General features: G+C 36.6%; 6 protein-coding genes across 7 annotated transcripts in view; 2 read left to right on the forward strand and 4 right to left on the reverse strand.

The window, feature by feature from the left end:
• LOC110453338 (homeobox protein PKNOX2-like) overlaps positions 1-18,694 on the forward strand; it is a 19,063-nt gene extending 369 nt beyond the window's left edge. Inside the window, exons 2-10 of the mRNA XM_021502251.1 lie at positions 3,984-4,101; positions 4,827-4,889; positions 6,018-6,189; positions 8,537-8,908; positions 10,621-10,732; positions 12,565-12,710; positions 14,115-14,191; positions 16,331-16,539; positions 18,010-18,694. Of these exons, the coding sequence (XP_021357926.1) occupies positions 4,010-4,101; positions 4,827-4,889; positions 6,018-6,189; positions 8,537-8,908; positions 10,621-10,732; positions 12,565-12,710; positions 14,115-14,191; positions 16,331-16,539; positions 18,010-18,200 (1,434 nt within the window). The 5' untranslated portion in view covers positions 3,984-4,009 and the 3' untranslated portion in view covers positions 18,201-18,694. The remainder of the gene's footprint in view (positions 1-3,983; positions 4,102-4,826; positions 4,890-6,017; positions 6,190-8,536; positions 8,909-10,620; positions 10,733-12,564; positions 12,711-14,114; positions 14,192-16,330; positions 16,540-18,009) is intronic.
• A 4,943-nt stretch (positions 18,695-23,637) lies between these two features.
• On the reverse strand, positions 23,638-49,156 carry LOC110453342 (fibrocystin-L-like). Of its 2 annotated transcripts, none has more exons than XM_021502255.1 (18): positions 48,483-49,156; positions 41,146-41,308; positions 40,529-40,756; positions 39,498-39,776; positions 38,721-38,969; positions 38,107-38,274; positions 37,204-37,437; positions 34,326-34,919; positions 33,874-34,036; positions 32,483-32,715; positions 32,117-32,365; positions 31,157-31,693; positions 29,257-29,561; positions 28,599-28,967; positions 27,790-28,189; positions 27,421-27,581; positions 26,635-26,863; positions 23,638-25,582 (listed from the first exon to the last, which is right to left on the reverse strand). In XM_021502255.1, the coding sequence occupies exons 1-18, from the start codon at positions 48,909-48,911 to the stop codon at positions 25,248-25,250; spliced, it is 5,325 nt and encodes a 1,774-aa protein (XP_021357930.1). In that variant the 5' UTR covers positions 48,912-49,156; the 3' UTR covers positions 23,638-25,247. The 2 variants fall into 2 exon arrangements, with proteins under 2 accessions (XP_021357930.1, XP_021357929.1); XM_021502254.1 differs by having other exon boundaries at positions 34,326-34,973.
• A 4-nt stretch (positions 49,157-49,160) lies between these two features.
• LOC110453341 (fibrocystin-L-like) lies at positions 49,161-92,603 on the reverse strand. Its single transcript, XM_021502253.1, has 43 exons — positions 92,564-92,603; positions 91,949-92,066; positions 91,325-91,478; positions 84,578-84,747; positions 83,838-84,048; positions 82,060-82,207; positions 81,594-81,651; positions 81,135-81,222; positions 80,919-80,969; positions 80,712-80,794; positions 79,396-79,435; positions 77,170-77,240; positions 76,816-76,926; positions 76,621-76,710; positions 76,033-76,298; positions 75,742-75,812; positions 74,827-75,113; positions 74,282-74,428; positions 73,618-73,772; positions 73,034-73,273; positions 71,019-71,146; positions 70,230-70,384; positions 68,954-69,105; positions 68,679-68,778; positions 66,716-66,873; positions 65,798-65,920; positions 65,530-65,635; positions 64,625-64,894; positions 63,864-63,988; positions 63,388-63,511; positions 62,521-62,710; positions 61,475-61,713; positions 60,761-60,949; positions 56,843-57,034; positions 54,908-56,395; positions 53,942-54,091; positions 53,375-53,546; positions 52,896-53,067; positions 52,610-52,772; positions 51,588-51,667; positions 51,048-51,177; positions 50,167-50,523; positions 49,161-49,959 (listed from the first exon to the last, which is right to left on the reverse strand). The coding sequence occupies exons 2-43, from the start codon at positions 92,028-92,030 to the stop codon at positions 49,187-49,189; spliced, it is 8,259 nt and encodes a 2,752-aa protein (XP_021357928.1). The 5' UTR covers positions 92,031-92,066; positions 92,564-92,603; the 3' UTR covers positions 49,161-49,186.
• A 5,785-nt stretch (positions 92,604-98,388) lies between these two features.
• Positions 98,389-99,063, forward strand: LOC110453336 (uncharacterized protein K02A2.6-like). The gene has a single exon (XM_021502249.1). The coding sequence runs from the start codon at positions 98,389-98,391 to the stop codon at positions 99,061-99,063; it is 675 nt and encodes a 224-aa protein (XP_021357924.1).
• Positions 99,064-115,265: 16,202 nt separating this feature from the next.
• Positions 115,266-116,765, reverse strand: LOC110453337. Its single transcript, XM_021502250.1, has one exon. It carries the CDS (start codon positions 116,763-116,765, stop codon positions 115,266-115,268), a length of 1,500 nt encoding a protein of 499 aa, XP_021357925.1.
• Positions 116,766-129,680: 12,915 nt separating this feature from the next.
• Positions 129,681-131,819, reverse strand: LOC110453339. Its single transcript, XM_021502252.1, has one exon. It carries the CDS (start codon positions 131,753-131,755, stop codon positions 130,259-130,261), a length of 1,497 nt encoding a protein of 498 aa, XP_021357927.1. The 5' UTR covers positions 131,756-131,819; the 3' UTR covers positions 129,681-130,258.
• Between the last annotated feature and the right edge of the window lie 12,360 nt (positions 131,820-144,179).

Here is a 144,179-nt window from a genome sequence, read left to right on the forward strand (position 1 = left end):
TTCGAAACTTAGATTTACTCCCCAATACGATAATGACAGGATGTGTGAAATACTGTGTTGGTTTAATATGACATTTTCGAAACTAATTTATGACTCGATTCGTGGTGAAATTTTTCATGTTGAATTAGACTTCCGTTTGTAAATTGATGGGCTTAGAATCCGACGGGGCGATCCTGCTAGATATTGGCACATCCCCAAATGCGACTTGTTGTTATGGTACGAGATTGATGCCTTCAATGCGTGGTGTAATGGTTTCATGACGCCCCAAAACAATGAATTTACCACACATTGTAGGTTTATATCGCAGCAGTGTATATTTATGCTCTTTGAATACGTAGATCGGTGTTCTGCATAGTTTAGGTCGCGGGGTGCTGGGGTTGACCTAGTAAACTACTTTCCATGGAGGAACATGTTTGTTTTGATGCTAAAATTACTGTAAAACTGCGACCAATAATATCAATATATTTATAACACGATCTAGACTCACACATATTTAATTTGCGATCTTGTCGATTTTATAGAGTTTGAAGCATCCTTTATATCTATAATTAGTTGGTTAAAATTAAAAATAATAATTTCATTTTTTGTTTTTGTCACTCATATAAGAAAATGATATTGCTTGAGTGACAGACTGTTATAGCATGTAACCGTTATGCTTATAAAATGCATTATTTGTATTTATAATGCTTTTATTATGTGTCTCAAATTCTCAATAAGGTTGAATATTGAGTGACCAATCTACAATTTATTTTTATTTGTCCTTTTCTACTGTATTGTTAAAAACAATGGGTCCCTTCCGATCATGTTAAATTTAAGTATTACCGGAAATTCTATGATTACTGATATTAGCTCATATCTATATCTATATTTGCTATTTCAAATATCTTATTTATATCTATTATACTCCTTAATAGATTGTGGCCATATTATTTTGGCAATGTTGGCATAGTTATACATCTTCTGTCTCTTTACGTACATAAAATATGCTGCATGAGCTTTATATGTTTTTAAGTGTTGGGAATCGGTTGAAATGTTATGATCGATCATTGGTTACCATTTAAACCAGCCGATGATCGATTGATAATCGTTTTATAGAAATAAAATGAAATCCTCGACGCTGTTGATGCGTCGATCATTCAATTAGGCAAATAAAAAAGCGATACCATGTAATTATAATTGAAGAAATACCTCTCTTCAAACACTGAATCTGTAATATATAGTCCTAACTAGCAGCCATGAGCTAAAAGTAAGTCATGCAGTGATGATGCCAACAATTTTACATAGTAGCTGGGGAAAATGTCTACTGAAAACTCCATAATATTTTGTACTCGATTAATCAGTTTGTTAGCCTAACTAACCGATGCTCGACTTGGTAGATTAATCGGAACACCACTAATGATTGCGAGACCTTGAATGCTTCTATTTAGTGCTATTAGATTATGTGATCTGTTATATATATATATATATATACAATATACCCATGTTATATTGATACACAGTATGTACATGTTCCCAATTTAAATACATGTAAATGATCATAAATCTCAATTAATTTTCAAATTGTCATCATTTAAGATTTCAGATTTCAGATTTCAGATTTTGTTTCTAACACTTATGTTTATTTTAATTTTTCATAAATGTAAAATTTCCGATTGTTTTACAGCATTTTTTTTTTAAAGAATACTTATATTTAATGTCTTTTGTTATCAACCTTATGTAATGATACAATCTTCTTTTAAAAGCGACTTTGTTCCGTTTCCTTAAAAAATGAAAATCACCTGAAAATAGCTCAAAAGACTGATGTCAGATAGGTCAATAGAGCTACTATAGGTCTTTACAGCTATATAGCTCAATCGGCAGAGTGAACTGGACCTGATTATTACTTTCATTTAAAGCACAACACAAAATATAATTTCTTGTACACTTGCAATTGTATCATATTACTGTGGTATAATGACAAATCTATACTACTAGCACTAGCAGTGATAAATCTACATACGAGTCCGGAGTCCTATGCTCGTAGAATTTTGATGGGACTCGTATAATTTCTAAAAATACTGAAATTGTCATTGTGGGACCCATTGTTTTTAGCAATTCAGTTGAAAAGAAACCATGAAAATAAATTGTAGATTGATCACGGTTCTAGAAATAATTTGACACTTTAAACAGTCTTAAATTGGACCAAGTTTGCAAACAAAATTACTTATAAATCAATTTACTAAAACTTCAATACATTATTAAGTTAGATTTCATTTAAATTTTCATTTCACAGCATATGATATCATATGAGTCTTTTAAAAAATTGCACATAAGTTTATACATGTATATATATTATTAAGTTTGTTTGGGGACTGACCCCCCGGGCTAAGGGGTGGGGCCAAAAAAAGTGTATTACTTGGAAATGGTAGAGATCCCCACCATATAACCATGGTATACAATTGCTGAGTATAAAGAGAAGAATGCACATTTGCTTCCAGGATGGCTATAGGGTCTGGCCCCACCCTTGGAGACATAGTCCCTGGGCCATAACTTTAAAACTGTTGAGGTCCCCACCCCAAAACTATATATATAAATGCTGGGCATAAAAAGAGGAATGCAGTCATGAGATCAGAATAGACCCTGGGGTCTGACCGAACCCCTAGGGACCTAGTTTGTTAGTCACAGCTTGGAAACAGTTGAGAGCCCCACCCTATAACGGTATATACAATTGCTGAGTATAAAGAGATAATTGCACATATGCTTCCAGGATGGCCTTGGGGACTGCCCCACCCTTGGAGACTTAACCCCTGGGTCATAACTTCGAAATGGTTAAGATCCCCACCCCAAAACTTTATATACAATTGTTGGGCATAAAAAGACGAATGCAGTCATGATATTAGAATTGACCCCAGGGGCTGCCCCACCCCAAAACTATATATACAAATGCTGGGCAAAAAGAGACAAATGCAGTCACGATATTAGAATTGATCCTGGGGTCTGGCCACAACCCTAGGGACCTAGTTTCTGAGTCAAAGATTGGAAACAGTTGAGATCCCCACCCCATAACCATACATAATATTGTTGGGCATGAAGAATCTAATACAGATATGCTACAAGGATTGGCCTTGGGGTCTGGCATATTCCCTTGATCTCATTCGGAGAATATTTTGCCATGATTGCTTTGTTATCCAGGGCCTCTTGTTATAATTGCGATTCCAGAGGACATGAATTTCAGGGATGCTGTACATGTTCCATTCAACTAGCCCAACATCTGGATTTAGTCTAGCTTGTTGCTTTTAGGCTAGGTTAGTAAAAATTTCCCATATTTACTATAAAAATATGTTGAGCTGGGTAGAACCAGGGTTTTTGCCAGGTGTTTATACTGTATATAGGGTCTGGTACAGGGACCCATTCCCAGTTGAAAAATGATCCTATATTTTTAGTCTATTTTCCCAATTGGATTAAAAAGCATGTTATTATACAAGTTTCCAGTCATTGTATGTGCAAGGTTCAAAGTATTACCGTTCATGAAGGAGCATTCATCAAAATACATTAAATAACGAAAATTTGAAACTGAATAAACAAAAAACACTCAAATTGATGTGTTTATTCATTGCTGTTTTTCCAAGCATATGCATGTATATTTAATATCGGAACATCAATGATATTTCCTAATATTTGCCAAATGCTGATGATATTTTTCCAATTCCTGCTCAGGGGCCCTTTCACAATATAGCTGGCAAAAACCGTGAGAACTTTTCAAAATCAAACTGCACGCTAGTAATCTTATTATTTTAATATGACATTATTCCCTAGTTTCAGCAGTTCGCTGTTTGCATATTTTGCACCTATAATGCAAGCATGATTAAAAAGACTTTTTAATTTATGCATTGTGATACATTTCTTAAACAGATTGATAGCACATACAGAGTTTGATGTTAATGGAAACACTACAAGCACATAGGGAGAAAAACAACATTCTTATGTCAGTTGGTTGTTTACAGAGAGTGGGATGCCTGTATGAAGAGCCATGTCTGTTGTACAGCCCGGACTGGTGCCGGCCTTCACCGACGTTCAGGTTCTTGGTACGATTGTATCTTCCGCTCCCTCAGATGTCAACACGTAAGTATATTGGTCCATGGTCAGGCCAAATATAAAAAACTTGTGTTTCTGCTTACCCTACATACCCTACATTTGTGTGTTTACCCTAAAAAATTTATTGGCATTTAGTGAGCATATATGCCCTGTTAAAGTCAGGACTCTGCTCTATAGAAGCATATATATATTACAAATGTAGTAAAAAAATAAATTAAAAAAATTGCGAATATCTAGGGCTGTCATTGATAGATTTGATATCGATATAACCTGTACATGTAATATTGATAAAAACTTGTTTGATATCAATACAATTTTAGCATATCAGCACATGATCATAATACATGTATTTCAATTTAAACAATAGTTGTATGAACAAATCCATGTACTTAAATTTAGATTGTTGAAATTGAAAATGGAAATGATTGCATTTCATTCAGATATATACACAATTAATTAGAATTAACATTAAACCATAGACACTAATTACGGCTCAAAGATGGCTGGTCAATATATATCAATATTGAATCTATCAATTTTTACATGTACTGAGGCTAGGCGTTTCTTTAAAAAAAAGTATATCTCGGGCTGAAATTAAAATTAAATCAACATATTATCTACAGTATGTTTTAATTGCCGTAAGTTGTAAAACTTGAGCAAATAAAGAAATGAACATACCTGGTATACCTTTGTCGTGAAATGCAGTTTTATTCTAATAATTATAAATTTAGATGTTCTTTTTTTCTCAACAGACCCACTGTTTTAACAAAAGAGGGGGATCTCAACTCTGAAGAGGAGAAGAGAGCAATTTATGGGTAGGTGACTTTGTACATGCTGAAACTATTCCATATACAGTCCATCATCAATAATGTGTATCGGGAAATGTTTGCCACATGTACGGGTGTACAGTTAACTTCAGCCTATTTGTGCTGATATCATGTTTATAATCAGTCACAATACAATTTTGTTATATTTACATCAAAATTTGAGAAGTATTGCAAAGCAAATTGCTTATTCTGTACATTGAGAGTACACATCCATATGGTGCCAAAAATATTATATATATATCTCTTTGCCTGCTGCTGCCATCAGTGCATTCTGCCCCACATGAACAATTCCTCAGCCTGCTGCAAGGGGCAATTTCTGCCACTTTCCCAGGGCCTGTAATTATACCCTTGAGAGTATGTTTTTGACCTCCAAAAATGCACTTTGACTCATTTAAGGATGAACCTATTTGACTTATGATTTGAGTCTCCAAAATTAAGGGAAAGTATTATTTGACTTGTAATATTGCTAAATATTAAAAGTCAACTGAAAGCCCAGCTTTTCTTCAGTCTCCTGCTGGTAGCAGCTCCTGTCTCACTAAAGGAATTTAACTACAAGTACTTCTGTTTTATGGAAAAAAAAGATACTCACTACACATAGTTCCTGTGGTTTAAATTGTTTGCAGTATATGTAGAACCAGATATTTTACCCAGGTAACAAAAAGGTACATGTACCTGCATTTTTATGGCAGTCATGCAGTTTTTGTGGCATCTTAAAGGACTAGTAACTAATTGAAAAAGATGTACACTGTACTTCCTTTTCTTTATCACCTTGGTAAAAACTCATTCACCCCTGAAGACACATTTGAACCCTTCCATTCCAAAGGTTTGAATGTTCATTATGAAACTTCAGGGGTAAATGAGTTAAATATGAAATTAAAAGGTTTGTCTTATGCCCTTTCTAAAAAAAATATGTATGTTGACAAAAGCAGCTATTTATTTCTTGGTCTCCTCTATTGATATCAAGACCATTGTAGTACCATTTAAATCCAGTTTATGTTACAGATTATATGTACAGATTTCCATATTATTCAGATTTTGTTTATTGATTCAACTTTTGAATTAAGTCAAGAAAATCTCTATATTTTTATACTCTTTCTTGTTGACATGTTCCTGTAGACATCCGTTGTTCCCTTTGATGGCCTTGCTGTTTGAGAAATGTGAGCAAGCGTCGCAGACATCTGACTGTCCTAGTTCAGACAGCTTCGATGTCGATATTCAAGCCTTTGTGCACCATCAGGAAAAGGATCGCAAACCCTTCTTCAGCGAAGATCCTGAATTGGACGCTCTGGTTAGTATCTGATGTCGGACCTTAAAAAAGATGTTCAATTATGATGTTTTATGTATTCTGTGTTTCAGAAATGGTTTTTGATGTGTACTATTTCTCATATAATATGACATGTATTTTGAACATATTTGATATGTTTCAGCCATATAAGATAGTGATGGGCTGATGATAGATTATAATCAAAAATTGATCAGTTTGCCCTTTCCAATTCCGATTATCGATTACAAATTCCATAATCGATATAATCAGTTCATCATTGAAATCGAAGTGTTCAATGTCTCCCATGTAAAGTATGCTTTGAAAGTGATATATCCTTATGATATATATGATTGATAAAAAATGCACAATAGTTGCTTGATATTCATTCATTAGAAAAGAGCAAAATCTAATATATAGTTAACAACTCTGTCTATTGATGTAACAGTAGTGTATAGTGAACACCTCTGTCTATTGATGTAACAGTAGTGGATAGTGAACAACTCTGTCTATTGATGAAACAGTAGTGTATAGTGAACAACTCTGGCTATTGATGTAACAGTAGTGTATAGTGAACACCTCTGTCTATTGATGTAACAGTAGTTTATAGTGAACATCTCTGTCTATTGATGTAACAGTAGTGGATAGTGAACAACTCTGTCTATTGATTTAACAGTAGTGTATAGTGAACAACTCAGTCTATTGATGTAACAGTAGTGTATATTGAACAACTCTGTCTATTGATGTAAAAGCAGTGTATAGTGAACAACTCTGTCTATTTATGTAACAGTAGCGTATAGTGAACAACTCTGTCTATTGGTGTAACAGTAGTGTATAGTGAACAACTCAGTCTATTGATGTAACAGTAGTGTATAGGGAACAACTCTGTCTATTGATGTAACTGTAGTGTATAGTGAACAACTCTGTCCATTGATGTAACAGTAGTGTATAGTGAACACCTCTGTCTATTGATGTAACAGTAGTGGATAGTGAACAACTCTGTCTATTGATTTAACAGTAGTGTATAGTGAACAACTCTGACTATTGATGTAACAGTAGTGTATAGTTAACAACTCTGTCTATTGATGTAACGGTAGTGTATAGTGAACAACTCTGTCCATTGATGTAACAGTAGTGTATAGTGAACACCTCTGTCTATTGATGTAACAGTAGTTTATAGTGAACAACTCTGTCTATTGATGTAACGGTAGTGTATAGTGAACAACTCTGTCCATTGATGTAACAGTAGTGTATAGTGAACATCTCTGTCTATTGATGTAACAGTAGTGTTCTCACTTTATTTGAGTATTCAGTCCCATAAAATTGTAAACCGATTATGCAATCGATCATCGATCGGTTTACTACTTCCGATTACAAACTGATTATCGATTATGATTTTAAAATGATTGCCTATCACTAATATTAGATTATGGTAAACCTCCAGTCAGATCGAACAAAATTAAATAAATATTGTCAATTCTGTTTGAATTACACAAAATTATAGCCACTAAAATAAAGAGTAGTTTGAACTCTCCTAGTCGATATCGTCAAAATCACAGCAAACAGTCAAGTCGTTGATACGGAACAATGGCGACCTATTGCTATATATATGTATTTGCAAATCTGGAGATGAATAATGGTATATATAATATATATATTTCTCATATTTCCTTTCATATTAATAATCTATTATTAAGGTCAATCGCAAAGCAGAGGCAAGTATGTATGCCACAAAGCAGTAGATGTTTTCTTGACGAAAGTTCAATAGAAATGCATCAGAACGCGGAGGGTGGACGAAACTGCAATTACGGTTCAATAGCTCAATTGACCACCAGCTGGTACATTTTATTCACCCACTAACCAGTGGACAATTCAATAATGAAACCAAAATTGATCTTGCCTCCATCGCTTGGGATGTCTGTTTTTATCTCTCCTACCTGTTGATTCTTTCTTCTTCACATTGTCTCCGTAGGCACCAGACTTTTTTAAATTAAATTTTCCAGTTAATTAGTATAAAATGTCTCCCAACCTTTCATCTGTCACATAACATAAAGCTGTAATTGTTTACTTTGTGGATTTTTATTTTTTTTAAATTATATTTTCCAAAATTTTATGACATAAACATTATATATATATACATGCAATGTACATTGGCGTCTAGAATCGCTTTTAAATAATGTACATTTATATGTCAAAATATTCTATCAAGTATCAGTATTCGTTATACATATATATTAACAAATTAGTATATATTCACAGTTTTGATATAATAATAAACTTCCAGATATTCTTGTCCGTACTCTATTCAGACCAGACATGTTATTTGACTTGTATATATATATGTATCAGACATGTTATTTGTCGTGTGTTTCAGATGGTGAAGGCGATACAGGTATTAAGGATACATCTGCTAGAACTGGAGAAAGTGACTGAATTGTGTAAAGACTTCTGTAATCGATACATTGCGTGCTTAAAAGGCAAACTTCAAAGTGAACAGTTGCTGCGCATAGACTCGGATTTTGACGATCCTCCACCCGAGGAGTTGTCTCCCCTTGGCCAAGGTCAGATGCCTATGCAACAGGTCCTGCCTTCCGGGGTCGTAAATTCTGCAAATAATTTGACAATGTTACAACCTGGCATGGCACAACCTGCCATGGCGACCTTGAATCAAGGTCAAATAGTGTCTGGTGGGACAGTTTATCAGATGGTACAAACACCGCAAGGACTTGTAGCCCAGCCTATACAGGTACGTAAGGCCAAGAAAACAAACACATGTTTCCTGTTAGATGTCTAAAAACATTCGGGTAGGTATTAAATTCTTATCTTTCAGTTATAAGGTTTTTATAGGAGAGTGATCTTGACTTTAACAATGATTCCTTGAAAATTACAAGAAAGGGCAGGAACAAAAAGATAGGGGTAGGTAGGGTAACGGGGAAAAAAACCAATACTTTTTCTTTCCCTAATAGGCATGAAAGCAATTTTATCAATGCACATGTCCTTTGAAGCTTATTTCTTGGTGATAACTTACTTACGATGTTACGATGATGAAAATAAGTATTATTTACCCATCCTGAAAAATACTTTTTTGCCTAATAGGGATGAAAGGAATTTTATCAGTTCATGCACATGTCCTTTGAAGCTTATTTCTCTGTGATAACTTACTTACAATAATGAACATCAGTATTATATACCCATCCTGAAGAATACGATTAAAGATATGACAATGTCGAGGATATATAGTGTGAGAGTTACAAATAAGATTGGTCACTATGACGCGAGAAGTCAGTTAAAATTTTTGAACTTCATAGCAACAGTAAGGCAACTAGTATTATCAACAAACACCAATCAATCTTGTTGACCTTGATAGTAGTCAGTAGGGGTCTTTATGTGGGAGGAACACAATACATCTCCATGGCCAGCACACATGCAGGCATACACTCATAGGGAGATATTAGCCAGGTGGCATAGGACTAGTAGTTGGCGCCTGATAAAGCAGCTGCTGCAAATTCCTCAAAAATTGTATATGCTAATTGTATCGATTGTATATCTATGTACTGTGAAGCGCTTTGAGTGGCTTATGTTAGCTAGATAGGGCGCTATATCAAATGTTGTATATTATTATTATGGGAAACAGAGTACCCAGAGAAACCCACATTGGGCAGGTGACCATATATATATTTTTGCACCTTATTAGGGAATAAAACCCCAGTCTTCTTTGTGAAAGGGGAGTGCATTAGCAACAATGCCAGTCAATTCAATCACACCAGCAGTGAATCCTTCAGTTAGAAAGTTATTTTATTATTAAATTGTGATCTGCCAAAACTAAAGCTAAAAACTTGGACTTTATGCCCCATTCATTTCATGGTGGGCATATATGATGTTACCCATGACTGTCCTGTCCTCATTGATGCAGTGCCATCACTCTAGCGACTTCATTATCAAATTTAATGAAGCTTTATTCAAGGCTGAAAACCTCAAATGAGGTATTTAGGGTATTTTAGGGCTCCAAGGTTAAGGAAAATAATCTTGAGACCAACCAATAGAATACCTATCTCGATTGGGTTAGTACACATCACGGTTACAAGGTCAAGGTCATCGTTACTACTACATAACATAAATTTGTCAAACAATGATGCTGATTATTGTGAGAGCATGATTGGCATTCATGTCTTATGAACAAACCTTTTGTCATGTAGATTTCAGAATTTGAATGTTTTCTTTAATCATGTGGAATAAAAATGTCAAAACTCCACGAGAATGGGCCCAATTAAGATAGGTAATTAGTACTATTAGGAGAGTCAAAGTTACTCCCGATGTTTACTTGTGCTTGATTAAATTTCTTCACATCGACATTCAGAGCACTGGGCAGAAATTTCATTGAGTTGTTTGGCATGAGAATCTACTATAACTTGTGTTAGTTTAGACAACATCATGTCAATGTATAATTTTATTTTTTAGATTCATACAGCACCGGTACAACCCCAAATCACGGCCACACCAGTCATCCATGGCAGCACACCACTGTCACAGATAGGACTGGTCAGTTCACCGGTCACTCACGCCCAGACAGGTATATATATTGTGAGTTAGGACTAGTCAGTTCACCTGTCACTCAGGCTCAGACAGATATCTATATTGTGAGTTATAATTAGGACTGGTCAGTTCACCGGTCAATCAGGCTTAGATAGGTACCTATATTGTTAGTTAGGACTAGTCAGTTCACCTGTCACTCAGGCTCTGACAGATATCTATATTGTGAGTTAGGACTGGTCTGGTCAGTTCACTGGTCACTCGGGCCCAGATAGGTATCTTCATTGTGCATTAGGACTGGTCAGTTCACAAATCATTCAGGCCAAGACAGGTATCTATATTGTGAGCAAGGACTGGTCAGTTTACAGGTCACTCAGGCTCAGACAAATATCTATATTGTGAGTTAAGACTGGTAAGTTTGGTGGTCACTCGGGCCCATATAGGTATCTTCATTGTGAGTTAGGACTGGTCAGTTCACCAATCATTCAGGCCCAGACAGGTATCAATATTGTGAGCAAGGACTGGTCAGTTTACAGGTCACTCAGGCTCAGACAAATATCTATATTGTGAGTTAAGACTGGTAAGTTTGGTGGTCACTCAGGCCCAGATAGGTATCTTCATTGTGAGATGGGACTGGTCAGTTCACCAATCATTCAGGCCCAGACAGGTACCTATATTTTTAGTTAGGACTGGTCAGTTAACCGGTCGTGAAGGCCAAGACAGGTATATATTGTGAGTTAGGAATGGTCAGTTAACCGGTCACTCAGTCCTAGACTAATATCTACATTGAGAGTTAGGACTGGTCAGTTCACCGGTCACTCAGGTCCAGACCAGTACCTACATTGTGAGTTAGGACTGGTCAGTTCACCAGTCACTCAGGTCCAGACCAGTACCTACATTGTGAGTTAGGACTGGTTAGTTCACCGGTCACTTAGGCCCTTACAAGTATCTTCATTGGGAGTTATGACTGGTCAGTTCACCGGTCACTCAGGCCCAGACAAGTATCTACATTGTGAGTTAGGACATGTCAGTTGAATGGTCGCTCAGGCCAAGACTGGTATCTAATTAGGACTGGTCAGTTCACTGGTCACCGGTCCCAGACAAGTATCTACATAGTGAGTTAGGACTGGTCAGTTCACCGGTCACTGATCAGGCCCATACCAGTATCTACCTTGTGAGTTTGGACTGGTCAGTGCAATTGTCGCTTGGGCCAAGACTGGTATCTATATTATGAGTTATGACTGGTCAGTTCACCGGGGGCTTGGGCCGAGATAGGTATCTATATTGTGAGTAAGGATAGGTCAGTTTGGTGGTCACTTAGGCCTGTACTTGCATGTTTATGAGTTATGGACTGGTCAGTTAGGTATTCACTGCAGAAAACCCACCTGATTGGGTAAGTGACCCATTTTATTTTCACATCTGATCAGGGCATCAAACCCTGGTTGTCTTGATGATGAATATGTGATTGCAGTATCCAGTGCTATTCTCTACTCCACCAATTGTGTGCATGTATTAGACATTTTTCACATAACTGACCTATTTTACCATGTGCTCCTAATGCCCTTCTGATTTTCGAAAAAGTGATGATAGAAAAATAATGGAGAGAAAGAGATCAAGAAATATTTTGGAAATATGCATACATATGTATAGTTTGATATATATATGCTTTTAGTCAGCAGTTAAGTTTTACCCTTTAATTATTGCTAAAAAAGTGTTGTAATTCATCACTGATAATTACATTTATATAGATGAATAATCTTGAAATCGTAGATTATATACTGTATATGTATAGGATGTGTTGAAGTTTACCGCCATGTACATATATACATAAAATCACGGAACACCTTATGATAAAGTTATTCTTTATTACAGTTTCTTCACAGGCTTCGTCAATGCAGGCAACATTACTAAGTGATTCTGATGGGGATGATATTCTGGGAAAAAAGAAAAATAAACGTGGAGTTTTACCAAAATCCGCTACACAGATCATGAAATCCTGGCTTTTTCAACACATAGTGGTAAGCTAAGGGCTGTTCCAGATAATTATGAGAGAGTGCAGGAAAATATGGAAAATAAAAGAGATCCTGCGATCGAAAATAAATAAATGTTTATCAATTGTACAGTGGGACGGACCCAGGACATAAACAATTTGGGCGGTAATCAGGGATTAATTTAGGTTTCAGAGGAAACTACCCTTTTTCAGATTTGGGGGAAATTAAAATTTTGATACAAGGCTCTAGCGTCATGAAGATACAAGATAAACGTTTTGTCGGACATATCTGTGTGCATTATATTTCAATTGGTAAACAATTTTAAGCTTAAAATTGTAGAATTTTTGTTTAAATTATGTGAAGAAAATGTATATGCAGTATTATCCATTATAATTGTTGAACTTTAAAGAAAACATATAGGGGAAATATTTTGAAGAAAAACTGCTATTTTCTTGCTGAAATAGGGGAATTTTGAAGCACATAGGGGGAATTTCAAAGCACAAGGGATTTTTTTCTGTTGGGGGAAACTACCCATAAATGGTAGTGAATCAAGTCTAGATCATCTTCGCTAGCCAAGTGTTAAAGCGAACACTTGGCTAGCGAAGATGAGTCTAAATTGATCCCAGGTAATTATGTGGTACAAAAATGTTTTTAATATCGAAATCAGCAACACAAATCATGAAATTCTGACTTTTATAACACAGTGGTAATTAAAAGGGCTATTCCAGATATTTAGGGAAACATTTATTATTAATAAATATATGAATATTAAGGTCTAGAATAGACGATTTGTAAGGGTCCCCTTACCGCTGCCAAAAAATGAAACTATGCATTTGATACTTACTTTTTGGCATGACTATAACTTGGATACATTATTTTGTTAAAGAAAAGTGTACCTTGCAGGAAATTTATAATAATTATAATGAAGATGAAATAAACAAAATATAGTCAACAAACGTGTTCTGAGTGTAAAATATACTGCCGGGCCAGACCAGTAATCTGGCCCTGAACAAATTGTTATACCAATGCTTAAACCGATCGAGCTACCTGGACAACGGAAGTGTACGGTCCCAAATGTGCTATAGTTACATCGAAGCAGAAGTTAAGGGGAGATAACTGTAGATAGGACAACCACAGTGCGATAGGACGAGATCACTAACATCTGTATATATCGGTGATAAATCTACATTTATGCGAGTCCCGAGTCCTGTACTCAAAGAATTTTGATGGGACTCACAGAATTTCTGGAAATAGTTAAATCTAACATTGTGGGACGATACATTTATATAGTTGGATCCAAGAAAGAATAATTGTGGATGGAAATTATGTGGCAGATAATTGTGCCGAAGAACATAACAACAATCTTCAAACAAATTTTAATGGCTATTGGCATATTGATTGTGAAAATCATTCTTGTACATTGTTTTACAGCATCCGTACCCAACAGAAGATGAGAAAAGACAGATAGCTGCCCAGACAAACCTGACCCTGCTACAAGTTAATAACTGGTAAAGTTACAGCATACTTGTTCTCCTTCCAGATATTGTTTCCATGTTTTACAGCCAAATACAGGCTGCTTACTTTAGCAAAAAATATGGAATATCATCCCAATTTCAATAAAAAATAGTGCTATATATCTTAATGATTCATAAAATAACAGGCTGTTGTAAAATTTAGATAGAAAAAACTCTGCCTTCATGGAGTAATATTTATCATCCCCTCGCAATGAAAGTTCAGGGGATATAGGATTCCGCCCGTATGTATGTTACACTCTTTGTCATCACTCTAGTGACTTAATTCCTCGATGAAACTTCATGCAAGTGTTTAGTATGACAAAACCTTGAAAAAGTTTGCCTGTCAGGTTTCTACGCTGAAGGTCAAGGTCACTGTTACTATTTTTAGAAAAACTTTGTCATCGCTCTAGCGACTTCATTTCCTCTTACATATGTCACAATGTGTGAATGCGAGGGGATTTGTATCACTTGTGATGCCTTGTTTTAGTAGCAATGCCTGAATGGTCATTTAGGCACTTCTGGCTAGCCTGCTGTCAGTTGTAATTCCGTCTTTGCGTATTGCAGTTATCTTCTCTTGTGAGCAGGTATTGATTGTTACGTCATTGGTTTGTGTGAGAAAATTATGTCGATTTCTCAAAAATTGATGACTTTCCTCTCACAAACCAATGATGTAACAATCAATACCTTCTCACAAGAGAAGATAACTCTGCAATACGCAAAGACGGAATTGGATGTTGTCAAACTTGTAACTTTTCAACATGCACATGGTGACTCTTCAATGTGACCCAGGAGTGGTTCATTATCAGTGGATAAATCATGGCATGGTCTTTGTCTTTGCAAAATCTTTTAACAGGATTAGACACTATCATAAAGTATTTTGCTTGGCAGTCCACATGACTCTAGTTGAATTTTATTGTTTGCTAGTCCTTTGTCAATGTAACTAGTCCAAGATTTCCTGAAAGAAATATCTTCAGTACAAAAAAAAAACATTGTAGGGGAACCTTGGGAAAATACTGCCACAAAGATATAAAGTTTTAGGGAAACTGTTTATGTATTATATATTGTATATATCCATTATGTATGTTAACTAGTTTTCCAATATAATGTAATTTTTTTATATTTTATCTAACAAATGATATTGAGTGATAACATTAAATGTTTTTTTTCACAAGTCCAAAATACCAGTTAGATGTAAGGTATTCATTAGTCCTTGCAGAAATCTACTTGTCTCAGACTAGAGGATAAGTGGTACTGCCAAACCTGTTAAACTTTGATGATCACAAATCTCCTCGTATACAGTTGTTTGTATAATATAAACTTATCAAATGATATTGAGTGATAATATATATTTTCATATAAGTCCAATTTAATGGACCAGTTAGATACGGTATTCAATAGTCTTCGCTGAAATCTACTCGTCTGAGTCAAGAGGATTAGTGTTAGTGTCGAACGGGTTAAACATTGATTAAAAATATCCCTGTATACATTTAGCTGTTCCTGTTATATTTACAATATTTAGAGGTGCTAGTAGTGATGGGCTGATGATCGATTATAATGGAAAACCTATAGGTTTGTCCTTTCCAATTCCGATTATCGATTACAAATTCCATCATCCATATAATTGGTTCTTAATTAAAATCAAAGTGTTAAATGTTTTCAATGTAAAAAATGTATTGAAAGTCATATATTCTTATGATTTTTACTATATGAATGATGAAACTGAATAAAAATTGCTTGAAATCCATTCATTATAAAGAACAAAACGTAATGTATAATGAACAACTTTGTCTTTTGATGTAACAATAGTGTTCTCGCTTTAGTTGGGTATTCAGGCTCATGAAATTATGAAATTATGCAATTGCTTGTCGATCAATTTTCTACTTCCAATTACGGGGCTGCGTTGGCCAAGTGGTTAAGTCCCATAAAATTGTAAACCGATTATGCAATCAATCATCGATTTGTTTACTACTTCTGATTCCAAACCGATGATCGATTATGATCTAAAACCGATTGCCCACCACTAGGTGTTATGCTAGTAGAGGATATCCAATTGAAGTGTAAAAACGTTCAATGTTGGGTCACGGATACCATAACTATACACGGTCTGTAACTAATATTGATTTTAATTTCTAGGTTCATAAATGCAAGAAGAAGAATTTTACAACCTATGTTAGATGCCAGTAATCCTGAACAGGGGAAAGCCAAAAAACCAAAGACCCAACATCGACCAGTCCAGCAACGATTCTGGCCCGACAGTATTGCAAACATCCAGCCGCAGTTCCCTGGTGGGTCATCCGAGGCCAAAGAAAGTTCAGAAAACCAAATTATCTTTAATGAATCATGTAAGTTTTGTATTGGCCGGATGTTTTGTTAACGTGAAGTCCAAGGGTGCTACATTTTAAGCATTTTTTCTGGTCTATTGCAATATGTATCAAAAATGTAACGGACCCTTTCATTGTAACTGCAGGACTGAAATTCAGTGATGTTTTTTGCTGAGTTTAACTGCTGAAGACAGGCCGTTGTTTCCCCTAGCTAAAAAGTACCTTATTTTACCAAAATGACCAAAAAGTGAGGAATAAAGTCCCGATTTCAATACAAATAATGGTGTATTTTCCCAATTACTGTGGTCAAAATGATATTGTAATAATAGTTGAGTCTTAATAATTCTGAGCATTTGTAAAGTGGGTCCGGAGAAAGACTTGAAACAAGGAAAATCCTGGATTTTGAGGGCAGTGGGCCATTTCATAAATTTTTAGTCAATATCAAAATTAAGAGGGGGTATTCTATGTACAATTAAAAGAACATTGGAACATGGAGGGGTCAATGTGACAATAACAACATATTTTCCAGAATTGTCCATGAAAAAATATGTTGTTATTGTCACAAAAATTGACTTCTACTTCAATTCAATCATTGTACGGCCAAAAAAAAGTATATAGTTACCGGTTTCCCTACAGACCCTAGATTTGTGTACCTACCTTAAAGTTTTTAGTTGTATTTAGTGGTTAGCAGTATTGAAGTCAGAACTCCTGCTGTAAAAACGCATAGTAAAAATATTTTCAAAAAGAAAATTGCCTACCTACCCATCCTAATTTTTTCAAGCAGAAACAGGAAGTACACATATATTTTATGGCCTAATCTACTTGTACCATACTACTTATATTTCGCTTTAATTTTTCCTTGCTTTAGTGATACCGAACTATTCAATTAAATTTGAGTTTCAATCTATATAATGACAATGCGTTGCAACTTTAAAATATTCTGCACAAGAGTCAATTTACACAGTGAACAGACAATAACATAAGGTTTAAAGAAATTACATCTCCTGAATATACCTTTTCCACAGCAATCGCTATATTAAAACAACATTATGTTACTTCTTGTCTAGATTGACAATGATGTTATTCAGCTTATGTGGAAGTTTTTAATGAGTGGTAAAACATTAAAACAGTTTTTTGATATAAATTGAAGGTATAGACGTAAAAAAGAAATCTGTTTTTTTACCCAACAGTTTACTTTTCTGGCTTAGTTTGAGGCAAACAGTCCATTTCCTTCGTCTCGTTAATACTTTTAACTCATTCACCCCTGAAATTTCATAATGAACTATTCTAACCTTTGAATTGGAAGAGTTCAAATGTGTCTTCAGGGGTGAATGTGGTCAATTTATAATTATAATGTTCATGAATAAAGTAAATTTATTTTTGTCCGCGCCATGGTGTGAGCCACCCATAAGATGTAATTTTGTAGAATGACTTGAATGAAAAATGCCTTAAAAAGCAAGTTTTCCTGATGTATTTTGTCTTTGTTTTCAGTATCAAGCGAAGGTGGGATATTAAGTTCTGAAAATATCGCCAACCTCCATGACAACGGTGAATCAGGTCAGAATGAACAGGACTCGCGATCCTCGCTTAAAATAGACAGTGACGCTGATGATGAAAATTCTGACGATAATCGAGAAGAAGATGACAAATTATTAGAAAGTGATTCGTCATCTCTTGGATAGTGCATCAAGGATCGTCATTGTGATAAGCTGTGATTCTATACGGAAGTTGAAAACTGGATTACGGACGGACAACATTGGGATTGTTGTCATTTTAGAAAGATTTTAGTTTTATGCATCTTTGACTCATTTCTCCCTACAAATTTTTTACTTCAGGTTATATTCATATTTAGGATGTTTTGTAGTTAATTTGGAATGGGACCTTTGGTCTGCTTTCATGGAAGAACTATAAAAATTTGGAAGGAAATTTTCAGGAGTAAATTAGAAATTTTAAGAATTATGCATAAATAAGAAATATTGTCAGTTGGGAATGGGGCTCATTATAAGCCCCAAAAAGTCCCCAGAAAAATTCCTGTCATAAAGACCAAGGTACATTACTTTATTACTTAAAACAACACTTCGCAACACTGTTTATCACTTTATTTTTGTGTGAAAGTTATATCACTAACCTTGCCTGTAAGTTTTCTTAGCAATTATTAAAAAAATTGAGAAATGGAGAGGAGGTTCTTTCAATATCGTCAGTAATTATCAAGTGAATTAGTATATATATATATATATATTGAAGATTAACAGTTTGGTCACCTCGCAAATTAACACCAAACTTAACCTCTGATGAAAATAATGATTTACAGTATTATCGTAGAAATTTAAATAGAATTCATCACATGTCAGGACTACTGTATTCGATTCAACAGAATTCAAATGTCATTGTGTTTGCCCGAGTAAATTTGGCCATTGATAATGCATGGCACCTAAATTTTTTCATTGCCAATTCTTTAGATTTTGATATTAGAGGAAAAACGTATTTTTCATCAATTTAAAAGCAAATAAAATTATACCAGGATGTTCTAGCAAATGAAAAAAATAATTCTCTTGTTTTGCTTGTGAGAAAATAATTGACATTGCTTCGCTCTTCTGTACTTGACTACAGCATCCATTGAACCATTTTATATAAGTTTTGCAATTGTTAAGTGATTTGAGCTTCTTAAAATATATTTTTGTTCTTTTGAAATCCACACTTATATTAAATCTTTATTTACTACTGCTGAATTCATGTGCTACAAAGTATATTTCTTTTGAAATTCACGTTTGGTACCTGACATTGGTTCTAGGGTAAATTTCAGGTTTGGTACCTGACATTGATTCTAGGGTTAATTTCAGGTTTGGTACCTGACATTGATTCTAGGGTAAATTTCACGTTTGGTACCTGACATTGGTTCTAGGGTAAATTTCAGGTTTGGTACCTGGGTAAATTTCAGGTTTCACAGAGTATATTTCTTACATGTACCATATTTGTCCTGCAATAAGCCCATGGACCTCACACATAAACTCTGACACAAAGATGGAATTGTTACAGGACAATGAAATAGCTCAAGTTAGTACATTTTGTATTTCTAATGAATGACATGGGCGGTATTCGTTTATCGCGATCCAAACGGTTGAACTGGTCGGACCAGAGTTGTTCATTTGTGAATAAGGCTGGACCTAGTAATCTGATGAGCCTTGACAAACAAAGCCTTGCAAGGCCTGCATAAACATTTGCAGGTCCGCCAGGATTTATACTTTAAATGATGTTACATTTAAAAACAGTCAAACCAGTTGAACTGGATACGCGAAAGGGGGCATTATGGGCTATTTCAGGATAAATACGGTACTGTTTATCAGGTTGTGGTGACTTGCATTATTGAATATACTCTATATTTCTATTGTATTATCAGATCTATGGTATAGTTCATGTGCCGCTTGTCAGATTTCGTTAAGGATGAATAAAGGCGTCTGAATTAAATCATTAAAAAGACAAAAATTGGGACCATGTCATGGCTTCAAACTATTACCTGTAATATATATATTCCTTTTACCCTTTAACAGAGTCTCTCGTGCAAATGAAATGTTTTTGAACTGAAAAAAATAGAGTTGAACTTCATAATACTGCAACCATATATACAGCCAACAGACCATTGACATTATAAAGGGTCCTTGCAATACGGTAGTTCCAGAGAGTAGAGTTGTAATGTTAGAGTGATTACTCTTTGTATCGGGAAATCGCTCCAAGGCATTTACAGTGTGCTATTTTTTCCCATTGAAAATGCTGCATTTTTATATGTTTTTCATCCTTCGTCAATGTATTTGTTTGAGCATCTTTTTGTGCTATTCATGATTAAAACACAAAAAAATGATCCACCTCATCGTGAAGATTTCTACATATAAATGATTGTTAAATGTTTTAAACTTCTTGTTAATGCTAACAGGGTTTAATAACAGTAACCAAAGATTTTTTTTTGTCTTATATAGTTAAAAGTTATTTACATTCAAATCATGAACTGCTTTTTAGTACTATAGACATTCAAAATGATCTGCAGACAATAACCACAGATCTATTTTTAAAATTCCAAATTTCCAAATACATGTACATGTATGTTTCAAAAATGAGATTTTCAAAAGAAAAAATTGAAGTGACTTGTAACACAACTGAGATATTCATTGATCCCCTGGTGGGGTTTAACCCTTTAACCCCTATGTAACTTTAGTGAACTTGTCCATGCTTTGATCTAGATGAGTCCATTATGGTCTACAGTGGTGAAAGGGTTAACTGCTAATGAAGCAATGGATGTGATAACGAGAGTTAAGTGTATGTGATGTATTTGCCTTTAAATAAAGGTATTGTTAGTTAAATTAATTATTGATCAATATTAACCCTTTCATTCCTATGTAACTTAATTATAAGTAGACTCTTCCATGCGCATTGATATGGATGAGTCCATTATGGTCTACAGCGGTGAAAGGGTTAAACGAGACATGTTTTTCTACTGATGATTAATAGCTAGGTACCTGTACATGAGGTGAAAGTAAGTATGGTTGTTTAATGCACATTATTAATTGTCTTCCTTGACAAGATGTCAAAATAATTTTAATTTTGGGGGTTGGGGAAGTTAAAACTGTCTTTTTGAGTTTTATTTCCATGCATTTTTTTTCTGAACTGAAAAAAAAATACTACATGTATGCATTTACTGTTTTAATGGAATGTAAGCTGCACCAGGGCAACTGGATTTATTTACATGAGCACAGAATGAGTTTATTACAAATTATAGGAAGTAGCATTTACTTTTTCTTTAGCTTGTACCAAACTACTAATTTCACTGGCTATGCTACGTGTTCAGGTCTACATTATGCAAGTTCTGTTTGATTGAATCGACACCATAAATATCTAGACAGGTGAACTATATAAGATTAAAATGTTAACTAAATTCTACAGGCTGAAGTGGAATGTTTTAGTTATTTTTCAGACATTTATCATATGATTTTGATTTTACTGGTGTTCTTACGGCCCGGTAATGGAAATTTCAGGACATTTTTGAGACTTGGAAAAAATACAACATGCTCTTTATCTTTTCTGATTGTGTGAAAATTTGCCAAAATTCAATATGTACCCAGTTAAAATCAAAATGTCTATAACATGGAGTCATTAACTCATTCACCCCAAAGGTTGGAATAGTTCATTATGTAATTTCAGGGGTGAATGAGTTGAGAGTTATCAGTTTTATTTTCAAAGACTTTGTGGTCCAGAAATCAGATTCCCATTTTGTTGCCGTTATATTTAAACAAAACACAGTTGAATCATAATTATTATTTGATAGTGGTAATTTTGATTCTGAAATCAAGATATTTTTCTGATTTTGTAAAATCTGAAATTTCTGGAAATCTTTTTTTTTTTTTTTAAATGTTTGATAGGCTAATGTGTCTAGATAGAGCTGTTTTGTGTGTGTGGAAGTAGAGAGAAGTGTATGTAATATGGTGCTGTTGTTACTGTTGATTCTCTAGGAGAACTACATCTGTTGTTATTTTTGTATATTTTGTACTTGAATTGAGAATTGTCACTGTGGGGTATGCAATAAACTGCTGACACAAACACTTCATAGATTTTCAGTGATGTTTTATGCATAAAAGTGATTATTGTGAGCTAAACACTCTTACTCTGTACTGTCGAGAGGAAATAGTTCCAAGCTTGATCATGTATACAATCTTTAAATGCTGGAATTAGTGTCAGCAGCACATACCCAAAATATATTTTCGATTTCAATGGATATCAATAGAGATCTTAAAAGATCGTAATTAAACATGGAATCCTTTATTGATAACCCTGCTTCTATAGGTGTTTGTTAACAAAAATAATGGAACAACAATCAAGGTCTGACTATTGCTATGATTTTCTGATCCGGTGATACAGACATGTCTTCTAAAATAGAAAAAAATAAAATTCCATTGGAATATTCTAGGATTGCAGAGAACGTAAGTGAGCATAAACCCCGGAATTTCGAGGTCATCTAGTTTGTTCAATTGAAAGACCTTGTTTCACTTTCAATGTCATGTAAAATTAGATATGTTTTATCATTTAAACATTTTCCTTTGAATAACCAAGACGCCTAGCGTCCTGTAACATTATCCACTTTCGAGGTCGCAGGGGCATGCGCAACATGTGTAAAAAACAATGTGTTAAATTTGTGAACCTTTACAAAACTGCTTCTGGATTATCAAATGGTCTAGATGCACGCTATTTGGCATGTAAATTTCAGATCTGAAGGGCTATCAAGATTTGCCAGATGGGTAATGAGAAACAATAAAAAGAATCTTCCAACAAAATCCAAAGAGGTTTAGAGTAATGATAACAAGCCCTTTTTGAAAATTTGACGTTGACCTTCAATGAAGGGCGCATATGTGTTATGTGTTTGTCAACATCATTGAATAACAGGTAAGCACTATTAGCCCATTGGTGCACTTTTTGAGTTAAAAGAACTGGCGACGTGTAAGAATTTAGCATTTGTTTATCATTTAGCAAGACTAAATTTCAGAGTTGATAGTTCTGAGCTGTACGAAGGAAAGTAAAAAAAATATACAGTATGAATTATTTAAAATATAGGCCCAAAATTCATACAAGTTACTGGCGGAATAATGGTATTGTACAAAAAAGGCGTGGGTTATAGAAAGATGAACTATGAACTTTGGGTTGGAAACTTTTTACCGGCATGACAAAAGATTTTAACAATCATTTACGACAAGAAACCAATATTGTTTGGCACATTATGAAATTTACATGAAAACAATAGGAAATAAATTAAATGCAATAAGGTAAAATAAACAAAAGTATTTTGAGTTAAAATCCAGACCATGATTCAAATTCGAAACCACGACGGCTAAGATCGGTCTATCTAAGCTACGTGATTATCGTTAATTCCATTGTGTTATATGCCTGAAGTGGCACGGATTCTGGTGGGTTAAATGGTAATTCATTGTAGCATTTATGTAAGAAATATGTTTACTCATTATATCTATCATATTAGATTTTAAGTCCAGAAACACCTAGACGGGTGGTTTTTATTTGTATCGCGAAGTAATTTGACTGTTACTCCATGTAAGAAACAAAAGCCAACTGATATGTTCTCCAAGTAACGTATTTTATTTTTGAATGTTAATTTTACTGTTTCTTTCAACGTAGGGATACTTGATTGTGATTCTATCATTCTCAGTAAGTCTTAATTACCAGTCTCTGATATTCAGAGGAAAAATATATATTTGATTTCAAGTGATTTGCTGCATTTTAAAATAGTGTTGTTTAATTCAATCATAAAAGCAAATGTCAAAATAACAAAACAAGCTGAAAACTTTATTTGAAATTCCTGGACGGGCACACGAACCCATCCTAAGTCATATGAATACACTAAAATCACGAATAGAATTACGTCATGACAGGGGAATGTACTGCTCAAAAACTGCTTCATAAGACACAGTTCGATAGTTATCCATTCTTTGTGACAATAAAAATATTAAAAAAAAGATATATCCACGTGTGTCAATAATATACGTAAATAAGTTTATGTACCTTCTTACAAATGTTAAAGTTGTTTTACATTAGAAAATATATAAACATTGTTTATTGTTGTAGATTTTATCTAAATAAAATCAGCGCTAACTTATTTTATTCAAAAGGCATCTTTTGTGAATATATTAAAAACTCTTCTCACTTTAGCAAATCTGCATATTTTTGTATTGACTATTTGTTTTCGAAATAATACAGTATATACAATAATTTAATTAAAATAGTATATGTTACACTTAGTTAAAATATAGCTGTTTGTCTGGTTATTAAACATATTTTGGTTACCAAAAGCATAATAAGTCCATCTTCGCTAGCCAAGTGTTCGCTTCGTATACACTTCGAACACTTGGCTAGCGAAGATGAATAAGTCAAACGAAATTACTAGATACATTCATACGCAAGCCTAATAATTCGTATCATTGTGCAACAATAGAAAAATAATATTTTGGTTTCTACGATGTGTTTTAAACCACATACAATTTATTTAACTAAAGTTCACGTGCGATGTTTGTGATTGACTGAAAAGTACCTATGTTTGAAAATATTATATCACTTTGCAGCTAAGATCATACAGGTGGTACACTTGCGTTACTTTTATATTTTATAATGTCATGAAATATTAAGATGACGCTTTTTCGACGTTTTGGGCGTTTGTGTAACAGCATGACTAAGATATGTATGATATACGCAAAAGTAAATTTTAAACTCAGACGGGTTTATTAGCAGTGATAGGAAAACTTGAACCAGGATCTTTGCCTTGATCCGAGCGTTTGAACAACATATTATTTTATCTTCTTTGTGAGACGGATGTGTTGAAGAGAATTGTCGCTGTTTTTCGCTATTGTTGCTTTCTATGTATACATCTAAATCAAGTGTAATAAGTATAATAAAAATTAAAGATAAAATAAGCATTTCTATCTCAATATGGTCACTATTTCAACACTTGAATGACATTCGAATAATTGAATTTGACATAAGTCATAAAGAAAACAGGATATTATGTAACCATGCTGCTTTGCCTAATCTATACGTTACATAGAAAACACATTAACTCATCTGCATTCTGCTTATAATATATTCCTCAAGGGACACCAACTACATTGAAAATCATTTTGTACCTAAGATCCTGGCTATGGTTTCATTTATGATGAGGCCAACCTAACAAATAAGCTGCTGTGTCAGTTATTTGGCAGTCTTTTTCCACTGTAATATGTATGTGACGAATGTCCGTCGTCACTTCCAGATGACTGATACAGCCTTCTCCTGTAGTCTTCTGTCTTTGCTGACCCCAAACTTCCTACGGAGGATGGTGGCAGTTGATTTTGTATTTCATACGTCGGAGTGAATGGCCTCCGAGCTAAGTTGTTATGCAGACGGGATATTTGGTGTTGATGGGGTTTTACATCAGCACCGAATGCTAAAGGAGTCAAATAGCAATATTCGCTGCTTTCTGTGTCGTCTTTTCTGGGATTAAAATCATCAGAGTTCACTGCCCAAGTTCTCGTCAATTGTTCTAAGGATTGAAAAATGGAAACAATTTTTTAATTAATCTTATATTGTCAGCAATCTTCACGATTTGCAATAGAAACATAAACATTTTCAGTACTCAAGTTATGACATTTTATTGAAAATTATTATCACATGAAAAATGTTGCTGGAAAGACGTAAACATTCTAACTGTCAAGCAATCACCTTTCGATTGTTACTTGATCACGTCAAATTGATGTAATTCGTCATTTAACCACTGATAAATACACTTTTTGATATACATTTGGTATAATAATAATAATAACAAATAATGATATACAGCATTTGATATAGCGCCCTATCTAGCTAGAATAAGTCACTCTAAAGCGCTTTACAATACGTAGATATACATTTTATACAGTCAATACAATTAGCTTAAACATTAATCATTATATTTTTTGAGGAATTTGCAGGAGCTGCCTTATCAGGCGCTAACTACTAGTCCTATGCCACCTGGCTAATATCTTCCTATGTGTGTATACCTGTGTGTGGTATGTGATTAGTATTTGAGTAATCTCTGTTCCACTATAGGCAAAGCAGTATACAAAAAACCCGTTATAGTTCAATAACCTCCCCTTAGTTTCGTTTTGGATACACGTAACTTTTGCAGAACTGAACTAGGGATCTATCACTGATCTCGTATTAAGATCGGATGTCAAGGGTGAGAATCACGGTATACACGGGAAATTTTCGCCCATGAAATCAATTTTTGCCCAGTGTTAATTTCGTCCTTCACTTTCAATTACTATGTATATTATGCTGTTTACTTATACTCGCTGTAATGATGAATTCGCCTCCACTACGGGGAGGGCGGAAAAGGCTAAACTTATACTGCAGCGAAAAAATCCCTGTATACAGTTTGTATTTCTGTATGATATTATCAATGTTATGTTTACTTTTTTTTTTTTTTTGTAATATTTTGTTCTGGATAGTATGAATTGCTTTCAGAAGTGATTTATGTAAGTTATTGTTATGCTGGTAAAATGTACCATTACATTGTTACAGTTTTTGGCGGAGGCACATGTATATTTAACTGACCTGCTATTTCTGGTGGCCGCATCTTCCTGCATTTGAAGGCAATGACAATAAACATTACTCCTAGAAGTATGGCTAATGGTGTAATGACAATGACAACCACAATGGGGACTGACAGAACGGTGGCACTGGAAAACGTCAATGTCGTACCCTCAATAGTTGCCGAGGAAATGTTCCCTATCGTCGACATAATGTGAGAGGCACCCGTTGTTGAAATGTGGTCTGTTGTTGTCTGTAATATATCAACATAGAAATACCGCTTGATTTTAATGTTTCTAGAACAAATGAGCAAATGAACCTATATTTATTGATAAGAAAATAGATTATATGCTTTGTTTATAAACAAAAATCGTTTTCTTAATAACAGTAACCATAATGGGACAATTACATGCCTCCGAATGTAGTTTGCATCTTAGTGTTAGATTATATGACTTTGTAGTGTAGCTGTTGGATTTCTTAGTCCCCGACGATTGCCGTAACCTTGATGACCATAGTTATATCTTTTGAGTAGTGGCATGGATACTGGCTAAGAACTATTTGGATTTCCAACTTTTTGGACCCAAAAGGACGGAACAGCTCTACTTAAATGTGCAATCATCCGTTCATCTTTGTAGTGACGGATTCCTCAATGGATACTGCTTGTGTAAAAACCATCATCAGTGTTAGGAGAAAAAACACGAGGAGAACAAAAGTTGCTAATCTTATGCCGTTATTGTCAGACTGCTTGGATTACAAAGGGCTCGTTTTCGACAAGCGATATTGTCTGATAGACTGAATGAAAATACCTACGTTGACAGTTAGCAGTTGATCATTCACTCGCAGGGTTGGATTTTTTATTTGCTTTCCATTGAAATTGAAGTCTTGTGAGTTTACAGTTCCAGCCAGAGAATCTAACGTGTCGTTCATATCAGCTGCTGTAGCTCGCAATGTTGCCTCTACTAATATACTGCCTATAGAATAAAAACATAAAATTTGATATAGATTTTCGACAACAATATAAAACCAATATTTGTTTGCGGATTGTTAAATGACCATTGATAATATTTATATTTAATTAGATACATTATTAACGCCATATATGCAGTCTGATTTTCCAAGGTTGGTTAAGACATGCATATACGTTCTTGTTGATTAACACCACGCATACTAATTAGATACCTTCTTTCACCGTCATGCTGTCAACCAGTGCGCCTTTGTGTTGCAATGTAAGGATGTTGACGACATAGATTTTAAACTCATCAGTTTTATTTCCAACGACGTCTTGAAAGTTTTCATCAAACTTCATTGATATGTTTGCTACCATAGTTGTATTATTGTTGAGAAGTTCAAGCTGGTTCTGATTTAGTACTTGAACTTGCACGTTCCTGTAAATGGTGTAATCTTCTGGTGATGACGTCACAGTAAATGTCAACATGTAAGTTCCAATCTGATCAAAGGACAGGTTATCAAACACGGCTTCTCCAGTGGAAGGATCAAATGTAACTCTTCGAGTTCCTGTCATATCCCCCGGTGGTTCCGAAATATTGCTCAGATTAACAATAGCTGTCCATGTAAGATTCTACAAGAAGAATTATATTACATAATTATATTATTTTAATATTTGTAACTTGTATGATATAATAAAAGTATACATATCATTATCTTACAGGTAAATGTTTATCTTTGGAATCCAGGATACGATAATTGCAATGTAATGCATTGTTTTGAAAAAAAAACACCGTGTTATTTGTCTCATTTACTAGTAAGTAATGTACTTCTATCATCGCTCCAATTCTAAATAAAAAGAAGGTATAAGGTGACGATGTTTCAAAAGTATAACGTAATAAGTTTTTACAGAGATCTACGTCAATGCCGTCACGTCACAGGCGTTTTTGAAAATTGATCTCCGAAACCTGATTGCAAGAGCGAAGATCAATACCTGCATACATCTTTTTAGATCAATCATATCGTACGTACCATTTACTTACCCTCCAATCTATATTGCTGATTCGCTCATTGAGATTATTCTCCAGTTCAATCTTCACTTCGGTGACGTTGTTTGTAATAATCGTGTCACTTGATACATTGATTCTGAGACTGATGTCTAATTTTTCTACAGTAAAAATATATGTTTTCGTACTTAAACTTTTCCCATTATCTGGATAGGTCTTGTCAAATTGAATAGAAAAGTTATCCCCGTAATGCGATATTCGGAGGTCAGTGAAGTTTGCCCAACCGCTAACTATGTCTACAGTTGTAGTTCCAAGTAGCCGCGCAGACTGGTTCTTTCCCGACATGAGATATGCTGTCATTTGCCAATGATCGTCAATGCTGCCTACTTTTGTCATAGAATCCCCCTTGAGTTCAAAAGAAACACTATGTATGTTTATGTGAATTATTTGGGTAAAATAATGCCCTGAAAGTTGCTATAATCAATATGTAGGCATTCATGCATGCGTAAAATAATTATGATTCTGTATAAGGTTATACCGATATTCCATAGGCTAAATTGTATTAAACGATTTCAGTATGCAGAGCCGCGCAGTATTACAACACGAATCAAGATATCATAATATGTTAAGCTGTAATTGGTTAATATTTCGTGTTTACATATTTATGTATACGCATAAACAGCGAATGTAGTACCTGCACATCAAACAGTTGAAGGCATGGTTGAGAAGGAAGCAGTATATTTTCATGAGACGATGCCGGCTGGAAGAATATCCTCATACTCTTTGGTACAGTGAGTTTTCCAGCACAATTTCCTGTTTCGTCCTTTCCGTCTTCGCGTATCTCAGAAAGTGGTTCACTTATACTAATACCTCTCACAGACATATTGAGCGTCTTACTTATGTCTCCTCCTCCCTGCACTTCGTTAATGAACTTTGATGACAAGTTCAGCAGGGAGTCTGTTGTCACTGTCTCATTTACCGTAACATTTTCAGCTTTAACTAAAACAACAAGAGTACCGCAAACAGTACAGTACATAATTCTGAGAGTCCAAATCAGAGTATGATGTATATATGTACATATATTCAAAATATTATGCCTTAGATATCAAAGTTAAGCTGCGTCTGTATTAGGGAACAAACATTGCGTTAAATAGTATAAAGAAATATGGAGTGAGTTATCTTTTTTTTAAATCTGGTTGAAAAATCACGTCCGGTATGCAAGGGCAAGTCAATTTCTCATCATCAAGTCGGTTTCTGTAGCTGTTATTTTGACCTCTAACGTATGACTTTGACATTCAACTTGTTTCGAGTGACAGTTATACGGAATTTTGTTTGGTAGCTTTAGTAAGGAATGTGTGTACAAGTCAAACCTGCCACTATCATTTAAACATTCGTTGGTTGTGACCTCTACCGTAAATTTATGATATCGAGTTCCAGCTAGTCTCGATTGGTTGATGACAGGTATACTTGCACATTATGTTTCAAGGAATTTGGTTGAAACCAACGAACAAACCAAATGTCCATATGCTCAACTATCATGTACAGATTATGTGGCTATTAACGATTGACTGAACCTTCTATTCGAGAAATTCCTGTCTAAAATACTAGTGCAAAGTATGAAATTTGTTTGAAAAAACAAGTAAAAACCCGCGAAAAACCAAATGTTGACAGACAGACGGATAGACGAATGTTTAAACAGACACGATGAAGCCGATATACACTATGCCAAAGACGGGCGTGTTAAAATGAAAGTTTAAATCAAATTAGCCTAAAAACTGGTTTCATTTTTAGCCCACCATCATCAGGTGGTAGGCTATTCAAATCACCCTGCTTCCGTGGTCCTTGCTATGTCCATCCGTCTTTCCGTCCGTTCTTATACAATTCGTGTTAGCGTTATTCTAAGAAAGTACAGAAGGTTGTTTTCTCCAATTTCACATGAAGGTTCATTATTGAACTTGTTAGCCCTATTGCACAACAAGTATTGGAGAGATCTTTTCTCAAATTTCACATAAGGGTTCCTCTTGGTTCTTAGTTATGAATATCAAATTTGACAGGCGGCCATCTTCTTACAGTAAAAGTTTGTTATCGCTATTTCTCAGAATGTACTGGAGGGATCATTCTCAATTTTGATATGCTGGTTCCCCTTGGTTCGTAGTTGTGGCCATTTGAGGTTGATGAAAAGATTGATTAAGTTTGCGGACAGGCAATCTTATCAAACAGATAAGAGAAAAGAAAAGAAACGATCAAACTGTCATAGGACTAATGAAGATGGTATGATGGTGGGCGCCAAGATTCATATATTTGTTTCAAATCACTAATTAAAAACATAAACGTTTGAATGTGTTGCCAACAACATATTTTGATAACAAAATACACTAGGGGAAACATCTTTAAAAAGGATAATCAGGTTTAACAGGTGGACCATTATTTATACTGTAATCTCTGTGTTGTATTTTTGTAGATTAAGTGTGAAAAAATTCAGTCTTTGTAAAAACATACACATTTTGATTGATAGAACAACTAGAAAAAAGAGTACTTAATAATTCATGTTTCTGATGAAATGAGGAAGACATCATTGATTAATAAGATCATACTTGCGGTTGGAGGATCACTGATTTCCACTTGGATCTCTATGTTCTCATCCACATCGCGTCTTCTTCTTCCAGACTCCCTCACAACATTAACCACTCTGATCTTCTCCGGTGGTACATCGAAAAACAAAGCTAAATTATGTATTAACGCTTCCCCGTAGAACTCCTCTGGGGTCAGTGCTGGTATTTGAAATGACACAATAAACGATGGATTTGTTACTATTTTAACTGGACTGCTCCCTCTGACTAATACATACAAGATATTGGAATCCCTGTCAAAGAAATTTGTCCCTATGACGTCGCTTGAATTTACGTCAGGAACAAATTCTCCATCGAATGATGGTGGATCGACTATATATTTCCCGTTTACCATTCTAGCGTTCTTTGCCAGGACTAGTTCGCCATTCACATACACATCTCGACGGTTGGACTGGGAGTACCATATTCCTAGGGTGATGGCTTGGTTATCATTGGCGTTCAACAGGAAGACACGCATTGTTTGTGGACTTGTCGTGGTGAAGTGTAGTAAATAAGGCGTACCTTCAAAAATATCACGTATCAGTTACAGTAATCCGCATCATTTTATATATTTTATTCAAACACATTTAGCCACACGTACCATTTTTACAGTAGAAATATCAAACCACAGTAATGAGCAAACTGAATTTTGATAAATATAGAAACGGATAACGATATACTATTTACAAATTTAACCGGTACTCTAATTTTAGGGCTTTTTGCGCTATAAATCTTGCGTTCAATTATGATTGAGCTAATTGAAGTTACTGTATATCGTTTTTTATTGCATATATTGTGAGCACGTTAATTCCTCGAATTATTCCGATTTGGAATTACAATATCAAATTTTTATATTTATTTTATTTTATACCTAAACATATTTTGTTCATCAATTACTTGATATATAGATTTATCATCTTTTACAATATTGTTCTGAATACAAACCTGAGGCTACTATAGACATAAATGTAGACAGACGTTTTCGACAGTTGCCGCCTTGACTACACCCACTATGGTCCTGTGGTCCATTAATGAGGTCCAAATACCCGTCTCCGAGAATGGCGACAGGTGAAAGACGTCTGGTCTCTGTGTCCGCGTCCAGACTCTCTATTATAAGCATCCCGTAATCAAGGTTGTGACACTCGTAGGCCTGCCATGCAGTCCTGTATATACACTGGTCATTTCGTATTATTCCTTTTGAAAAAATAAAGCGACCAATTGAATATAACTATTAAAACCAAATTCAACTTACATCATATACATTGTTAATTTTCTTTTACATTGTATTAATAACATTTATTCGCATCTTACCCTTATGTGGTGCAATGCTACTGACGTTGATTCGTTTGCCGGATAGAGTGGTCAGCATCTCTCTCGGTATCCTGTAGTCCCCTAGACCCCTTCTCGGATCGCCATCCCACTCCCATTCCGACTGTGATACGACAGCACCATTTGTCCCCAGAAAGGAACCGTCTTCGTCCTTTATAAGTGCCTTCTTCAGTCCATCACAATCCATGTCAACACAGTCACTCGGATTTATTTTTCTGTTTTATGCATAAGTGTACAGTTTAGGAATAGTACATTGCCGACTTTTGAAAAGATCTGTGTCCATTGGAGAACAGAGAAATATAAATGGCCTTGATTATGGTCCATGTACAGATGCAAACAACTCAGTGTATAGTTATATCATTTCGTTAGAGTTTCACTTTAGCTATACAGCTAGTCAGACGAATGTACTGATTTTCTTCCTAACGAGATGTTAAAACCCTTTCAGTGACACTGTTGATGCATACACCCGACTTTCCTATATGGATACTTTGATAATGATAAAATTCAAGGACATTGTGTGGTTTTTACCAGTATACATGAATTTCAGGTTCATATCATAGTTCAACTGATGTAAACAATCTTGACCAACATTACAAGGTTTCTTTGAGCTATCCACAAAGGTTTTTTTTAATAATTATTGAATTAATACTATTAAGATCAGGTCTAAAGTGAAAAGTGTAGAATATTACTTTCTTTAACCCTTCTTTAATTAACTATGTTGAATTTGGTCGTAGTCTGGTGCGTAGATGGAACACACATGTCCGCTCATAGACGTAAAAATGCAATAATCTGTGAATAGGCTACATGTCTTTCCATCTGGCTAGTATCTTCCTATGTGTGTATGCCTGCATGGATATGTATTGTGTTCTGTTTGTAGTGGGACCGTGTTTCCAACGGTATCATTTATAGTGCCACCTCACTTGAATGCTACAGCACAGATACCGCACCACCTGGGTTGTTGGAGTTGTAGTTTTGGATGTGTGCAAATTACTGATAATTCATATTGGCAAAAGGTACGAAAAGGACAATTACAACAATAGAGAAGGTAATTTTAAGCATCTTGTCCGTGTTTGAAATAGATTTTTACAATTTTTCTTCAATGAAGACTGATTTTAAAGCATGTTCTTCAATTTGGCTACTTTATATATTCATTTCATTCATCTGTCATTTTCCTCAGCCCCTATGCGACATGTTTTAATGAAAGATACATAAGTTAGTGTTTCAATTTGTGCAAGAGTATAGCAAAACTCGATAAATGAGGAAGCATCAAACTATAATTGAAATGTGGTCCAATTAAATATATTTCTACCAACAGGACAAACCTTATAACTCACTTTAACCGAAATATTAAACAATAATATTCATAAACTTACTCGATATTAGGACGATGGATAAAGAAATAGGTATCACTTTCCGAGTCATATTTGGTGATTTCACTAGTTACCACAGGGTGCTGTCCGTCATCGTTTGCTTTGTTTGTAGTCAGCATGACGTCTTTTGTACCACACACCGTCTTAAAATGTGCAAACGTTACACCTGTCGACAAAATATAAACACATATAAACATATCAAATACAATTAATAGGTGATTAATGGTCAATTTGTTTGTAAAATCTTTAAATCTTGATAAGTTCGAATTATACAAAGAGAATCGTGTGTAAATTATAAATAACCTTTTTAACGAATTCTCGATCATATATGACTATGATGTAGATTTAGTAAATCAAATAGTAATTTATTTATGTAACTGGAACATATTTTCATATAAAGGAATATACCAATTATTTAGCTTTACTACTGGAAGAATAAGGAATATAGTTCTTACCTTGAATGTTCGTTACTCCCATGATAGCAGGATATGTCCTTATTCCAATCAGGTCGTACATGGGAGCGCCGTTAGTTCCTCCCATAAAGGAAGTAAATGTTAAACCAACGTGACCTCCAGTTACCTGATTACCTATTGCAGTAGATACAGGTAGATCGGTAGTACAGTTATATGACGATGTTGTCCCGATGATGAGACTGTCCTTCACGGTACAATACTTCGGCGAGTATAAATGATCTATAGCACTTGGTCCAACTACTTGGGTATATAACCCAAGAGTGTTTTCTGCTATTATATTATTAATCAAAACTACAGAGTGTCTGTTGTTGTAATATATTCCTATATCATTACATCTCCAGATGAAATAGCTCGATATTTGATAGCACGAGCCTTGAAAGGTATCCCCTGGAAAAACAGCCAATCCTATTGATGAACTGTGGGCTTCATTACCCGATGGACCGAACGTTAGACCACATTCTACCCCAGGAACATGGAAAGCTACTCCGTTAGTACCGCTGACTGTGTTATCTGTAAGTGTCATTTCTTTGGACCCCATCCCACTTATTGCTCCAGAATAGGAACTGCTATCCTTGACTAAAGTGATAAAGTTATGCTGAATTGTTGTCTTCAAAGATTGTGTTTCGATTGCTGAAATTCGAATTAATAATTCATTAGGCAATAAATGAGTTACAAGATTGCATTCCCGTTTATTAAATGCATGTGAAAAATACTCTTAGCTACAGATACAGAAATGTAAAGTGAAGTTACGCTGTCATGAGTGTAAATATCATTAGATTAAGTACACGCATGGAAACACAAAAAAATGACACAAACACTATACGCCATGACATTTAATCTATTTTAAGCTCAACTGCCCAAAGGGCAAGTGTGCTTATGCCATGGCTCAGCGTCCGTTGTCCGTCGACCGTCCGTCCGTTAACATTTTCTTGAAGACGCTACTTGCCCTAAACGGATCAATGGATTGTAACAAAATTTGGTCTGGAGTCCAAAGGGAATTCAATTTTGTATCAAAGGAGGATGTGGCCCCCATAGGGACAGAGGGGTGGGGCCCAATAGGGAAATTTTTGGTAAATCCTAAAAAAATCTTCTTCTTCTTTACAAATGGAGGCATTTTTACCAAATTTTGTCTAGAACATCATTGGGGGCAAGGGGAATTCAATTTTGTATAAACAGAGGGCGTGGCTTTCCATGGGGGAAGAGGGGCGGGGCCCATTATGGAGAAAATAGGTGAACATGCTTAAACTCCTCCTTATGTACGAATGGAGGGATTTGAACCAAATTTAGTATATATTATCCTTAGTCAAAAGGGACTCAATTTTGTTTTGATGGAGGGTGTGCCCCCCTGGGGGCTGAGGGGTGGTCTCTTATAGTGGAAAATGCACGTAAAAGATTTTAAATTCCGTAAATCCCGTAACCATATATGAATATCATTGCTGGGCATCAAGAGACAAAGACAATCATGATATAAGTATGCACTCTTGTGTCTGGCCCCACCCCTAGCCCTAGGGGCCCAATTTCTTGGCCATAACTTTGAAATGGTCGGGATCCTCAACACATACCATATATACCATTGCTAGGTGTAACGAAACGAGGTTTATGAATATCTAAATGTACAGTTTTTTATTGTTAGAGAGTGTAAGTTATTTATAAGTTATAAATAGGTTCAATTATTGTCGATTAGAGTAAACGCAACCGCTGTTTGTTTGCATTTACTCGCCGGACTTGCTTAGAGGAGTTTGCAAGATTGTAAGTTTTATCGGACGTGATATTGAGATTACGTGTAATGTTCGGGTGTTCTGCTCGCTATGTATTATGTAGATAACCTAAGAACTGTTCTGTTAATCGTATTATGGGCCATTTTAGGCACTGCGAATCTTGTAAACTCCATGCAGTGTGTTCTGCTTCGGTAGCGTGTTCTGCGCATGTCCGGTGCTCGAAGTAGTTTCCAGCTCTGCGTTATTTTAATCAGCCATTCAATGTATATTAGGAATTTCTGCACGTGAATGTGGGGCATCGGGGAATATCAATGCTCCAGCGTCAGTTACACTCTGGCTGTCGCAGAGGTAAGTCGTGCTCTTGATCTCAGAACCGCTTACCTAGTCCAGCCGTAACTCAGCCCCTATCTTTCCTAGATATTAGCTATGTAAGCGTCTAATGACGTCATTTGAAATTTTTTAAAGTAGGGTTTCCCCATATCGTACTTTTATTTACATTAGCTACGGGCAAGGTCATTTGTAGACTTACGGAACTTGGTAGTTATTGAGGTCGTCAGTTGTCTTAGACTTTAAGGTGAATGTATATTGACTTCTGTAGTGCCATATAAGTACATAATATTAATATAAATAGGATATAAATTGTACAACTCTTTATTCTACAAAGCACCAGCCGGTTGTCATTATGGTTGCGATGTAAATACCTATTAAACAGCCTTATTTAACTTTACATTTAGTGTTGTCAAATCTGTCACTGAGTGGTTACTAAATAAATGTGAGCCTTGTAACCAGAGGTTGAAGAGTGCACCTCGATGACCAGAGTTGTTTTTTTACCAATAATGGCCTTGCTACCAAAGGTAGAAGAGGGCACTTTGCGTACCGGAGAGCTTACCAAAAAAACACCTTACGACCACGTTACACTAGGCATAAAGATCCAGTTAAGCGATACTTCATATCCTAGAACTTATGGTTCAATACATTAGCTTTTTTTCCTAGTTGATGATTTGATTGTCCGTATCATAGCGTCGCGACAAATAAAGTGTTGGTTGATTTTAAGGAATTATTACGGAAAATACGTTTATAAGCATTAAAACAGTGTTTTTATCATTATTATTATTATTATTATTATTATGTATAATACCTACCCAAAGACACAGCGTGGTGGATGACGTTGTCCGTAAGTGCAAGACCATTGGTACCGTATACTCCAACCGCTGCCGAGAAGCCGTGATGGAAGACACACTTAGTCACAGATGACGGGCTTTCTGTTGTCACCGTACCGGCGTTGAGATATATCAATGAAGGCCTTTTATCCGATAAGGAACTCCAACTACTTTGGCCAGTATGGTAAAATTCAACATTACTAAAGCGGGCAAAACCTAAAAACAAACATAGCAAGCGTCTCACTATTCCATTGTCATTAAAAGGTCTACAGACACAAATGATTGTTTTTCATCCAATACAATTCAAATATTGCATAACAAAGAACAGATGATTTTTCCCGCTCTGAAGTGTTCAGCAGAAGAAGGGTTGCAGTGTGTAAACGTACGTGAAATTTGCTAACAAAAGACTGCTATTGTTATCACATACTGCAAAATCCTATTTTCAATACATGATAGTGACATGTTTTTGTTTGTCAATGAAAAACAAACCTCTGTGATGTTTCATTAAATCTTACAAGAAATACGACAGCGAGTGATGAACAGTGAAGGTACAATTCTATTAATAACGATTGCCTTGACCTTTTACCGATCAAGTCGATATAAAAACCTATCGAAGGTATGCATAAAGTAACATAACTGTAAAATTCGTCAAAATATGTAAAGTAATACAGCCGCTAAAGTTACGGAGAGAAGGCGGGACAAAAACAGTATACTTCTGACTCGCGTAGCAGGGTCATAATTATGTTGAAATATTTTTTTATCTTTTGTCGCCGTTCATGTCAATACCTTGACGATGTTTTATTTCAACGTTTCAACTAATCAATTAGATATAAAATGTGTTATGATAAACGTTACTGCTCATTATGTAACAAATATATTTCTAACCATTGTATTTTTCATTGCTTGACACAGCCACGCCAACAACAATGCGTCCTCCATAGAAATCTGTGTGCATTGCATCCTCATCTTCTCCAAGTATCCGGATGTTTCTGGTGAGGAGACCTACTTCTGCTGACATAATCACTCTTCGATCGGTTATGGTTTCCTCATGTGCTGCAACAACATTATTTGGTGATGATAAAGAAATAGAACTCATACTTTTCTTTGCATGGATCAAATATCAAATTGACCCAAAATGAAATTTTTAAGTTTGCAAAATCACTGAGTAGCCGCAAAGATATATCGTCTTTAAAACGTAAAATTATGCTTGTCACATTTTGTTTGTGCGTGTTTTATCTTTCTTTCTTATTGATGCCATATACTTTTATTATGTATATGTTAATTATGTTTTGAATTAATATTAAGAGACATTGTCTTAAAAATAAATACAAGTGACAGCATAAAAAACAAAACTAAATAAGGGAAAACTTATGTATAGGAGAAAATAAATTTTAAATATTTCCTGATTATGAATAGTTATGTTTTCAATATGGTATTACATTTTTATGAGATATATGCGTCTTTGTTTTTGCCATATTCAGCTATAAGGCAATACGTACCAATATGTCTGAATTGCAGGGAAACGTTCAGTTCTAGAGTAAAGCCATCATTCGACACGCCCGTGATCTTGAATGTTTCCGTCTCCCATATGTCGTAACTGGTAGGGGCGATGACGATTTCTTCCCCGACTCCCCAGGTTACGTTATCAGCTAAAGTAATCGATGTATCCCCGGGGTTTCCTGTTGTGACCAATCTTGTCCACGGAATTCCAACATCTTTACCATGTAGTTCAAGTCCTCCATATACAGCTTGATAGGAGGAATATTCCAAAAATATTTTCAGTTTACAAAAACGTTCGCATTTGTTTTAAAGTAGCAAAATAGTTTTTAATCGATTATCCAAATTTTGGATTTGATTGGTTTTTTCTTTTTAATACAATAGAGAAACTTTATTGAATCAAAAGATTGGACCTTCCTAGACAATCATTTGGTAAACATGGCGTCCCGATATAAATCAAAATGTAAGCCAGTTATATGAATATTCCTTTGGTTAGACTACTTGGATCGTGGAGCTTCCAATATATCAAGGATTAATTACTGTCTTACGTTTGATACTGTTGTCCATATTAAATCCTCCCCTGGTGAAAGGGTGTGGCGTAGAAAATGTATACACATATGGGAAATCATTCGACGTAAAAATAACAATTTCCTTATATACCTATTTAAACGTGGGAAAATTGAATATTTCATTAATACTTAAAATATATAACATGTCAATCTGCATAATACAGTGTTATCGGTATGTGCGATAATTTTTAACTTAACGTATATGGTTACCTATTGTTTTCAAATTGACAGGTATGCCCGTGTTGGGCAGGTATTCCTCAGTGTCGGAGTATCCTTGACGCTGACCCCGAAGAATGATATCTATTTTACCCAGGAATGGATCATTTGTAGAACCAACCAGAAGGTTCCCTCCAATAATAATGACGTCCTTTGCACTCAGAGTGAAGTTTCTGTAGGAACTATTTACCGGTCCATGATCAAACTCCAACACGCCGTAGATAACGAGTTTGTTCAGCATCGGTATCACCGTGTCAGCTATCATGCATTTCCCTTTTCAAAGATAAAATGACAAGACATATCTTAATGAATCTTGTTTTCAGTCATTCCACAGGTCAATGATGTAAAAAAAGGAATCAAGTTATCGCTAGCTCACTATCTGGCACGCCCTATCGGTGTTACTATGTTCAGGAAATGAATCTTGGTGGGATTTTACATTTTTTTAATTTTATTTTTATTTTTCAAAGACAGAGAGACTTGAAAATGTAAATAGAAATGGCTGTTACTTACGGAAAATATTTCGCTGGAAACATACACCTTAACGTTAACAGACATTAAAATATTGGTATTCTTTGATTCTCCAGTAAAACGCAATAGGTTGCTAAAATTGTACAAAGTAATGAACTTTAATACGAACATTGCATTTTAACAGCATTTCTCTAAACTGAAACTGAGAATTTGGTCGAAAATACATCTTACCTCTCCTGTAACAAACATATATGCTATTAATATTTCCCCCATTACACCTGTTAGATTGTAAAGAATGATGTTATGAAACTAAGACTAACATTGATAGTGTACACAACTTACCTTCCCGAATGATTATACTTACCGTCATGATGCATTCCAATATTATTTTTTCATTGATACATTTGATGAAATGTTCTGAAGGAGAGAAAGGACAATTGAAAGGATTTCGACCCTTAGGGATACGTGTACATTTAAATTTATATCATATGCAACAATAAATTCCTGAAAGAAACGTATTCTTATCATCCTAATAATGTTTTAGATCTTTTAATAACCTTTCGGGATAGTGACGTCATCCCCCTCAACCGGAAATGAATTGTTTGGCCATGATGTAGGCGAGGACCAGTAAACGCAGGTCGTTGTTGAAGGGGTAGTCTGGGGTGTAGGTGGTGGATGTGGAGAAGGGATAACACAACCCTTAAATAAGCACTGTTTGATTTGTAAATTAAAGTGTAAATCCTGTATGCTGTGGTCATTATGGTACCATCGTCGTCTATACGATACTGTGAACATATGAAACATGTGTAAAACAGCTGTAATTATTGAATCAATACATATCATTGATGCAATTAAACAATGCAATATCAGATATTAATAACAATGGAAAGAATTAGTTTATATATTTTAATTTAGTTACATTTTAATTGATAGAATTTTGCCAACAAAGAATGCTTTCTAAGAGAGAGAGAGAGAGAGAGAGAGAGAGAGAGATCAGAAAATAATACTGGCTTCCTGACTACAACAGCTTACGAAACATGATTCCTATATTCATATCATCAATTTTATTCATATGTTTGAATTACTGAATTTCTTTATAGCATGACGAGACTGTTTAAAACGAATGATATCTATCTGAAATACCATATCACATAATTTCATATCAAGCACTTACCTAAGTACGCGATCATGCCGGACGTCTCGTTGTACTGCCAGTCTCCAAGGTAGTGAGTTTCTGGGTCTAGGGTTTCATTTGTTGCAGGGATAAGATCTCCATCTATCCAAACCTCATCCGGTTCCCCAGTCAAAGCCTGACTTATGATGACGTAATCGCCGTACTATAATGTATATTTCATTTCAGTAATAATTACCATAACTTTAGTATGCATATACAATACCTACACCCATCTTTGTAGCCCAAAAACAAAAGATTCAAATATCCCTACCTCCCTACCGTGACGTAACCTCTATCTCGATGACAGAGCCACGGAGTGATCTCCCTTCCTCTTCCTTTTATGGCGCCTGCTGCATGCTGACGCACGGAGCTTGCTCCAATTCAAAACATTGTTTTGTCGGTTTGGTTTGAGTGTCAACTCATATTTTTGCGCAGTTTGTGTGCCTTATACCCATCTGCCTTTATTGATATAACTAATTGTTGTTGAAAATTATTTTTGTGCCTTTTACGGCCGGTTATTTTACTCCACGTGTGCCGGTGGTGTGCCACGGTCCGCCATTATCGTGGGTTAATTTCCGACCTCTGTTTATTTCGGTGACGGTTGTTTGTTTCGGCAAACGTTATTTATTTTAACCGTTTTCTGATTTATATTACGGGTGAAATTCTTTCTACGTTGCGTACTTTGTACTATCGTATTTTAACCTTATTTTCCCGTTTTATCTGCTTGTAAATTTTTTGTTTACGTTCGCTTTGGAGGGTATGTCTCGGTCGGGACAGCGACGAGGTAGTGCTCATGGGTGTTCCCATTTCTTTGTGGAACGGGACCCTCATGATGCCTGTCCCAGGTGTCGTCCTTGCAGTGAGGTTTCGCCTTGTGAACTTTGTTCACAGTCAAAATCTCAGGGCAAGGACTTCATTGTTCCAAAGCTACCCTCAACTTACCGTAAGACAGATTCGTCTGTTTCTTCCGGTAAGCGAGGGAAGCAGAGAGGTAGGGGTCGTGCCACCAGCTCTCTGGGGTCTGGTGGTACTGTCTCTGTTCCTGTCTCGGGGGGTCTTGCTTCGGCAAGTCCCTCTCGTGAGCAGGGGGTGGCCCTTCCTGTCCAGGAACTCCCTGGAGTAGGGGAGGGGCAGCCTGACCCTGGCTTGGCACAGCCAAGGGTCGAATTGGCCGGGAACGCCCGTAAGCTTTCGCGCTTGCCTTCGGGTAGGGACTACCGGCCGCCGGTCACTGACTCTGTCAGTGATCCCGGCATTCCAGGTGGTGCTGTCGTTGGGGACAGTCTTGGTGCCGGGCCTGTTCTTTCGGGTTCAGGTCCTGGTGTGACAACAGACTTTCTTTCGGGATTGTCTGTGTCTACCGGGATTAGTGACGCGCAGCTCACTAATCCCGGCATCAATGCTGGTCAGGCATACCCTCCCGGTCAGTTACCCGGACCCGGTCCTATTAGGTCCGGTCCCGAGTTTCATTCTTCTGGGAACCTGGGGGGTTTCCCCCCAGGGGTTGGGTTTGCTGGACAGGGGGCCGGTTTCCGGCCTCCGTTTTCCCCTGGCTTAGGGTATACGGGTGCCTGCGGGCAACCATCCTTGGGCCGCCCTTACCAGCCTGCGGATGGTTTTGGGTTGCGGCAGCATCCCGGCAGTTACGGGCTTAGCCCGTACATGTCCGGGTTTCCACCTGGAGGGAGTGGCGGTCCACCTTCGCCCTTTGGGCAAGTTGGCCAGCCCCAGTCTCAGGCAGGCCAGTTTGGCCAGTTCTGGGGTCACTCCCAGCCCGCGGGACCTTTCCCCTATCCTCCGGGATATGGGTTTAACCCCATGGCATTTCCGTCATGGAATCCTTGGGGTTTGGTCTCTCCCTCGCGGAGACGTGTTAGCATAGCCCGTACATGTCCGGGTTTCCACCTGGAGGGAGTGGCGGTCCACCTTCGCCCTTTGGGCAAGTTGGCCAGCCCCAGTCTCAGGCAGGCCAGTTTGGCCAGTTCTGGGGTCACTCCCAGCCCGCGGGACCTTTCCCCTATCCTCCGGGATATGGGTTTAACCCCATGGCATTTCCGTCATGGAATCCTTGGGGTTTGGTCTCTCCCTCGCGGAGACGTGTTAGCAGTTCTGTTGACCCCCCCCAACTTTCTGCTACTTCGGGGGCCTTATCGGCCGGTCCTAAGAAGGTGTGTCGGACCTTTAGGACTTCTGCCTCTCGGGCAGGCTCGTTGGTCTCTGGGTCCAAGGGTAGGGTTTTGGCTACTAAGCCTAAACCTACAGCCACGGCCGTTAGGCGCACTGCACCTAAACGCCGGTACGGGGAGCCTTCTCTCGGGTTGGCCCCTCTGGCTGGCCCATTTCCTCCGCCCCAGGCTTCTGGTCTGGATGGTGTGGAGGCTATGGACGTTGAGGGCGCGGGTATGGCAGAGGACAATGATGTTGTTCATCTTTCACCTGGTTGTTCGGATATAGACGCTGGTCTTTCCGAGTCGTCTGACGACAGTCCTCAGGAGGGCTTGCCCTCAGAGGAGGACTTCCAGGATGAGGGAGACCCTGAGGCTGCTGAGGTTGAGGCCCAGCATGTGTTATCCGGTATGCGGGGCCTTAGGGCTGACGTTTCCCGGATTCTTGGGGAGGAGGTTTGCCCACCACCTTCGGCATCATCTGTCCCCGAGTCCACCACCCTTTTGGGTTCTTTGGTGGCTCCTCGGGTGTCCGCTCGGTCGGACCGCTCTCTGCCAGAAGGCACCATTGTGTCTTCAGCTCTGGCCACCGCCCAGTCTCGGGTTTTAGGGAAGAATTCTTCTTCAACCCGTAGTCCTGGGTATGCTGGGTTGCAGCTCAGTGTTGGCGATTTGTCAGAGGTGCACGCCACTGACTATGCCACACATGATGGTCTGCTTGCCCCTCAACCAGCTAAGCTGGAATCGAGGGAACTTGCAGCTTGGCCCGGTAAATCGGTGGACCAGGTGGTGTTCGGTCCCAAAGAACACCACAAGATGGAGAGACTGCTGCGTCTCTCCATCCAGATTCTGTCGTATATAGACTACTTGACGGTTTGTCTATATAGGGTATCCGACTTGCCTGAGGGTCGGATAACCGAGACAGAGCAGGCCGACATCCAGGACAGAGTGACCTCTGCCCTGAACGGGGCATTGAGAGCGCTGGCAGCTTTACAGGTGTCATCCCTCGTCAATGTCTTGTTGGCTAGGCGGTTTTCAGTTTTGAAAAATCGCCCGGTCGATGAGCCTTACCGTTCCAGACTGTTGACTGCCCCCTTCTCAGGGTCCACTCTTTTTGGAGGGGCCCTTCCTTCTGTTCAGAAGGATTTGAAGGAGGACTCGGTCGCCTCTGCACTTCTGGTGAAGAGGATTCAGGCTGAGAAGGCCAGTACCTCGCAGGGGTCAGCGCCTCCTAAGAAGAAGGCTAAACCTTCGGCTTCGCAGTCCTCTGCGCAGCCCAAGTATAAGCCTCCCTTCAAGGGCAACAAATGGAAGGGTAAGAAGGGTAAGAACCCTCCTGGGGGTAAGAAGAAGGGTTCCTGACTCTTTTCTTCCCTCCTTGGTCGTGTCAGACGACGAGTTTGGCCGGGAGGAATGCAGTCCTCTCGGCTCAAGCTTAGGTCCTTCTCCCGCAGGATTAGGCTTCGGGTCAGCAGACGATTCTCTTGCCTGGCAAGGTCTCGATCTGCCTCGACCAGATCTTCCTGTGGGGGGTCGTCTTTCTGCTTTCCTTCCAGAGTGGAAGGAAATTACGGAAGACGCATGGACCTTGTCTGTGATCAAGGAGGGGTTAGGCATTCCGCTAGTGCGGGATCCGCCCTTAGCGTCAGAGCCAATCTTTTTTCCTCCACCGGGGGATCCGGAAAAGGCTCTGGCGCTCCAGGAGGAAGTAAGGACCATGCTTTCCAAGGGCGCGGTCGAGGAGGTTCCTATGTCGGGATGCACTCCCGGGTTCTACTCCAGAATGTTTCTGGTTCGGAAGAAGTCCGGGGCGTGGCGTCCCATCATAGATCTAAGTGCCTTCAACAAGCACGTAGATTCTCCTCACTTCAAGATGGAGACTCCTCGGGGTATTATCGCCTCCGTGAGAGAGGGAATGTGGGCGACTTCAGTAGATCTAAAGGACGCCTACTTCCACATCCCCATCAAGAAGTCGGCACGGAAGTACCTCCGTTTTACTTGCAACGGAAAGGTCTTCCAGTTCCGGGCCATGCCGTTCGGGCTCACGACTGCACCTTTGGTTTTCACCAAGCTGCTGCAGGTGGTCGTGGGATTCCTGCACTCTCGAGGAATAGATGTTCACATCTATTTCGACGACTCCCTCATGCTCCACCTAGTGAGAGAGTCTCTGGTACAGGTCACCCGGTTGGTTCTGAAACTCTTACTCAAGGTCGGCTTCATTCCTTCCAGAGAAAAGTCGGAGGTTTCCCCATCTCAGGATTTTGTTTTTCTGGGGAACCGTTTCAATACGGTTCAGGGCATCGCCCTTCCACCGATGGAGAAGTTCGAGAAGGCCAGGGCTTTTGCTCTGACCTTTATCGGCCGGTCTCAAGTCCAGGTACGTTGGTTTCTCAGTTTTCTGGGATATCTCAACGCCCTGGCCGATGTGGTCCCCTTAGGGAGACTTCACATCAGGCCTCTCCAGATGTTTCTCCTTGCCAACTGGGTCCCTTCTTCAAGGGATTGGGAAGCCTTGCTTCCTCTGAACCAGTCGGTCAAGGAGTACGCACGCTGGTGGACTCATCAGGACAATGTTCTCCGAGGGGTTCCTTTGTCCAAGCCAGTTCCCACTATGACCCTGTACACGGATGCATCCATGACAGGGTGGGGAGCTTATCTCGACGGGCGTTGCCAGTCGGGGGAGTGGTCTGGGGAACAGCTCTCGGAGCACAGCAATGTGCTCGAGATGAGGGCTGTTCTGTTGGCTCTGCAGTCTTTTCGGGAGATCCTGCATTCCAAGGTGGTTTGTGTGGCTACGGACAACACTACGGTTGTCGCGTATCTGGAGAGACAGGGGGGAACCAGGTCTCACACCCTGTGTGCCCTCGCTATCCGCATTCTGCTTCTATGTCAGGAAATGCAGTTGACAATTTGTGTCAAGCATCTACCAGGCAGGTTGAATGTTCTGGCGGATACTCTTTCCAGGCGCCGCCAGCCGGTTTTGACAGAGTGGCAACTGAATCCCTCGATTTTCGTGGGAATTTGTCAGGTGTGGGACAGGCCTCACATAGACCTGTTCGCCACTTCACTGAACAATCAGTTGCCAACGTTTGTCTCTCCGGTACCAGATCCAAGGGCTTGGGCCGTGGACGCTCTGTCTCTGGATTGGGAGGGAATGCATGCATATGCATTCCCACCCTTCAACATGGTGGGCAGGGTGCTGCAGAAGTTTCGGGAGCATCAGTGTTCCCTCCTCCTGATAGCGCCCCTGTGGCCGAGGCAGCCTTGGTTTCCGGAGCTTTTGTCGCTTCTGGTGGAAGAGCCCCTGGCTCTTCCTCTCAGAGCGAACCTCCTTCGCCAGCCTCGTTCCAGGACGATGCACTCTCGTCCGGAGATCCTCCACCTTCACGCGTGGAAGCTATCTCAGGAGGCCTCGCTCAGGCGGGCTTTTCTAGGGACGTGTCAGATCGCATCGCTCGATCAATTAGGGCTTCCTCATCTGCCGTCTACCAGTCACGATGGAAGATTTACTGTGATTGGTGTGTCGGCAGGAAGGTTGATCCGATCAAGGCTACTGTCCAGGTGATTGCGGACTTCCTTCTTTGGCTGTTTAGGGACCGCAATCTTGCCCCTGGCACTATCGCTGGTTATCGCACGGCCATTGCTAGTGTTCTCTCTGTTCATGGTAGGTCGGAGGTAGGCTCGTCCTCCTCTCTTTCTGCCTTGATTAGGGGGTTTGGGTTGGACAGGCCTAGGGTCCGGCAGTTGGCTCCGCAGTGGAATTTGCCACTGGTGCTCGAATCGCTGATGCGGGCACCTTATGAGCCTTTAGCGTCTGCCTCCTTGAAGTTTGTTACTTACAAGGTGGTATTCCTTGTTGCCCTGGCCTCAGGTCGAAGGAGGAGTGAGATTCATGCCTTGTCTTCTCACCCCTCTTGCCTCCGATGGTCCAGGAATTACTCTGCCGTTACCCTTCTCACTGATCCTGCCTTTATGGCTAAGAATCAGGTTCCTGGCTTCTCGCCCGATCCGATTAAGATTCCGTCTTTGACTGCCTTCGTTGGAGCTGAGGAACGGGATAGGTTGCTCTGTCCCTGTCGGGCGCTTAGGTTTTACCTCGATAAAACCAGGGGGGGGCGAGGTCCTCGATCTCGTCTGTTTTTGCCCATTAAGCAGGGTCAACAGGATATCTCTTCTCAGTCAGTGTCTAGATGGATCTGTCAGGTCATCAAGTACGGTTACGACCACTCGGATGATCAGGTTCGGGCGTTGTATAAGGTGAGGGCGCATGAGATCAGGGCCCTTGCTGCGTCATGGGCCCTCCTCAATGGGTCCCCCTTTCAGGAGGTCATGTCCGCAGCTTTCTGGCGCGGACAGACTACCTTCACGGATTTTTATCTCCGGTCCTTGGCCTCTCATTCTGATGGATTGTATTCCCTTGGACCGGTGGTGGTTGCACAGTCTGTGGCTGTTCCTCCACAGTAATTCAGTGATTTTAAATAGTATGCTATCAGGCACCACGGTGGTACACCTGCTCGTTTCACGGGGAGGTTTTCCATTTTTTAATTACTTTCGGGGCTTTATTAGGGGGGTTCCTTGAACCTTTTCCCTACCTTGAGCATGTCTCGAGTTTGTTCCGTCAGCCTGGTCTGCCTGGATTCGAAGCCTCCACTACGGTAAGACGAATTCGCATACTAAAGTTATGGTAATTATTACTGAAATGAAATTGAGGTTTTTGAAGTAAAACCAATTTTCATGATGTAATACTTACCATAACTTTATGGAGTCCCACCCTGTATTCCTCCCCTTGCCTCCTCATCCTGGCTGCCTTTAGGCTCCATAAAAGGGGGTTTGAGGAAGGGAGATCACTCCGTGGCTCTGTCATCGAGATAGAGGTTACGTCACGGTAGGGAGGTAGGGATATTTGAATCTTTTGTTTTTGGGCTACAAAGATGGGTGTAGGTATTGTATATGCATACTAAAGTTATGGTAAGTATTACATCATGAAAATTGGTTTTACTTCAAAAACCTCAAAATGATCAAAGTATAACATAATTTGCTTATAAACACACATTAATTAAAAAAAGACATCATTGAAATGATGACCTTAGTAAATATGTATTACAGCATAAATACAATATCTAGATAACATCAACAGCATATTTTCCAAATGTTAAATACTTGATATAATACCTGCATTCTATAAGCATTCCCGTAGTAGCTGAAATTAGTCAATATGGTGTCATAATCAAAGTTCCACAGATAAGATTCACCAGAGACCAAGTTCGTCATCCAGCCGTTTGCCGGATCGATAGCACGATAACGATACTGGTGTTTTGTTGATCCGTATGCGTTGGTAAAGACGATAGGCCAACTCCAAGAAGTGAACGATACAGCGAATCTGAAGAGTTTGACATCTGCTGGACAAGTGCATAATGGGATGTTTGATGAGTTTGAAAATAAAGTACAGTTTGACGGTAACGTTCCTGTACATGGTACCACCTTACAGGACGGATATCCACACAGCGACCCATCCATGTCTTCGTACACCGATTCCCAGATCCAGTCGTTGTTCACACGAATATCAACATTACTAAATGTTAGATTCTGTGTTCTGTACATGTATCCACCACAAAGTGAATCACATCGCTCTGGAATCCTGGTAATGGCTAGGGCTGAACAGTCGGGTTTGTCAAAGTTAACAAAACTGACATTACGGATTGTGAATCCAAAGTTATAAGGAGATAAAACGCCTGCTTTGGTACAACTATGTGTCGGTTTACTTGATCCATAGCCAGCAATTATCGAATCTTACAAAAGGGGACTATCATCAGTATATTGATTTCCCTCTACAATCGCTTTCCCCTCATACCCAGCTTCAACGTTATTTACAGCGGTCAAACTCCTGACCTAACGGTACCCATTTCTTCTACTACAATTCCCTTGCGACAGTTCCACACGTGCATATTATCTATCACTGCAGCCTTCCGGTAGGATGATGATGGGTTGAATGAATACATAACACGCGGAGTATATCTGGGATGAATCCATAATCCGTACATTCCTAAAGAATGAGCAGTATTATTGTTGAATTTGGCAAGAGGGGTAAAACGCGGTCTGTGACTACCCGTTACGGGGGAATGAATAGTATTTTCCAAATGAAACCAGTATCCAAAATGTGTTCCGCCGGCTGCAACGTTATGGCGAAATGTGTTGTTTGGATTTGTAATCAAAAACGTTGCTGCAGATATGTCAGCGCTCAATAGCTGTGAACTTCCTTTCACGTACACGCCAAGGTTGTATTGAAATGTATTTCCAGTCTCAGTTCCATCTTCGAGAACTATCGCTGCACCATTGACGTTGTAAATCACATTTCTCTCAACAAGGAGGTTGTGTGTATCCCTAATGTTAATAGCTCGATTAAACGTGTCATATATTCCACATCCACGAACGTATGACTTGGACATGTCACCAGTCATATGGAAGTTGATTGGATGCCGACCAAGACGGAAGGCCTGGCCGACGTGGTAGAACTCCACAAACTCAATTCGACTCCTGGTTAATTGCTTAGTTGGGTCTGTTGTGTGAATTACAACTTGAGCACCGAAGTTGCCACCTCCCATTTTCTCCCCATATCGGCCCGGGGCGCAAGTTTCAGTAGAGAAGTAATCTAAAATAAAATTAAGGAATATTGAAAAATAATGATAGGCTTGTTTGCATTTCCACTTGCCACTGATGATAGTTTTACGCTTTTTAATAAATTGCATGTATGATAACTGTATCAAACTAAAGAAAAACAATAACTTAATGAGAACATTTGAAAACGGAAGCATTTACTTTTCGTGATTAATATTTTAGGACATCTTTGATAACAAACCTGAATCAAAACCATCTGGACACGCTTTGATTTCCGCTATCCACTGCAGGTCACTGTACCCTCTTATAACCACATTACGTGTCAGCAAGGCCACTTCCGCGCTAAACTGATATTCATGTTCATAATTACCGAGATGAGGGTTTGTTAGAGCGTTGTTAAGTGTGATTATTTTATTGTCCGCAGCCACTGAAGCTATAGACAAAACCTCGGTCTCAGACTGGGAGTCGATACCCCCTGTGGTTGAAATTATAATCTGATCGCCTTCCTGCCAGGTGACCTCGTTTTTAAGTTGTATTTGTGTATCCCCAACAGCGGTGGATTGTGTCAACTTTGTCCAGGTGATAGGTATATGCGCTCCTGAAATAAAGAAAAAAACCTTATTGAAATAGAAGTGGTATTTGTCAATCATTTCATCCACTTAAAAAGTTAATATTTAATGACAATATACTATGAATTCAATTCGAGTATATCGATTTTAATTCAGACCGAATCTATTGTAACATTTAAAAAATATTAAGTAAATCACTGTTGGTGATCAATATTCCATGGACGATATGATCATATAGTGTAGTAAAAATGTTTATTTTGATTGATTTCTAAATCGACTTTCTTAAGTATTTTAGATAAATGCTTCCTTACATTGTATTCCTAACTTTTACATTGATCTTATTTAGCTCTTTATTTGTTTTTAAATATTTGTAATAAGCATAGGCCTATACAACGAAAAATAGACTGTTTATGTAAATAATTACGTCTAAGACTAGGGACCGAAGAAAACCCAATGGTCATTTGCTATGACATGCTATCTTGTTTATTGTGATTTCGACTGTCAATGTGATAGCATAAATAAGTTGACATGAAACACCACTACAACACAATACCGTGTAGGTCAAGTGTCCCCTCCCGGACGATGATCGCTTTTGTTCCATATATTGGCAGTTCCTTTGATCTGTGATGACCATGCAATGTAATTATTGCTTTGTGCTGGAACGGCTCTTCTTCTGTACCAACCTTCAACAGAAATGTCTCATTTGTTTCAGTTTTCCTTCATTTTGACAATTATTTCTTTCCTTCTATTTGGATAATTTGAAATTACTTTGATTTGACCTAGATTTACATAGTGAGAACACCTCTTCTTATTCTCCTTTTATCGGTTCTCAGGTTTGCAAGTAAATATTTACTTTGTTCGCAGTTTACAACACTTTTTATCAATTCTCTGCTCGAGTTGCGGTTTGGATCACTCTCCGATAGCCCCTTGTTTTGTTTTGTTTAGTTCGTTTGATTTCCGTTTTTTTAATATCACATTTTAATTAAAAAATGTCTTACGTATGAAAGATAATATGTCTTACATTTGGATGTTTTGGCCCGGTAAAAGTACTTGTGCATTGTATTCATAATCTGTCTCAGAAACAGATTCATACCTGTAGCAGACCGCCATCCGTAATCAATATGTTTTCTGCCTGAAGTTCCACATCTGTTTCATCAAATACGAGTTCTCCTCCTGCAAAAACCGGAATATGTGTCATGACTGAGTCTATCTGTATTCTGGTGGTAAGCGAACTTATATTTGGTTGTGAAGCATACTGAAAATATTAAAATCTTTGATAGAAATCACTTGAATGTTATTTTGAGGAATGTTAAATATATTTCATCAAGAAGATCATATACAGCAATAGCACCACGAGTAGACGCATGATACGCCCGTCAGACCCTCGGAAGGGTATTGATATATTGGAAGCAGTTAGTGACACATTATATAAATGTGTTAACTACCACCGTTTTGTTGGTGACTGTGACCTTACCATGCATTTACTGTGTTTATGGCGCAAACTATTTAGTGTTTCAGAATTACACTTTCATGGTCAATATTGCTATTACTAAATTGGAAAGGAAGTAAACAAATAATTACAAAGTTCTTGCATTTTCGACGGAATGCCCTTGTTTGACAATAATATCGCGTAAACAAGCAAAAGTAAACGGCAAAAACGATGAACAGCGTTGCTATGTCAAGCGTGATATGCCAAAACTCAGAAAGTCGAAACTCGACAGAAAAATCCGTAATATATGTTGAACATTATTGCTTCTAGCATTACCGTACAAACTTTGAAAGGAATTGATTAAAGAATAAAAAAAGTTCTTCCATCTACTACACAATGCCATTATTTGGCAATACAAGGGGCATAACTCCAACAAAAAAATGCAGGTAAACTTCTGAAATGCAAAGTCGTTTGAGCTATATTGGTATGTAATATGTGTACCAAGTTTAATCAATATATGTTTATGAATGAAGGCAAGATGGCGATGACCAAGAAAAGTTAACGGACGGACGGCCGGGCATCGGACAATGCAGCCCATACCTTAATACGACCCGTTGGAAGACGAGCGTATAAGAACAATACCCATTGGTTATACAAATTCTCTTTAATATATTTTTATATATTGCCTTGTATGACGAGCATTTTGAGGACCGGCGTGTTTGTATCAAACACAATTGTCTGTCCCTTTTGGATGACCACGATGTCTCCGGCCGTAGGTAGACCAAGTTCCGCCCCTCCCCACGTATACACAGAAGACCACACGTCCACAAAATGGAATCCCGCTTTTGCCTACAAAATAAGAAATCACACTTAAGAATTGTGATAACTTAAATGTATGACAATTTAGACACATTCCAAATTTGACTAAATTCAGTTAAAAAGATAAAACTGTTGCCTATCTTAAAAATGTACCTCGTCCGCCTTTCCATTACATCCCGTTTCAAGTTTGACAAAAGCTCGTTCCGACCCCGAATGAGCCTCTGTCACGCAGACTATCCGTGTGTTTGTCCACGATGTGATGTTACACAAAGTTCCAGCGATCGTCACTGAAGACTCGCAATCCTCAATTTTTTCTTGTGTTGATCTGGAAAATACACTGTTAGAATAAGTTCATTTCCTTATGCCGTAATATGATAAAGATACAGCAGGGCTGTGCGCTAAGCTATCTTATCCAAAACCTATGAAACATATATAATATACAAAACCTGGTTGTCTATCTACTCAAAATTGGACCCAAGTGCAGAGTTCCAGGTTAAGCTATAATATCAGCGCTTTGTTAGACGGTTTTAGTGGTTTATCAATTTGCCAGCTAATCCAAATAAAAAATATGAATCATTGATAATAAACTACAGATAAGTTGTGTTGTTTATTGAAAAGAATATTATTGTTACCCGAAATTGAACCCGGATATTGTAATTCGGGTTCCACCTTGGGTGCCTCCACGTTTAGGTATGACGTCATCAATGACTGGCGTCAGCGCTGGATCGTAGGTGTAAACATCCGTCAGTGTTTCAGTCACTTTGTTGACAGTTACATGAACATTACAGTTCATAAGTGAAGATCCTGTTCATCATAATCAGAATAAACAAAATAGTACCTATGATCTAATATGTTTAAATGTAATGCTTAAGAAAGGAATAGCAACCTTTTCCAATGATCACAATGTAAATATTGGATAAGTGATGACCTCATTAATGCCTTTAATAAGATATGTCCAAAACTTTGAAATGTATTTTCTTTTTACCACAGTTACAAAAAACCCTATAAACATATTAATCCCACTTGTTGGTAAGGACATAAGTTGATGCAATTTATTTACTTAGACCATATCGCAGTATTTATATTTGCACATACCATTCAACATAAAAGGCGTATTTCTGTTAAGAAATAGTAATGAGCTGAGTTATGTGTGCTGAGTTTTGAAAATATGAAACGATTAAACTTATTAGATATTGTACCTGATGAGGGTGGCGTATCGCATACATGTTGTGTTGACTCTGTTTTATGTGACAGTGACTTGTTGCAGATACGATCACAGATGGTAACCTCCATTTCGTCGTCAAATCCTGTACCGAGTATAGTGACTGTTTGGCTTCCGGCTAAACTACCTGGGAAATTGCATTATTTATGTATTACTAGATGTTACATCAAAAGTCATATGAAGGGCAACAAAGAAACTAGAAAATGTTTTGAAACATACAGAAATTCTAAAGAAATGCAGTAAAAAGGGAAATCTTTAGATCATAGTGACCTGCATACCACTGAACTGTGTAGTACTCCTCAAAACGATAGATTTTATTGCGGTCATTTTAACTTTGAATGCTATGGCCCACTTGTTGACGTCACCATTGCCATGCCGTCAAAGTTGTTAATTTGGATACCCTCCAGTAAATTAGGCTATTTTATTCATTAAACAACATTTACTTTTCAATGAAATCGATATTAAAAAACAAACAAATGAACGAATAAAACAAAAACAAAGAATGCAATGTAAGTATTGAACAGCTGACTCGAACAAATCTAACATGAAGTGGTAGCGCACTTCATTGAATTTGTCACTTTCAAGTTAGCATTTAAATTGACGAATTCTTACTGAATGCATTTAAAGTTTGGAGACTGTGAACCAACGACATCAGAGACATGGAGCTAAACGCAAAGTCTAAAGTTCCTCACGAAGACTTACAAAGCAGAGTACGAAGATCACACAGGATTTAACTGAAGAACAAAACAATCTGAAATGTATTCATACTACCATTATTTATGCTATGACAAACGTTCATATCGAGATAAGACAGATTGTTGGATACAGCTCATCACACTATCAAATGCGGATAAAACAGCAGAAGAGACAACGGTACAGACGTTCATTACACAGATAATGTGGGAAGGGCATAAACAGATCTCATCATGTCAATTCATCTTACCTGAGCTTGGAGTAATAGCCATTGCTGACATGTTGATTTTAAATGTCACATCAGTATTAGAATTTCCGAAATCTTGTACATTAACGTGCAAGGTGTATGTCCCCGCGCGCAGATTCCCGACAGTACAGTTGATTTCCGTGTCTTCGACAGCAGTTAAAGTACATATATTGCCTCCTATCAAAACACGCGTTTGGTTTAACTTTTTTCCAAGATGGAAGCCGGTGATGGTGATGTTCTGTCCACTCATTCCAGACGAAGGATGTATAGCAATTATTCTAGGAGATGCATCTTCAGTGAAGTTAAAAGTTTGGTAGGGGTATGCCACCCCGTTAGACAAGATAGCCAACACTTCACTTCCAATTGGATGAGCTACAGTTGTAAAAACTACGGACCTCAGTGTTCTATATGTCACTCTACATGGTGATCCATTGATTTGCATACTTACGTCAGACAGGAAGCCATTACCGGTGACCGTGACATCAGTTCCGCCGTATATGCTCCCTTCTGCTGGCGAAATGTTTGATATCGTTGCCACGCTTTCAACAATAACATTCTGATTTGGATGAAGTGCCCTTCCCTCCTCAAAAATATCTACCACAGCTAAATTTTCACCTACTGGTAAATTGGTTAACGTACAAACAATCTGTGAAAATGATACGTTTGTAACTAGACACGGATGCGTTTCTGATGACGTCATGATCACATTGACATTTTGTATTTCGTCTCCAAATTCCGTACCATCAATTGCGATTGTGGTTATGTTTTCACCCGTTATGGAGGTAGGGCTGATATTAGTTACAATCGGAGACATTGCGTCGTCATACTTAAAATAACACGATGTATCACATCTAGCAGGAATCCTCAAATTTGCGTCTGTTAGGATAGTAACGGACACCTCGCGCAGCCCAGCAGAGGACCTCGGCGTAAAACATACGATTTGCGTGTACGAACTCGATACTATATCACATGGATAACCACCGACGATAACTTCCGTCATGTTGCTAAGGGTTCCGTCTCCAAATCCGGTACCTGATATTGTTAGTCGTGTATGGCCACCCCGAGATCCATTCACAGGGGAAATTTGATTTACTAACGGAAACAATGCAAACGATTTAAGAATGTCTTTATCTTCGTTCACATGAGCATAACCCAGATTGTCCACCAGGAAGTCAAGAAATTGCGGTCGACCGATTCGTGGTTTGTTCTCAGGGTCAATGCTACATATAAGAGAGGATACTGAACTGGATGACACCTTACATTTATAGTCTCCGAATGAAACGTTATTCGCGCAACCGGAACTGGAGAACCCGTCACCTGATATTAATACCTTGTCATTCGTGGTACCGTTTTGACGACTGATTTTGTAGACGACCGGCGATACGCATATCCAGAATGCGAACTTAAAATTTGTGATATTCGTGGTATTGACTGGGAGAGGATGAGAACAATTGTCTCTGGAAGTTGTTGTATCAGAACACGTCCTGGCGTCTACAAGTACAAAACATATGGTGACTGTTTCTTTTATAGAAGTGTTAATATATGTATATATATTAAAACTATTCATAACTTGAAATGTATTAAAGTCTTTTTAGTGCCGTATATCTGCAAATGTTAACATATGTGTAGTATCTTCAAACAACCTATGTCACAAAACACATATTAAGCACTGGTTTCGTTTCAGATACAGCCAGCATTTCAAACTTCTATGATTTCTTAGGAACAATGAATTCGTAGGTTTTGCGGGTTAGATCAATCCTCATTCATCATTAATATAAATGGAATGCTTTAAATAAAAATAAACAAGTGGAAAGAAATTTGGCATCCGAAGCCATTTTGCCCAATTGTAGGATTTCGTTCTTTACACATTAAAAGCACTTTGTATAAACATTCTATTAACCACTTTTGATTTCAAAGTATGGTTTTGAATTTACAAACCTAAGTTTGTCGTAGTGTTAGCTAGGTTATAGATAGCCTCGAAACCGCCCAGTGTTACAGTGACGTCAGCGAGATAGGATGTTCTTTCTTCGACTACTACAGACCCATGGAACCACGTGGTACTGTACTCATCAACGAGGCCGCTCCAGTAATAAAACGTCCCTGCTTTACTGAATTCATGGGAATAAAATCCTGCAATTGCAATCAACAGATCTCATATAACTTTTAAATGTTTAAAAAAGAAGAATCGTTTAGATTTAAAGCCGATCGAGGAACAGCAGTTCAAATCAAAACAGATCTATCATTTCAATAATGGCATACGATCTTAACGAGCCTAGTTCATTCGACAACCTTTTACAAAAATAAGTTAATAACCAATATTATTAGCGAGGCGGATTTGTAACTGAATTGTTGGTTTTCACGTACAAGCAGGACACTTTCCATACAATTTTGGATTCCTATCCTGATTATTTTTAAATATGCTCCCACTCAAATTATTTCTATCAGAAGTAGTGGGCATTTTACAATATGGCCGCCATAAAAAGACAACATTAAACATTCAATGAAATGAATGTAGAAATTGGAAGTGGAAGAAGTGGTTTTTGCTTTTAAATCTAACAAATAGATAAATACTGAGTCAGCTAAAATATTTTGACAGGTACTCTTTAATTGGGTATATATTATTTTTTTCTATTTGAATTAGACATCCGATAATCCACATCCAAAATTACCCAGAAATAGTCTGCTTAGAGATTATTGAAGGTATGTTGAGGCAGCAAAGTAAAAACTTTAACAAAATACTCATCGACCTCGCGTTAAAATTTATGACAATCATTTTGACCTGGCACCATACAAATGTTTTCATTACAGCTGCAGGGTTGATTCATGATACAACTGGAAATATTGCCTAAACACACGTTATTAACCTTTAAAATGGTCACTTAAAATACAAATTTATTATTTTGAAAAATATTCTGATTTTTTTTACTTCGTATTTTGATAATCTGGATTTTATGGAACTATATCGCTGTTTTCCCTCTTATTCCATCTTTGGCGCCACTGGACCGTCATGTTTAGGAGGAAAGGGGAGGAGTACATGATGGGACTAAAGAAAAGTTATAGTAAATATCACATCATGAAATTGGTTTTACAATAAAAACACCCAATTTAATTTAAAAAATTGTCCTGAATCGACTGACAGGACAACTCCTGAAAAAACTCTCCCAAAAATGCCCCAAATATTTTAAGAAGTGGTGTAAATTTCCCCATGACACGAGAGGGTATACAATCAATATGCCTGATAGCATATGAATTTAAAAGTCTCACGGGGCCCAAATTACCTGGGAGGTAAAGCAACCGATTATGCCACAACCATCGAACCAACAGGATAAAGGCCATTTGAATGAGTTAGTTGCTGGTTAGTAATTGTCAAAGATAGCAGGCATGGCCTTAAAGAAAGAACCATAAAGACCAATGACACTTCGAGGGTGCTGAACTCTTCAACACTCACTGATCTCACTGATCATACTTGCTTGATCGGCAGCGCCCATGTAGATCTTGACGAGCTGGTGAGGTTGCTTTGTCCGTATCGGACAAAGCAATCTCACCAGCTCGTCAAGATCTACAATGTATGCCAGAGATGGAATCTTAATGGGTTCGGCGAAGACCCAGGAACCCGACTCTTATCTAAAAAGACTTGATAAAATATTGTATGGTACAGGTCAATTATTTGACCAGCGACAACATGAGTGATGAGAAGATAAACCATGGATATCATTCCAACCTCCAGAAGCCCGGGCAATACAGAAGTCAGACTTGAAGGTAGGAATTTTAGTTAGCGAGACCTTAAAGGCTCATAAGGTATCTTCATCAACGACTCAAGCACGAAGGTCAACTTCCACAGAGGAGCCAGCTGACTATCATTATGCCTGTCGAAGCCAATGCCCAGAATTAAAGGCATAACGGTAACACCACTGCCCAGCTCAAGTCTGCCTCGAAAAGACAGCGCTCAGGTTGTTGCGGTATAAATAACCAGCTATAGTACAAGGAACAATGTTGCGATCCCGGAACAGCAATTGAAAGTCGGTACTCACTTGTACAAACGGCTTGACCGGATTAAACAAATGCTAACAAAACAATCACAGAACATTTCCCATCAGAATTGGTAGACAGCAGGAGGGGAAGACCTGACTGATTTTGAGATGCCGGAAGACGCGATTTGAGAAAAAAACTGTCTGATCGAGGCCCTCTAAGTTGGTCTCCACGCGTGGATGATCTCAGGCGTGAGTACATCGTCATGGAACAAAGCTGCTAAAGGAAATTAATTTTCAGTGGAAAAGTCATTAGCCTTGACACCAGAAGAGACTGGAAATTTAGGCTGCCTCAGATATCTTCTGAAGCACTCTTCCTTACTTGTTGACCAAGAGAACTGCTCAAGCCTTCGGATGTTTGACTGGAGAGACGAAAACTTGCATTCGATTGTCCTATGCAGTGGCGAACAAATCTATACGGGGCCTCTTCCACACCTGACAAACCACTCGAAAATCGAAGGATTTAGCTGTCATCACTATCGAACATTTATTCATATTATGAAAACACTACAAACTCAATGTTAAGGAAACAAAATGTTGCATCAAAATATATATAGTGAGTCATCAGTGTATTTTTTCTTTTTGACATTTCATGTGATGCCCAACAAACTGACTTGTTTTTATATTAAAGATTGTTTTAGGGTCAATGTTGCAATGGGGACAGCAGATGCGTTTTGGTTTCTTCAATGTTCCATAGGAAAGCACAGAGGAAAATTTCAATTCTGAAGGGGGAGCGGGACAACATTAACCGCCTCTTAATATGTACAGTAGTATACAGCAGGCCTATTTTGCCCCGATTCTGATTCTGATTTTTTGTTTTTTGTTTTTTTAAATTCAATGTTACAGCATATATTTTATATATAATTATACTATGAACATTTCATATGAACATCGATCTCATCAATGATATATATATATAGAAATAAAATTATTCTGACCCAGCATTTTTGTCACCTAACAAAAACAAACAAGAAGATATATACAATAATATTGACTACATTAGCATTCTGGATGAAATATTCAAAGACAGCATTAAAACTGTATTTGTAGAATTGAGCTTTACGCATGCATTACACCTTTTTTGTAAGTTTCGAATATTTAATGTTAAAACGGTGGCAGGAGCTAAAATTAGTTAACTAGTTGCTCCACACTTGTGCATATATTTTTTTTTATTCCCATTTATATGCAGGTAATGATTCATGCTTGTACGTTAAAACCCACAATTCATTCATATATGTGCACGCATTTGCAGTGATAGTGGTCGTGACCTTTATATTTATCCCGATGTCTAGGTAAAAGACTATAAAAAAACATAGGTTCCAATGACCTACTTTTTATACTTGTCATTTCACCATCTCAAGATGTACTTCCATACCAAATCTGGTTGTACCAAGTGAAATGGTACAGAAAATATGTCCCAGACATATTTTTTCAAAGGTTGAGGTAAAAGCATAGGTCACAGTGACCTACTTTTCTTACTTGAAACCACAAACCCAAGATGTACTTGCCTATCAAGTCTAATTATGCAAGGTAAAATAGTAATGACGATATCCCCGGACAATTTTTTGCTAACCTTATTATAAAAATGAAAAGAGGCATCATTTTATGATATGTTGTTAAAAACGACACGCTAAAGGGCACAACATCCCATAACAGAAATAAATCTAAAAGTGGATATGAACAAAGGATCACATTTGCAAGGCTGTTCCGTTCTAGCGATGAGAACGAAACCGTTACACGTTTTATATATAATATGGATGTGTTTCTCATCTATGTTGATGTGGTAGTAGTCATTTAATCAAAAGCTAAGTAAAAGCAACATTAATACCCGTAGCTGTGCCAAAACCTCCGCTCGAAAACCCTCCCGGCTTTCCGTATTTGGCCGTCATATTGAACGTCTCTTCAATCTTTGGTTTCATTGTTGTAATGTAGAATGGGAAGTCCCAGTCCCAGCGTACGATATCGCCTACCAGGATCTTTACGTGCTGTGGATTCCAGTAGTAGTACTTTCCAAAATCTTATAAAGAATATTTCGTTATTAGCGAAAATTTGATTGAAAACATGTATATTGATTGAAAACATGGATGAATGAGAGCAGAAGGTATATGGCTATACAGTAGATATCTCACTATAATTTGCTCTTGCATGTTCCTTAGCATAATCTATGTATTAATATGTAGTATATTTTTGGAATGATAATAAATTAAAATTGTATGTATTCCTGCTTGTTTTTTACGTTACATGCAATATTTGCATTGATGTTTATGTGTTTGTCCTTTTTATGAGGTATATGTGTAAAACGAATTTGTGAATACGTTTGGTATGTTAATGTTGATGTGTTTGTAACGTTATTCATAAAACATTTAATCGTGTAGCTGTATCGTTTTAGAAACATAATAAAGAAAAATAAATTCAATAAATAAAGAGAAAAAATGATAATAAAACACACATTCAAATTTAAAGACATATAAACACATTACGTAATAAAAACCCGAATTTTTGTTAAAGTTCTTTAATGATGAACTTTTTTGAAAAAACTTACCAGGATGATTCCCATGATTATTAACCCTATGAACAGTTCGTATTCTCTCTATCTGACAGATTATTCGATTTTCAGTCGAAGTTATCACCTCACAGTTCTTTGTTCCAACCTTGACTCTGACACTTGGTGTAAATCCGTCACCTGTTAAAGTGAGACGTGTACCGCCGAACACAGAACCGAACATTGGATTGACGCTGGTCACTTCTAGATTACATACGATTGATGGTTGTTCGTTTTCGCTACAAGGAAGCACAATGCATTCACTACTTTTTGAATATTTGAAATGGATTTATTTACTAAAAAGAATAGACGAACATTTGCAATCCAATAGAATTGATGATTATGTCGACATTTTAAACATTTTGCCATACGGCATGCAAAGTATACAATAAACAATGTATTCTTATTTGTGTATCTTATCATTAAAAAAGAACTGTTGGAGAACAGCATAGCTCGCCCATTGGTAATATATGTTAGTATAAGATAGCAAATATCAAAAGAAACACATGTACAGTACAGCCCGTCATTTCAATTGCCACCTCGCTTACCACCAACATATTTTAAGGTCCCTTAGTTATGTTCTTCTTTATATTTTCCCCTCAATTTATTATCAAACCCCTTTATAATGCTTACATTTCTTTGAACAAATTGTGGCAGTATAACGAGGTTTTGCTGTACCTTATCATATTGTACATTTCAAAAGAAGAGATGACCAGACAATGTGAAAGAGTCAACAGCGTATTGATGGTGGTGATCCAACACTGCACAAAAAAAACATGCCCAAAAACTTTAACCTAAAGCCTGCCCAAAAACTTTAACCAAGTCCAATTAGCTGTTGTTGGCCCCTAAAATATGTAAACATGGGTCAGCACATTGCTTACACTCCAAATAAATGCATTAACTTTATAATAGACAATGTATGGTGTGTGTATGGGGAAAATTGCCCAAAAACTTTAAACTGGGTGAAGTCGGAGGCCGGGCTGATTACATAAGCCCTCCTATTCTTCGAATAGGCGAGCTAAGAAAATGCATAAAATCGTTCTTACGGTGTTAAAGCGGCTCCGTTATCGCCAACTATAAATTTAATGTGATGACACCCCGGAGAGCAGGGCGGTAAATTTCCCGTTGCGTAGCTGTTGTTGTAGAATGTGATGTCGATTTTGGTTTCATCGACCAGTAATGTTACATGATCACCTGCTCCAAATCCATGGCCAGCTATAAAGAGTCCATTTCCACCTGAAAATGGTAGTAAATCAATGAAACTATCTATAGTCGTTTACGAAAACTTTATAAGCTGCATATGATACCAACCCTAACTATTTTCATCATGAAACGGTTTTGCATAATTACGGGCAGCGATCGGCTTATCAAACGAGATGTGTTTTTTTATCACGAGATGGGAATAAGTTGTTTTATTGTGGTTCCGTTAGTGCAAAAAATCATATAACTATGATTTGTCATACATTTCTGGGAAAGAATGAATCAATGTTTCATTTTTGCATGCAAAAACAATACAGTAGCGTGTCATCGAGACAATAAAAATTATGTCATAATTATGACTTTCTGTCTCGTAATAACGACATAGTTGTTTCGTTGTAACGATATAGTTATGTTGTAATAACGACATTTTTTACACAGATTATTCCCCGGTGACCTGTACACACTTTAGTACTTTGTTGATCTAAGAAAATATACTAAAGCACTACCATCGTTAATTATTAATATGTGCGAACGTTCTCCAAATACCATATCTCCTTAGCTGCTAATATGACGTTTAACATAAAAAAACCCAAACCAAACGCCTATTAATCATCCGTTATTACTGTATGGCTGGAATTATTCCGAAATTTACTAGGTAAATACGGTCTTATTTTGAACTATTTTATATGACATTTTCCTGTTTGAAAGGTTACCTGACACACCAGTTGAAGTTGGAGATATGCTCGTCACTCGGGGTGTAATGGATTCTTCGTACGCAAACTGTCCGACTGGATCTCCAATCTGATCCACCTTGACTGGTACCGTTCCCGCAACATTCTTAAATAGAACATATAACATGGTTGTGCTTTTTACCGTATACGCATTGTTTTTTGCACAGCAATATGTTTTCAGAAGGTGGAAAACACCAAATCTATAAGCGTAAAAACTTTCTTTAATGTAACTTTACCCTATATATAAATCGAAATAAACTATTTGACTATGATAGATATTTTAGTAGTATAATGCATTTGATTTCAGGATTTCACGAAATAATTCCTAACGTTTTAGCCTGGAATGGATCACAGAGTATGACAAATAAACTGTATTATTTAGTCCTGAGTTTTTGCTAGCCAGCAAGCCGATAACTAGTGTTTATGATCACACTTTTTAAAATTGATTATATAATTACCGTTGGTGGTATGAGACAGATAACATTGGTTGTGTTCACAAACAGTTTATCGCAGGTCTGAGCTCCCACTGTCACAGACGAATTCTCACTGAATCCAAATCCAGTTATGGACAGCTCCACATAACCTTGAACATACATTGGAAGCAATATTATTTATTCTTTTACAGGTTGAATGCTAATTTCGTTGATTGCCTTGACTGATGAAGTGACTAGACCACTGGCAAATAAAATGAATTGGAACTAATTTCATATACAATTTGCCCCATACTTAATCCCGTTGTCATTCTGTGCAAGCAGCATAATCTTTGGAATAATCCGATGCCGTTCAAAACTACTAACCTTTATAATGTGAAATAATGGATGAGAATTATTACGTCGATACGTGTTATTGTAAGTTTGAAGTTGTCACCTGAACTCTCGGTAAAAAGACCCAATTAACTGGTCTAAACTGAACTATACCAATTTGAATAGTTTTATCCTTCTCATCTACATCATTTTCACTTCAAAAGAGAAATACTTCAAGTATATTGAATGAGGAAATGCTTAATGTATTTAACTACTGTCGGATGTGTGTTCCGATTCTTGAAGGTATAGACAGCAAAATTGCTTGAACGTTGAAGCTACAAAACTATAATACACAATGTGACTAGAAGCCTTTTACAAATTTCCCTAGCGTGTTAAATTAATAGACAACACAAAGCTAGTCGATGCAGACTGAATGAAGCGTACAAATGTCTTTTGAATTTAAAGTTACAAATTACCTCCTAATCCACTCCTAGTTGGGTTGATATTATCAATTTGCATGCTGAAGGAGATTGTGACGTTTCCGTTTCCATACTTGGCTAATCCGCTCCCCTGTACATCTACGGCGACAGTGTGTTCACCGCTAGGTACTTTGTCGATGTCACACGTGATCAAGGCATTGGTTGCCATAGTGACATTACACACGACCCCTGCTATCGTAACATTATTGTTACCCGGAGTTTCACTAAATCCTGTGCCAGAAATTTCTATCGTCGTAAATGGTGGTTCTGTCATGAAACGCAGGGAATATATAAAATGTTTGAATGCCAGAAATATAAGTTATATATGTTTATATCTGAGATGCACAACCATTACGTCTCAAACGGAAATGACGTTTACGAACGAATAGAGTTGAAACCTTGCAACACATAAAATGGACTAGGACTTTAAACCCATGCTTCACATTTCTGGTGTATATATTAAATGACTGCATACGAGGACTGTTGTTTGATCAGGACAAAACATACATAAATAAATGATTATTGCTTAAACAGTTATTAAAACAGTGACTGTTGTTTGATCAGGACAAAACATACATAAATAAATGATTATTGCTTAAACACTGATTAAACAGTGACTGTTGTTTGATCAGGACAAAACATACCTAAATACATTATTATTGCTTAAACACTGATTAAAACTACATATCTAACTGTTAATTTAATTTTCAAAACAGTTCGATTTGGCTTATCGGATATACACAGCCACATCAATAAACTGTTAACATTATAAATTACACGGAATTAAAATGATGTAATTATGCATTCGAATAGCACTCATGCAATGTATCTTTCATCGTAATGAAATACTAATTTGTTCGCTAATAATTCGTTTTTTCTGATTGAGTAACCTCAATAATTACCCTGAGCTCGAGACGCGTTGTTAATGACAGGTGTACTGCTTGGCAACCACTCAAATGTACAACTTCCGGTACATTTGGAGGGAACATCATTTATCATAACATTTACCTATACAAGAAAAAGAAAAAGAAACCTTATAATAGCAAGCCGAAGCGGAGGCGGTAATTTACTTTCGCTCATGGATATCTAAAAAACTGTTCCTACTAAAGGCATGACGTATATGGTTTGACATAATATATTTAGAGTAGTGAGCTGCAGTCATAATTGTACCTGTGGTATATCGTGGGCGGTTTGCAGCATCTCACCATACAGAGGGTCTATCCTGTATTCTCCGTCCCTTATGGTTCTAACGTTTGACCTGGGGTCGATTCCAAAGACAGAACTAGCATTCATCTGAAGCATGAAGCAAACGTTAGAAAGTTTCGAACCATGCGTTAGCAATACATTTCATTTGTGTAACAAATGTGTTTCCAATCATAGATAACTTTGTGTCAATAACAATCGTACCAAATATGAGATATACACAAATACAAATGGTTTTAGACCTGAATCTAAGTGTTGATTCCCATTTCTATAATGTATTTATGCAAGAACACCGTAATATTCGATCGGTCTAGAAGTATTTCCCTTCGGTAGACATTTCTAATTCTCATATTACAGCTGAGTGGAATATAGCACTATGCACGTGTAGAGCACATTAGGCGAAATGATGTTGATTAAGGCAAAGGGTACCAACAAGTTAAAACATATTTTGTAACCTCTGGCACTCTTGTGAAATATTTGTTTACGTTTTATAAAAAGTTCTCAATTAATATCACATGATGTAATGCATTTTAAAGAACCATAGTGGTTCAAAGTTTCAATGTTTGGACAAAAGGCACGTGTTGAACTCAGGACGTTATCATTGCAAAACTCACGAACATTGAAAGATACATTTGTACATAACCTGACATGGGCGATTTTACTCTAAGACAAAAAAATAAAAAAAATCTGTATGGAACTCTTTTTTCGGTTATAGATGATGCAGTAGTTACTTCTATCTTAATTGAGTTCTGATATTGGTCATTAAGTGTAAAATCGTCATCCACCAACTGATAACTCAATATTGGCTACCATGACTACGAGTGGAGAAAAAATAAGTCGAGTCTAAAATGTAAATAAAGATGAACTGCAATCGATCCTACTTACTTGAATTTGTTCCACATTTCCAGGATATGTGTCAAAGCTGAATCGCCAACGTTTGTCTTGCGCATAGTTATGATAATTTGTAGTCTTAATGACACCGATATCTTTAAACTCCTGAACGATTGCCTCCATATCATCAATGTCAAGCCCGACTGGTATGGCTGAAAAACAATATATAATTGAATGACAAAGTCTTCGTTTCTTTACAACAGTAGATTTTCATGTTTCTTAAATACCAAATTTAGAATATAATCATACAATATAATTGTAACATAATTTTCTTCAGAATTGTGTCATATTGAAGTAAAACTTAAACATTGTGCTAGCTGAAAAGCGTACAGCATACGAATAAGTTAGCGATATACCACAGGAGCAAATGTAAGTGAATAGGGAAAGAAAGGCCATAGTTTAATCTCTTTTGTATTGTATCGTATATGGAAATTCATATGCTATTGTAAATCTTGATATGATTAAATCCTACCGCCGGGTTGTCATTCAATTTTGATACCGTTGTCTGATTAATCTCATGGAAATCTTCATTGTTTGAGATATCATTATAGCTATATAACCACAAAAACAGTGAATTTGAAAATGAATCAGTTTACGTAAGCCTGATCTTGCTGGTACTCTCACCTTTACTTGAAGTTTTCGAGACAATGTTGCGAATGATACAATAGGCTGGGGGCTCTGTGTTTATTAATTAAGCATTGAACTGCTATCAATTGGCATTCATAGGCCATATGAATATCAACTGAAAGCAGTTCAATACTTATATTTACCATTTTTTGGAATTTATTCATCTCATAGAAAAGTCAATTACTCTTGTTATTATTCAGCATTTTGTTCAAATAATGCAAGCATCTTGTATGCTCGTCTTATGAATAGAACGACCATCGCCCAGGGAGGGTCAGTGGTATCCAACGTAACCATTATGACCTCATAATAATGATGACGTCAACAATAGGTCCATGTCATGCATAGCCTATATGAATACCAACTAAATTTGGTAGGGTTTTATAGTGGCAATGCCATACGATGGTACCTATTTGATAAAGATCAAGACTTTCTGTATATTTGCATAGCAATAAATATCTCTTCCCACAAATGTTTGTATTCGATGCATATTCCTTGAACTGATGGTCACTGAATTATTTGAACATGGCTGAGTGGTTATTCACTTTATACAAAGTATACAAGCCTCTTTTAAGATTCGGGGTTTACAAAGATATCGTCTTTTTGTGCATAGCTCAGCTGTTAAATATGATATACTTTGAGTGGTTGGGTTGGACAGAGGATAGCTCACTCGCGTATTACCAAAACGGTCGGGTTTTCGATTACCCGACATGACTTGAAAATGTATTATATTTTAATAATAATTCGAGGTTCTTATATACCGCTTTATCACAACCTTGTTCGTAGGTCGTCTCAAAGCGGTTCACAAATTATTATCCGTGGTTATAGGGCCTTTGCACCCAGCCAATATCTTTCTCAACTCCCTGGGGAACATACAGCCGGTGCTGCCATTTCGGCGCTCACAACTAGCATTCAACAGTTCTAGCACTGCCCAACAACATACTCATTTACAGCTGAGTAGACTGGAACAAGCGGAGTAAAGTATCTTGCTCAAGAATAAACTGCAGTGCCGTGACGTGACTCGAACCCACAACCCTTCGGTCACAAGCCCGGCGTCCTAACACTAGACTACGGTACCTCACGAGGTTATTAGGTTATCTTCCCTACCACTTAGAGTTTTTTTCGGGTTCAATCTCCGGTTTCCTTCCTTATTTACATCCCTGTGCGTTTCCAGCCGGGCCAATAAGAGTGTTTAGTATATGTTGAAAAAACCCAGTATTTGTTGCAAAGTATATACAGTTTATATATTGCCTGATTATCTTTTTGCAGATATGTGCCTGTTAACATTTTACGTTCTTCTTTGTCTAGTTTAAGTCTCAGATTGTCTACTTGCATGTTATTGTCTGCCCTCGCAGTGTCAAATCAAATGTCCCTGATAAAGGAGGTGATGCTTCCACTGTCCTTACTACAGAGATGCTTGTGTCTGGCGGCAACTGTTCCAATCAGGGGAAAATAATTCAATCATCAATGATGCAGCTGATACTAACATTAATGTAATATGCATTGCTAGATATACTTCATTTGATTTTATACAATTTTATAAAATAAAAATAGTGATAAAATTGTTCTTGATAAGAATAAAATTTCCTGCAGGCATGTTGCTTTTACCTGGGTGTTATCGACTGTAAATAACGGAAATCCATGTCCCCCATCGACGGGTGTTAGAGTTACATTGTATCTATTATCGTGCTTTGTCACATGAACATCGGTGATTTTGTAACCATTTGGAGAGCAGATGAGTCGTCTCATATATGCATCCTCTGGAAGGAACACAAATAAATGCAATAAATAAAAAAGATAAATGAAAACATACCGCAATGTCAATACTAAAAAGGCCATTTACTTTTATTTACTTTTTTTGCAACGGTTTATCATGGTATATCGCTTTACCTGAACTGGTGATTTAAGTTTAAAAGTGCAAAATACATTTTAGAATCGGTAACTCCAGTAACTACAGACTGACTTTCCATAGAGTAAATGGAAAATGGGAAGGGCATATGTAAATATGGCAATTTGAAATTGGAATGTTTAGGGTTTAGGAACTTTATGTTACTTTTACGGAAATTAAAATTACTGTGTTTAAGTTAGGAGTGGAGCTATTAAACTTGTCTATATCAGATATACAAATATGTATAAATCTATAACGTTGTCATCCACAAAAAATAAAAAATAAATAGCTTATTTGACCAAATAAGTAAGAATTGCTAGCAGAAGACGACAACATGTACTGAATTGTAGAGTCAATTGTATCTAGTGCTTGTCAGTAATACATTCATATGTCCTTATCATCAATTTTATTCTTTTATTAATTATATTATTGTCAGCAGTGTAAAAACATTTCTACTCTTCTAGGAGTATGCGCGGAAGTGGTGTGCATGTGTGTTGTCGTTTAAATATTGTTTATTTTATGTTGCACTGTATATATGCACAACTGATGAGCTGTAAAGCTTAAAGAAATAAATGAACTTGGAACTTAGAGTGAAGGTGGGGGTGAGATGGTTAGAGGACACGGATGTAGAGGAAGACTTCTGTAATAAAGATGGGGCTATGATGTCAGCTATGAGTTGTTGCTATGACAATAAAACAACCTGAAGTGTTCATGAATCAAATTTCAGCATAACATTCCTGCACATCAGATGAACTACTAATTGAAATACTGAAATTAAAAATAACCAATGTATTTATGACATTTAAGTCAATAGTTACCTCAGTTTTCAGATGCTCAAATTTTCAGTTTCGAGTTTCATGTTCCTAATTAAACACTTTTATTACTTTTCATGTTTTTATGACATGGTACAGAGTTAAACAATATAAAAATGATCAGAGATTCCTTAGAAATATTACTTAGTCTTCATTTGTAAATATTCAATTAGACAAGACTGACCTGTGTCCGATGTTGTAGCTTGCTGTCCGAAATAAACTTCATCTATAAGAACTTCTCCTAAATAGTATATGTTCAAATGTCGCAGAATTATGTTTGTTGCGTCGGGAAATGTCACTTTTATGCTGTTTTGTAAATTGTAGCAGCCATAGTTCCACCTGAGATATAAATATAATGTATCATATTTTGTACATTTGGTATTCAAGAACAGAAAACATTAAATAAATAATACTGTTTCATACAGTAATGTAAACAGTTCGTTATGGATCATTCACCGTTTGTTTATATAAAAGGTACATAATCATATTGTTGTATGTTTAATCTATGACCCGGAATGCTTACGGAATGAAGAACATTGAACATAGAAATATCGATCACAAAACCCATATGCTGTTATGCAATATAGCATTTTCCTTTTTGTCACTTGGTATCCAGGGGTCGTTGCAGGTTGCACAATATTTTATCTTTATTTTAATAATGCAATTTCGTTAATGTTAAACAACATGATCGTATCAATTGTATATATTTAAAAATGCCTTTCACTAGGCAAATAATTATGATTACATATCTGGATGGTAGTTTGTTTTCCGATATAATGAATAAGAGACTACTAGAATTACTGGCATGATATATTATTTCACTGCTATATAATAAAGAGAGTGAAACAATATGAAGCTTGATGCTAATACTTTCTATTTATCAAAATATGGAAAATTTCATAATTCTATTATTGATTAATTATATCATGTGTAAAAAACTTCATCAGACATATATTTAATAACCTCCACATACATTTCCGTATCCATCGGTTTCATCATATCGTCGATATTGACTCCACCGCTTATCCTTCTGCCATCGACTTCAGTATAGTCAAAGTACATATAAACATATTCAAAGAATCCTTTAACTGCTACACAGAACTGTTGAATACAAATATAATTAGCTATTACATAATAATATCTATATGGTGGATTATTCGTTCCGATTCTAATTTGGGAATATTACCACTCATACTACCTTTCGCTGTAGGAGTGGTATATAACCAATTCATGTGATATATAACAAAATAGATTTTTGCGCTAAACAGAAGGGAGGGCAGTTAAAATATCAGTCATTTAACAGGATAGATATTAACAGTGTGTTTATTTATTATTCTATTTTTAATTAATTTATTTCCAAAAAATGATTAATATTGCATTGACTGGGGAATTGTTTAATTTTCGCCTGTTTTGTCCTCTGCAATGGGGACAAATTTATTTTTTCAGCAAAGTGAACATAATAATCAAATATATATAGCGAAACTAATTCTTGGCAAATGCGAAACTAATCGCGGCGTATGTGAAGTTCATTGGCGTAGGAAGATAGTTTGACTATAGTATGCAGTGTTCAAGAGTAAACGCAATTTTGTTGCTAATGCTTTTGTTTTCAAGGTTCGGTTGTATTTAGTTGTTGTCCCGCACTATCCAAATCGTCAATATTTTGGACATAGCAAGGTATAAAGAGATTGTCTAAAAGGACATAATGTAGCATGTTTTGTGTTAATGAACTTGCTCCTGGATGGTACAGTTCCCCTTGAGCATCATAAACGTGAATATTGTTAACGTGTTGCATATAGTGTAGGCGGCCCGCGTAATCAATGTTCTACTTTGCTAAAAAATGATAATGTAGTAAAACTGAGTGTGCTGCAACAAGTCCAGTTGAAATGCCGAAAACGGTCAGTTCTCCTGTGAGAGAATAGACAAACCAAGGACCGTTGCGCCGAGATCTGTCAACATGTTTAGGGAATCGATAGTATGAGGCTGTTTCACTTACTTAAATACAGTTCTTCTTTGTATTTATTATTTACATTGTTGTAAAGAACGGATGGCTATTGAACAATGTGCCGGTAATGCAGTTAACAACGATGAGATATTTGTGTGACTGCAGCATGGGCTTTTGGTTTTTATGCACCACTGCACATATATTGTTATCTAACTTGACAGGTACATTAAGGTAATATATTTGGAAAATCACATGTTTTTCATATCCTAGTACCACAACACTGAATCCATGATATGTATTAGTCAGTTCAGTTTGGCCATTTCAAGCCAGAACATGTTATTGTCAGGAAATAACAACATGATTTTGTTGATAATGATAAATATCGATCAAGGAACAGGAGTGAATGGTTATGACAAGAAATTTGAATACTGATAATTAAAGACATATTTCTAAAACGGAAGGTAATAAATCTAACCAAAATAAACACCTTAACCAGCAATGGTCGCAGGAAATGATCTAGTTCCATGAGTGGATCACGATACTCGTAGCGATGGTTTGTTATTCATCAGGAAGTATTTATGGAGTTAGTTCTACCTCAAAGTATAGATAAATGTGTGGGAAGATATGTTAGATTGTTCCTGACTCAGCTATATTTTTTCCATTTCCTTAATCTTAAAATGTTAATTGCACAACAAATATGACCTACGACAGTCTTGTTTGATTAATTTGTTTTGGTAGAGTTTAAACGGATGATATTTTTCTATTATTTGTATGATATCTAAATTTGCATGTTTTGAAATCAACCAAACGTTGTAAGTTTATTGTTTATTTCTTTTGACATTTGCTAATACGTCCAATTAGTTTTATTACCTGCAACTGTCTATTTTAAAGCTAGTAACTGTCCATTATGTTACCGAATAATTGACTGTTACTGATTAATAATAGACAAGAACAGATACATTTCTTTCTGGGTTATATATTCTACCTTATACTATACTATATATTGTACAATTAGAGCAAAAGATAGGTACATTTACGGTACTTACCATTGGATTTATCGCAAGATCAATACCCTGGTTATTTGAATATGCACTATCGTAGAGCGAGTACGGATTACGTAATATCCAGTTTCCACAAAATGCCTGATACTGATTTGTTCGGTACCCTCTCATAAACAGCGGCAAAGATGCATTATCCTCCATATTGTGATGGATGGCTATTCGTTTTGGATTGGTCCAATAAGTTGGACATCGAGGAATAAAGAGCTTCTCAATGATATCTGAAATCTGAGCAAGTTATTTTGCTAATTGTTAATACGAGTGATATTAAGTAATTTTCAAATCAATCCTGTTCAACATTAGAGACGGCAAGATTACCGTAAATCATCCATATGATAAGCTTAATATAAAGACCTAAACTAAAAATCAGTGTTGAGATTTGTGAATTGCAAATCTTGAAATGAACCATTATCAAACTTTATTTAAGTTTTAGTATCATTATTCAGATCAATAATAACTTAATATTTAGAATATAAATATAAGGATTGAACGGCAATTTTTCAATGTTCATGCTGGTATGAAAGTGAAAATACATATGTTCTTGTACACATCAGGATAAAAATAATATATACCTGTATTTGTGATGCATCGCTGTCAATAAGTGGTGCAGGTATACCTGCCATCATCAGTCCAACTTTTCTGCCACTAGGTGTGCCATCTTTTGTTGTGTTTATCTTCAGTGAAAAGGTACCCGACAATTTCGTCCACTCGATTAAAGGAAAATTACCTGTAAAGGAAGTTATGTACGTATTTACTATTAAATCGATGGTTATGGTAAACAATATTCAGTACGTTTCAATAAACAAATACATATAATTCTATGGTCCGAAAGTTACAGTTACATTTCTGAATTCCCTATCACTGGTACGCAAACTGTAGCTATATATAAGGAACTTCTTTCCAGCACGACTATCGCTATGATATATCATTTTTGAAAAGAAAGAAAAAATACGCATTACGGAATTGTTAAGAACACAATAAGAAAGATTTCCGGAAAAAATAATAATATTGAGTGTGAAAATGAATTGAGGTTTGACCACTATCCGAACTCTTGACCTCCAATCATGAAACAGTCGTTCTTACCATCTGAGCTGCCCGCTTAACGAAAAATACCCTGGTCTAGTGGGGCTACAGCCATATTCGAAAAGAAGTTGAGGGGAAGTTAATGTTACAAACACTACATTGGATTTTTTCCTGTTTAGTCTGCAATCGGACCTGGATCCTTAAATACAATACCTCTCTCCGATACAAAGGTGATTGTGTACTTGAAGCCTTGACCATGCACAGTCCTGTTGACAGTCACGGTTTCGGATTTATCAAATACCGGAAGAGCCTGTAATGCATTCATCATACCGATGGCCGATACTCCGACTGAGATGCTCTCTATAAAGAAGCAATTCAGCTTTTCAAGTCCTTTCAGTAGTTTTTTTTCAGTAAAAAGTAAACTAAATCGAACTCTTTGATTATTACGATAAGTCGAGTTAATTATCATGGTAAGTCGACTTAGTGAGATAATTTTGGCATTTTTTTTTATCTCTACTAAAATCAAATATGCCAACATAGCTTGAAAGTTGTGTAACCGACACATACATTGACCAATTTTGTGAATAGAATGCGCCGCGTAACTAGATTGAAGTTATTAATAATGACTCAACTCGTTCATTGAATGCGTCACGATACATTGTTTTTATATCAAGTTATTTTATTTCTAGTTCTAGCAAATTAATATTCTATTTCAATTTTACAAAAATGTGAGTCAAAAAAAGGACGAAGCATTATACCTGTATACACAGAGTACATCCCGAGACGAAACCTTCCATATGTCGGACTTTTGTCCGAATCTTCCACGATAATTACTTGTTCTTCATAGATGGTCGTTTGGTTGCTGATATTAGGAATTGTTATGGTCTGTTGCTCCTTTTGAATAGTAGAACTGAGTCGTATTTCTTGTTCTTCCTGCTGCACGTTCCCAGCCATATAATGGTTAACTATGCTATCTAAATATCGAACTGCTACATTCACTGCCATTGAACTATTGCTCTGTCTGTAAAACACCTCCATGTAGTAGCTGTAATAACAAAGTGGTATGTAAAGGTTAAGTAATATAAATTAAAAAGTGTGTGTGCATGAATGCAATAATGAAAACATAAGGTATAATTTCCATGGTGACACATCCATAATTATTATAACATGCATATTCAAAAAATCATATCTGTTCCTCGTTACATTTTGTACAAACTGATTTAGCCGTTTAAAATCCAGTTCTACTATTGAGTGACTTTTTTATCATCTATATATATTCAATGTGACTGAAATGACCGCAGGAAAAATAGGAATTTTCCATTCACCAATACTGGGGAGAGTAATAAAACAACTATGAGTTTCAATATTAACTTGAAAACCGTTCTAAAACTATGACTGCCATTTAGCTAGCCTTTAGGCTGTCGGCCCTTAGAATTAGTAGAACTTTGGCCAGAAAACTGTTGGTAACATTACGCTAGACAATATTTTTTTCGAACGTCTACTGCTGACGTACAGTTTTGTGAAGTAAATATATAACAGTCACGTTGTGTAAACATGTTGAAAATGTATGTCAGTGTATATTGTTACAGAATATGTTTCGTTTGTTAGAAAAGAGAGCAAAATCTTATTTCATGATATGATAAATACCGAATCAACATTTCAATAATACTTACCTTTGATTTGAATACAGTAACATTTTACTGGTTGTGTAGGTTCCTTTCACATCTTTACTTGTAATTAATTGCTATAACAAAAATTGCATATATACCTCATATTTCCCTGTTTGATACTGAATCGGTTAAAAAAATAATTTACAAATGTACATATATTGTACTAATTCCAGTTGAAGACAAACACGTTTAAAATGCACTCATAATGAAAAATTATAATTCAGCGAAAAATAACATCCTCATTTGTTTTCCAGCTTCGAAGAAAACATACAAGATATACAAAGGATAACGTACCAAATTTTCTTCATCTGTACTTAAGTATAGCTGGGCTCCCTCAGTTGAGTTTAGGACTAACTGGTATTCACCATCAAAAGGGGGCATGAAAAATCCTTTCATTCTGTTGACATATTTGTTTGAAATCCCTATTCCAGGGATTTGTGTTGCATCAGCGAACATTACTTGATAATCAGGAAAACTCTCGTTCAGAGACTCTATTATTTCGAGATTATCCATATCAGCCAATGTTTCGTTCCAGGACTCAACGATGATGCCTCTGTTTCCTAAATTATTCAACAAATACAATTCAAATTAACATGGCGTTCTCTTTTCGTCGTTACAAAGTTAAAATGTAATCGACCAGATGTGCCCATAATATTAATTCGTGTTTTTGCAGCTTTGACGGGCAATTTAATCAAAGTCTTTTCAGGAAATGCCATACATGGTTCGTATATGTGCATTTGAGCTTTTACATTTTTTCTTTTATAAAAATAATTAGTGCATGAAACGCTCTATTACATTCTAACTTTTGTGTGTTAAACAATGTATTTTTATTTAATGTGAAATCAATCTAATCAATAAATTTAAAAATCAAACATTACTTACCAGGATACAGCTTCATTACTGCGTTTGGTATCCGGCTCGTCCGACAGATAACAGTGGTTTCATTGACATGTATCACGTGACATTCCGTACCTAAACAGATCATCAGTATTATTTATAATAACATCCATATAAATTGAAATCTACATGATAACAAATTTGAACATATTTGAACAAATCATATTTATATTTACACACCTTGAACTTTGACAACAGCGTTCGATAGAGTCCCGTCAGAAAACATCCCCTTTATAGTTAACAATGTTCCGCCTTCAGTACTACCGGATGACGGAGAAATGTTATCAATTTCTGAAATAAAATAAGTTTTTTTTTATATAAAATGCTTACATGAACAACCAGATACTTAAATGTGAACAGTACATGCATCGAATCAATAGTTTTTACAAATATCAAACAATTAATTTCGAAATTTACTCACTGCCCAATGTTTAAAGTTTCTGTTTTTACAATAAACAAATATATTGCATTCTCGATACATACATTCGTAGTGTTGCCACTCAAGTCACTTCTATTTTCTGAATTAAAACATACCCGCATAACTCTGGAACATGAAAATTTGCCCATTACGGGAAACTGTGTAGAGATCCAAATTGGCCCTCGACCTAGAAATGTAATCAGCAATAAATCATCTATCTTTATAAAAAAATGGATTCTTACATTTTCAACCTTGTGTACTTTAACTTATCACATATAATTGTTTACAGATGAATACTAGTGGCGTATGTACCCATCTTCCATGACTTGGAGCGATTTTAATGATTGATCACACAATGTTTTCCCATGATCGTAATTTACCACGCACTAAAACACTTGGTTTCGTAATAAATATGACGGAATTCTAAATTAATTCCGTTCTGTTTTTAAGTTGTTATTGTTGATAAATTCAATGTTACTAATGTTAAAAACTTTAAAAAGACAGGAGCAGTCTACACGGTAAAATTTGTGAGCATGAATTAGTGAACAGGTAGGCGATTACATACACATAGAGAAACAAAAACAACAGAAAACGAACACTAAAAACAATAAACCAAGCAAATTCGTGGAATTTATATCCCCCGCTTGCAGACATATTGTAGGTAAACATTATTGAGGTTAGGTTTAAACATGTGAGTATCTATCTGTTGAGACATAATGTATAGCTTGCAACTCGAAGAATAAAAGGCTTATACCTCAGTAACTAACCGTAAATATGCACAAATCACATCGGTTGGTAAACTAAGCATGAGTCGGATGTGCATCCGGAATTTGGTTGAAATGTCTGCACAATATATACAGCAATTATCACACGAAAACCAGAGAGTGCCTGAGTTGGGTGGAAAGACAGAGAAACAAAACATTTTTATCAACTTTGAAGGAACTTTGCTAATTTTTGCTAGAGTTATTAAGCGAAAACTGCAGAACATGACGTTTTTCGTTAAGCAAGGGGCCATAACTCCGCCAAATGAAATCCGATTAAAGTGGTTGTCAAACTTGGCCGAGCCCTTAGTGCGAGGAACTATGTTACTTAGTTTGAGGACTATCGGGTAATATTTGCGAGGGGCCATATCTCCGCCAAAGAAAGTTCGCTTTAAGTGGTCATCACACTTGTGCGAGACCTTTAAGGCATTTAACCCTGGTACCAAGTTTGAATAAAATTGGTTAACATTTGTTGCAGTTATTGCATGAAAACTGCCGATAATGACGTTTTCGTTATTCAAGTTGCCATAACTCCGCCAAATAAATTCCGCTGAAAGTGGAGTTGGAATTTGGCCGAGCCCTTAAGGCATTTAACCCTGTTACCAAGTTTGAAGAAAATCTGTTAAAATGTGTTGCAGTTATTGCACGGAAACGAAGCGTGACAGACAGACAGACAGACGGACAAACCCAAACTAATATTCCCCGGTTCGGTAAAAAAAACCTAAAAACTAAAAAAAAGAATAAACAAGCACCATCATCAGCAAGTTTACTATTACCTCTAAAAAAGTCTGCGTTCTCAAACTGTTACAGGTGTTTATTAAAAATGAGAATGCGGATTGACCCCTTACGAACATCACCAAAGTAACAATGTCAACTTTTTAAACATTCAAATGCCTCGATGTTGGTAAGAAAAGTTAACATTATGCATTCAGTATCAATATTTAAACATTAGATAATTTGTGTATAGCTGTCCTATATTTTAATAGTATTATTCGGCCATTACAACAGAAAAAGCTGTTGTAATGGCGGCGATACAATAACTTGTTTCGACAGATAAAGGGATAATATTTCACTTGTGGTGGCCTCCCAGACCCTACGGCCACCAGTCGAACCTCAAACAGAGATTAGAAAACATCAAACTTAAAGAATTTTGATGGTGTTGGGCAGGTCACAGAATCCATAACCTTCCTCAATTTGGCAAACGCTTAACACAGGTATATTATTGTAAACGAGGTATTTCGGAAAGAACAAGGTAGGTAGGAATTAGAGAGAAAAGCAATGATCTAAAGTATCCCATTCATCAGAGTTTTGCACTAGTATTCACCTCTTACAAATCATGCAAAGGTGTGAATAAAGATACGTTTTAGACAGCTATCAGAAAACGATGAACATTAACGACGATCCTTTTCAAATGCTAGAAATAATATGTATTTCCTTTGACTTTGCCGCAAAATTTGGTCGATTTGTACACGGCAATATCATCAAAGACGTCAAGTAAGTATCAAGCTGACGAACTGATTAGATTATATACTGTATACATCACGTTTATCTGGCATTTTTAAGGTAATGAATTGAACTTACCTCCCTTGAACGGATAAAGTGAAGCTGACATTGAAATTTCCTACAAAAGAGAACAATTACAAATAATGTATATATTTGTATAATATTTTCAATATGTACGAGTAATGGTAAACACTTGAGAGAACTTTGCCTGATTTAATACATACACATGATTAAAATAACACTTGTTCACGACGAAGGGTTAGATTAACTCATCCCGGATCATCACGTTCAACAAATATTGCCTTCTCCGACAATCCAAATAGTGTGATTCAAACATGGATGTGTACATATAATGTTATATTTTAAGTCAGACAAATATGTTGGTTCCCACTCTAACAGGAAAACGGGTGCGGATTTTTGGAGTACACTCGAATGTGTCTTTGTTTGGTTTCAGAAGTTTTTTTTTATTTATAATGATAGTAATAATTGGAGGTTCTTATATACCGCTTTATCACAACCTAGTTCGTAGGTCGTCTCAAAGCGATTCACAAATTATTATCCGTGGTTATAGTGCCTTTGCAACTAGCCAGTACATTTCCCAACTCCCTGGGGAGCATACAGCCGGAGCTGCCATTTCGGCGCTAACAGCTAGCACTCAACAATTCTAGCACTACCCAGCCACGTACTCATTTACAGCTGAGTAGACTGGAACAAGCGGAGTAAAGTATCTTGCTCAAGGATACAACACATTGCCGTGCCGTGAATGATTTGAGTATCTATATTTGGTGTGGGTTTTTTTTTTTTTTTTTTTTTTTAATACACGGTCAGTGAATATTTATTCATTTCTCATAAACACTAAATAACTTTGTACAAAACACAGCATTGCGCAAAAATTTCATCGCCAAGCAACTTCAACCAATCAGTTAGAACTACAAATACTATGCCAGACATTGCGGTATATGATGTCATTTTTTTTTTTTTTTAAGGTTATACGATAAAACGTAAAAAAAATGTCCACTGCGAAAATAGCCAAAATTGTATTATACACTTACTTAATTTGCAGGCAGAGCTTCACACACAATGATATCATGGGGGCAGTGGATGCAACATTCCAAAGACGCGATGGTTTTTTTTTATTTTTTTTTTATTTCTTTTTATTATATTTTCAAAATTTTATGACATACACATATATATAAATATACATACAATGTACATGAGCGTCTAGAATCGCCTTTAAATAATGTATATACTGTTCATTTGTTTATATTTGGTGCTTAATTATCGGAAAGAAATATTTTAAGATCGAAATGCAAAACGTTGTAAGATGATCGCTAAATTGGCATTTATAGTATTTTGATTTAAAGAATATATGCTGAAAAATGCATACAACTTACCTATTTTTGATCCCTGTTCACTCAACCTGCAGGCCATGAAACCATGGTCACTTTCTCCGTTGTTTTCCAATGCGATCCCATAGCTATGAAAAAGCGAACAGTCTTTAACACATATCAATAAATTGTTATTACTCATGCAAATATCATTACATTGTTTGTTGGGAATTTTTATATAATCTATAGATAAAACACAGCATATTTACTCACGTTTGTCCATCTGGAGACTTCAAATCACACATATCACCACCTGCCATTACTCTGAAAGTTACGAGAGCAATTCAAATGACATCTTTCAAACAATAAGAAATTTACTTAATTAGTCTATAAAGTCATATTCTAAGTGACGCTTTTCTACCAATTTAATTAAATTAGCAATCAAGAAATATGTGATTACAGGTAAATAATCAAAATGTTTTAACCTACCTTGCAATTTCCTCTTCTCGCCCATTTGTGCTGGCATTTAAACCATATTTAGAGGTGAATATCAGTCCTTTCAGGGTCAGTAATGTTCCTGAATTAAGTCGGAACAATCTATGTAGTTCTAATAGATTTTGCATGAAAATATGTATTGCATTTATTATACAAAGGGAGACCCCTACTTATTACCAAACAAGTACATTCTAAAATGTCGGTGCTTCCTTAGATACGACAGCCGGAAGAGATAGTCACAGGGGAAAATCTCAAAACCAGATATTTTTTAACTTTTTATTCTCACTTGAAAGCTTTTTAACTTGCACTGTCAGCTTTAAGCTTGAATTTGAAAAAAAGTTTTTTACGTATATGGTTTGATATCGGCAATCATTACATAATCAACACATAATGAGTCGAATTGATTATTTCAAAATGTGTTATAGTTAATAAAAACAAAACCGAAAAACATACCAGGCGGTCCTGTTGAGGGGATGATCTCTTCGATGGTTGGTGTAGAATACAAATTTGGCTTAAATACAAATTAAGACATTATACTTAGTCAGACTGTATCAATAAGCAAACAAAAACTGTTTAAGGCATGTTACGTACATTGAAGTGGTAAACGCTATGGGTTTACGAAAATGTCATGTCATTCGTTTGGTTGCTTATTTTTATCCATCATGTAATTAGATCCCCAAAACAAAGTTTGGGGACTAATTGTTCTTTGACAATCATGAACTTAATATAGTCGTTGTACATATTTCAACTTTGCCGGCTACTTAAGGTAATTAGATAGTTTGTGTTGTAAGAGTCAACCAATTAGAATTTAGGAGATCACTAATGCAGCTCATGTTCGACCTTGCCCCGAACATTAGTATGAAACAACGATGTAATTTATTGATAAAAATATGCGTGTCAACTGTCCAAACGAAAATACCTGGAAGTAACAATTGTTATGGTAGTAACCGCATAATGAAGGTATATCAACTCCATCCACAGTAACCTGGACAGTGAAGTAGTAGTAGTAGTAGTAGTTGTAGTTGTAGTTGTTGTAGTATTTGTAGTAGTCCTGTGGCATACCGGGTCTGGATGAAAACAAAATATAAAACAATATAAGAATGTTCATCACAAGATAAGTCTCCTTACTGAATTTAGCTAACCCAATGTCTTTTTTCTGGAAACTGAAAACAGGAATACTCAAAAATAGCTACATATCAAGGAAAGGTTATTATTGATTATCATATAATGATATGTATGCGCCATATCCGCCCGACACGCGCCATGTTTGTTCAACTTCCGGTTCAACACTTTTCAGTGAAATTATACCTCAAACTGGGAGTGAACACATTACATATCCATCTGTATTTACTATTCTGTTTGTTGCGTTTTATTTAAGGTCGGAAGTGAGTATAGTAAAGCTCATGAAATATCCAATGTCTGTGTGTTTCAATTGGTATTGCGTGTATGTGTTGTGTCATACGGCGGTATATGATTAACATGGTTACTATATGACAGTTTCGTATCCTACTGCCAAGCCCCCGACTCATATCAGCCCTAGGGGTCGGAGGCCCGAAGCTCGGACTGATACGGAGTAGGATATTGAAACGGTCATATGAGGACACTAAATAACGTCAAGTGTTGCAATAGAAGTAAGATCGATTCATTCCCTTCTCAGATTATTCAGTGTTTGAGTCCTCGCAGATGTGAAGCCGGTGAGCAGTGTAGGTATTGGATCACTCAGGTCCTGGAATTGGGGCACTCAGGTCCTGGTATTGGGTCACTCAGGTCCTGTTATTCGGTCACTCAGGTCCTGGTATTAGGTCACTCAGGTTCTCATTAAAGTGGATCTTACTGAGAGATATGAACTTAGACTTGATTGCATTTCACTCCCTCACACAACAGGTTAAGCAGAGGACACCGTTACAGTTGTAGTTCATGCTTATTTATTTTAACCCGTTAACCAATTAAATTTTTTTATGATAGCTCAGACCTTCTATCATCCATTATTGTTCCTAATCATGTGACTTTTTGGCGTATGAATTTGAGTTTCCAGATCATTCGAGTCGCAAGGTTAAATTAATCCATATTATAAGCAACACTGCGGCGACACTATATATTTCAATTGTTTGAAGACAAACAGTGATTTGGACTTGGTGAAACAACTGTTTCGACCTTCATGATCAAACATTTATAGGTAACAAAGATCAAAGGATTTACACAGAATGACAGGATTTTAATGGGAGGCGATATTGCTCTAGTCGGTCTGTCGTCATTTCTCTGCGAAAACCTCCTGCAATTCCTTGCATTTATTAAATCTTCATACATTTATTGAGTTTTAAATTGGAGGTAAGGATTACTGATACTTCAAATAGAAAATCGGTTCCCTGATAATAACTCCTGATTCAGTGGGTCAACCAAGCTCAAACGGTAATTTGCATCCGCTTATGTTTCTATGCAGGAACTGATTGATAAAACAATCCTTGTTTTATGCAGACCTCTTAACTTTCTCCTCATTTCTGCCAGTATAAAAACGTTTTTAAACTGATCGGCTGTGGCCCACAAAAAGCATTAAATTGGATACCCCACCTTACCGTTTGTAGTACCACTGTGATAATTTAATCTTAAACTGTATTTAACATAAACCTTATACCTGATAGGCCCCTTTTACGTGATGTTAGAATAAAACGTTTTTATGTTGTTGAAACTATTACTTACGTAAGGCAGATTATTTTGGATGTCGATGTTTTTTGAACGATTACGTCACACGAAAAGAGGAAATGATCATTCACTAGATACACCTTGTTACCAAGGTGTTCCGTTCCGGGAAAGTGGTTGAAGTTGTTACGGGAAAATCCTACTCCTTCAATGGTGAGTGTTGTTCCTCCTTGTAAACTGCCAGAATTCGGCGACACAAGGGAAACATAACCTTAAAATCAATGAGGATTATCAACAAACCAATATAAAAAATACAAAATCGTCAATTAAGATACTTGATCAATCTTATATGATATCATACAATTAATATGAAAAAATTGTTTGACATCACAGCCGTTGTCACGGTTAATTTTCTCCCATCATTATTTGACTTCGTGCAAATCAGTTATCACGTCGTCTTACGTGCAAATCTATTATCATCGTTTTTCTTCTACCGGTGACATTATTTTGCAGTATGCAAAATCTGTTATCATAGTTAAACTTCGTGTTTCATTTTTTAAATTGATGTATTATTTCCTGCATAGAAAGGTGATTAAGCGGGATTTGCAAAATATTCCACACGTAAAGAATATGATATTGATCAATGTAAAAACAATCGCATTTATAGTAAATAGATCTTTTAAAAAGAAAATTGCCTCATAACAGTGTTCTCATTTAGCCAATATGAAAAAAAACCATGAAATATTTATTTTTTCCTATATTGGAAAATGCAGGTTGTAAGGTTATCAATGTTTAATTACCTGTGCAGATAACAGATAGGTCATAGTGATGGTCACAGTTGTGGTTGCCCCAGCCATTGAATACACATTTGTCTAAGGAGATCTCGGTCCCTGTGCATCTAACATTGTTCATCCAAATCGGTCCCGTGCCGGCTCCGAAATATGCATATGGCTTGATGTGCCTCACATCGCTAACGCAACGGGGGAAAAGATAATAACGCGTAAGTCCAATGCAAAATGGCACACAGTACAAAAAAAACAGGTTTAAGGGGCCATTACGCTCACATGGGTTTAAGTGACAATTATTTTTCTATTCATTTTCTTCATGGATTTGCTGTTTCGCAACTACTGATGACATACAGAGACGGTTTTGAATGGCCACTTCGATGAGTCAATTTACTGAAATATCATTAGCGGAATATGGTAGCATACCATATTGCCAAGACAGTTGATATCAACAACGATATCACCAGAGTTGCCTTGAAAAAATGTCTAACAAAAGAGAAGTTAAGAGAAAAAATAAAAAAGTTATCTAGCATTCAACAAATAAATTTAAGAGACACAGTTGTCATATCACTATGTTCTAATGTACGATTTACCATCGTTTTACTACTGTTAACCATTTTGACAATTGGCTACAGGTAAATATTTATATAAATGTGTCCGCAACCATATACCACTCGGGTTAATATACAGTTGTGGGATCGCACAAAGTTACACGATGTGCGATGTGCCCGCCCACGGTGTGAACACGATGTGCGCACCGTGTACGAATGATAACAATCTGGACGATAATTGCTTGCGCACATTTATGCGCAATATGGACAAACGCTGTGCGATAACAATTGTGGTTGGTGTAAATTGTGGAATGACTTATAGTCCGGGAGCTAGAAGGGTCCACCGTGCATCCCCCCACAAACATNCCCCCCCATAAACCTCCGAACCAATATTTTACTGAAGCCCCATGACGCCCTGATCACGAATATAAATGTTAACATTGCGTAAGTTGGGACGAACTTCCGATTATGACGTCATCAAGATGGCCACCAAAGTGAAATTTACCCAAAATGTGATTTTTTTTTTCATAAAATCGTTATTTTTCGATCAAATTTAACAAATAAATGAGGTATCAAAATGACCGCAATAGAATAACAAACACATCCAGTAACAAAACAAACTACTATAAACATATTTATTTCTAAAAAAATGAATTTATATCGATTTTGAGGTCAAAATTGAACATTTTCACAAAATAATTGTCATTATTTTTTGGTCAAATTTCTTCCATGGGTCTATTCACACTGCTCATGGTATTACGATGCAGTACATTGAATGAAACCCAGAGCAAGAGGGGGCTACTCGTCCTGACATCCTGGCCGTCAGCAGAAGTGTAGCGCGTTCTCTGAAAACAGATCAAGTCGTGAATCTTCCTGAATGCTATGTGACACAACGAAAGAGTCCTTCCCTCACAATCTAATTTTTGACATGCCCTGGAGGTGAAGAAGCCCTAAAACGCGCCATGAGACGCAATTGTGTTTGGGTTCTCATTCGCATGATGCGTACAGCCTCACAGGACGTACCTGGTTGGACAGGCTTCACATCCTTAACTGGTATGCCACCAACAAATCTCACCACCATTGACTATTACCCAGTCATCACCCAACCCATCACCGATTATAAGAACGTGCAAGAATGTCTGAGATATGCTGAAGAGGCCACACATGAAGTAAACCAGCAGTATGTCATAACAACCTTCGACTTGAGAGTCTGCATGAAGGCATATCCATTGCTTTGGAACAACCCTAAACAGTATGAGAAGCATATTGTTTTGATTGGTACCTTCCGCCTCGTGTGTGCTTATCTGAAGATGGTGAGGAAGAGGATGGATTGCTCTGGTTTGTCTGACATCCTACTTGAAGCAGGACTGATTGCCTCTGGTTCATTGCAAGAAGTGATATCCGGAAAGCACTATGACAGGGCGATGCACTGCCATAAGACCATGCTGGGGTGATTCGAAGGTTGTTATTGGGGCAATACATGGCTCACCAAGATGAGCAGGAACTGCTCTCTTCCATCCAAGCAGACTCGATGAAGAAGTTGGATGATTTGTTACAATCGCTCACAAAAACCAAATTGGACGCAGCATTAGATGACGATGCATTCAGTAACTACATCCGGGGTTACCTGTAGTATAGAGTGGAGGTCAGTGAAGGCAGTCACGGAAAAACTGCCCAACTTTGGGCTTTCTACATGAGTCATATATGGCTAGTACTCTCTCTCGTAAAGGCAGTGAAGCACAATGACTTCCTTGCATATGCACACTGTTTGCATCTCATGACAGACATATTTTTTGCATTCGGTAGTCAGAACTACGCCCGATATCTCACATACTTCTCCATCTTCCTCGCTAACATTGAGGTATCTCATCCCAGAGCCACTGATTTGATCAAGAGGGGAGCCATGAGAGTGGCTCGTTCCTTCATACCCGGAAACCGCTGTGCCGTCGACAAAACTATGGAGGAAACCTTAATGAGACATGCCAAATCTCATGGTGGCGCTGGTGGGGATGGTTTTGGTGTTTCAGGGGTTCTCAGCAACCATGATGCATACCAAAGATGGGTGCGAACAACACACGCGAGTCCCAGTATGTCAACACGACACTGAACATGGCTGACATGCTGACAGCCAGCCAAAGTGGACCTGCAGAGATCCTGAAAAGTGAGAAATGCGTACGAAAGGCAAAGGAGGCAGTTGAAAGCTTCATCAATCCATTTATAGTTGACGACCAAGACAAACTTATCAGTCTTTCATCTGGAGCTGCAGTCACTGATATTATAGCAACTGATGTTCTGGGCGCAGAAAAGTCAGGAAAAGAGACACAGAAAGCTTTCATAAAAGACAGGCTGGAGAAGAATGAAAACTTCTTTAAACCAGTAAAGCGGATGAATCTGAGAATGCTTGGTGACATGAACAAAAAGATGAAAGTAACAACGGCAACAAGGCAATATTGCCTTCCAACTATTTGTGAAATCCCAAAGTCAGGGCTTGCAGTTGGACATGAAGAGGCTGATGACGTACCCGCTGACCCCTGTCCCATACAGCATTGGAACAGCAGATGGATTTCTGGCAAAGACAGATAAATCTAAATCTTTCCAGTATCTGACCAAAGAGTGTGAGGATGCACCGGTTCCATCGGCTGAGTCAACACTTGTGGTCTATGATGGTAATGCCTACTTTTACTACCTCAAGGAGATACCAGCCAATTTCAGCTTGATCTACAACAAGATTTTTGGCATGATGTCAACGACAACAGATGCGGTGTTCAGCACAGATATGTATACTCCCAATTCTGTCAAATCCATGGAACGTGAGAGAAGGGGCTGTAGTGAGAAGCTCATTGTAAAGGGGCAAGCATAAAGAAACCTCCTGATTGGAAGCAGTTCCTGTCAAATGATGACAACAAGACAACATTCATCAATCTCCTCTGAAAGACGTGGAGTAATCATTCATATGCCAATAAGCTCCTTGGAAGAAAAGTCATTATCATATGTGAAGGAGCTGCATACCAGCTGACGTCTGAAGATGGGCAAAGCACAGCGAAGATGGAGATCGAAACTCTACGCTCATCCCAAGAGGAAACAGATTCCAGAGTAGTTCTGTACTGCATGTATGGAAAGGACAAGGGATACGAGTACATCCGGATCAAAAGTCCGGACAGCGATGTATTCTTCATCCTACTGCACTACGCCCTCACATTGCCAAATGTAGTGATTCTATTTGACACTGGCACTGGAAATAAGCAGCGACTGATCAACATAATCGAACTGGCAGAGGGCTATACGCAGAACCACTGCACAGCACTCATGTGTCTCCATGCATACACTAGATGTGACACTACCAGCGCATTCAAAAGAATAGGAAAGATCAAGCCACTAAAAACTCTCCAGAAAACTCCAAAGTTTGCTGCTGTACTCTGCAAGTTGGGGGAAACTTGGGACATAAGACCTCCTTGATGAACTGGAGAAATTCACGTGTGCCATATATTGTCGTGCTAGAGTGAACAAGGTTAATGAGCTGCGATACATCCGCATACAGGAGCTGTGTGCCAAATAAGACCAACCCCACCCTTCAAAGAATGTGGACCTGGGATCACTTCCAACATGCAGAAGAAGTCTGGAGCAGCACGTAAGACGTGTCAACTATCAGGTTGGAATCTGGGAGAGGGCCCACATTGCTGACCCAGATATTCCAGATGTGAAGGTTGACCATGGATGGGAGGTCAAGGATGGAAAGCTGGAGCCACTGTGGTACACAGGAGATGTTCTGCCACAGGAGCTCATCGACATCGCTGGCGAACCACTGGAGTCTGACGACGATGTGGATTCAGATGACTCGGAAACTGTATACCAGCTGACAGATGGGCTAGATCAGTTTAGTGTACAAAGCAGTGGTGAAGGCACAGACAGTGATCTGGATTGACAATATGTACCCTCGAATGACATGAACTCTGTCTTTGTTAGATATTTAGACAAACAGAAACGGCAATTATTGTTGATATGACTGTTGATATTTGAACAGTTGTGATACACAGGATATAAACAAAATAGCGTGTGGTTATTCAGCTCAATAGTGTGAATAAAACATTTCTAAATCATGACTAAGGTAGTTTGCTTTCTGGAAAAGATCTGACCAAAAATAATGACAATTATTTTGTGAAAAATTGAAATTTTGACCTCAAAATCGACATTAATTCATTTTTGTTGGAAATGAATCTATTCATAGTAGTTTGTTTTGTTAACAGATCTGTTTGTTATTCTATTGCGGTCATTTTGATACCTCATTTGTTAAATTTGATTGAAAAATAACGATTTTATAATTTCACAATGGCGGCCATCTTGATGACGTCATAACCGGAAGTTCGTCCCAACTAACGCAATGTAAACATTTATATTTATGACCAGGGCGTCATGGGGCTTCAGAAAAATATTGGTTCGGAGGTTTGTGTAAGTGTGTGTGTAAGTGTGTGTGTGTGTGTGGGGGGGGGGGGGGGGGGGGGGCTGGATGTTGCTAAATTTAGAAATGGTGTCTCCGTTGTTTGTTTAATGACCAAAATCGACACATGTTCAATAACAACACACATACGGACACGGTCTCATATACAGGTAAACATAGCCACTTTGTACGTGTACTTGGACCGTAGTTTTCCTCGCCCGGGGCATTAACGTAACTTGTGGAGGTGGGAAAATCCAGGTGAAGGGGAGCTATAGACCAAAACGAATGCAATTAAAAAAATACCTAATGTCCAGTTGTTCTTTCATAACGGTCATACAGTTACACATATCAGATTTCTCTGGTTGACACAGGCCATGTAGTTAATCTCCGGTCACCCATCAAAATTTTATTTACCTGATCTGTTACCTGTTGAACACGTATTGTAAGATTAAACATAATCTTAAATATTGTGGTGGGAAATTAATATATACAGTGTACCTTATTTCATGCGAGCTTTCCGGATTTTTTTCATTCCGTAATATTGATCAACCAATTGTACCAAATCGCACGTTTGTGCGGAGAAAAGCGAACGACGGGGCGAACGATTGTGAAATCGCACAGCTATTTGGGGTGCGTTGTGCGGTCACATAACTGTAAAATCAATTTGGCGTCAATGTTTGATGCATTTAAACGTACAGTGTATACTAAAAGTTTTAGCCTTCTGGGAGAATCGATGAATGCGATATTTTGAGAACTGTAATTAAAACGACTTGTTTTCGTTTACAAAAGATCCATCAATACTTTATACTTAGATTAAACGTTTAATATCAACAAATATATGACATACCTGAATGTTGCGATCACTACTGAGACTAAAGTTCTGCCATACTTCGGACACATGCCTTTAGCAGCAATTAATATATCCCTGATAGTAGTTAAAAAGGAGAAAGAACAAGACTGTTCAAAATTTAGACGCTCACAACTCGAAAATCTGACAGAACCATGAAAGAGACCATCTTCCTCAAATTAACTCACACGGACTAGTGTCTAAACTTATGAATACTACCTCATCGAGCTCCATTGCCTCCTAATAATCAGTGGTCTATGACTTGCTACTGAGGTCACGTATCCGATATCTTATAGGATTTAAGGTAAAACATGGCGAAACCATAGTTGTGGTGGAAATATTTCTATGATATAATATACATGTATTTAACCAAAGCTACAAAAATTTGAAACTAAGACACTGAACACTAAAGCCCATATTCACGAAACCGTTCTCATGCTCAAGGATGTATTCTGTGCTCAAACCTACTTCCTTGTAACTCCCTTATATCATGTGACACGATCAAAACGTCAGGTATAAATACTGAAAATGGTATATGGCTGTAAGTCTCGGTAAATCTCTTCCAAATCAATGACAAAAAGGTGATTTTTTTTATTAATTAATCATCAGATCTTTAAATTGCGCTTGAGCATATAATTTGAGTTTGGGCATCTGAACGGTTTCATGGATTCGGGCCCAGGACACCGATCTGTTCAAATTTAGAGTCATTAACTGTTGTTGAAACACATAGAAAAGATTTAATTGTTAACAGATGACGTACGATGGACGACGACGGAGACAAATAGCAAACGTAATACATTACTGAGCTAAACACCGGAAATTGCAAAAAAAATAAATAAAAAATACTGACAATACCTTGCAATGCATATTTCCAGTATAGAACCATATCCAGCCTTATAAATATCTTTAGTGTATTATTTACAACATACCTAGTGGAACCTAGCTGTTTACAGACGACATCAGCGATGTAATTGTTAGCATAGTTGTAATCACACACTGTCCCCCACACGCCGTCATGGTTCACCTCCAAGCGACCTGCATACTTTGAAGTACCCCCCACAAGTCGAACAGGAGTAGCCTGGTCTGTAAATAGAAAATAAGGACAAGAGAAAAACCGGTAATGCATCTAGTATATCGACATTGTTTATGAACTTGTCAACTTTACATTACGTCAATGTAATGAAAAGAAACTGATATGCCTTTCAGTTACATGTATCTTGCTTAAAACATACCTAACAATTTATCAGCTCATGTGAATTTCAATTGAAATGTTATTAGAAACAACAAGTTACAGTTATTCGTTTTTATCTAATTTAGAAAAAAAACTAGTTTTTTTTATTGTGAAAGTTCATGTGATTATTTGTATATACAATTTTACAGAACTTTTGAAGTCCTTTTCACAAGGAAAAGGGTTAATGACCAACCCCTCGAAAATAGACCGGTTTAGCATAAACCTTTTGCATCGGCCAGTTGGCCGAAATCGTAAATATGAGCTTTTATAGCATTGCATTTAAGTATCCTGTGTACATGGTGAAATGGTATTCCGTACTTACTTGAAGCGTCTACGTTACAGAACAGGGCATTTGACACGATCAACAGTATTGCAAATATTCTCCTTGTCCATGGTGGCTTCATACTTTGCGGTTCGGGTGCAGCACACAGCCTGTTATTCTTTTAAACAATTCTTATTATATAAGCTTACTGGTAAATTAATCAACCAATCAAGGATATTGCAGATGAGGTGGGCTTTTAAATTGACAGATTTCAACCCCCCCCCTAAAATTAGTTTCTGCAATCTCTTATCCTGAGAAGTCTTGATTTATAAAATCCTCGAGATGATATTTATAGCGTATAACATTTGTTTTAAATTCGGTGTAAATAATGAACACTTATAGGCTATCCAAATGTTTACTTAGAACATTGCGTAAATGATGGTGGTGTTCAAAAATGATATAAAGCCACTTAAATGACAAAACCTGAAATTGTATATCAACTAATGTTTGTTACGATTTTGAATAACATCTTTGCTCATATATAAGAACCGTGACAACGATGTTTAAGCTAGCCAGGATACTTTAAAGTACCATCACACTGGTAAAATAGTACCATGACACGAAAACGCAAGAAACCCTATCCAGTCACGTTATCTCGACATCGTGCCAACAAACCTTTTCCACAACACATTAAAACTTGAACGTCAAGCAGTGAGCAGAATGGACCGGGTTCAAAGTCTTTGGTTTGGCTGAATCAGGAAAAGGAACCCATAACGGTATCGCAAGGCTGAAGGCTCAACACCAATGTCGTTTCAGGTTAGGAAACAAGAACGAATTTAGAAAAAACAGAAAAATATACAAATCAGAAGTGTTGCAACGGGTATTTTTGAATACCTCAATAAACAACACAACAGTAAAATACTCTGCTTGGGTTTTCATATTAGTTGCCTCTTACAAGCATGTAGTGGGTAATAGCAAGTATAGTCTTTTAGTAATCCCAAGCCTGCAGCGGTGATCCTGTTTCCAACTAGGATTGACACCATTATAGTATTTAGGTATAGACATTTGCTATTTCAGTGAACTTAAAATCAGAAATTAAGATAGAAATAAGGATTGTCGATATCTTTTTGATTATTAACATCTTCGTCACTTTGGTCAGCAGGCATAATTATACAACAAGTAACTCATCAGAATAATGTCAAATTGACAAAAAAGTGAAAATATCAAGGATGGTTATATAAAACAATAGGCTTAAAAGACAAAAGAGCATAACAATACTATCATTTCATTTACCATTAATATGCTTCTGATTCACAAAATGCCCACACGCCTGGTAAAATAACTTTTTGTCTGTGATTTTCATTCAAATGTTTGAACATTGGTTGTTTAAACACTTTTGTAGTAGAACAAAGTGCTAAAAATTAGAGTTATTAGATTCACAATTTATTCTCCATTCTCATCGATTAAATTATAACCACGCGGGAGTCGTTGATTTGTGATATTGACTTCTTCATGCTTTTATTTTCTATAAACAAGTCAATATTGGCTTTATGACGACCCTTCAATTGTATTGTCCTAAAGCTCACTGCCACATGCAGCACTTTTCTAATGATGATGTTCGTGACGTTCCCTTTTGTTTGAAGATCAAAAACATAATTTCCTGTCTTATATAACAATAACAGACAACTCTATTAAGATAAATATGAGGTTTAATGGAGTTGAAAAGTTATGTAGACCTCGACTATATATCGGTCAATAAATCCTAGCCCTGATTGGAGGAGCGACGTCATGGAACGAATCTGTAAATCTGCTACAGACCTCGTTCTTTGAAAAGGAAAGTGTTACAGAATTATCTCATCAAATTCTTAATTATGTGATGCTATTGATGATGTCGATTGTGCAAATCATACTTACTTGAAATTAAATATCACATGTATTGAATCCGAAATCGTGTATGCTATTTTGTCTTTGAAGTCCTTCACTCTGTCATGCCAACACGGTTCATATCATCCATGTGTTTATGACATGAACATTGATTTATCTCATTGTAAAATGTCATATGATAAAACATCTGTTAACTTCAGTTTCAGTTTTGGTCTATCCCTGATTTACGGACCTTTTATTGTAGGTTAATATAACCAGATATGGACCTATGGACCTAAACGAAAGTCCTTACTAGATAATCAATATATATTAGAGCCATGGTTTGGTTTGGTTTAGTATTCTTTAACGTCCTATCAACATCTATGGTCATTTAAGGACAGCCTTCCCTGTGTGCAAAATGCATGCGTGTAGTGTATGCGTGTGTATTTTGGGAGGCTGCGATATGTTCGTGTCTTCATAAAAGATACTGTTCTACAGACCGTCTATATTAAACTCTCAAATCAATATCAGGAGACTGTAAGCAATATTTATCACTTTTGTTTAGGTTTTCGAGTCTTCGCAACAGCTTAAGCCAACTACAGACAACATTTTCAGGTGAAGTTGGTAGCCCATTGTCAAACAAACTTGTTATGGTTGCTATATCAACAAGCAAAGTCATAGACAAAACGCCAGCCTCTTACCGTCTTTGCTTGCAGGAGATGTTATATTTGTTGCTCGTTAATGTTATCTGGTAACATCGAAAGCAGATATGCCAAAAAAAATTCCACCTGAAGTTAGATGTGCATATATACTAAATATGAATGATTTGTTGAGACTGGCAATTATTTTATAACGCAGATTACAAAATTTAATCATATCAAATCTCGCGAAAAAATATATAATATATATTCTATTCGCAACATTTAAAAGGAGTTAAATATCCTTTGTAATAGTCATATATTCATATAAATCTCAATACTGTGGTAATGTAACGACACTTAAGTACTACTCCTGAAGGTAAGGATGATTTATCTTGCTTGAACATGTGTCTGTTAGTGGATACCACTGCAACAAACAGCCGTTATATATAACTACAAGTGGTGTATTGTAGCAATCTGGAAGTGTTTACCTAGGGGAAAACAAACATCGAATAAGCTTAAATACGAAGTCTTGAGCTCAGTTAGATTTGATTTATATATATCTGTGCTGGTAATGGAAATGAAAAAGCGAGAAAGATTTACTACTTCGAACTAAACTACGGTCTTAAAACGACGTTGCGCGTTGATACCGTGCCCAAACAAATATCCCTTTAAATTTACACTGCATTTGTAGTGGTGTCGACACGGTGGCAGAGTTTGAATATCGGCTATATCGGTGATAATACTTCAGGTGTTATTGACAATAGGGTCATAACTCTACAGGTAAATGGAATCGTGCCCAAGTAATGGTATGTGACAAATATAGAAATGGATGTTATTGTATGATAACGTAATTTACTAAAACATGCACTACTTACATTTCAATACAGGAGCTCCGCTTAATACATTTTACATTGCAGGTATTGTCGATGAATCAGAAGATGCTTTCTCTTCAAGAGAACTGGTTTTATACATAAATCATGACGTCAAGATGGAAGATGACGCCACGAAGCATTGCTATTTATCGTCATGATTAAAATTCCTAATACGTTTATTAAATTGGTCGCGAATGAGGAAACCTATGCCAGGACCGGAAAAAGCCATTTCAAGGGTTGTGTTATCTGCGATAAGCAGCACAGCAGCATATCATTTATGTGTTAAATGTATCTTAAATTACATAATATGACGCTGAATCTTAATGAAATCTAAAAAATCGGTCGTGATGTAGAAACCGGTAAAAGAATAATAATTTCATTCAAATGGGGATTTCAAGAGGCTAAACAATTTATTTCAATACTTACCACCCGGATAATTCATTCATAGTCAGGAAAAAAATAGAACATGTATTTCACTGTGCGATGGTAAATCACAAACCCTTATGTTTATACTACCCCTCCCGGCCATCGACTAAAAAGATATATATGCCCTTGAGCAATTGTCATGCTATACGATAGACAAACATGACAAAAACATTGCCACATATACCAATCAATGGTAAATCATCTACAAACAAACTTTGGTATTAGAAATGAACAAAGGGCCATAACTCTGCCATCTCAATTGGTACGAACAAACAGATGTTGGCAATTGAAGATGACCGGTAGATGTAATTTTAGCCGTCAAGTGTTGCAAGGGGCCGCCTCACTTCATTGATTTCATCTAAGAGACCCGTTAAAAAGAGCCATGCAATCGGTCACCAACTTAGAACCATAATTATATCGCTGATATCCTTTCTCCTTTCACACACAGGCACTGCCAACATTACATATAATAGAATTAAATAGAATATTAGTGGACGCAAGCATAGCTGCCTCTATCTATATCCACATCAATATTATTTGAAATACAATGTGATAAACATAAAATAAATGTATTTATCAGACGCTGTATGACGGTACTTCAACCCAAGATTTTCTCAAAGTCAAATATTTACAAGATGAAATAATATCTTGTGTGAGACTTTTCCTGATATCATGAGTGAAGTAATGTTCAAATGACAATATTGTTTGAGTATTTTTGACTGTGTCCACAAGTTTTCCTTGAGCGGCAATCATTCATAAAGTTGAACACGTTAAGCATATTCCCGCGCAAGCGCCTGTATGTTACAGTTGGGAGCTTCAATCGGCGAAGTCTCTCGCTGTAGCTAATAATTCTAAATCGAGGGAGTAATCATTGTATTGTTTGTGGTTTACGCCCTACTAATAGATATGGTAATTTGAGGATGTGCAAGGTTTTGGTGATGGGGTAAAGACGGGTTTCCCGGAGAAAAACACCGAACTACGTACGGCCAGTACCTAGCGACTGCCCCACGTAGGTATCGAACCCGCGACCCAGTGGTGGAGGGCTAGTGGTAGCAGAATTCCATATATGTTTATAATAACAGACTGACTTGTAACAAGTAGATGATACATATAGATTTTCCCTGATACTTTTGATGGAGAGTGATTTGCAAACTTTAAAAAATTGATAACCGATCCACAGGAACGTTCAATGCAAAATATGTACCTTTTATTTTTTAACACGAGACGCAGTTAAATATTCTTTATAAAATACAGTCAAAACAAAAACTACAGACAACAAGAAACAAGCAGTTCAATGCCCCTGTACCACCAATTAAAAGCTAATTCATTGCAAATGACGCATTCAAACTCCTCTTTCAATAAATTGTATTGATAAATAAATTACACCAGAAAAGAAATATCACAGAGACATGAATTTGGTAAATCCGTATTAATTCTCAGTCCAGTGATACATTACTATTAGTTTAGATCAATCAGAACGGCACTTTTTTTAAAAGCACAACAAGGAACAGATTAAGCGACGGTAGAATAATGCTACATTCGCGTATCCCGGTTGAAACGGTCCAGGCACGTATGCACCCCTCAATCTACACGTGCCGAAAAATCCTGAGGTCAGCCTCGGTTCAGAGCTGCGCCTGTCGTTTTCTTTCTAGATTCAACCGTTTCAACTGGTTGAACCGGATACGCGAAAAGGGTCAGAATGTATGTACTACTTTTTGTAATTTAGCTAACCTGGCCCCTGAATCTCGAAACTTCTTAAAAGCGTTTATAGTGCTTTACTAAAATATGCATATTCGTATTACAGTGGCATTGAACTGCTCGTATGTGTTGAATTGAATAGAAAGATTGACCCTATATTGTGATGTTCGAAGGTCGGTGAAGTTGGCTCATCCATCAACTATATATCTACAGTTGTATTACCAAGAAGAAGGCGTTATTGCTTCATTGTGGAGGAATGCAGATGCAGGATATATTTTACACATTTCCTAACGAAGATCCAGACGGCGTTGGATCAGGTTATTCAATGTCCTTGAATCAGCTCGACCAGTATTTCTCTCCCCAAGTTAATTTTCCGTATGAGAGACATTTCTTTAGGAATATTTCACAGCAACCCTCTGAGACAATAAATAACACGGCTACGTCCAGAAGCTGAATTCTGTGATTTTGTTGACGTCAACGAGCAAATTCGAGACCAAGTGATAGAAAAATGCTTGTCTCACAATCTACGGAGGAAACTGCTCGAAAAAGGTAAAAAATTTACTTTGGACCAATCACAGAATGTAGTTAGGGCGATGGAAACCAGTGAAAAATAGGCTGTGAGTATGGGAGTTGTTAGTACTGGCACACCACGTCGAGAGACCAATCGAGTGCAAATGAAGCGTCGAACTGACCCTGATCGTCAAACCGGAAGCAGGAAGTAGTGTTATCGTTTTGGAAGTAATACACACTTGCAGAACTCTGATTCGTGTTCTGCGAAGGATAAAAAGTGTTTCAAATGACACAAGTTGGGACATTTATCAAAAATGTGCAAGACTAAACCCGAAGCTAACCAGGGAGACACCAAGGAAAAAGCAAAGACAAGTCAAAGGTTCGTCTTGTTGATATCGGTAATGATGTGTATGCTTTTTCAATTGGTGACGATTGTAAACAACCCACAAACAACCCGATTGACAAGACAGTTAAACCAGTAGTGCAGAGTATGAGAAGGATACCGTTCGCACTCAGCGACAAATTAGAGGCTAAACTCCAGGAGCTAGAGAAACTAGATGTGATCGAGAAAGCTGAAGGCCCCACTACATGGGTTTCTCCAGTTGTTGTTGTTCCGAAATGTCAGTCTGATATTCATCTGTGTGTCGATATGAGGCGAGCAAACGATGCGATAATAAGGGAACGACACCCTATACCCACAGAAGAAGAGGTGCTGTATGACTTGAACCAAAGCACAGTGTTCAGTAAGTTAGACATTAAGTGGTCATTCCATCAACTTGAACTTAGTGAAGCGTCCAGGTCCATCACTACATTTGTCACCCAACAAGGGCTACATCGCTATAAACGGCTACTGTTTGGTATTTCATGCGCACCAGAAATGTACCAACGCGTTATTCAGCAGGCTTTACATGGATGTACCGGGGTACGCAATATATTTGATGATATTATTGTACATGCTCCTACAGTCGAGGAACACGATGCGAGATTAGTGGCTCTGCTCAAGATAATCCAGGAAAAGGGCTTGACATTAAACAGACAGAAATGCGAGTTTAAAATGACAGAGTTAAGTTCATGGGGCATTTACTATCAAATGAGGACTCGAATGTGTCTCCTGATCACGCAACAACTTACGAAGACCGTGCAACACTTTCTGAGCGCCCAGTGAGGTCTACCCGACTCCCTTCAAGATTCAAGGACTTTGATGTTTCAATTAAATGAACTTTGCTAATAGTTGCTTTTTTATACACACACATTCTGTTCCTGAAAGCAGTGTTTAAAATTTCAGTTAGTCTGGACTGTTGAACAAAAAAAGTTTTTTCAAATTGATAAGTGTTCAACGGTTAAATGGTTCATTACCAGTTTGAGAATTATAATTTGTTATTCTGGAAAAGGAGGGATGTAGTGTTTTAGTATTACGTATCATAATGTTATAATTCATAACTGCTCCCTCCGGGTACTTGTATGTTGGTATGCTCCCTGAGCATGCGCAGTTGTCTGGTGACTAAACAAGCGAACACTGAAGCAAGAACATATAGATCATAATAGGAGCTAACTGTTTGAAATGAATATGTAACATTCGACAGATTATTAATTGATGGTGTGGAAGTTTACGTCTTTTCAATAACTCTTAGCATACAGCAACGAACAGGTATGCACGGTACAGCAGGGAGCTCTGATGAATATATTTCCAGAAAAGACGAAACAAGCAACGAATATTCTCACCTTTCTAGATTGTTGCTGATATGAAACCCCACCAACACCAAATATCCCGTCTGCATAGCAACGTAGCTCTGAGGCCATTCACTCCGACGTATGAAATACAAAATCAACTGCCACCATCCTCCGTAGGAAGTTTGGGGTCAGCAAAGAGAGTAGACTACAGGAGAAGGCTGTATCAGTCATCCGGAAGTGACGACGGACATTCGTCACATACATATTACAGCGGAAAATCACAGTAAACCGCGAAAAAATACGTGTGTCCTCACTTGGATACCTAAAAATATTGATATAGGATAAAGATGACTTTCTGTCAAAGAAAGCAATATTTAAGATCATGTACTTAGGAAGACATTATCCGCAGAATTTAGAAGCTATAAAGTTGTAGAATTGTTAAATATGTGTTTAGCTTAGTTTATCGGCTAGTTCTTTTCTGAAACCTTTATGAGTATAGTTAAGGTTATTTAATTGGGCGTCTAGGAAGTATTGTAATATTGATTCTATTTCAGATCAAAATCAGCTTATTTTTTTCAATTTATGTTTGAATTATGAAATCTTATTTTAAGTTGTACAAAACAAGCAGGAATAGTGGAAAACTCGAAAATTTAGTTAAAACTTTTACTTTTCTATATTGGATATCATAAGCCATGTTATCACGACCAGTTTACAATGTTCATATATTTACTGAAGTGATATAACTTAGCGTATTGCAGATTGTCATTTATCTAGTTCATATTTAAGCTTCACTTGTAAGTTTATGGATTTGTATTAAGCTTCCGATGTATTTTCCTATAAAATCTGATGTTTTAGAACGTATCTCCGTAAACGTCCTTCTTCCAATGTTCAAAAAATGTCGGCGCAGCAAAATAAGATCCATACTTTTTTTCTCATTGATTCCCGGTTAATCCTTAATTGTATAATATGTTCTGTTTGAATTATTTATCATTTTTCAAATTCATTTTTATAAATTATATACTGATATTGTATTTAATGATATTTTTTTACATTTGTAAAATAAATACATTCGGTGCTACAAATAACCTTAAATGATCAAATTTTGTTATATGTAGCAGTTTTTGTTAAGTAATGAATGTTTTAGCAAATGTTGTTATGGTCCTATAACACACATTGATATTGATAACAAACTTAATAAAGCTCGGCATGGCTGTATGTAAGTTTGTCAGCAATAACAATGTGTCATAAAGGACCATAATACTATTTGCTAAAATATTCATTATTTATACTTACATTTTCATAGCGTAGTTTTGCGTTATTAAGTTAATTATTATGGCAGTGTTTTGAACAGCAAATTAAATGTTGACTACAATGAAATTGATGACGTTACTATAGCAAATGTTGTTTCACAACAACATTTACCTTCTCAATGCATTGCAATGGAAGGATGCAGAGCAAATGTACATATATCCATGTAACAACATGATGTTATACGTGATTGCGGTGTATAGAAATGTAGTATTTTCATTGATGACAATAATTTGGCGTGCAAGCATATGTGATCTAAATAAAAAAACGTTTTTTGTGTTATTTTACATTTTGTTTTTCTATTGAATTAAATGCACTACTTCTGAAATGCAACACATCGCCTTGTTAAAATGGAATTCTTCATACCCTTTTATCTGTTGCTTGCAAAACCGTAATACAGATAACTATTGTGGTCAAGATAAGGACCGTGCAATCACACTCACATACACACACATAGTCGTTGATCCGTGCCATATATATTATCGAGATTTAAAAAATGTTATTTTCGAAGTCCTTGTTTCGACCTGAACGCGACAAACAGGAAAATCAAAAACAATGTTTTCTCTTTTTGCATATTAAGACGTCTCATTTGCATCTAGGATATATGTTCATGTATGTAATCAGAAAAAATCTTGGTTATGTGCCGTTCATTCAGTTTAACAGGCCATCAAAATTGATACTCTGAACAATCTGCAAAGCGGGAGGTTCCGACTTTAAATGCATTTTAACACACAGCGCTTTCAGGTATTGTTGATCTTAATCATTCATCATTTCATCTTGAACACAGATATGAAATGCTAATAGTCTGATCACCGTAATCTGTAGCTGAAGCGTTTAGTGTTTTTTTATTTATTTATTTAGTACCTATTTTCATTTATGTCTGAACGAGCTAGATGTCAATTATCAGAGGCGAATCCGAGGAAGGTGTCATCATCGCACGCCCCCACGTCCCCCTTGGCTTAAAAACATTAATAATATATATATACAAGTATCTGCATCTATTGTGTGACACCCCAAAACGCCCGTTTGTTGTGCGCACTGTACCCTAACGTACACATCATCATTTCATACTTTAGGCTTTTCCGATCGTAACCAACTTATCTGAATTGAAAATATCTATTTTTGACTGGTGATTCTAGTTTGTCACATGTGTATCACATTGTCCAAGCCAATCTTTTTCAGACCGTTGACCATTTCAATGCTGCGACCTGAAACAAGTGCTTAGCGTACCTTACGCATCATGCATCTTTATTTCTTTTACAAGTACTCAGAGAAAACCCGCGTGATCGGGCAGGCGATCCCATACATGTACCTATTCTCGAGCGATCGGGAAATCGAACCCCGGCCGTCTTAGTGAAATGCGAGTGTGTCATCCACTTCACCATCCGACCGATTTAAGTATTCAGTGTCCAATCCATATTTAACTACAAAGAGCCTCGTTTTCATGTTGATAGTTTTTGACATTTCAATCAATGTCATATCGCAAAAACATTACTACAAAACTGATAAAGACTTTTCTAAATTAGAACTTTATAAAAATCCTAATATCGTATAAAAAACATACATTTGTGTCTTATTATTATTTACACCATCAATAACCGGGCGCGTCACTAACCATAGGTAAAAATAGGTGAAGTACATAATTTTATTTTATTTGAAATGAACTGAAATCTTTGCGAGTTTATATTGTGTTTGTATCCTCAGGCACATTATTATGTTTAACGGGAGGTATGAAAGTACAAACATTCAGTTTGGTGACAAAATGAGGGGCAAGTAAACAAAACCACGGACTTAGATAGTGGTCTGATTCTGTGACAAACCATTCTTCCTCCCGTTAAATGAAGAAACATACATACCCATGTTTGTTGGAGGGTTGGTCATAAATGCCTTTTGCCAATAGCATTGGCTGGTTAGAGTTATAGGTTTGTTTGTTTGGGTTTTACGTCCTATTAGCAGCTATGGTCATTTAAGGATGTGTCAGGGTTTGGTAAGAGGTAATTAGCTAAGCTGCTTATTCACAGGCAAGATAAATAGGTGTAAACTGTCTGAAAATGGCGTGTAACTGCCTGTTAGCTTAAAGTTGGTTTAAACTTTGTTTTATTCAAAGTTTGTCTGACAACACATCGAAATACAAATGGTACATTTTATAGAACAGAAATTGAAACAAAAACAAGTGTCGTGACACTTATGTAGATAATCAATTTTTTCAACACTTGGTACAAGAATGAAGTAATATGTACAACAGAACCACTACGGGAATAGGGGAGGGGGTAATGGATTGGTATGCAGTGGACACGAGAATTGAATAATAAATCGATATACATGTGATCATCAGATGGTAATATCATATTGCTATGTTGCAATGAGTATTGGAACACGATTCTGTATACTATAACTATGTATTAGTAGATGATATTTAAAGCAATGCTTTTTTATACTAATTATGTTGATTGTAAACAAACGTGCACGATTTCAGTTACATCATTTCATGCAATATATACGTCAATATTCTCAAGGTCCTCAAGCTAGGGGTATTTATAACTTATCAAATGTTTAGTAGATATGTACAAATATTTGTTATGAATTAGGTAAACACATATCAAATGAAGATTAATGTGATTGAAACTAAAATAATTTAAACTATGCTTGGAATAAGGACATGTGACTGAGCAATTCATTTTTTTACTGAAAACTCCCCTGTGTTTATAACAATGCATCATCGCTGTTAAATCTTACAAAAAAACTATAGTATTGCCTGTTTAGGCAGACATTCTGTTCCAGTAAAAGAAATAATACAGAACAGTATCACATGGACACTAATAATTGGGAATTTTACATTGTTTATTGTGATAAACATTCGTATTTTCATTAAATTATTTTTAAAAACAAACAGCCATTGGGTGTTTATTGGAAAATCCATGACAATTGTACGTTGTAAATAAGGTGAAATCAGAAAAAAAATGATATTAATAATTAAGGATTCCCGTACAACTGTCAAAAATTGTAAATATGCATTTGACCCTTTTTCTGCCATAACTATAGTGTTGATAAGTTATTTCTGCAAAAATAACCTTTTATGAAAATATAATTGCGCTGAAATAAAAACAAAAATGAGTAGAAGTGTTCCCAGTGTAACTTGTCTAGACCTGGTTTCGATCATTATACTGTCATTGGTGCCAACTGTGCTTCCTGATCAATGGTAATAGACTGTCCCGGTCGTACAGCAGTTATATTTATTACCCAATAGTCTATACAAATTATAATTAGTCATTTTTGACTGTTTCTTGCCTTTTGTCAAATTTCGGCTGTAGGGGCGAAACAGTCAAAACTGTTTTCCCTAACAGAGTGAACTGTTACCCGGCGCGAATAAGATGCGCAGAAATCCCCCCTCCAGAGCCCCATTCAAGCGTTTCGGAAACCGCGACTCAGTGTTGAAGCAATGGCATTGCATGCAGCATTGATACTAATATTTATTTGGTAATAAAACAATTGTTTCAATGCTATTTGGGGAACAGTCAAAACTATCATCCCGAGGTAGGGGGACCCCTTGGGAACTGTTTGCCCGAGGCCGCTAGGCCAAGGGTAAACAGTTCCACAGGGCTTTCCCTTACCGAGGGATGATTGTTTTGACTGTTTCCCAAATAGCCACGAAACCATTGTGTACTGTTTCTGGCTTTTTGTCCAATTTTGGCTGTAGGGGTGAAACAGCCAAAACTGTTTTTCCCGGTCAGAGCGAACTGTTAACCGTCGCGAATTCGATGCGCAGAAATCCCCCCTCGAGAGCCCCGTTCAAGCATTTCGCTGACTGCTACTCACTATTGTTTACGCAGACAAAGCAATGGCAAGTGAGGTTTAATACTAATATGTATTTGGTAATAAAACAATTATTTCGATTCTATTAGTGGGACGGTCAAAACTACCATCCCTCGGTAGCGGGAAGCCCTGTGGAACTGTTTACCCTCGGCCTACTGGTCAACCTGGTTAAATATACAGGGCAGCGGGACAGGGATTCTTAAAGCTTCAGGAATTAGGAGACATATGTATTCCATACATATGTAGCGAAACTGGACTGAATCGATCGCCGGAGACCAGGTTACACAACTGGTTAGAGCGTCCGTCTATAGTTCAGAGGGTCCCGGGTTCAAGCCCCGGTCTGGTCGTGCATTTTCCCACTCCTATTACACAAGTCACAAGTAAAGAAACCTTCAACGCTTATAGAAAACAGCATTGCCAACATCAACCCTTTCGTACTTCAAACATGCAGTTGTCACTGTTTTCAATTTCAATTATTGTCTCAATCCTACACATATTAACCTTCCCTTACTTTCGTTTTAGAAACGTAACCACTCGATCGTATTGTGATCAGAGGTCCACTGTTCGAATCCCGGTCTTGAAATGTTGGTATATTTTAATTCCAGGATACATATTTTTCGTACTTTGACGTTTAAGGGCTAAGGTCAATGTTACTTATGCATAAAACAAGGGATTGCGTCTGAGATATTCATTCTCGACAATAAAATCGCATTGTCTTAAGAACATCTACCAGTTAACTCTTGTATCGTACTGCCTGTTTAAGTAAGCCTTCTGTCTCGACAAAATATTATCAATTGTAATTATTTCAATCTTATGTATGCATCAGTAAAAGATGTTTTGGATATTTCGTCTGCGTAGATAGGATACATTGGTTTCTTCCCGATTGATGCCATCATCAAGGCAATTGTCAAATTATAAAAGAAACAAAACACTGATGATTGTTTTATTGATAATAATATGATTTAACTACAAAATACAGTGTAGAGGCAATTATAAAAAAGTGCCTGCATACCATATCTTGATACATAGGAATATTGAAATAATGTCTATATATGTACAAATAAATTTCCACCGCACTGTAAAATCACTTACTTATTTCAAAGCAACGCCCCAAAGGCAAAGAACGTACAGGAAAGTTGAACTATATGTAACACGTAAAAGTGATTATATTGGCGTTTACTGTTAGGGAAATGTTGTATTTTATGAACGTATAAGACTGGACAATATAAAGTTAAAAAAAAGTTATCTTGGCATTGTATCAATGACTTTGACCGTCAAGTTGTCTCAGAGAGTGACATCAGCAATACTTGTATAATCATATTTTGGTGGAACACATTATTCAGGACTCTGATCGCAAACCAAAAGTACAAGTTTTACATCATTATGCTAATATTCTGTAGATTTGATCGTGATTTAAAATCACAACAGCTAAAATGAAATCAAAGATACTAGAAACGTTTTTCAGGATTTGGCTCAAAATAATGAAATAATGGCTTCGTCTTCAGGCAAATCTCAAAAGTTTTGTGTAAAATTGACCATACTTTGAAAGCCATGTTAAATAACATTTTGATAAGGCACTCAAACATGATATATATTCTGATATTGACTGGATCTTTCATTAACCGAGAGGCTGAGGATTTTTTCAATTTTAGTAAATGTTGCCACTCATACAACGGTTCATTTCCTTATCATAAAAGAAATAGCATTAACAATTCACTTTAAAAAAATCGAGAATAACAAAACAAAAAAGCTACAACATTGTTTGTTCAGATAAATAAGTGCAAGAATTATCACAGATAGGAAACTATGGGATATACCTGACACATTACAATTTACCTCAAAACAACAAAACTGAAATTATATTCAAATTTATTAATGTCGCCAATTCATTATCCTGATATATAGATATAGCTACTTATACAGGTTCTTGTCTAAGCGCCAGGTTATATTTTGTCAGAAAAAGGTTAATGGCTTGATATAGAGGAGCCAGAGAAATTAAACGAACTTCCCATTTATCAAAAAAAATAAAATATTTTCAAGCAACCTCGCAGCACTCCATGGTCACATAATACACAAATCACCTATTACATGTATATATATCAGATGTAAACAAAACATTTTTTCTTTTACAATTTCTCCATCAGACTATATATAAGCTATCGGTCATCGTTTTTCCTAAAATGACGATTGGTGAAAGTAATCCTCCTGTACCCTTGTTCAATGTCAAAATAAAAAAACGTACGGGAAAATAGTGAGTTTGTTTGTATGTAATGAGGTATTAATTTGTTCCAAAACGTCTACCTGTATTCGATGACCTTTGTTGTTTTTCCGTCCCTGTGTCCGACCCAGAGTGTGCGGTCATCACGTAGACTGATACACCAAGGTGCAGGTCCATCAGATGTATAAACAGTCCTCATGTAGTGTCCGGTATTCCTGTCAATGAGTAGTATTGACTTGGTGACCCATTCCGTTACAAGGACATCACCAGCTCTATCAAAGCAAACACTGTACGGGAAAAACTTCGATGAATGAGTGTCACTTTCGTGTGTTTTCCTCGTACCCAACTGTTTACAGTAAAACTTCAGGTTTAGGTGTTTATCCATCACGATGACGGACGGTTGTTTGCCTGGTGCCTTGCTAGCCATGTAGTCTTCAAACATTGTACCATCATTATCAACAGCAGCTACATCCCCTGTCAGTGTACATGACGTTATGTGATGAGGATTTACTGCTACATGTCTACAGAGATCGCCCACTCCTGTCGACACCGTCCGTCCGTCTGTAGTGTACAGTTGTATTCCTTCCGACATTCCCACCACTATCATGTCGTCATTAGTGATACTCAAAGAAAGGGGTGTGTTGTCTACCTTAAAGCGTGTAACAATTTCACCACCCGTCATGACTTCCCGGATACTTCTGCCACTTCTCAAACAAATCCACATGCGCCCCGTGGTCGGAGATACGGAGATCGATGAGACTTTGACCAGACACTCTATTTTATCATTGAATTTACCTTTCAAATCCACTCGATATATCGTTTCACTGTTCAAGAACGATAACCATGTCTCGTCACCAGTAAGGCATGTTTGACATGTATTGTAAAAAAACGACGTCTGAAACTCGTGCAAAACCACACATTTCGGAATCGGTTTGTACGATCCATCTACTCCATCGACTAGTAGCTTACCAAACGTGCGTTCTAATAGTTCGGTGAAGATTGTCCCGGGGTTGAATTCAACTTTCCGCAAATCACTGAGAGCACCGGATGTAAGTAGTTCTTGGCACCTCTCCAGTTTTGGCTTCAAGTCCTCCTTCAGAAAAGTAGTAAATACATTTTTGTTTTTCTCAGAAATATCCACATTGCACTCCTCTAACACGGTGCACATACTCACTAGCATTTCAATGGCGCTGTCAGTGTTGTCTTTCATCTGTTTTACCAGACGTTTAGTATGTTCATTCATATTCTGAAATTGTCCACTCTTGGTATGCAGTCCACTTTCTTTAATATCTCCCTCAGTTTTGGGAATATCGGTTTTGGAGAGCTTGTTGGCAAACTGCCGTACTTCCTGTTTCAAAATGATGTGTATATATTGAACGTACAATGTAGACCTAGGTCGCACTGTACTGACATATGCACATACCCAGCAAGTTGGTTTCTAATCAAATTACAAGTATAGAGATATAATCTGATAGTTTTGCATTTCATACTGTCGGTATCACGGGTACCTCGGCTCGTTACTTCGATTTGTTTATCATTACTTGTCCCAGAGTCTATCAATGATGCATGCGAACAACAATTTAATAATAACAATTAAAAAATGGACCACAACGCGCCAAAAACGTCTTATAACACAACCGGGCTGTAGTGTCTAAAATTGAACTAGTTTCACTTAAATTTGAAACAAATAATGAATATAATTATATCCACTTACTTCAATCATACACGCATTGACACGTATGTTTTATGCATATGTGTGTGTGTGTGTGTGTGTGTGTGTGTGTGTGTAACACGTATGCTTTTTTATATATGTGTGTGTGTGGGTTTGTGATGTGGGGAGGGGGCAATATTAACTTTCCTAACAACAAATATACATTTGAATGCGTTTTAAAACAAAATGGGGGGGGGGATACCGTTTTGAAACAGAGGAGGGATACAGTTTTAATACAGAGAGGGTATCGTTTTGATACAGAGAGGGATACCGTTTTAACACAGAGTGGGATACCTTTGCTGAATGTCCTTGTTTTATAACTACGTTATTATTGAGGTAGAGTTAACTTGCTTGACTTTTTAACCAGACATGCGTGTTTATTACGCCTGTGATTTCACGCGGTAATTGATCTCCGTACAGCAAGGAAACGCGTTAGGCCTCTAGCTGTTGTACCCGATGATATTTTGTATCTTTTGGGAGCTTATAGCACATACTGATGAACTTATATATAATACAGTGTATTATGATTTTTTCCTTCTCCATTTTATAATAAATATTAATTTGACAAAGCGTCATGCCCCTGTGGAAGTGCATGTACTGAAGACCAGTTATATCACGGAAGCTAGACTAGATATAAGACCGTGGTTAAATTCATTCCATTTTCCTAGCATTGTCCACATAAAAATGTGAACGACAAGCTTCATTTCCAGAAAGAGTTGCATGGAGACCCGTGACAAATTACGAGAAAAAAGAATAGGTGTTCCGAAAGGGAGAGCGTCTTCTGTCACGATTAGTGACAACAAAACCAAAAGCTTAAATGATGACTATAAACAACGAAGTCGACCTTCATATCACACAACGAAATAGCATCTTTTCCTGTAATATCATGATGGCGACATTAAAACTCGTCAATAGTCTTCATCAACGTGGATATTTTGATATCCTGCGTTTTACGTTTGTCCGTCAACAATTGACATCTACCACAGAATTCATGACATTGGGAGTAAACTCTTGAATACCGAATCAAATGCGACATACAAACACCGAAAGTAGGGCAAGCTGGAATGTAACTATTAATAAAGGGAAAGTTTACGACCGGAAAGTCGAAATCGTCGGGCTTATCGTACAGCTTAGTGAAATACTGTCCCTGTTGGTCATGTTGAAAGAAAACACCGAGAAGTAGAAGAGTCTATAGTGTCATTGATTTCAAGCTCTGAGGGATATATGCGATCGATGTGGCCTATATTATATTCTTATGCGAAAACAGCATGTCGTCGATACTTGTGTATTTGAATGTAATGTTGAAGGATTGTGCTAGGTTTCTGTTACCAGTCCTGATAAGCACATAAATAAATTCCGCTTCATATGAAAATAAAAAAAACCCAAACAAATCGGCCAGAAGAAGCGCACTGTTTGTTTCCATAGAAATGCATACAGTCTACTAGAAGCTTGCCACCGACCTCAACAAAGATATTGTCAACCAAGAATTTGTCCATGTCCTTGTCTTTCCTCCGCCTCCTGAGAGCAGAACACTTATCACTCCGCTTCTTTAGACGCCGTCACGTTTCAACATTATTGAAAAATACAAATTAAATACACAATGGTTCTCCATGGTATATTTGTAGTTATATAAAAAACAAGCATAATTATTACATAAATGTACAACCTTCCATTCATGGTAATGCATGTTCATAGTCGTGTTATTGTATACGTGCTGGATAATCTACTTTTTACCGTACACAAATTGCATGTCATGTTCCAATCAGCAAACAGATAAACGTTCACGATATTTATATCGTAGTACAAAGGACACAAAACATTAAATAGCCTGTCTCTACACATACATATCGTCGGTCAGTGGTCGGCTTCCACACAACAGGTAACCGATCCTGTTACTCTTTAGAGGTCACCTGAAGGTTTAGGGATTTGGTGACAGGATGCATTAAAATCTTCTGTAAACAGGACCCCACCAAATCTCACACCCACCTCTCATTCCAGGTCAGGTCGCCTTTAGGTTTCAGGATTATGTGAGGAGCGTCTGATATACTAATCCCTGTACGTGTATGGTAGGAATTCCTTCCTGACTGAGTAACTGAGGTTGCCAGGAGGAATTCGAATATCTCCTGTGAGAAAGTACAAACGCCACGCATTCATTTGTCACCATGGCCATAACTTTGAAAAAACATTTATGTAAATAAACTTTACGAAAACATAAATAAGGTTTCGATCCCTGGACCCCCGATCATTTTATATCATCACTCTTACCGACTGTGCTACCTGGCTAACGGAAGTACCTTGTTATATCATCACTCTTACCGACTTTGCTACCAGGCTAACGGGAGTACCTTGTTATATCATTACTCTTACCGACTGTGCTACCTGGCTAACGGAAGTACCTTGTTATACCATCACTCTTACCGACTTTGCTACCAGGCTAACGGAAGTACCTTGTTATATCATCACTCTTACCGACTGTGCTACCTGGCAAACGGAAGTACCTTGTTATATCATCACTCTTACCGACTGTGCTTCCTGGCTAACGGAGGTACCTTGTTATATCATCACTCTTACCGACTGTGCTACCTGGCTAACGGAAGTACCTTGTTATATCATCACTCTTACCTACTGTGCTACCTGGCAAACGGAAGTACCTTGGTATATCATCACTCTTAACGACTGTGCTACCTTGCTAACGGAAGTACCTTGTAATATCATCACTCTTACCGACTGTGCTACCTGGCTAACGCAAGTACCTTGCTATATCAGCACTCTTACCGACTGTGCTACCTGGCTAACGGAAGTACATTGTTAAATCATCACTCTTTCCGACTGTGCTACCTGGCTAACGCAAGTACCTTGTTTATATCCAAAATGTAATTACAGGAACATTATTTTATGTCCAAAAAACTGCAATTGGATTCTTGCATCTTGGATCCTTATAAAGTGCATTCATAATGTACTTGATATATAGAAATATATAATGCAATGTCTGTTCTAGTACTAGCGAAGTTCGACTGTACTGTAAAATTACATATTTTGCATAAAGGCAGCACACACTGAATGAAGGATGCACAGGATGACGAATACATGATATGACACAACAAACACCTAAATGTTGTGTGGATTACCAGCTTTTCTGTACTGTACATATAACAGAGGTGCTGTGAACTGGACATTTAAATTATAAACGTGTCAATACGATCAAAGATAAAATATCTTTTCTCGATCGCATGACTGTTGTATGAGTCACAAAAGCTGACTGAAAAATAAAAGCAAAGCTCTAAACCTTATAGTTATGGCAGGTACGCTTACACGGACAGGGCTCACAAGTATGTAGCAATATGCAGTGTTAGACCTCAGTCATAAAATTCAAATGTCAATAAAGTAAAATAGTTTACTTCTCTAAACAAATTAGTCTTCATTTGATGAACTATTAAAGAAAGTTCGGATGGTCGGGTGGTGCATAGGATAGCGCACTTGCCTCTCACCAAGGCGACCGTAGTTCGATTCCGCGATCGGACGTGAAAAGGTAAAAGATCACTTGGGTTTTCCCGGGTACTCTGGTTTCCTCTCACATTAAGACCCCCTGCGCGCTAACATCCGGACCAACAAGAGTGATTAATATCAGTTGTAATACGTTGCTTCATAAGTGTTGTAGAATGAATAAAGTTTATTTTATTATAAGAAGAATGTATGTGAAACAAATAACATTTTGATGTGAAATTTAAATATTTAACAAATTAAAAATCTGTGTGCATCTTTTACTACTCATTCAAAATTATGGTTTTGTAATAACATTAAAATCAACATTAGGTATAAAATTAGAACAATGTTAGATTCGGAGGATTACAACATTGTGTATGTTCAAAAACTTTCAGAGATATATCCTTATAAATTACAACAACGAAATCGATATTGTTAAACTCTACACTTATATTGTATCTGTTTGCTTACGGCCACTGATAAGAAGTAAATAAATACGAAGCAGTGACAGCCTAACCCTGATTCATAGTCGGCAAGCACTTCACTGTTTCTATGCGGAACTAGACACGACTGACACGCATGTGAACATGTCGTCTGGAAATTGAATACGAGATGAGGGGGGGATTCACTTGAAATAATTGAAAATAAAAAAATGTACATCCATTACATAAAAACTGTCACCTGAATATTTAAATGGAACAAAAATAATTTAAGCTACAGGTAGTATTGTTCAACAAAGTAAAGTTATGTTTTTTTTTGGGCACTTTTCCAGCTTAGGTTTACATCTATAGAAACTATACTTGTTAACCATGATTATTTTAATCAATGTTAGCGATATTGAATCTCCCTTCACGTGACACGGACATTTGAGATAATAATTACTCTAAGCATACATGTTCTTGCTTCACAGTGGCGGATCCAGAGACCTATCTTGGGCGGTGGTTTCCATGTGTTGGGGAAAGATGAGGAAATTGATGAAAATGCATGACTTTTAAAGAAAATTTTCAGGCTTGGGGTGGGGGATCTTTCGGATTTTTATGAAAATACAATCTAAGATGAAACAAAGAAAAAGGAGAACAATGTTCTAAGTGTAGAAGTGTAACGTGGCCAGACCAGGATTCTAACCTCGGACCTATGATCGTAATACGGTCGCTTTTACAAACTGTGCTACCGGGTCAAGAAAGAATCATGGTCCTTTAGCGCCACATTTAAGTCCAAAACGAAATAAAGAGAGGCATATTTATGAATACAAAACAATAAAATGAATTTATTTAGTGTTTAGTCTTCAGGTGAACCTGTATCCTTAAATAATTGCCTGTATGCCAGATCTTGATACATTAAAGCAGCATCTGTACTAGTACTAACGAATTTCAGCTGCACTATAACATTGCATGTTCATTTTCAAATATCACAAAGCAGCTTATACAGAGGAAAGGTTATACAGAAAGATGGTTATGGCACAACAAACTGCATTAGGGAATTAGAGAGACGTACAGCTGACTTGACAATGCACAAAAGAAACGTTTTGGTTAGATCAAAAGTAAACCTTAATCGATAAAAAGAAAATTAATACTTTAAAACTAATGTCAAATGCAAAAAAAAAACATGTTTCACCAGATATTATATAAGGACTGGGCTAAAGATCATGAACGGTGTTAGACTTGAGTCAAAATAATAAATCAGCAGACAACATGCTTGACGGGGAACTATCGGGAACCGTTGGCACTTTCCGTAACGACTAGAATTTCTCAGTCACGGAAAGGTCCGACGGTTCCCGATTGGCAGAGCAAATCTGATTTAATTATAAACTAGACATTTTGTTTTTAATTCATGTGAGATTATCGTTTTGACATAGAAATCATATATGAAATAACATTCAATTTTGGACTGAAATTTTTATAAACTGAGAACCGGAAAGTTGTATTCTATGTTTAAGCTTATCGTTATTGTGTCCCTAGACAGACAGTACGGAAGACAGTTTCCTAGTCTGCTGGGGTTCAGGTCTGGGGTCTGGGTGAATAATTCAGTTTTTCAATAAATTATTTGGGGTCGGATTTGGCTTTGTCATGGCGAGCTGAAAAATTCCCGGTATTTGCAAATAATAACAAAGTTTATAAAATCTTTGTATATATCTCTACCAAATACGGTAGGTATGTGATAAAAGCAAGACCACATTTATTGCGCGGACGAATATATTCACGAGTGCGCGAAAGAAAAACACAAGTGTGTGCTCTTGCAAATTTCTCCCTCAGAGTGTCATTGCTTTGAACATGTTCGTTATACAGCGTAGTTAACTATGGGATTTTGAGAGAATGGCAACCTTTTTTTTAAAGGAGTTGCTTCCCCTTTATTTTCTATATGTTGTTATTTGGTTGATGATTTCGGGGAATACCTTTTCGAGATTGATATGAGTTCACGGCATATTTTAATGTCAAAAGATGAAAAACGACAACTTACTCCTTATTGTTTCCCATTCAAAATTCAGACACATTATATTGAATGTGAGGTTTAAAATACAATGAATCAGCTTCAGTAAATCAGTAAATTTCCCAACTCATACAATTGTTCACTTCTTTGTCATAAAAGAATTAGCATCATCATTAAACATATCACAAATTGAAAATACAAAACAAAAACAAAAAATGGTAAATTCTACGAGTAACAACCTTGTATAGATGAACATGTGCAAGAATCACCACAGATAGGAGACAATGCATTTTTAAGGGAAATACCTAAGCGACGGATTCTTTTTTCAAGAGAATGTTAATAGCTTTGTATGGAAGAGAATATCAAAGTGACCTTCCGGTTTATTCAGAAAAGTTATTAAGCTCCATGTCCCTTTGCAAGATAATGACTATCCCTTGTGACGGAGGAGAGAGAGAGTAAAGCGGATTTTCCGTTTGTCCAGATAATTGTATTTTCAAATATCCTCATAACGCTCCATAGTCACATAATGCACAAACCACTGTGTTCTATTAGACATGTCATAAAACACTGTACTTTATGATACTAATCCTGACCATGTTTTCTGTATGACTACGGAAGTAATCACTTTTCTGACGATGGCGGTGGCTGAAGGTCATCAGTGTTTATTGCCACTATGGTAGCGTAAGGCAATACAGTGAGTTTATCTGTATGTAGTGATATACTTGTCCTCACACTTCTATTTATATTGGATGACCTTTGTTGTTCTATTTCTGTGTACGACCCAGAGGGTACGGTCATCATGTAGACTGATACACCAAGGTGTACCTCCATCAGATGTATAAACAGTCCTCATATAGTGTCCAGTATTCCTGTCAATCAGTAGTACTGACTTGGTGACATACTCCGTTACAAGGACATCACCAGCTCCATCAAAACAAACATCGTACGGGTAAAACTTTGTTGACTGAGTGTCACTTCCGTATGTTTTCCTCGTACCAATGTCTTTACAGTAAAACTTCAGGTTAAGGTGTTTATCCATCACGATGACGCGCGGTTGCTTGCCTGGATTCTTACCGGCCATGAAGTCTTCAAACGATATTACACCATCACTATCAACAGCAGCTATATCCCCGTTAAGTGTACATGAAGTCACGTGATGAGGCCAAAATGCCACCTGTCTACACGGACCGCTCGCTCCGTTGTATACCGCCAGTCCGTCGGTAGTGTACATTTGTATTCCTCCATTCATCCCCACCACTACCATGTCGTCACTAGTGATACACACAGAACCTGGTTTGTTTTCTACGTTAAAGCGTGTAACAATGTCACCACCAGTCATGATTTCTCGGATACTATTGTCACTCCTCACACAAAACCACACTCTCCCCGTGGTCGGAGATACGGAGATCGATGAGACTTTCACCTGACACTCTATCCGCTCATTGACTTTGCCTTTCAAATCCACTCGATTGATGGTTTCACTGTCCCAGAACGATAACCACGCCTCGTCACCAGTAAGACATGTTTGGCAGGTATTATAAAGAAACGACGTCTTGAACTCGTACAAAACCACACATTTCGGAATCGGTTTGTACGACTCATCTACTCCATCGACTAGTAGCTTACCAAGCATGCTATCTAAGAGTTCGGTGGAAATTGTCCCGGGTTTGTATCCCACGTTCTGCAAATCACTGAGAGATGGTGGGACAGTGGAGACACCGTTTCTAATCTCCCGCGCTAATGTAATGACGTCAACAGTTGTACCGGATGTCAGCACTTGTTTGCATCTGTCCAGCTTTGGTTTCAAGTCCTCCCTCATATATTTAGTTAATGCAGTTTTGTTTTTCTCAGAAATATCTGCATTGCGCTCCTCTAACTCAGTACACATCCTCACGAGCATGTCAATTGCGTTGTCGATGTCGTCTTTCATCTGTTTTCCCTGACGTCTGATTCTCCCCATCATTTTCTGATATCGTCCACTCTTGGCATGCTGTCCACTTTCCTTGATATCTCCCTCAGTTTTGGGGATATCGATTTTGGATAGCTTGTCGGCATACTGCTGTACTTCCCGTTTCTGGTCCGCCACGTAATCAGTAAGTTTACCCAGCTTGTGGCCGTTGTGACTGTCTGTAACACACTCCATACAAAGTAACTGGTCTTCACACGATTTACAGACATATAGAAACCCCAGACCTTGATGTCGAGGACAACCAGGCACTGGTGTCTGGGCCGCCATCTCGTCCAGCTCTTTGTACACCTACCTCAGGGTTGTCAATATGGCGGCGACAGTGTTCTCGGAATTCCCGATTACATGCTCTATTTTAAGTTACATGTGTGTATTTAAAGTAGGCCGAGGTCGTACTGTACTGACAGATACACATACCCGTCGAGTGGGTTTTGAATCAAATATCAAGCAGAGAGCCAACCGCTGATAGTACTAGGCTGACGGTATGACAGGTACCTGGTGTCAGGACATCGTTTATTATCGTCTATCAATGCATTTAAACAGCAATTCAGTAATAGCACTTAAAAACTGAACCACGACACAAAAAACGCTGCCCGAACTTCTTATAACACAACCGGGCTGTGTAGTTTTTAAATTTAACTAGTACCACTATAGATGGAAAGTCATGAATTACTGAAATAACAAATAATGAATTTTCTGGAGAAAGTTAATGCTATGCATGAAGAAGGAAATATATCTACATGTTCATATATTTCATTTTCCTTCTGCCTTTGTTGAAATTGTTCTTTATCACATAATGTACTGTGTTATCCAGTGAATATTGACCCAAGCTATATGACCTATCAGCCCTGTGATTGGTCGTAAGTTTCAATTGTGACGTCACGCCAAGGACAAGTTCATGACGTCACAAACTTACGCACTGGAGTAAAAGTGGCGGCTTTTTACCTGTCAAGGTTGCTTAAAAATTGTCGTTTTACACGAATAAATGCCACGAAACTTGATTATGTGATAAAAAGGATCTTACACTCGTTTCCATTTTATATGAGATTGATGAAACTCGTCACGAATTTGTCATTTTAGCTCACCAGAGGCTCGCTAAATTGAAAGATTCTTAGACTCGTTTCATAAATCTCATATGAAATGGAAACTCATGTAAGATCCTATATCCTATACACAAAATCATTGCTGAACGAAAAAGAAAAACAAAAGTCGCCCAAATTTATGAGAAATGAAAATTTTGGTAATTTACTAAAATAAATGTATTAAATATGAATTCACTGACTGAATCCTGTTTTGATACCGCCACCAACAATGTGTAGTAGTTTACAGAAATAAAGTTAGCAGTTGAGATATTGTACTTCAGATGTCTCATATTCTGTCAATAATTAATAGATATAATATTATAAAAGAAGATAATAATAATAATTCGCTTTGTCACAACCTAGTTCGTAGGTCGTCTCAAAGCGGTTCACAAATTATTATCCGTGGTTATAGGGTCTTTGCAACCAGCCAATATCTTTCTTCATAATTCCCTGGGGAGCACACAGCCGGTGCTGCCATTTTTGCGCTCACAGCAAGCATTCTACAATTATAGCACTACCCAACCACTCATTTACAGCTAAATAGACTGGAACAAGCCTATAAAGTATCTTGCTCAAAGATACAACACAATGCCGTGACGAGAGTCGAACTCGCAACCCTTCGGTCACGAGCACGGCGTCCTACCACTAGACTATCGTGCCTCCACTTTTTATTTATTAAATCATATTAACTAATTATTGACTTTTTATTTATTGAATCATAATAACTAATATCAAATTATATATAATATGATTATAAAGGTAATAGGTTTGTGTCATCATTTCTCAGTAGAATTTCTTCAAATTTTGTAGTTATATTGCCTAGAAGTAAAGACAATTTTCAGCCACAAAACAAAATATAGGTTATCGGATTTTAAGGATTTTAAATGGGAATTTACGTAAAAAGGACTGAATTTTGGATCAAAATGAAAGACAATTCTTTTGCAAAATAATGTCAATAAAAATGATACTGCCATAGATTAGTATTGCATTAATGTATATCAATTTAATAAATGCTGAAATTGTGTAAAATAAATTATCTATAAACGATTAAAAATTGACATTTTATAATAAAACCATATACACATAGTAATTGTATGTAAGAGTTATCTTTCTTGAAAAACTTCACAGTAGCCGGTTTCCTGAAGTACAGAAAAATGGACACATATGACTCTTTGATGAAAAAACAGCTGAATTAATGCCTGGAATGCTTTGAAATATTTCAATAATGAGAGAACACACTGTCTGTCAATAATAAACATACAATATTCATCAGTTTTAAGATTAAACATTAGAATCAATATGCGGAAATTGTGATATTGTCTCCTAACTAGGGATGTACTTCCTACATGTATTTCCGTTAATCAATACACTCATTCGACCTTAAAAGAATAACCAACATCATTTTTGGGGTTATAAGGTATATACAGTATACTGAATAAAACATTGTGCACCTTGCATAAATCTTAGAAGCAGTTTTTGCACATAAATGCACAAGTTATTCTCTTCACTGGTGACATTAATATTCAGTATTTCACTATCCAAGCCTCTCAAATAGTTAACAAACTGTGTGTGAAATAAATAGTCGAAACAAATTGATGATGTAGCAGGGACATGTTTTAATATGTTTAGTATGAGTTTTATAAAGATATGTAGTATTGGGTTTTTTTTTAAGATTGGCCCGGTTGTCCAACACATTGCGTAATGCGTCCGTAACTCGCGTCGTCCGTTATAGTATCGTCCGTATTACTGTAGTAACGTATACGTTTTGTGTGCGTTCGTTTCGTTTGTATCGTACTCTATAATTGTAGTGTCCGAGTGGTCAGTCTTTGTGGTGTTTCTGTTGTTCCATTGGTTGTTTCAATTGGGCGATTGGGCGGGATATATTTTGTGTAAGTCAGTAATTATCTACTTATGAAATACATACTTGCGTTTAAGTCATTGTTTTATGTGTGCTATTGTGTGAAAGTATAGAAGGGTTTTGTTTTTAGTATTATAACGTACCTATACCTGTAGACATGCACGGGTGCGCTCCGTACCTGGACAGGGCTTTGAACCAAGGCAAGACAAGACAAGACAAAATTTTATTCTTTTAAACCACAATTTACATGTGATATTAAGAAAATATACAATGGGTACATTCAAGATAGAGTGCGTGCTGTTTTAACCAGGAGAAAGGACTCTCTCTATTACTATATTAATATATTTGCATATTTTAACTAGTAAAACTTTGTTATTTGTTGAAAAAAGTTGCTGGAATTTTAAACAGTTTGGTTGTCTGCTATAATTATTTGGAATATACAATTTTCTTTCATTTGAAAAATTTGGACAACTAAACATATAATGAAATTCATCTCCAACTTCAGTATTACACAAATGGCTTATTCTATTTCTTCTCTCTATATTTAACCATCTTCCTCTTTCTATTGGAAGTCTGGCATTGCCAGTTCTAAATTTACAGAACATAATGGCATTTTTTGTAGACAGGATATTTAGATAATTTTTTTAAATAATTTATAATTTATTCCTTTGCTGGATTCATTTTTGTCAGAATCCCTATTTTGCAAAAATTGGAAAGAAACAAAATTCGTTCAACAGGTTTTTTTAACAACAAAATATTTGGAAATGTTTGTAATATCCATATATTGGACAATCCACACTCATCAAGTATACTTTTCACATATCTCATTCAGGGGATGTAATAACCAGTTTCCCCATTTTCTTCTGCAATTTTGTGAAATAGTAATTTATACAAAATACTGGATATTTTATTATAATCTGCTTCTACAAGGTTTGCCCAGAAAGTGATCATTCTCACTTTTATATTTATTGATAGGAGATATCTTCCCAATTAGCCATACACCATAAAATTTTGGGTAGACTAATTTACATGAAGTATGAATTCACAAAATTTAAGATGTAAACGCTCGATCATATTTAAATTACTGAAACCCCATATTTCGCAACCTTACAATAAAATTGGTTTTATAATTTTGTCAAATAAGTATAATTGACAATCTATTGATAAGTTGTGAAGTCTACACTTCCTCAATACTGCAAACATAGCTTTTGTTGCTTGAGACACCAGTTATTTTTTGTTACAGGCATATCCACTTGATCTACTTAAAATAAAACCAAGATATTTCAATTCCTTTACAATCTCGATTTCATCATTATTATAAGTAAACCTTAGATTTCTATTTTTAAACGACCTTTGGAAAAGATCATTATTTTTGTCTTCGATACATTTACTTTTAGTTTCCACATTTCGCAATATAGCTGAAAACTATCTAATTGTTTTTGTAAATCCCCTGGTGTTTCAGCAAACAGAACTGTATAATCTGCATATAATAAAATTGCCAAGTACAGATATATAGACAACTCATTTTGCAGAGTATCATTTACAGATTCTAAACCTTTAATACATTGACCTTGTAAAAAATGTTCAATGTCATTTAAGTAGAGAGAGAACAAAATCGGCGATAAATTTTCGCCTTGTGTAACTCCAATATTACATGGGAAATATTCAGATTTACAATTATTCAAAGCTATTCTGGATTTAATACCATCATAAAGATTAAAAATTACTCTAAAACATTTTCCGTTAATATTACAGTTTACTAATTTTTGCCATAATCCTGTTCGCCAAACCGATTCAAAGACTTTTTGAAAGTCAATAAATGCACAATACATTTTTTTAAAACTTATTTTCAATAATTCAAATAGAACATGTGTTATAAAGTTGTCAATTGTAGAATATCCTTTACGAAAACCAGACTGATTTTTGTAGAGGAGGTCAACTTGATCAGAGAATCTTCCCAACCTGTTATTCAAAATTGACGTGTAAAGTTTCCCCATACAGCTCAATAGAGTAATTGGGCGATAATTCGCAGGATCAAGTTGATCACCTTTGTTTTTAATATGGGCAAGATATTCCCTTCCAGCCATATTGTCGGAATTATTCCCGTATTAAATATGACATTAAATAATTGTTCATATATAGGTAGCATAAATTCACATGTAGAGGAAATGTACTCGTTTACAATCAAGTCATTTCCTGACGATTTATTATTTTTTAAACCTTTGATACCTTTCTTAATTTCTTCTGATGATATTGGTTGGTTTATAATGGAATCATCTTGATTGATGTTCAACAATAAATCATCGAAAATATATTCCAAATCATCCGTAGAGTTAAGTTCTTTAAAATAATCAAACAATGCAGCTATATCTATGTTTGTTATTTCTCTTTTCTTATTTGACGAGTTTAAAATTTTCCAATATGCTTTTGGGTCAGATGACCGCATATTTTTTAATTTTTTACACAATTCGGTTCTATACATTTTCATGCTTTTGTTTAACATTTTTTTCATAATTTTTCTCAGCTTTATATTTCTCTTCATCAAAAATACTGGAACCATATTTCTTGTACAATCTTTTTGCTCTCTGATAATTCTGTCGAGCAGATTTACAGTCTTGGTTAAACCAAGGCTTGTTTACATTTGCATTAGTTTTCCTGGAGTTATTAGAGTTTCTAATACATGTAACTCCAAAAATATTTTTTGCAGATGATACAAAACATTCACATATTTCTTTCAAAGTATCATCCATAAAAGATAAGTTTACATTTTCAGTTCTGACATTACATAGTTTTTCATATATTTCAAGCATTAATTCAGTATTAACATTTTCACAAAAGTCAAGTTTTTTTTCATTATCCCACTTTTTTGGTTTTTCACATGAATCAGTTTGAGTTTCATGTACCATATTTGCATTTACAAAGTTTGAATTTAACACAAGTGAGAGTGGGCAGGGAATATCGGAAAATAAACTAGAAAAGTTTAATATACTAAAATCTTCAACCAACTGTAAACAATCAATTGTCGCAATACAATAATCGACAACACTTATGTTTTTACAGGTGTGTTTTCCGATATTTTTATCCCTGCCCACTCGACCGTTCATAATGTACAGATTATTAAATTTGCACATTTCACAAAGTAGATTTCCATAGTGTTTTTTTTTGTGTCCATGCTATTTCTATTAATTGACAGACCAATTTCTTCTAATTTGTATACATTTGATAGCTGTTCAATATATAAAGGATTTGTAAAATCATTTTGATTTTCTCCTTCAATATTTTCGAGAATACAATTCTCGTTTGCAACCCTGCTATTAAAATCTCCTGCCAAACAAATACAATTATGATTAGCTGACATTGTTATTAACTCGTTTTCAAGTTCATTAAACGCATTTGCTGATGAATAATCAGAATTTTCTGGCTGTATATATACAATACCACAAATAAGGTTTTAATTTATATTCAAAACACAGGCTTTCAATTGAAACCACAAGACATACTGACTATCTGTGTTAATAACTTTTATATAGTTTACTAAATGATTCTTTGCTAATAAAACTATTCCTCCTGACCGCTTATGGGACAGGGATGTTCTGTTCTTCATACCTATACATTCAAAGCCAGGTATATCTATATGATCAAAGTCATCTGTTTTCGATTCCGTAAAACATAATATGTCATAATTTGTAACGAGTTCTATGAACTCCGGGTAATTTGTTCGTTGTTTAAGACCACATGCGTTAATTGTTAATATTTTGACACCTGTACGGGTGTCGTTACTTGCGAGAGGGTCTACATCAATTTTGTCTACTGGACCGTGGCCGCTAGTGCTCACAGTCGAATCGAGTTCTCCGTTGTTGTCCTATTTACGTGCCGCCTGTTGACTCGCACCCGGCCGTCCCTCAGTATTTATGGGGCTTCCACGGGATGGATTTCTGTTATCAGCCTGAACCAGCCACACTCAGGTATGACTACCACATATCTGAATTATTGTAGAACTGCATATTTGAAATGTAAAGACTATGAGAGTCTTTCATTCCACCAGAGGGGTTTTCAAATTTAGTAAAACCCGAGGCTTTGCCGAGGTATTTGCCAAATTTGAAAATCCCTAGGGTAGAATTTCCCTATCCTACACTCTCTGGCATGAAAGAGTATTTTCTCTCTCATTCCAACCACCAGAATTAGCTCAGAAACCTTGAAAATGCTTTTGGAGTGGCTACTGTTTTGAAAATATCAAGTTTTCCCCTGAGCTTTTTAGACGACAACGAATAAGCCAGCCGGATTAAGCATATCCCATATTTGCAAACAACGTTTGCGCAGAAAAAATAATTCCATCTTTCTAACGTGAACGGTAAGTATATCGTAAACGGTTTTAATTTCATCATGTCGCTTTTTCCGCATTGCGGCATCGGAGAGTTCCAAATTCGTGACGTCACGTCATTGTTTAGCCATTGTGACGTCACGTCACGTGAAATGGAGTGTAAGATAGAAATTTCCTACATCCCTTTCTTACCCTAAACAGCTCTATCTTAGCCACAGGGAAAGTAGATAAAAATGTATATTTTACTTATATGTAACTGTAGATCTTCGTAGAAGTGAAATTCGTATATTGTAATATCGTAACGTACTGTTCCGATCATTTTGTCTTTGAGTTATTTCCCTTTGTGTATGTGAGTTGTGATTGATTAGTTGACATTCGGAAAGGTGCTTCCTTTGATGAGACGGCATGTCGAAGTGACGCGTCATCCGTGATGTGCTCCCGGTTATTTGAAATGGTTTGTCGTTTTAACCGCTACTGTTGTCTTTTCAGTCCACCGTGTTCTAATGACAGTAAATCCATTTTTAAAAACCTCTTACTTGAATATTTTTAAATCGATAAAAAAGCAATTTAAAATACAAGTAGTATTGTTAAACAAAGTTAAGTACATAATTATATGTTTTCGTAGGAATGTATACTTGTTAACCATCCTTATTTTAACCAATGGTACGTTACCGTATCGCCCTGCACATGAAGGGTCACATTATATCGTATCTATATATGCATGTACTTGCTACAGTCGTTATATATACACAAGTCCGTAGCTGGTTTGGACCCCTTTACTCTCCTGTATAAGAATATACTCCAACTTTTAGACGGAATCGGAAAGTTGCTGATTAAATACGTTTTGTGAATTGTATAACTATACATAACACATTATATAAATAAGTGAAAAGCTTTTCTTTTAATTTTGGATAATGTGAGATATTGTTTTTTATTTCGTTTGTGGTTATATTTCTATGCTTGTAATGCGCATAAACATCGTAAAATGTTGCCTGATCGTAAAAACGGTTTCCTTTCCAAACCTCGCCGGCACTGGTGCAAACAAAAAGGATAATGTTTTAATGTGAGTTTTGTTTTAAATGATCAGAAACATGTATGTAACACACATACATAGTTGATTGCAACTTTAAATTTAGTAATAGATGCAGTTCGCTTATAATGAATAACACCACATCGTACAGCTGTTTAATGGGCCAAACAATTTGAAACCTAAATTTGTCAAAACTACTGTTGAAACCGAGGGGCATGTGCATTAAAACTCCTTAATTTATGAATTAAAAAGTAAGACGAGTACTGTTAATCTCAAATTAATTATCTTTAAAATGTGTTTATTATGAACCGTGCCACTACTGAAAAGAGATAACTGTGGTCGTCAAGGTTACAGCAAACCACGGGGACTCAAACATCCACCAGCAGTCTACCACCTTGTATCTGGACAGATGGAAGTAACACACACAAGTGATTGTACTTTAAAAACTTGGTAAGAGATACAGTGTGCTAAAACTTAATTACACTGCGTCATAACACTGTCATATTGCGCACTCAGTTTTAATGGCGTCATCAGCTAAATCAGAAATATTTCAGTAAGTATCAAATAAAATAACCATGTCATTTAAGCTCAAACACTCCAACATTGGATGGCAAAATTTCAATTGAATGTAAATGTCTCAATTTAAATGTCTTTAAATTTATTCTCACATCATTGAGTACGAATATACAATGAGGATTTACGATATTAATGCATACTTGTTTCTGTCTTCTCTGCGTGTTTTGTACTGCAGATTTGTTTCTCTTATGTGTTGATTATATTGTTTTCCTAACAGTAAACACATAGTATGTAAATTGTTCACTAGAACTTTATATAGCTGAGATTAAGAGTGTTCGAGCTCACTTCTAAGATAAAACCTTCCCGGCTACCATATTTTTCGAACAATGGCGAAATCGAAATATCAAGTACAATTACGCTCGACGGGAGGCTATATGTATGAAATTTGGAAAAAGATGTGTGTTTAGTACTTAATAAAAATAGAGATTCCGACATGGCTGCGTAATGACTATCTTGTTTTTTCCCAATCAGTCTCCAATTAAGAATGCACAACTACAGACAAAGAGGTAATCTACGTATGAAATATGAAAAAAGTCTGTCAAAACTATCTGAGAAAAAGGACCAAGGGGAATTTATATATAAAGTTTGGAAAATATCGCTAACAAGAATTGTTGAAGGCGGGACCACGAACGGACCACGGACAAAGAGTGATTTGAACAGCCCACCATTTGATGATAGTGGGGTAAACATATCAGTTGTAAACTGAAATAAGTGGAATAAGGTGAGTTTAAGAGAAAAAAATCCTAGTGATTAAGGATCCAGCTACCAATATCAAAAACTGTTATGATGAATTTGAAACAGATTTTTCCGACAAGACTAACAGGTAAATAGGTGCAATATGTATGACGTATACGACTGGACAACACAGTAAAAATCTAGTTAGCAGATTAAAATGTGACTTCAATTACATGGCCGGTATATGAGTAACAGAGGCAAAGTAAACATATACGGAGCTTTAAAACTAATGTCAAATGAAACGCATATATCGCCAGATGCGGTATATAAGGACTTGGCTTAAAACCATGAGGAAGGCGTAGATTTCTGTCAGAATTCTACATGTTAATAAGTTAAAGATATTTGAGTATTCAAGTAAAACTAGTTTTTGATATTGAACTCGCATAATTATGATATATCATTCACATATTGACTAGATATTACGTGAACCGATAGCATAACGATTTTGTTCCAATTGTAGTAGAATTTGCCAAACAAACAACGGTTTATTTCATAATAATGAAAGAAATAGCATCAACATTACACATGTTAAAAATTGGAGAAAATAAATATAAATATATTGGAATATATATAGCAAACGCTGTACAAGTACCAACAAATTACGACTGCATTGGAAAATTACATATTTAATTCCAAATAGTACACACGGAATGAAGGATATACAGGAAGATGCACACATGATAAGACACAACAAACACTTATACTTTGTGTAAATACCGGCTTTTCTGTACTGTTAATATAACAGAAGTGCTGTGAATTGGACAACTCAATTACAAACATGTCAATATGACCAGAGATAAGAAATCGCAATCACATGTCTGTTTTAAGAGTCACAAAAGCTGACTGAAAAATGTCTTTTCAGCCATGAAGAGAAAGTAAATCCTCGCTTTATTCACCTTGCAACTGAATACATGTACATGCATTTATTTCGGATCAAAATCATCTTCAAACAGCATTTCAAACATTGTTATAGATTAGTGATTTATTTTTCGTTTTAACATATTGATATTCTACTTTCTGCGGTGTGAAATTCTCCCTGAGGCACCATCTCAGTGCGTACATGCTCTAATTGAAAATTCGTTATTATGCAAATCCAAATGTGAACAGAAATATCTTATTAGTGGTAAATATTATGATACTTATAATTCTTACTTGCGATGTATTGTGTACTCAAGACTCATAACTGACACTGTTGTCGGTCGACAGCGTATAGTGCTATATATGTTTACATTTTTCCTTTTTTCACATACCCTCAGATGGATCACTGCTCATCCTTTATTCAATATTCAGACGACAGTTTTGCATGCGTATCAGTCGTGTCTGGTTCAGTATAGAACCAGTGAAGTGTTCGCCTACTATGAATCAGAGTTAGGCTGTCAATGTCGCATATTTACTTATTTTGATATCCTTGTACGTAAGCAAACACTTGTATACGTGTAGATATTAAACTGAAGAGAACACTGATTTACAATATCTTTCCTTTGATGTAATTTTTAAGGAAATTCGATTTGTCTCGCATTCTCATCTTAAACAGTGTCCCATTTTTTAACTTTTTTTCCCCTGAAGGTTTTTGAACATTTACAATGTTGTAACTCTTCTAATCTAACATTGTTCTATCATTATACTCATTTAGATTCATTATAATGTTATTTGTCTACTTTTACAGAACTTAAATGTTGAATTAGTAGTAAAAGTTATTTGTTTCACATACATTCTTGAATAGATCGTTAAATGAAAGACTGATTAGTCTAGAGAATTTAAGGTTTTTACTTTATTGACATTTGAATTGTATGACTGAAGTCTGACACTGCATACTGCTACATGCTTTTGAGCCCTGTCCTTATATACGTATCTGGCATTTTCCCGTAAGGTTAATAGCTTTGTTTTTAACTTTTATTAGCTACATATTCACTGACAGCTGCCGCTAAAACGTACGGCTGTGCAGTTAAGGATTTCTCCATTACTGATTAAAAACGCCAAGAAAACATTGCGTTTTGTCGATTTCTCGACATGAATTGTTCATAAGGAGTATCAAACTACATTATCATGAAGAATTTTGTGACAAGGTTATACAAAACTTACTTCACTAAATTGTCCCTTTAAATACACAATAGTTATCCAGGGTATATTTATATTTATACAAATAACAAGCACGTACATAATTATTACATAATTTACAACCTTCCATTTATGTTGTGCATACACCATAGTCGTGTTATAATATTATATATTTGCTGGATTATCGTCTATCTTTTAACGTAAACAAATTGCATGTAATGTTCCCATCAGCAAACTTATAAACACAGAAATAGTTCACGATATTCATACCGTTGTACAAAGGACAAAAAACTTAAAATAGCCTGTCTATACACATACATATCGCTTGTCAGTGGTCGGCCTCCACACAACTAACCAACATGGAACACATCCTGCTACCCGTGTATGCGTCTACCCGTGATTCATAAACTGTCATGAAAAGGTGACACTACCCATTCATAATGCACTCGAGGGACGTTACATTCTATATGCACAACTAGACTACACAAATACGTAAACAAGCTACAAAATAATAAAGATAGGGTTCCCAGGGTTTTATAATCACCATGAATCCTAAAATACTGTTAAACGGTTTATTTGATACAATTGCTGGTTACTGGTTTCTCTCCACACTATACGGATGTGAACACTTATACCGATTCGGATTCGTGTTCAATGCGAAATATCTAACATTACCATGATATCAGCTGTATATGTGTATGATTTAGTTTCAGGTAAATCAAAGCTATCGTGTTATGAGGCTGCTATAAGCAGAAATATTTAGAACGGCCATTAACAGCAGACATCTGAAGAAACCACGCAGCGTTATTAACATTTTGGTAATGTTTATTTATGTACTTTTGTATGCAGCGAGAAAATAATTTGCTTGATTGTTTTGGATTGTCTTTATTATGCTTTACGTTCTATTAACAGATAAGGTCATCCAAGGACGAGCCAGGTTTTTGTTGTGAAGGGAAACCGGAGTACCCGGAATAAAATCAACGACTTGCGGACAGTACCTGGTCTCGAACCCGCTACCAAGTAGTACCCGGAGAAAAGTCAACGAATCATATTTTGGTGGAACACATAATTTAGGACCCTGGTCGCAAATTAAAAGTACAATTTTTACATCAATATGCTAACCATCCGTAGATTTAACCTTGATTTTATAACACAACAGCTAAATGAACATATATCACCAGAAACGTTTATCAGGATTTGGTTCATAATCATGAAATACAAATACTCGTCTTCAGCCAAAACTCAAAATGTCAGAAACGAATATACTTTTCTTGGAAATTAGCTTTAGTTTAATAAATAAGTCATAATTTCAAAGTCATGTTAAATAACATTTTGATAAGGAACTCCAACATGAAATAGCATTTTCAAATATTGACTGGATCTTTCATGTACCACGAGCCTGAAGATTATTCAAATTTTAGTAAATTCAAAAATTGAAAAACAACAAAAACAACAATAAAACAAAAATATTAAATTCTACGAGTTAAATATTATTTCGATAAATATGTACAAAAATTAACACAGATAAGAAACACTTTTTTAAGGAAAATATGTGATATATTGAACTATTCATTAAAATAACAAAATTGGATTGGTATTCTAAAATATTAAGGTCAATTAAATATCCTGATATATAGATATAGATAGATACTTATACAAGACCTTGCCTAAGCGCCTGGTTGTTCTTCAAGAGAATGCTAATGGCTTTGTATGGAAGAGAGTATCGAAGTGAACTTCTGGTTTATTCAGGAAAGTTTGTAAGATAATGCCTATCCCCTGTGACGGAGGACAGAGGTAAAGTAAACTTCCCGTTTGTCCAGATAATTGTATTTTCGAATATCCTCGTAACGCTCCATGGTCACCTAATACACAAATCACTGTGTTCTATTAGACATCTTACAGATGTCACAAAGTAAACGAACTTTATATTCTTAATCCTGACCATGATGTCTCTATATACGACTGTCGGTCATCACTTTAAGTTTTACTATGATGGCGATGGCTGAAGATCTTCCTATTGTACGTGTGTTTATTGTCACTATGGTTACGAAATGAAAATGCATTGAGTTTTTCTATATGTAGTGATGCATAGTCGTCAAGCGTCTACCTGTATTGGGTGACCTTTATCAGTTGATACTGGTGTCCGATCCAAAGTATGCCGTCATCACATAGACTGATACACAAAGGTACACTTCCATCAGATGTATAGACAGTCCTCATGTAGTGTCCAGTATTCCTGTCAATCAGTAATACTGACTTGGTGACAAATTCCGTTACAAGGACATCACCAGCTCCATCAAAACAAACATCGAACGGGTAAAACTTTGATGATTGAATGTCACTTCCGTCCGTTTTGGTCATACCGATGTCTTTACAGTAAAACTGCAGGTTGAGGTGTTTATCCATCACTATGACGCGCGGTTGCTTGCCTGGTTCTTTACCAGCCATGTAGTCATCAAACAATATACCATCTTTATCAACAGCAGCTACATCCCCGGTCAGTGTACATGACGTCATGTGATGAGGATATACTGCTACCTGTCTACAGGGACCACCCGCTCCTGCCGACACCATCCGTCCGTCGGTAGTGTACATTTGTATTCCTCCTGACATCCCCACCACTATCATGTCGTCACTAGTGATACACACAGTATATGGTGTGCTACCTACGTTAAAGCGTGTAACAATGTCTCCATCCGTCATGAATTCCCGGATACTTCTGTCATTCCTCACACAGAACCATACTCTCCCGGTGGTTGGAGATACGGACATCGATGATACTTTTCCCTGACAATATATCCTCTTTTTGACTTTGCCTTTCAAATCCACTCGATATATGGTCTCATTCTTCCAGAACGATAACCATGCCTCTTTACCATTAAGACATGTTTGACATGTAGTGAAATGACACGACGTCTGAAACTCGTACAAAACCACACATTTCGCAACAAGTTTGTTCGACTCGTCTTCTCCATTGACTAGTAACTTACCAAGCATGCATTCTAGGAGTTCGATGGAGATTGTCCCGTGTCTGAATTCAACTTTCTGCAAATCAATGAGAGTTGGTGGGATAGTGGAGACACCGTGTCTTATTTCCCGCGCTAATGTAGTGACGTCAACAGCTGTACCGGATGTCAGTACTTCTTTGCACCTGTCCAGCTTTGGTCTCAAGTCCTCCCTCAGATATTTAGTAAATGCAGTTTTGTTTTTCTCTGCAATATCTGCATTGCGCTCCTCTAACTCGGTACACATCCTCACAAGTATGTCAATGGCGTTGTCGATGTTGTCTTTCATCTGTTTTCCCTGACGTCTGATTCCCTCAATCATTTTCTGATATCGTCCACTCTTGGCATGCTGTCCACTTTCCTTGATATCTTCCTCAGTTTTGGGAATATCGGTTTTTGAGAGCTTGTCGGCATATTGCTGTATTTCCCGTTTCTGGTCCGCCATGTAATCAGTAAGTTTACCCAGCGTGTGTCCGTTGTGACTGTCTGTAACACACTCCATACAAAGTAACTGGTCTTCACACGATTTACAGACATAAACAAACCCCATCCCTGGATGTCGAGGACAACCAGGTATTGGTGTCTGGGCCGCCATCTCGTCCAGGTCTTTGTACACCTATCTCAGGGTGTCAAGATGGCGGCGATGCTTCCCGAAAACATTCATCTTCCGGGTATATGAGAACATGTTCTATTTTAAGTTACATGTGTATATTTAAAGTAGGCCGAGGTAGTACTGTACTGATAGATACACATTTCCGTCGAGTGGGTTTTTAATCAAATATCAAGCAGAGAGCCAACCACTGATAGTACTAGGAACACTGTATGACAGGTACCTGGGGTCGGGACCTCGTTTATTATCGTTACGTGGCCTGGAGTCTATCAATGCATTAAAACAACAATTCAGGAACAGCACTTAAATACTGAACCACAACACAAAAAAACTGCCCGAACTTCTTATAACACAACCGGGCTGTGAAGTTTTTAAATTTAACTAGTATCACTATAGATGAAAAGTCATGAATTACTTAAATTAATAACAAATAATGAATTTTCTGGAGAAAGTTATTGTTAATGCTATGCATGAAGAAGGAAATATATCTACATGTTCATGTATTTCAATTTACTTCTGCCTTTGTTGAAATTGTACTTTATCACATAATGTACTGTGTTATCCAGTGAATATACACATGCCATATTTTTTTGCGTATTGACCTATGCTATATGACCTATCAGCCCTGTGATTGATCGTAAGTTTCAATTGTTTCAATTGTCGCGACACGCCTAGGACAAGTTGATGACGTCACAAACTTACGCACTGGAGTCAAAATGGCGGCTTTTTACATCAAGGTTGCTTAAAAAAAAAATTACACGAATAAATGCCACGAAACTTGATTATGTGATGAAAAAGATCTTACACTCGTTTCCATTTTATATGAGATTGATGAAACTCGTCACGAATTTGTCATTTTAGCTCACCAGGGGCTCGCTGAATTGAAAGATTCTTAGACTCGTTTCATAAATCTCATATGAAATGGAAACTCATGTAAGATCCTATATCCTCTATTCCGTCTTTGCGTATTGCAGAGTTATCTTCTCTTGGGAGCAGGTATTGATTGTTTCGTCATTGGTCATCTGCTCCCAAAAGAAGATAACTCTGCAATACGCAAAGACGGAATACAAAATCATTGCTGAACGAAAAAGAAAAACCAAAGTCGCCCAAATTTATGAGAAATGAAAATTTTGGTAATTTACTAAAATAAATGTATTAAATATGAATTCACTGGCTGAATCATGTTTTGATACCGCGGACAACAATGCGAAGTTGTTTACAGAAATAAAGTTAGCAGTTGAGATATGATACTACAGGTGTCTCGTATTCTGTCAACAATTAATAGATATAATATCATAAAAAAAGATAATAATACTTCGCTTTATCACAACCTAGTTCGTAGGTCGTCTCAAAGCGGTTCACAAATTATTATCCGTGGTTATAGGGCCTTTCCAACCAGCCAATATCTTTCTTCACAACTCCCTGGGGAGCACACAGCCGGTGCTGCCATTTTTGCGCTCACAGCTAGCTTTCTACAATCATAGCACTACCCAACCACGTACTCATTTACAGCTGAATAGACTGGAACAAGCGGAGTAAAGTATCTTGCTCAAAGATACATCACAGTGCCGTGACGAGAGTCGAACTCGCAACCCTTCGGTCACGATCCCGGCGTCCTACCACTAAACTATCGTGCCTCCTCTTTTTATTTATTAAATCATATTAACTAATTATTGACTTTTCATTTATTGAATCATAATAACTAATATCAAATTATATATAATATGTTTATAAAGGTAATAGGTTTGTGTCATCATTTCTCAGTAGAATTTCTTCCAATTTTGTAGTTATATTGCCTAGAAGAAAAGACAATTTTCAGCCACAAAACAAAATATAGGTTATCGGATTTTAAGGATTTTAAATGGGAATTTATGTAAAAAGGAGTGAATTTTGGATCAAAATGAAAGACAATCTTTTTGCAAAATAATGTCAACTAGTACTAATTGTAACGGATGGCCGTTACAGAAGTCCCCCAACGACCCCTGATGGACTTAGGGACTTTGGCAAAATCAGACAACAGCTAAATTGCGATCAATGAAAGGACTCCGTTTTGTTACCATGGCAACTGAGTTGTTCGAATCTGTTAATATTGTGTTCTGCATCCTTTCAAACCCCTATGTACCAATTCTGGGCAGATTTAGACCACAGCTAAATTTCGACCAATCAAAGGCCTCTATTTCATTACCATGGCAACTAAACTTTTCGAAACTGTTACCATTGTGTTCGGCATCCCTCAAAACCCCTATGTACCAATTCCGGGCAGAATCAGACAACATCTATATTTCGACCAATCAGAACCAGTATATGCAGTCATTTTGTTTAATTATAAAACGGATGTCATAGTTGAGTTCGCGGTACCATCATACACCTACATGCCAAATTTGGAATGCATTGGGAAATATATGTAAAACATGTAAAATAGGATAGGTGACATTGGCTAACCTTAGCGAACACCTTTAGAAATTTTAAATTCCCGAAAATTTCAAAAAATCATTGCGGCCATCTTGGACTTCCGGTCGAGATAAAAATAGCTTGTTGCACACCTACACCCCCTAATGAGTATATGTGTGTAGTTTCATGATTATCTGCCCAGTAGTTTCTGAGAAAACCTCCGGACAAGTTCATGGCTGAAGAATAAGAAGAAGAAGAAGAACACAGAAGAATAATAATTACAATAAGTTTATATAATAATCCTAATTATTTTGTAAATGACCCTAGCGACTAAACAACGACTGTTCTGAGTACATCTTGACTAAATTAGATGAACAGACCACATGGGCTTTGTGAACAATGCTTACTTGCCGAAATAAACGCAATTTAAATTCCAATTTAATCCGCCTTGCTACTTCCAGTCGCCATTTTGTAAACAGGACCTAATCTCGAGCTGATGCGCGTTTGAAAGAGTTTAAAGTATTGCAAAGCTTCTAAACGATCGTGCCCAGAACATACTCTCCAAGGATGATGTTTTTGATAAATTTACTATCAGTTATTTACTATATTTCTTTTCTGTATCACTTTCATTAATTCATAAAAGAACACATTTATTTTTTCCCCTTCAATTTTTTTCTTTCAAATGTTAAAACACATTTGTTTGGAAAAAATGTTCTATTTCCAGATTATGATCAAACGTCGTCTGCTTCGCAAACATTCAAGAAAATAATATTTACAATGTATTGATATTTGTTTTATTAACTAGTTTATTCTTTAAACTATCTTTTATTAATAAATATCAAAAAGATTTTGCATTTTATGACGTAACCGGAAGCGCACTTGATACGAGAACGTGACCCGGAAATAGCTCACAACATAATCAGGACAGTAATTATAAACAGACGTTTATCGAACATTAACAGATTAATACCGTATGTATTGAGACACTGATGTGCTAGAATCCAGCACAAGGTAACACTCGTTTAATCCATTGCTATCACATCAAGTACTAACTGATATTTATGCGGAAATATCAGCATTAAATGCCTGCGATCGCGCAGACCTACTTTCGTTTTACAGTTTACATACAATTGCACATGTCGGCATCAACAGTATACCTTAAGTTAACTTATGTCCTTCATCGTGCCGAAGATTATACATAGGCGAATTCGAGGAAAAGTTCGTGATTAAAAGCTTGTGTGTGTGGGTTTTTTTATCTTAAAAATATCGGATAAAAGCATAGTGGCATGTTACTTCAAAATAAAATATACAAGAATCATTATTTTACGTTAAATAAATGTCATAGTTAACATAAGCTCTCAGGAGCTTGAAACATTGTTACAATGTAAGGCAAACAACAAATTTTATCACAAGATACCTACGTTTGATGGATTAAGATAAAGAGGCTAAATAATCATACTGTACAAAATTTGGCACTAAAACAACTTACTTAAAAGCCAGTCCAGAAATTTGAAAAAACTTCAAAACAAATTGAAAAGTGTGAATTGCCTACAGCTCCTGTCAAAAGTCAAAAACATTTCTCTCGTGTTCTTTCTCGTCACCTGGACGTTTGTAAGTTAGAACAGCTGGTCTCGCAGACGCTTAAACTATGTACACAATATATATGCAGTTATACCACAGAATTGTATTGTCTCGGTATGGCTACGAATGCGTTCCAGGTCAGGTAATAGAGCATCAAATGTATTAAATTCAAATAAAGCACCACTTCACGACAATCATGGATTCATATGGGTACAATGTTATTAAAATAACATTCATACAGTGCATGCAAGCTGAAATTAGCAAATCATTTGTTTAAAATAACAAGTCATCATTTCCATGAAATTATCCAAATAAATAAGATCTTTATGTCAAAATAAACTTCAGGTTTGATTTAGTATTGTTTAATGTACGTCCTATCAACAGCTATACATGGTCATTTAAGGATGGCCTCCCCCATTTGCTAGATGCATGCGTGTGGTGAGTTTGTGCATATTTAATTTGTGTTTTTGGAGTCTATGGTATGTTCATGTTTGTCTCCTTGTGATAGCGCAGGACCGATGCTGACTTTATAGTGTAATTTCACTGGAGCATACTGCTGAAGACACATCTTATTTTACGAACTTACCTCGTTATCTCACCATCTTTAATAGCCAAGGGTTCATAATTTAAATTTGTACTATTCAACCTTGGCAGATTTAGCCTTGTGTTTAATTTCCCTCCCCTGCCACCTTGCATAGACACTTTACTAGCAAAACTTTAAACTTTCAAGATTATTTCAGCACTGGTCGCCTATGTATTTCCCTTGGTTATCATTTACAGTTAGAATATGGTCAATTATCACTACCAACTGATCATATACAGAAAATGTTTTTTTAAGTATTGTCCTCCATTGTTTTTTTACATAAATCATGACATATAGTCGACAAGGCAACTTGGTACTGGGCGCCGCCATTATTATTTACATGCACAGGAACTTGGTATTAGTTTCTAATATATGTGTATTATATAATGTATGATATAAAAAATGGGGACCATAGGGTGGTAATTTGTCCCTGTGCCAGGTTCAATAATTTGAAAGCTTAGAGAACAAGGCTGAAAACATGTATGGAATGTGGTTTTTTTTAAGGGAGTCTGTATAAACACATTATGAATATGTAAAATTATGATGGAAGTCCATTTTACTCGAATTACCTGACGTTATTTTCAATACATTCAGTTCATCTATATATCCACACTGTTCTCGGTATTCCGTCTATGCATATTGCTGAGTTATCTTCTCTTGTGAGCAGGTATTGATTGTTACATCATTGGCTTGTAATAATAATAATAATAATAATAAGAAACGGAGTAAAAACAATAAGTCCCCAAAACTTTGTTTTGGGGGACTTAATAAAAATGATACTGCCATAGATTAGTATTGCATTAATGTATATCAATTTAATAAATGCTGAAATTGTGTAAAATAAATTATCTATAAACGATTAAAAATTGACATTTTATAATAAAACCATATGCACATAGTAATTGTATGTAAGAGTTATCTTTCTTGAAAAAGTTCACAGAAGCCGGTTTCCTGAAGTACAGAAAAATGGACACATGTGACTCTTTGATGAAAAAACAGCTGAATTAATGCCTGGAATGCTTTGAAATATTTCAATAATGAGAGAACACACTGTTCTGTCAATAATAAACATACAATATTCATCAGTTTTAAGATTAAACATTAGAATATGCGGAAATTGTGATATTGTCTCCTAACCAGGGATTTACTTCCTACATGTATTTCCGTTTATCAATACACTCATTCGACCTTAAAAGAATAACCAACATTATTTTTGGGGTTATAAGGTAAATACAGTATACTAAATAAAACATTGTGCACCTTGCATAAATCTGAGAAGCAGTTTTTGCACATAAATGCACAAGTTATTCTCTTGACTGGTGACATTAATATTCAGTATTTCACTATCCAAGCCTCTCAAATAGTTTACAAACTGGGTGTTAAATAAAACGTCGAAACAAATTGATGATGTAGCAGGGACATGTTTTAATGTTTAGTTTGAGTTTTATAAAGATATGTAGTATTTGTTTTTTTTATAAGATTGGCCCGGTTGTCCAACACATTTCGTAATGCGTCCGTAACTTGCGTCGTCCGTTATAGTATCGTCCGTATTAATGTGGTAATGTATACGTTTCGGGCGCGTTCGTTTCGTTTGTATCGTACTCTGTAATTGTAGTAACCAGTGACCCCACTTTCTCCTGCAATTTTGTGAAATAGTAATTTATTCAAAATACTGGATATTTCATTATAATCTGCTTCTACAAGGTTTGCCAAGAAAGTGATCATTCTCACTTTTATATTTATTGATAGGGGATATCTCCCCAATTCGCTATACACCATAAAAATTGGGGTAGACTTATTTACATGAAGTATGAATTTACAAAATTTAAGATGTAAACGCTCGATCATATTTAAATTACTGAAACCCCATATTTCGCAACCGTACAATAAAACTGGTTTTATAATTTTGTCAAATAAGTCTAATTGACAATCTATTGACAAGTTGTGAAGTCTACAATTGGCGGGATATTGTTTGTTTAAGTCAGTGTCAGACATATTCTTTAAACTGGACGGACCTTTTCTAATATGTATTCTACCTGCATTTGTTTTCTAATCGATAGAATAAATAAAGGATGTAAGTTTTTGTTATATATTTGAAGGATTTACTAGTAAAGAGCTAATGTAAGACGAGAGATAAAACAATCTCGTAATGTAAGAACCTGTCTAGCTAGAGCGCTTTATATTTAAAGTTACTCATTATTATAATTGTTATTTGATTAATTCATTTCATAAATTATCTACTTATGAAATATATACTTGCGTTTTAGTCATTGTTTTATGTGTGTTATTTCGTGAAGTATAAAAGGGTTTTTTATTGTGCCTATACCTGTCGACATGCACGGTTGTGCTCCGTACCTGGACAGGGCTTTAAGCCAGCCACACTCAGGTATGACTACCACCTATCTGGATTATTGTAGAATTGCATATTTGAAATGTGGGATAAATGTATCTTTTACTTATATGTTATATAATACTATATTTTCTCGTTTATGGAAAGTGCCGACGGTTCCCGATTGATATTTAAAGATTCTACCTATGATGTGACGGCATGTCGAAGTAACGCGTCATTCGTGATGTGCTTCAAGTTTATCTGAAAGGATTTGTCGTTTGAACCGCTAAATTTGTCTTTTCACTCCAACATGTTCTAATTCATTATATATGCATAACTGTATGATCTTTTAATTATCATTTGTCATCAACCGGTTAATTAAAGTGTATTTAAACTGCCGAAAAATATGTACAGTGTTGGGTAAACGTTTATGGGAGTTCGGGGAATTCCCTGGCAGAGCTTGTTAGGTGTTGATCCGTTGATATTGCAAAACATTATGCTACACTGAAAATGTGTTTCCCTCCATTTTATTCACCAGAAACAACAACAACAACAACAACAACAACAACAACAACAACAACTAGTAAAATTCGGATTTAAAAACAAAACCGGATTCAGTGGCAGTATTTCCGGAATTACGTTGTAATGAATAAGAGCTACCTGACCAGTATATCAGGGTGTACACAACAGTCGATAACGTCTAAAGTATTTAAGCAAAACGCTAACCCATTATTCGTTATTCTTACCCTTTGTGACACGACATGTCGGCCCTGTTAGACCCAGTGTCGGATTTTTTTTTATCTGATTTCTTTTGTAATAATTGGAATTGAATATCGGAGAAGTCAAGGGTCATGCACTTGACATACTCCACTTCAAATGTGACATGTACAGCCCCATGGTGTAACCCTATTATATTCAAATACAACGTCTCTTCACAACGATCTGTTCGCGTTATTGACTACTTTAAGCCACCTCTGTGTGTTTTTAACCATCTTCCACCCCTCCACCTTATTTACTTTTAGTACTATGAAACAACAGTTAATGATTAGATATAAAAATATAAATCAAATATCAAAATACAAAAACAGAAAGATATATATAAAATTTTACCTTAGTTTTTGTTACCTATTACTTAAATGGTAGTTTTGTTTTATTATTTATTATTTATGGAGTTCCAAATTTTCAGGAAAGTATACTGTTAATTATCGTTTGTTTTCGGGGTCTGAAATGTGTTCAGTTATAGAGATGTTAAATCAAGCGGAACTAGTTTTTTGGTTTAGACATTCATATACAGAGGGAGTTAGCCCAAGTTTAACAATTAATGTTAAGCCTTTTCCCTACAATATATCGATACAAATTAATTACATCGGCTTTAATTGAAAGAAAGAGAGACAGAGAGGTGGGTGAAGAGAGACAGAGAGAAACAGGGAGATGGGGAAGAGAGAAAGAGACAGACAGAGAGAGAGAGGGAGAGACAGAGAGATATCCTTAGAATATCAGTCTAGTATGAAGGTTGATTATAAAACAAAACAGACTTTTGTAATGTTTTAGGTAATAAAACATCAGTGTATCTCGGACCATGTGATTTTTCCTTCTACATGCAAACGGAACTAGTGATAGCTTGTTCATTATTATTTTCTGCTATTCAAATATGGAACCAGTGAATTTCAAAGATGACAAAACTTATGACATGTATACCAATAAGTACATGCATCATGTACAAAATTGATCAGCCAGCCACGATGTTTTTAATGACGAAATAAATACATAAATACGTTAAAGATGATTTAAAGATCTGAATTATATATCAGCCAGCTTAACATGTAAATATCTTTGGAAATTTTACGAGGATTGAAGATCTCTTTACAAGTCTGTGTACTGTGACGCTACAATCAACCAGGAAGTGTTGGATTGTTTTGTGTAAAGCATAGTTAGAATACTAGCAGGTTTATGTACACATTTTACGTTAATGAGATCATTTTAAAAAGTGGGAATTCAAAACATTGTTAGCGCAGAGTTATATCAGACCCAGGAGCATTACATAATTGATATACGCTTATAATAAATATTTATCTTAAAAAAGAAATTTGATAGGTCATTGACTAACTAGGCATAAGTACTCGGAATAATTACACCAACTACAAGTTTAGTCGTGTGTCACAAGTTTAGTCAGCTTAAGAAAATAATAAAATCATGTATTTATAGTTTTTTTTGCAATAAACTGGTGAAATAATATACACTTTTTCAATAGACAATTATTGTTTTATTCAAAACAAAATAAATATACTGGGTTTATAATATTGTAGACGATTGAAATATATAAATTCGGCAAATTCGACTATATTTATCTCATGTAACCATCTACGTAAATATAGCTACGGCCAGCACACACAATGGTCAACGGTATCCACCAAACACATTTCCTGTGTTTGCAACAGATGCTGGACACGAACTTCTCGTAATTCAAAGCTGCGAAAAGACGTTCTGTTATTCCAAGTAAGTAACTCTAAATATGTTGTTTTTGGCAAGCATCATCTTGTTACTAACTAGTTCTAATTACACTGTATTTGTGAATAAAATATTTAATGCACGCGATCTGCTTTTAATATGCTCATAAAATAAGAGTGTGAAATTTCGTAAGTGTTTGTGATTACATATACGTAAATTTCGGATGGTACATGTATATATATTTACATTTGCCCCCGCGCCGTCCCATTACAACAGTGTTAGAGGGCAAGTGTAATTATATAGGCTATAATTACAACTGCTCGACTATAATTACAACTGCCTGTTTCAGGTGTAGGAATATGTAAACAAACAAAATGGCCGCCTGAAATGTATTCTGAGGCAGGGAAAATGGTTTTTGTAGAAATATGTCTTAAAAAAGAAAAACATGTAAAAATAAAAAAGAGACAACCAGTTATTGTTTAAATAATCCTCATATGTGACAGTCAAACTCGCGGCACCACTGAAACATCACATGGTATATGTATTTGGTATAATTTCTATAAATCCTATAAATTGTCTCCTTGTGGATATAGCTGTTATATATGAATATAGAATACATTTAAATATTGAATACTTAAAAAAAATGAATATTTAAACATATACTCCAAACAATATGCTGCATGTATCATTCTGATTTTTTTTTATTGATTTTAATCAATCTGTATAATTAATATAGTGCATGTAGAAAGGGACCTCATGTGCATCCAAATTAATTAAATTGTCCTTGATTAAGAAATTCTTTTGAAAGTGAAGTGCATATTATGGTATGCTATGTAGGATATATGATGATGATCCTGTTTGATAAATTATTATCACAATTCTTGTTGTTTAAACTGCAGAATATTAAAACGTAATATTCATGAATTTCCTTTTTTGCATGTTTCAGGTGCACATGAAGTTGTTCAACCCGAGACGACAGTTGGACGCCCGAGTTTATCATACAACAGCGACTAAATAAATAATTATTCAAACGAAGACAGTCCTGTTACTTTGATACTATTGCTTGAATTGTTGACATTGTGCAAATATTTCGTTACAGCAAACTAAAATTATGGATTCGCTTCATGCAAAACTATTCTCATTTATTGAATTTAACTTGTAAATTAATTATGAGTGGGTCATAACGAAAAGCTCATACATTGTGTTTCTTTCAATCTTGATCAACAAGTGAAGACGGAAAGAGTGACGAAACGTACATACATGGAAAACGACTAGACGAAAATGTTAAAAGCATCATTCTGGCATTTGTTTATTGGAGCCAGTGTCACATTTCCTACACAATATATAGTACCGACTTGTAACCATTGTTGTACTGACGTCAGTATCCGACATTGGACCACCGATGTAATGACGTCGGCCCAACGTTACATTGCTGTAGCAGATGCGGTACCCGACATAAGACCAGCGATACTGGCGTTCGTCTAACGTTATATAACAAACGTGAACAGAACGTCGGGCCAACATCAGAATTAAGTGTTGGGCAAGCGTTGGTCCAGCGTTAACCGTCGTTAAACCAACGCTTAAATCCGACGTCGAGCCAACTTCACAACGGTGGACAAACGTATGTCGGCCCAACGTTGGTTTCCGTTGTCGGGCCAGCGTTTGGTGTCACGTTGGCCCAACGTTTGACCAACGTCTGACTGCTAGCTGGGATATATATATATCGCTCGCATTGATTAGTAACTCGCACATTGTTTATTAACTGTGAGAATGGATAAGTAGATATAGTGAGCATATGTTGGTTACTCCATCGTGTACACTGTTTACTACATCAATTGTTTGTATTGGTGACTCATACGCAGTGATTGACTAGCTCATGTGTGTTGATGGGTTACTTGTGAGCACGGATTAGTGTTTATATGTGACCATGCCCCAGATCCGGGGATCACTTACACAGTATGATTTACAGGACCACGTTATTTTCCTCTCTGTTATTTGTATTTTCAGATATAACATAAAAGTTAGTTTTGTGATACTGAAAACCTGCCAGTAGATGCAAACATATATATTCAATGTGCAAAATTTTATGAAATCTAGCGACAAAAAAAAAAAAGATATGATAAAATAAAAGCGTATTAGATTTCTTTGTTTAAAAAAAACCCAGGTTTTTAATGTAACGACCTTATGTTTTTGCCTGATAATGAACCCTGTATTAGTTTTAGAAAATAAAAACATTAAATAATGTTGACAACTATCACGGTGTTGATAAATATGTTTAAATCAATCAACTTCTCACATAACCCAAAATATCTATAAGTCATAATACGAAATATAAATGAGATGCCGTAAATATTGCCGTCGTTGACCTGGTATAGGATCACCTTCTGTACAAACACTGCATCCGATAATTCCACGGGTCTATCGTATCAATTATTGTATACATGGCCTTTATTTATCTGAATTGCATCTTAGCAAACATACATACAAGCCATATATAGTGTCTTCAGAAAGGAAATGTCGAATTTGAAACACCATGTCAAGTTCTATATTGCTTTAAGTCGGTTGACTTATCAGTTATAGCATATATACAAAACAATACAGAGACAACATACAATATGTTACACGCACACATACACATTCCTTAAGTTTCACAACTTATTGGATAACTATGATTTACAATAAATTACAAATGATATATACATATATGTATTCTGCAATCAACACTCATTATCACTCCCACATCATTATTGTCCATTCAACAATCAGAAACGCTCTCACATCATCACCATCATCAACATCGTCATCAGCATCATCATCATCATCATCAACATCATCATCATCATCATCTGACATTAACAACAACAACAACATGTAATCCGTAATGACACACATGTCAATAATACATACATAGACATTTATATAAATTATATTGATATGCATGTTTACGTGACTCGTGCCTTATTTGCCTCAAAACTATATCTAGCAAGTTTACGAAGATCTCTGATATTATCAACACTTAGTAACTGTACAAGTTTATACATTGAAGGATTTCGCCAGTAATATGGTTTTATGTATTT

Source organism: Mizuhopecten yessoensis, unplaced genomic scaffold (assembly GCF_002113885.1).
Source record: "Mizuhopecten yessoensis strain PY_sf001 unplaced genomic scaffold, ASM211388v2 scaffold7281, whole genome shotgun sequence".
NCBI lineage: Eukaryota > Metazoa > Mollusca > Bivalvia > Pectinida > Pectinidae > Mizuhopecten > Mizuhopecten yessoensis.

Excerpts from the sequence above, each read along its gene's own strand:
- LOC110453341 (XM_021502253.1), bottom strand. The coding sequence starts at position 92,030 with ATGAAGCCACCATGGACAAGGAGAATATTTGCAATACTGTTGATCGTG. Across the intron at positions 81,223-81,593 it reads CCCCTCAACAGGACCGCCTG|GAACATTACTGACCCTGAAA; the intron begins GTATGTTTTTCG and ends GACTTAATTCAG. Across the intron at positions 62,711-63,387 it reads AACTTCAACTGGTGTGTCAG|GTGGAAATGGACTCTTTATA; the intron begins GTAACCTTTCAA and ends TACCATTTTCAG.
- LOC110453337 (XM_021502250.1), bottom strand. The coding sequence starts at position 116,765 with ATGGCGGCCCAGACACCAGTGCCTGGTTGTCCTCGACATCAAGGTCTG.
- LOC110453342 (XM_021502254.1), bottom strand. The coding sequence starts at position 48,911 with ATGTACAGAACACAGAATCTAACATTTAGTAATGTTGATATTCGTGTG. Across the intron at positions 38,970-39,497 it reads TGTCAATTTGAAAACAATAG|CTGTATATGGAGGACTTGAA; the intron begins GTAACCATATAC and ends CCTCCTATCAAG. Across the intron at positions 32,716-33,873 it reads ATCCATCGTCCTAATATCGA|AAAAATAAATCCGAGTGACT; the intron begins GTAAGTTTATGA and ends TGCATAAAACAG.
- LOC110453339 (XM_021502252.1), bottom strand. The coding sequence starts at position 131,755 with ATGGCGGCCCAGACACCAATACCTGGTTGTCCTCGACATCCAGGGATG.
- LOC110453336 (XM_021502249.1), top strand. The coding sequence starts at position 98,389 with ATGAGAAGGATACCGTTCGCACTCAGCGACAAATTAGAGGCTAAACTC.